This window comes from Limanda limanda, chromosome 16 (assembly GCF_963576545.1).
Source record: "Limanda limanda chromosome 16, fLimLim1.1, whole genome shotgun sequence".
In the NCBI taxonomy this organism is placed as follows: Eukaryota; Metazoa; Chordata; class Actinopteri; order Pleuronectiformes; family Pleuronectidae; genus Limanda; species Limanda limanda.
This window is the reverse complement of record NC_083651.1, coordinates 25,253,775-25,397,953: the sequence shown is the minus strand read 5'-3', so window position 1 is coordinate 25,397,953 and position 144,179 is coordinate 25,253,775. Positions and strand designations below refer to the sequence as shown.

Genomic DNA, 144,179 nt, shown 5'->3' with positions numbered 1-144,179 from the left:
AATGTGACATCTCCTGCAAACCAACCACATTGTGGCTGCAGAGGAAATGTGGTGTGCATCAATTAAATAATCAATGTATGTTGTGGCATTATGGTTTCCTTCATAGGTGGCCAAATTCATAAACGGGCAAACTTCAAAATTACAGAAAAGTATATGGAGCAGAGGTGCCAACATACTGACAATATTTCTTCTACATGCAGTTCCCTTGATCTCTTCCCTTTGCAGTTGACATTTATGCAGAGGTGTGAGACCATGTGACTCTTTTAACAAGTTGTTTCTTTGAAAGCCTTTACAACCCCCTGATTCTCCCTGAGTGCTACTCACCAACAAAGTGTGTGTTCACAGCTCCCATTGACTTTCTCTCCCATTCGCATAGACCGACACACAGTCACCCACCGTACTGCAGTGACACCAAGGCTGGTTGAACACAAAAGCCTGCGGGCCATGACCTATGTGGGTTGAATGCTAACAGAGGCTAAGGAATGTGCGCTACTGGGGCCAGCTCAACGGACACACAATTATTTTTTAGAGAAGCACTTAAAAACACAGTGAGATTTGCTGACTTGTAGCTGCTTTTGGAAAAAGACACATAGCTATAGAGATGTTGGTGGGTATGTAGCACTCTGCTCACTGAAAAGCACTTTAAAAAGACTGTTAACTGTTTGATTTACAATGAATGCTCAACCATTATTTTTTTCTTTCAGTTCTTTTTCACTTTTTCTTTCTCAAAGAGGCTTCTTACCTGAACTTCCCTCAGCATGATATTGTTGATTAACTTTTTGCAAAGTTGTCCAAATGGAAAGCATTTCAATGTTGTACATTTATTCAAACGACTATGAACAAAAACCCAAGCAATTAGTCTGTTGTTAAGCTCTCTAGGTGATTCAACGATCACGCAAATCAAAAAAGCATTTATGTACTAATTCAAACAACTTGCCATATATAATTGAGCCTTTCTCTGAATATCTGATTATTGCTCCAACTAAAAGCATCACTTGTGTCAATTCACATCGACACAAGTGAAGCGTGTGTCTTGGATTTCTTTTTCAGTTTTGTCTTCCCATTCTCTCCACAGTCCACCCTTAAGCTTTCCTGTCAATGAAGTCCTCTCAATAAAGTTCATGGATGAAAGGGCAATGGCACAACCGTGAATTCCAGCAGTTTAAGTGGATATTAAAGTAAAATAAACCTTAAACATCAAATTTACATTCACAACCAGCAACCAAAACAACAGAATACTTAAAATATATAATCAATGAGTTGTTTGAACTGCTTTCATGAAACTGACAGCGATTAGCTCCAGTTTGTTTTTCTATTGATAAGTAAATTCACTGGTGCTTTCATTCCTTCTGCTATCAGGCTATTAAACTCAGACAAAAGTAATTTTACATGACATCTTTTATGGCAGTGCTTTTTACATGATAAGACATGTAACAATTGCCTTTTTATTGCTATTTATTTTACCTCCTTAATCTTTATGGTAATGTCCTTGACTGACCTCTGTTTGTCTGTTGACCTGTGCTTTTTGACATGTATCATATTGGCTGTTGCTTGTGTGATCATGAACGGAAGCTGCAAATTAATTGCCGTCCTTTGGATCAATGAATTTGTCTGAATCTGAAACTGGTGAGAGTTAATGAAACCAAAAGAAGGAAGATCAGGATATATGATTTACAACTTTATAGTGTAGGAAAAGTATTTGTTGTGGTCTAAATGTGGAAGACAAAGATCTAGCTGATTTAACTGTCGCTCCCTACTTGAAATTAATCAAAATCTGCTCAATTATATACGAAAATGACCATCTTTCCTTTCCAATTGCTCGAGTATTCCAGCTCTCCACTTGTTTTCCCTTGTCCTCTGCATCAGCATTAACACCCCCTGTAGTAGTTTGGTTGGAATAGTGTTGTTTGGCTCTGCCAAAGACACTTTACGCATTTCGTATTTACAGAGGCAAGGCTGTGAAGAAACACAGAATTTATTTTTTTTCAGCACAAATGCTTAAGGCCTTCTAGGGGACCATGAGGAGAGTTTCTCTGAATTTCACAAAAAGTGTATTGTAGTCAATCGCCTACTCTACCTTCAAATAACACTTGGCAGTTGCCACCCTAAACTATTTTGGCCACCAGAAAACCACGAAGCTGCCCACTAGATTCCCAGATGGTCTGCCAGCATTTAGCTGTGATCCTTGACCTCAAAGATAGTTTGGGCACGCTGTGGGAACACTGCGAGGTGGTGATTTTAGGGTCTACCCCTTCATCTGCCATAACAAGAAGGGGGAGGGAACTGAGAAACATGGTTGGGAGATAAAGACAAGCATGCATAGTGTTGTTTTTAACCAAAGAAGGAAGGGGGATTTTATAGGCTGTTTTTTTTACAAGGCCAGCAAGGTTACCACTGAGTTTTATATCCTTCCTCTCAAGCTGTCTTCCTCCTGCCAGTCAACTTTGTAATGACCGTGAATTTTTTTCAGACTAATACCTTAACCTCAGTCTTTCCTATTCCTCTCCTCATCCTTTCCTATTTAAAAAAAACATATGGGGCTTAGCCCGGTGCAGAAATCGTCATATTCTTACCAAATATTTCAGAGTGACAAGAATAAAAGTGATGAGACACTGTGGTCCCTTTTGAACTGTGGCAATCAATCAAACAGCATTTTCCCTAATAAGACTTAAAGTAATTTGATGATAAGCATATGCTTATCATAAGCATATGCTTATCATATAAGCATAAGCATATGCTTATATATGCTTATAAGCATATGCTTATCATCAAATAACTTTAAGTCTTAGTCTCTTCTCAGGAGAAAAAACAATTAATACATATAAAAAGGCATTACACACTTAAATTGTGTCAACATCTTTACTGAAACCTTAATGCTGCCTGCTGTTAACTTTGATAACTGGCTTTTTATTTTGTTTTATTAAGTTCACATTTTTAAGTCCAGTGACAGAAAAAATCTCTTAGATCAGCTGGTGAAGTGTTTGAGTCCACAAAACACTTTGGGAGTCTCAGGGGTAAACTTTGTTAGAGCAGAATCAAATAAAATTGTAGCCAATGGTAAGCCATTCTTCGGACGTAACAAAACAATAGAAATGTGGTGTCATCCAATTGTCTGCCTAAATGTCCGCCAGAGTGGCTAAACTAGCAGCATTAGCACGTCCGACTGTTAAGCATAAAACACGGTGTAAATGACATTGTTTCGAGTCCAAAATATATGTCGGGGCTCAGATCCCTACCCTGCTGCTGTAAAAATAACCATATCTACGGTAGGAAAATCAGACATTGCAGTGAGTAATCAAGAGCAATATTAACCTGATAAGTTGATATGAATATCGGCCTGTATCTGGCATCCGGTGGTGGTGCTGTGTGTGTGCAATGGTGCATTGGTAACCTCTGCATCATTTGATATGGTAAAGCGTGTTAACATCATTGATTAAAGTACCCACCCAGAAATTGACACTAAAGGTCAAGATACCTCAGTTTCTGCTGCTTCAATCTTGACAACTCTTCAGTTTTTCATTTCTCGAGAACCAAAAAACTGAAAAGAGACCATTTCATTTTTTTACACCTCCACCTTTCCTGTCCTCAACTTGTCTTTAACCAGAATTTCCCATCCAACCCAGCCACAACGCCCCCCGCTGTGATTCCCCCACCGTCTGCCAAGCAACAGGTGACAGCCTGAACGACGTCGGTGACACAAGACGGACGGCGACAGAAGTGACGCGGCTGCTGTGTCTGTTTACACCGGGAATGTTTGTGTTCACGCCAGAAGTGTGTGAGCTCATGTGCTTTAAGTTGATCTCCTGAGGGGTTTCCCACACCAGATCCACCTGAAAAAACAAACAGAGCAATAGCCTGGGCCTGTTAAAACACCACGCAAATCACCACAAAAACAGCTTCTACTGCTTCTGCTCCCTTAAATCAATACATCAAACACACACTAGGACACACAGATGGTGGAGTAACTCAGTCTTTTAAAAGCTATTGGTGACATGTTTATCTTTTCCTCTATTTTTCTCCCTCTCTCAGTAGAATGCTGATGAGCACAGTTTGAGTTTACAGTAAACTACAGTAAAAATATGACTGGACTTGACAGGGTGTTCTATCAGGCTTACGAGTCAGTGTGATGTCTGCTGTGACATCAACATTACCCTGTACAATGATGGTCATAGAACAATTTCACCTCAAGACCAAGAATTGACTTTGGAAGAAATTAATACAAATCTTGTAGCCTTGTAGAGGCAGGGTTAGGGTTAGGGTTAGGGTTTAGATGTAAGTTCATCGATGATCTCAGGTTATTTTGCTTGTACTTGTTGTCACTGTTCATATATTTCCATTGACTGAATTAACGCTTCTTCTTTGACTACATGCAACAATATTATTGATAAAACTAAATGTTACAAAATAATACGGAGCCCCCCCAAGGGGCTTTTTTTTTTTTTTTTCACCCATCATTTTTCCCCCCCCTTGTCCCCTGGGGGGCTCCGTAAAATAAAATGGGAACAGATTTAGTAAAAAATCATGAAGCATTTGAGTCACACAGGGTGTTATATTCTTCTGAAGAAAATTTTATATTTCCAGATTGCTTTCTTGCATTTGAGGTTTCACTGGTGCTCAGTTATTAACGTCCTAATGGCAACCATGAGGAGAGTCAGCGCCACCAGCTTTTTAACCTGAGTGAGTAGATTGGTTTATGGTAATTTCCTTTTTCTTTTGCCGATTTTCTGGAAGTTAGACTTAGGTTCACACCAAATTTGGAGTTAACATGAATAGTGAACCCACAGAGAAAAATAGCTGGAACCTGAAACTGAAGCAAATAGAATTCATTCATCAGTCTATTGATTACTTACATCTACACCTTGTGACATATTAAAATATTCAGTTAAAAAAGAAAAATTGAATACACAAAATAAATGCACACACCTTAACCAGTGATTTTACACATGCCACAGGACTAAACAAGTGTCTCAGTTCACCTTCTGCCAGGGGTTAAAAAACTGTTTTTAAGTTCCTATGTTAGCTGAGTTGATGAATATTTTTTAATTTGACCTGCCTAATTAAAACCTTTAGCTGTTTTTAAAATGTAACATTACAGCTGAGCCAACATCCATTGAGAGGTATTTTATGGAGACCAGCTGACATATCCTATTAGCTCCTTAGCAGTCTTTAATGTAGAACAAACACACACACACACACAAAAACACACACAACCTGAACACCACAGTTTGTGAGAACAAGGTGGCACCTGTCACTAGGGACTCTCATCATTGTCTGCCTTTTATCTGTCATCAGAATTAGTGTGTGTGTGTGTGTGTGTTGGTTTTGTGTTTTCCCAAGGTATTACTGAGTGCATTGCAATTTGTGCCAGTATTTGTCAAAACACACCCATAAGGAGTGATTGCCATGAGGAGAAACCTTCAGGAACTTGGTCTGGTAAATATCATGACAGTGGGGGAGATCAAGTCTGCACTGTAAAATTGTATGTTGTATATATTCATGTTATTATGTGCATTTTCACTTTAAACATCCCTCATTTATTATTACTGCAAATCTGTATTTTTCTAGCTGATACATTCATCTGTTGCAGATAAAGATATGAAGATGTAAATATATAAACCTACTGCATATCTCTACTTTCCTATGAACTGGAGCTCTACCTCAGATCTTTTGGCCCTTTCATCCATCTCTCAGGAGAAACAGAAATTTCCATCCTAGTCGCAACGTCAAGCAAACCACTTAAGTTTTGATCATCTTGCTGAAAATGTTGCTAAAAAGACTAAAATGCAGATTTGCACCACAGTGGAATGAAAAAAAAGATAACTGAAAGGGCTTAGTATTTAAATACCTGTCATGGTTGTTTAATATTTAAAATAAAATGTATGAACTCAAAGCAAATTTGAACATTATTTTTTGTATTGACTTTTCATGTGCCAATCAATCAAATTCAATTAAATATTATTTGTACAGCCCATAGTCACAAATCACAATTTGTCTCAAAGGGCTTTAACAAGGCGTGACATCCTCTGCTCTTAACGCTCAACAAGAGTAAAGGCTCCATTATGCTACTCCGTAATCCGTTACGGACGGACGAACGGACAGATCGGACGGACACTTTTTCAGTTATAGTTGTCCGTGAAAACAATTCACCCCCAGAACAGTAGGTGGAATAAACACTTTGTACCATAATGGAAGGAAAATTAATTGATGGATTATTGTCAGTTATGGTCGAGTATCTGAGGAGAAATATTGTATATCAAGCAGTCTTGTTGTAATCATAGTCTGTGGTCAGCAGCCACCACGATCAGGATCCACCATCAAGATCCGATGCCACTATAGTCCACAGTAATTTTCCACTGCCGCCATTAGGATCCATCATCAGCTGCCATCTCGATCGTGGTCCACCACCATTATCAGATGGCAACACGATACAGGATCCGCCAATACAATCTCTGATTCATGATCCACCATCATAATCCATAATGTGGCCACAGCTGCGGCCCTGGATCTGCGGACAATAAGACAAAGGGACTCCTGAGAAGAAGAGATCTGAAAGTATGACCACTTGTATAACCCGTCACTGACTAAATACAAGGACATGCAGATGACCTGCAATTCCTGGAAGGAGATCTCGGCTGATGTCGGTTTGCAGGTCGACGAGTGTACGAAGCTGTGCAGAATGATCAGGGACAAATTTGTCCTTCAGAAAAATTAATAAACAGTCGACAAAGACTGCCACACACAAAGAAGGTGTCTCTCAGGTTGTCTTCGACAAACCTAGTGGTCTGGCGGTGGGGGTGAATTGCTTTGCTGACTTGCTAGCGACTGTCAACAGTCCACTCCAGGGCAGGGGGGCGTGGCGGCGTGAGTGTGGCCCAGTCCTTGGTATTTTTTTCTGTATGTGGCCCTCGGGACAAAAGGTTTGGACACCCCTGTTCTAGACCTATAGCAGAATAACTAAGAGCAGGTCTAAGACACGCCTAGAACGGCTTTAACTATAAGCCTTATTTAGATGTCTGCCTCCCGAACTGAAAGTGAGAGATTATTCCACAGTAGAGGGGCTTGATGGTTGAAAGCTCTGGCTCCTACTCTACTTTTAGAGACTTTAGGGACGACAAGTAAGCCTGAATTCTGGGAGCGGAGTGCTCTAGTGGTTGACAAGGTACTATCAGCTCTTTAAGGTATAATGGTGCCATATTATTAAGGGGCTTGAAGGTGAGGAGGAGAATTTTAAATTCTATTCTAGAGTCAACCGGAAGCCAGTGAAGCGATGCTAATACAGGATAAATGTGCTCTCTTTTCTTGGTCCTTTTCAGGACACGTGCCGGCCATTTTGGACAAGCTGCAGAGTCTTTAACGACTTACTGCTGGAGCCTGATAATAAGGCATAGAATAATCAAGTCTGGATGTAACAAAGACGTGGGCTAGTTTTTTTGCATCAGATTTTTGAGATGTCATGCAAGTGAAAGAGAAAAAAGTTTTGAATGAGAATTAAAGGAAAAATCGGATCATAGATCAGTCCGAAGTTCCTGACTGTTTCATTGGAAGCCAGAGCAATGTCGTCTACCCCAGCTATATCATTAGATAATGTATCTCAAAAGGTGTTTAGGGCCAAGTATTAGAACCTCTGTTTTATCTGAGTTTAATTAGAGAAAATTGCAGGTCATCCAGGTTTTTATGTCCTTAAGTCAAATACTTGAGGTTTAGTTAATTGATTACACTGTTCTGGTACAATTGGGTGTCATCTGCATAGCAGTGGAAATTTGCGATGTATGCAGTGTCACACTTGCTCTGTTAAATGACAGTTATATAGCAGTAACTTGTGATATTGTCTTTCATTGTGACAGATGTTCCAAACCAAAATAAATCAAAGCAGAACACTGAAAACAAAGTGAAGAGTGGCATTACAATTCAGATAAACACAGAAAAAACTAATTCAAAGCACTGTCATTAGTTTTCATGTGGAGGAGGAAGATACATCATCAATGCCAAAATAAAGGCAACTGTCCCTTCACAAAATGACTATAAATGATGGTGGACATGATGTTGACCTCACACATGAATACTCTGTCAGTAAACTGGATTAAGTTACATTTGTAATTTGTGAATGCAGTTTAAAGTCATTAAATTTTGTGGATTGATGCACTGTACAGACATACAATGATATTCTTGGAAAAATGTTCGGTAATTGTTTAGACTGATGGGTAATAATTTACATTGAAAAAGCTCTCTTCTAGTCTTTACTACCATTCAAAATGGGATAAGTAAAGGGATAGTTCACCGAAAAATGAATATCCACTCATTATCTACTCAACACTATGCCTATGGAGGGGGTGGGTGAAGTGTTTGAGTGTAAATGTAAAGTGTAAATAACAAAACCAGTCATTATGACTTGTGAACGAATATAATTCACGTCTTTCTATACTAAAAACACAGAGTGTTCATTTCTCCGGGAGACAGTGAACTTCCCTCGCTACAGCTCCAGCGCTCCTCTACTGAGTACTGAGCCAATGCAGGTCACGTGATAAATGATCCAAAGACTCGTACCCGAAGACCCAGTAGGGAAATGAACGAATAATTTCTGCTTCCTTGACTGAGCCTATGGAACAGTCCCGTTGCGCAGTCCCCCCCCCCCCTTGAAATGAACGAGTGACTCGAAAAAAGATTAGTTCATTTTACTGAACGAGATTCAAAGAACCGGGTCGGTAAAAAGATCCGAACTTCCCATCACTAATGTCAGGGCTTGTGGACACTTGGATAACGCCACACGAGCAGTATGGAGGCATGTTTTTTTTTTTTCTGTTGTATTATTACTTCTGAAGAAGGAGTCACCTTGGCTGCAACACTGTTTACCCCTGAGACTCCTTAAGTGTTTTGTGGACCTAAACACTTCACCCAACCCCCCCAGCGGCATAGTGTTGAGTAGATAATGAGTCAATTTTTATTTTTTGGTGAGCGATCCCTTTAAGGTCAGATCTTAATATTTGCTCTAAAACATGCCTTATCAATAATAAAGGCTATTGTCAGCCACCACAGGGTAGCAGCTTTTACAAATATTTCAATGCTTCGGCAAAAAATAACACAGGAAAGTGCATTTTAGGATTATCATGGCCTACATTTTGTTATACATGTAACACTTACATCTTCTGTCACATAACTTTTATATCCCACATTGAGCACACAGAGCATGTAGCCTTTGGGAACCACTTTGCAGTGCTGCACTTGTCCTGTTGGTTCTAACAACTCTTTTCTTGTTCCCTGTGATACAGAGCAGCTGTCTTGTTCATTTACTGTAATTGAGTGCCTGCCGAACCCTCACCTGGAGTATCCAAGAATGAAAATAATGTTGCCTGACTAGAATGAATGGCTGGTTCCACTCAGCTAGGAAGGAATATTTTTCAATATATGTGTATTTAAGTTATCAGCGTCTTATTTTCAACAACGACCTTTATTAGATATTAAATACTGAATGTCATGCTGTGTTTACCTCTCCCCCCAGGGTATAACAAGTTGGTGTTTAATAAAAGGAACGGCTAAATCTGTTCTTTATTAATCTTTTAATTTAGACAAACCAGCATATACAGAGCTGTGAAAAAGTATTTGCCCCCTTCCTGATTTTTACTTTTTGCATATTCGTCACACTTAAATGATTCAGATCATCAAACTAATTTTTATATTAGACAAAGACAACCCGAGTAAATACAAAATGTCGTTTTTAAATGATGATTTCATTTATTAAAGGGAAAAAAGCTATCCAAACCTACTTGGCCCTATTTGAAAAAGAAATTGCCCCCTAAACTTATAACTGGTTGTGCCACCCTTGCTGGCAACAACTGCAATCAAGCATTTGCGATAACTGGTAATGAGTCTTTCACATTGCTGTGGAGGAATTTTGGCCCACTCTTCTCTGCAGAATAGTTTTCATTCAGCCACATTGGATGGTTTTCGAGCATAAACGGCTTGTTTAAGGTCCTGCCACAGTATCTCAATCAGATTTAAGTCCGGACTCTGACTAGGCCACTCCAAAACCTTAATTTGTTTTTTTTGAGCCATTCAGAGGTGGACTTGCTGGGGTATTTCGGATCATTGTCCTGCTGCATTACCCAAGTGCGCTTGAGCTTGAGGTCACAAACTGATGGCAGGACATTCTCCTTCAGGATTTTCTTGTAGAGAGCAGAATGGTTCATGGTTCCATCAATTATGGAAAGTAGTCCAGGTCCTGAAGCTGCAAAGCAGCCCCAGACCACACTACCACCACCATGTTTGACTGTTGGTATGATTGTTGTTATGAAATGCTGTGTTAGTTTGACGCCAGATGTAACGGGAGGCACACCTTCCAAAAAGTTGAACTTTTGTTTCGTCAGTCCACAGAATTTTTGCCCAAAAGTCTAGGGGATCATCAAGATGTTTTTTGGCAAATGTGAGATGATCCTTTTTGTTATTTTTGGTCAGCAGTGGCTTTCGCATTGGAACTCCCCCATGGATGCCATTTTTTCCCAGTCTCTTTCTTATTATTTAATCATGAACACTGACCGTAACTGAGGCAAGTGAGTCCTGCAGTTCCTTAGATGTTGTTCTGGGGTATTTTATGACCTCCTGGATGAGTTGTCAATGCGCTCTTGGAGTGATTTTGGTAGGCCGGCCGACTCCTGGGAAGGTTCACCACTGTTGCAAGTCTTCTCCATTTGTGGATTATGGCTCGCAACCTGGTTCGCTGAAGTCCCAAAGCCTTAGAAATGGCTTTGTAACCCTTTCAAGGCTGTTACTTTGTTTCTCATCTGGTTTAAAATTTCTTTAAATCGCGTCATGATGTGTTGCTTTTTGAGATCTTTTAGCCTACTTCACTTTGTCGGACAGGTTATTTTAAGTGATTTCTTGATTCAACAGGTCTGGCAGTAATCAGGCCTGAATGTGGCTAGTGAAATTGAACTCAGCTTTACAAAAAAAATCATTAATCACATCGGGCCAGGTAGGTTTGGATAGCTTTTTTCCCTTAATAAATGAATTAATCATCTAAAAAAACGTATTTTGTAATAACTTGGGTTATCTTTGTCTAATATATCATTTTTTTGATGATCTGAAACATTAAAGAGTGACAAATATGCAAAAAAATTTGAAACCAGGAGGGCTGCAAATTTTATCAGCTTTGTTATCAAATATGTTTTGCGGCTCCAGACAAATTTTATTTGGGGGAAGAGGGGGCAAAATGGCTCTTTTGATAGTAAAGGTTGCCGACCCCTGCTATAGACCTATAGGAGGGACATCTAATGGACAACCTAAGTACTGCAAGCTAGACTAGTACGCAGTTGTAGACACAACACAGGGGGTCCCTGGACCTGAGAAGGGAAGATAAGGAGTTTAATGTGGCTATTAAATGTGACTAAAACTAGACTAAAATGTATTTTGTTTTCGTCGACTAAAACTAGACTAAAATGTAATTTGTTTTCGTCGACTAAAACTAGACTAAAACTAAGAAGGATAAAAATGACTAAAACTAGACTAAAACTAATATGCATTTTCGTCAAAAGACTAAGACTAAGACTAAATCAAAAATAGCTGCCAAAATTAACACAGCAACATACAAATGTTCCAAGCATCCAGGCGAGGGGTGGCACAGCAGGCAGATGCAGAACCTTATGTATAAATACATGCTGTAGAGATCATGTGTTTTAGTTTACAGCACATCAACATCCGTGTCGATCACCAAAAATGATCTTGACATCTTAGTCCTTTGTCTTCTGTGTGTGGCGCCACTGCTGCATCCTGAGATATGTGTTCTTTGTGTTGTTTTTTTTACACGCCAACCTTCGGAGGATCTCCTGCTATGTTCTCACATGATCTCACATTATTTGGGGTTCTTAGCAGGGGGGTGGAAAAACTCCAGAGAATGTCAGGAGCCTGTGACTCTGACATTTGTGTTATCATATTCAGCCATCTGAGAGCAGCAATGGAGACTCTACCAGTCTTCATATCTAATGGAGTTACAATAGGGCTTGTATCAGCACCTTTCAGAAGAAGACAAATGAAATGAAAAAGTTAATGAAAAGATCATAGTGAAAAGATTTTGGATTATGAAGTCAATGTTAAAGAAACTGACAATACCACTTGTTCCATTGGGAAAGGCCAGGGTTTGTCAAGCTGACAGATAAGAAGCGTTTTTGGATGTGTGAACATTATCATTAAGTATAGTCGTGTTTAGCTCTAACTGTTCTGAGATCATTGTTTCATACATTATACACATGTGCAGTGTGGAATCTGTGGACTCAAAAGTTACCAAAAAATTCCTTCAATAGTAATTAATTTCAGATATGTTCCTCTGCACCACATGTGTTTACTGTCACTTCAGAAGAATGATGGAAATACTCAGGAAGTCAGGAAGGAGCAGTGTTGGGAGTAACGGCGTTTAAGTATAACGGCGTTACTAACGGAGTTCTTTTTCAGTAACGGAGTAATCTAATTAATTACTTTTGTCATCGTTACAACGCCGTTATCGTTATTGATAATGTAAAGTGGCGCGTTACTACAATTTGGTTGAATGAAGCGGTCAGTCGGCGATCTCAACCGGCAGCGACTCCGCAGTCCCCGACCGGCCAGGGCTTACTCAGTCCCTCTCAGAGGTCCGCTCCTTAGTTTCGAGGGTTTCCACTGCCTCTCTTTCACTTCCTCCGCTATAGTGGTCACGCTGTTTGCCGGCTTCCTCCGCACTTCCGCTTTCTCCTGTCCCTTGCGACTCCTTCTCCACCAATAAATAGGCTTGACGTCGCTCGCTACGTCATCATCCGGCGACGGCTGTCAAACAACACTCTGGTGGGGGGGGGGGGGGTCTCTCGATCCGTTACAATATTACACCCCAGCTGCGTGGAGAGAGCTGTCTCACTGCACGCTCTGACTACAGCTCAAGACAGCGACAATGGCGACGAGCCAGGGAAATTCAAAAGTAGCGTTCAATAACTGGAAGTACCGGCACTACTTCTCACACTACTTAATGGCCAGATTTTCCTTTGTTTCTTTTTACCCAAGTTTACATTTGCACTTGAATTTTATTTTCAATATTTATTTTTATATGTTTCAATTCTATGCATCATATGGCAGGCTGCAATCTATTGAGTTCAAATAAATACCAAATGTTCTAAAATACTGTATATAGTGTTTTTATTCTTCAATCAGTTAATATAAACATCTTTGACGTTAAAGATGTTACAGAACGTAACAGCGTTATAAAACATGAAAAATAACGCCAGTTACTTTGCTGAGTAACTAATTACTCTAACAATGTGGTAACTGAGTTACTAACTCAATTACTTTTTGGGAGAAGTAATTTGTAACTGTAACTAATTACTTTTTAGAAGTAACTTGACCAACACTGGGAAGGAGTGCATAAAGCTGTAGCAGTAAGAGCAGTCGGATGGTAAAACAGGTTAAACGAGTCACCGCTTGTATAATGTCTTCTATTCCCTGACTTTTCTCTGACCTGCATAAGCCTCAGTGCAGTTTGAGATCCTTTGGATGGGGTCTGCTTATCGTTCCTGGATTGAGGCTTTGGCTTTGGAGTCAGGGCCCTTGACTCTGAAATTACCTGCTGGAAGAGATTGGGCAGGCCAGCTCTGAGCTTTTTAAAGGTTAGAGAAACAAGAGTCGAGATTAAGATTGGACAAAGATCTATGAAATGAGAAGTTGGCTGTTGGCAGGAGATGGAATGCATACTCCCATCTGCGATATCAAAGTCATGATTTGTATGCCCATTGCAGCCTGACCTCCCTCACCTCATGTTGCATCAGCACAACAATGTCAGTACTTCTGCCTTGGCAGAGATTGTTTTAAGCATTGAACAAAATACAAATGCAGCCATTGCACGGTTGAAGATAGTCTCTTTCACTAGGAGAGTTGCCATTAGAAGATGGTAAATATGGCCAAACAGAGATTAACCTGGTCAGCAACAATATTCAGGCAGACTGTGATATTCCAACCATAATTAACTGATAGGTTTTGCCGTTGTAGCCCATCTACCTTAATATTGACTGTGTTTATATTATACTATGGACTGTTGTGTCTGAAATCTTCAGGAGATCTGTAGATTTGGAAACACTTCAAAACATCCCAACTGGCACCAACAATCACGTCACTGTCAAAGTCACTGAGATCACATTTTCCACCACTCTGAGGTTTGGTGTGAACATTAACTGAAGCATCTGACTTGGAGCTGAATGTTTGCATTGCTGCCATGACATTTGCCGATTGGATAATTGCAAAAGTAATAAGATGTACAGGTGTTCCTAATAAAGTTCTTCAAAAAATCCATACTAATTGTTTTATGTACAGATAATGGTGGCATCTTGATGCATGTTGTCACAGAATGATGTGAATCAACTTGTCAGGACACACCTCTGTCCTATTCCCCAGTGCTGGCAATTGTTTCTACCCCAGAAATGTGACCTCTGGATGGGTGCATCCGTGCTCCCACACCCCAACAATTATATCCTGTGTGAGTTACAGTCACATGTCATTTTGCAGCGATCAGAGTGTATTTTATTGGATAAAGAGTATTTTCTTGGATAAAAAGCAAAGTTAGTCCAGAATAAAACATTATCCGTCTTAATTATTTCATGTCTAACAACACAATTATTAACATTTATAACTGACACTAGTTTACCGTCAAACACATTTAAATATATGAGCTGGTTTTAAGCCCACCCAGCCAAGCTTTCTTTACACTAAACACCGGATCCATACTGACCTAACATCCTAACCTTCCTGTGTAACAGTAAAGAAAACTTGTGCCTGGGGAGTTAATCACATGTTACATTATTAGCATTATTTATTCTCCAGGTGCCCATTATACTTTCTTTGTGTAAACCCTAAGCCACAACTCTACACAAGTCAGAATCTGGCAATTATTAGCAAGTTTCCCTGAAGCAGTGCAGAAGCACATAAACACATAAGATCACAGATGCACTTGTAATTTCCTGTTCTGTGCACACCACAGTTGACTGTACAACGGACCTGCACACACAAACCTCCCACACATATGCACATTGTGCAAAACAATTAGTTCAACACAAAACACACAAGAATACCCTAAACTCTGTCTCATTCAAAAATATAGAGACAAAGCAGTTAGACCAGTTACTTTGTCCAGAATTGTTTCTTGCAGAAATAAATGCAAATTCAATAATGATTTGCAGACACTGCATTTTTATTTTTTTCACCAAAAACCAATAACAGTCTAATTCAGTAAAAGGCAAATATAAATCCAACCTTGAAACATTTAAGACCTCTTGAGCAACCGTTTTCAAATAAAGCATCAAATTCCAAAATATACATGTATATATATAAATATACTCTCACTGAACTTGTGAGTGGATATGCATGACGGTGGGTTCTTCATAAGTTGTTGCAGTAACATTGTAGACACAGTACTGTTAGATTTGCTGTGTGTGTGTTATTACAACAGGGTGCTGAGAGACACTAAAGCAAACATGGTTTACAATAAGACAATCATTAAGGAAGGTGGGTGAAACAAAATATAGTAAGAGCAGAGTCAAGTTGGCCTCCGTTACCCTCACCATGGGAGTAATATGTTCATTGGTGTATTGTTTCTGCTACAGTATGAAAGCTCCAGGCCACACAATGCTCACAATACACTTGCATTCCCAAGTGTGTTCACACAGTCATTAAGGCACCTGCAGTAGGCTTACTAATGCACGTTCCTAATGCTACTACTGTCGAAACATTTACAGTGTTTGTCATTGTTTTGTCATCTGACTGTTTAATTTTGTCTTTTTTTGAAGAGTGTTTTCAGTTTAATTATAACCTCCTTGTGCTTCATGTTCATCCCTGTGTTTATGTTTGTGTATGAGTTGTTCCTGTGTCTTATGTTTTCCCACTCCCTGTGTTCTGTTTCCTGTTTTATTTTGTAATGTATGCTCCTTGTGTGTTTTCTTTCTTCACTTCCTGTCTTAGTGATTGTCTGCACCAGTCCTCATGTCTTCCACCTGTGTCCCCTGCCTTCGCTGTGTATATAAGTCTCTGTGCTTCCCCTTGTCCTGGTTGGTTCTTGGTCGTTAAATGCCTTGTTTCCTGTGCCTGTCATCCTCTGCTTCATATCCGTCTCTAGCAAGTTCCTGGTGTTTTCCCCTGTGTGCTCTTGTTTTTTTCAGTTTGGACTTTTTGAGACCTCTCGGTTAGTTGTTTTCTCTGTTGGACATTTTCCAATTAAAAGGACACTTTTTGTTTAAAACTCTGCCTCTGCATCTTGGGTCCACCTGTTTAACATAACCCTGACAGTGTTAGTGCTTCTGATAAGGAAACAGAGGAATATCTCTACTCACACAATATTTTATGAACTTCAGAATACAAATGTTTTTTCTATTCTGGTTGGTGCCGAATGTGTGAGGGGAAGGGAAGACTGTCAGCTAAATAAGGTTTTCCATTGTAACCTTTGGATCTGGATCAGTGTTTATTGACGTGGGAGAGGAGAGTTGTTGGGACATTTCAATGGGGTTAGCTCCTATTTATTCTAAGCTGTTTTGGACTTGACAAATTAGAGAAGTCCAAGTTTTTCCGAGTGGGCAGGCATACATTTTGCTGCAGGTATTTCTCTTGTGTAATGATTTCCATGTCCTGAAATTTTTTCCCCAAATTACCACCTCAGTGCATCTTAAAAAAGGTGCCAGGATCCATAAACCCTGTTAATAGTCAAACCCCACAAGAAAATGAAGTATACAAAAAGAATGTTTTAATGAGCATGCTCTCTTCTGAACACATACAGTGTGTTTGGTAACCGAGAGCAAAAGTTATGATTCACATTACAGACATAAGTAAGCATTTTCAGGATGTGAAGCCAGGGTAAGCCAGTTGGCTGACCGCACTGCATGACATCAGCAGCTGCACCTACTTTTAAGAGTTATTACTTGAGCTCATTCCTTGTTTGCCCTGTTACAATAATCAGAGCAATAAAGCTCACTTACTACATTAATTACATAGGCTAATCATTAGTGGTAGTCTTACAACTTAAACATGCTTAAAATGTAATGCATTTTGTTCTAACTAATAATTCAACAACAAATGTAATTCCTTTCCATGAAACAACATCACAGAAAAACAACCAAATAAAATGACATCCTCAGATTTGAATGTAGCTGCAGCTTACACATGGCATCCTTTGACATATTTCAGAAGAATTACTGCAAAAGTGTTTAGTGTAGTATTTACCTGAGGTAAAATAAGTGCATTTTGGTCTTCCTGAGACTGGGTCTGCATAGACTCGCAGGACTGCGAGCATTCTTAACAGCACATGTGACGGACAATTAAACTGAAGGCTTGTTTCATGTACTGTATACAATATATGTGGGGTTAAATTAGTCATATCCTTTGAAAACAGTTGCACACAGTGTTGGTTTTACATTTGCATGTTGTTCAGCCAAATCCAACACAGGGGTTCATCTTTCTGACAATACAAAAATAAGTGTTTGGCAAACAATTAAACACAGTTCTCTTTAATGTGCTCACTTTAAGCAGTTAAAGTGCAGTTAACCACTTTAACTGCTTAAAGTGAGCACGTTTGTCCCAGGCCAAATTGATCACTCAATCACGGGCGGTAGAGTGGTCGTCCTCCAACCTGAAGGTCGGCAGTTCGATCCCCAGTCTGACCCATGTGCATGCCGAAGTGTCCTTGGGCAAGATGCTGAACCCTGAATGGCCCCCCATAGAATAGAGTAACAAAGTGCTGCAGTAGATGCATGAATGTGTGTTTGAATGGGTGAATGTAAAACTGTGCTGTAAAGCACTTTGAGTCGTCATCAAGACTAGAAAAGCGCTTTATAAATACAAAACCATTTACCATCACTCCAACCGAAGTAGCTTCTGCATGATAGTCCCTGAACTTGAGGGAAAGGCAACGGTGGATTTAAGGATAAGGACAATATCACATTTTCTCTCTCTCTGTCTCTCTCTCTCTCGGTCTCTCACAATGTATGGAGAGCCCGAGGAGAAAGTAAAATTGATTATATATTTTTTGAAAGTACACTTTAAGCAGATTAAGAGCAACATCACTTGTATAGGAACCATTCTGTCTCAAGCTTTTTAATCCATATAAATGGTTGATCACTATATAAATTGTCCACTACAGAAGATTAAATAAAATAAAATAATTTAAAAGAAATAAACATAAATAAGTAATTAATTGGTTTAATGGTTTTGACTGAGGACAGTAAGAAGACCTGACCTGAGGGGTCTGAATGTATTCCAGACCTATAAACAAACCATTACAGTCAAACAACAAGGTAGCCAAATCAAGTGCTAGCTGGTTAAATTTGTAATTGTGTTAATGTGGCTGCCAGTTAAGGTCTGTGTCCAGGATTTCTGCTTTGGTTTGTGTTTTTTAACTTCTCTGATTGAAGCGAAGCACTAGTCTCCAAATTCAGATTAATCCTTGTTTGATTTGAAAGATGTTAGCACATCCAGTCATTGCTTTGTTCATATAACTTTCACAGAGTACTGCCCACTCTAAACATTTTTGGGTTATTTTCCATTATTTAGGATTAAACATAACTACTTTTAAAGTAGTTTATTTTGCTCGCTCAGATCTGTAACTACCAATAGACACAAATAAGTCACTGTCCTTTATGTAGGATCCAAACTCTTTGGCCCTGTGATGAAGCAGCTGCAGAGAATACTACAGCATTTGGTCTGTTGGCATACTGGAACCAAGTGCTTTCTTCCGTGCAGGTAATGACATTTTGACGAGCAAACCGGCGTTGTCCTGTCGTTTACTCTTGATGAGCTCAGGTCACATTTACACCTGGGGCTGCTTGTACAGGTTTCTGTGTGATCTTCATGTGTCGAGTGATGAGATAATAAGCACCTTTAGTGTGCAGACTTTATAGATGTGATAAGCCTGCCTGAGAAGCATGGAAACAGTAAGTGACTATTCAAAGACTTGTATTTTCACATTTATTATTAAATTAAACCAGGATTGGTCATGTCTGTAAAGTAAAACTTTTCAATGTTTGAAATTAACAGATTTAGATGCATTAAATACTAAGTGCTCCAAATCATATTAAGTAATTAGTTTAATTGGAATAATTGATGCATTGGTGTATATTAAAAGCTAATTATCAGTGAAAATGTTATTATGTAGACTTAAGGAATAAATAAGTAAACGTTTTTGTAAAGACACCATCATAGTACACTGATTTTCTGTGTTTAAGGAATTTCACAATCAGTTCTTTTTTAGGTCAATGTTAAAGATAGGTATGTATATGAGCAGCTGAGCTTGGTGGAAATAACTCTCAGGAGGACTTGGAGATGCAGGTGTAAGAGGGAATTTTTGTTATCCCAAATATAAGGCCGACAAGGCAGAATTATCAAAGTAAATATAAAATAAAACAAGAGCGGAAAAAACAAACACTTGAAAATAAGAAAATAAATAGGCACAATGGCCCAAACAAATAATTACAATAACAATATATTGTTAAGAAAACACTTCTTGGGAGAGCTCTCAGACTTACGTCCTTCTAGCAGCAGCTCTCCTAGACTTACGTCTTCCCATGTCCAGCCTCCAGACTCAATGTACAGACAGGCTTAAATGGGACCTAACCCCGCCTCTTACAATTGGAACAATCCAACATAGTATTATACACAGGGGTGTCCCAGGTAAGGCAATCCCCATAGCTTTAACAGCTTATACAATAAACTCCATATGGCTGGAAAAATACCCGGCAACATATTTACAAAACAATTGCTTCAAAAAGGCTTAGCCAACTACTAATAGGACAGCTTAAACAAAATTAGAACACCGCGAGTTCACTTCCGGTAACCCCCGGAAGTTGAGCGTCTATTTACATACGGCATCACGGACTGCTCGCCTTACACAAACAAACACAGACGCGACACTGAACAACGGTAAGACAAACGCTGTGTAATATGGAATTAATGTGAGTTTTTAAACTAAATAAACTGACCATTTATAACACAAGACATTGTACGGCGTGGTGATTTTAACAGAAAACCTACGGGTATAAAGGTATTTAAACTGTAGTGGTGTAACAAACATAACATAAACACAGTATACGGACCCGGACAACAGACATGCAACACACACAGATAACATTTGTAAAGATTACACGTGGAAATGGGGCCGCGTATTGCTGCCGTGACGGTCGCCCCATGCGCACCGGCACACACGTGTAAACGGGGCAGTGTATTACTAGCGTGACGGACGCCGTGCGCACCGTCACAGTCAAAAAGAAATATATATCAATTGTTCATGGTTGATTTGTTTGCCCTCTAACAACAATGTCAGATACATCATGTCTGAACAACTTGTTCACTCAAGGTTATAACTATCTTCTACATCAGAAAAGTGGAGTTGTTTGATTCATAGTCTCCAGAGTTGGCCTGAACTCATGGCCACTGAATGAACTGATCACGTACGGCCACTGGCACACATGGCTTCTTGATAGTTAGATAGCGTAATGACACTCTGGACTGTATTAAATATTTCAGTCAAGCCAAATAAAACAAATGATGACAAAAGCATTTTCTCAGTTACCCCTGCAAATGGATTTATTTGCCAGAATTTGTTTCAATAATCTGTGATACTGTATATATAGATTATAAACTCTCACCAATGGCTTTATTAGGAGCAAAGTCCACACTTTTTACTCAAGACCTAGTACAATATTGCAGTTAAATATGACTACAAGTATAAGCAGTGCTTTCCCTTATTACTTCTAAAAGCCTATGCTTTGAAATGAACGCAAACATAAATGTAAAATGTCGTCCTCTTAAGGCCATTTCAACTAGGTGTATCTCTGCACAGCAAACTGAGTCACTGTCACTAGTTCTAATGCTATTTTACTTAAACCACTCTTCAAATGAAATGACAAAAAAACGATAAACTAAAAAAGGGGTTGAATCAATAACTAAAAAAGGGGTTGAATCAATAACCTATTTTTGATCAAGAAAAAATAGCACTTGAGGAAATGTGTGGGCTAGGATATACTGAATGAAGCTTTCTTTTAAATTTTACATTGTCCAGGTCACCAGCGTTGTTGGCAGACTATTCACTTTCTTCAATGTGGAAACTCCTTGTGACGAACATATGTGGCACACAGTTTCCTCTATTGTGTGTGAAATGCACTGTTAGATATACAACAAGCAATCGTCTACTCTGTGTTATTGTCTATTTAAGTTGAAATCTGTCTTAATGTTTTAAAGGCAGTGATCAATGAAGCAAAGTAAGACAAACACGGAAAATTACCCATAAAAAATTAAATAACAAGAATGTTTTGAAAATGTAAGGTGTATAAAGTATAACTATTCCTGTTAACGTATGTATGGAGTAAATGTAAAAAGTCAGAAAATTAAATAATGAAATACAGTACAGACACCAGAAAAATCTACACAAGTATAGTAACAAAGTAGTTGTTCTTAGTTACTTCCATCTGCTTTTAAATCAGTGCCATTTCAGTGAGTGTTAAAATCTGTAACTCCTGTCCTGGTGGAGTTCATCCCCATTCTATCATCAAGTTGCATCAAAAGCCAAATTCCATTCACAACAGGAATTAAATACAAATTTTATATTTACTACACATTAATTGAACTTCACCCTTTACGCTACTGCTGTTCTGTGCAAAACCACTGAATGAAGCAAATGTCTGTCTTGACATAACCGATTTTGGGTTTTGGACCAGCAAAGTCTTGGTGTTACTCTCAAACCACTTATCCCTACTGAGAGCTGGTTCTTTTTTAAATTCAGTTGTGTTTCCTGCTAATTTAAGTCCTTTTTTGCTCCACTTTAGCTCTGTTCCTCGCTCCTTAAAGACTCCTGAGGGAAATATGTTTTGATAATAAATGTTCCACTGTGTTTAGTCAGGAATAGTGTGTCTGCTGTTTGCTGAGCAGGTAGCACACAGTGACTCCTTAGCACTTTTCCCTGAAACAGCTGCTGCCTGAGTCAGCTAAACAATGATATATATATATAAATATAAAAGTCCATAAAACTAAGAGCCCTGCAGATTCATGCAGTTATTCCCTTTAACATTTATTTATTGTTTTCATATTATTTTCAATAATCATTCATTATATATACATATATTTATTACTTTATTTATGAGAATACAAACAATATCATCATATCAATATTGCTGGGTAACCTGAGGTCAGTAGTCCGCAGTCCGGTCAGTCTGCAAGTACAGGAAGAACATTTTTATTCATCCTTTTTATTGTAGGTCCAATTGTGTTAATGATAATCTGACCCAGACTATCAAAACTCCCAACAGTCCTGTCGCTTTACACTTCTCCAATTAAATTATAAACAGATCACATAGATCACAGATGGGGCCAGGCAACAAGACACATTGACCCCTCACACCTGTCTGAAAAACTCAGTGTACTCATAAATGCATGTACGACTGTGGGGTTAAACTAATAGTACTAATAGTATGAGTTTGCCCATCCACATACATTTGGCACTTATCAAGTAACAGTACAAACATCACTGGTTATGCATTGCCACTTCAGAGAATCAAAATAGGCGATACTGTGATTTATCAAATAAACAAGTCAAAATAAACACAAATGATAATTTAGTTATTTTTAAGGTAAACTTTTCACCACAGAATACATTTGACATAAATTGGAATACATATATACATTTTTGAGTGCATAATGGTGCTTGTGAATGTGTGCCATTATGAGTTATGTGTTTAGTTGAACACTAGTAGCATGTCCTCCAGGTGCTGAACAGTGGTTTTCTGCAGCTCCACTAAATCATTCATTAGTCCATCAGCAGGCTAATTCAGTCTCATCATTCTTTAAGCTTGTTATGTTGTATCGTGGAATGTAGGGTGCAAGTCTGCTGAACGATTCCCTCATCCAAGAGATTACACATATGGAAGTGTGTGTGTGTGTAAACAAGACTTTGGTGCAAACCGAATGACTACAAAATTGTTTCTGCATGCAAAGGCAGTAATCTCCTCTTGCCAACACTAACCCCTGGAGTGTTTATACAAATTATATTTCCAAGTTTGACATACAAATGACTTGTTATTTCAGACTGATTTTAGAAGAAAACATTACTTGGCTCTTTATATACGTTTACCTGATTTGTCCTGTCATGTTGAGGATTCCACAATATGACAATACAACAAAGGTTCTCATGCTTTGGCATTTCTAAGTTTGAGTATTCTGTTCAAATGAGTTCATGTTTTTTGCTTTAACTTGATTCACTTCATAACATGAAACAGCATTGTGACATATAAAACCATGAAGATATAGTTCAGGAGCTTCAATCTATGTTCACATCAAACATCAGAATAGGGAAAAATGTGATCTCAGTGACTTTGACCAAACCATTTTTGTAAGTGCCAGACATGCTTTTAAAAATCAAATTGATTGCTAAATCGTTATTTAAGATACATTGGCTACAAGAGCATAATCCTTTGTCTATTTGGAGCATTAATACCAATACCAACCAATCATGGTTTGAATATCAAAGTCTATCTGGGTGTTACTGGTCACCAGATTCATCTCTTTATAATACTCTATGTCACAAAGTAAAAGCCTTAAACCTTTGTGATTAGAACAGGAGATTGGCAGTATGAATGAGCAACCGACCAATCTACAGAAATGCAGTATCTCAGAGGAAGGTTTCCGACATCATGTAGAACCAAAAGGAGTAAATATCCAGGGTAAGTGTGGTGTTCCTAATAAGGTTCAACAATTAACAATGTATATATGGATAAAATGAAGCCATGAATTCCAACATACTGTATGTAGACACAATACAAGGTCTAGTAAGCTATAGGTGAGGACAAAGGTTTAACCATTTCTTTTTGAGTGTTCCCAAGAGAATCGTGACTTCAATAATTGAGAAACGGCAAGATTAAGACCAAGCAAGACTCTTGCGTGGATGAACTCTATACTGAATACCTCAGCATGAAGAATGGACAAGGTGTACCTATAGGTGAGCATCCCAATAGCTCTTCATCAATCTGGTCGATTATTGTAGATGACAGCCTACTTGAATCTGAGAGCACGACGAAAAAGATACTAAAGAGCCGCGAGACCAAATTTTTGTGCATAACATTTCTGTTCAGAGTTACTGATCATAAGTGAGCAAAATTAGTGGACTTGAGTGACCCAGCAAAGGCTGGAATTCAAAGCCATGAGAACATCTGTGTAAAGACCTGAACATGGTAGTTCACAGATTTTCTGACGGAGCTTCAGGGGATCTGTCAGAGTGGGATAAAGTGCCCAGATACAGGTGTGCAAAGCTTTCAACGACAGTAATCACTGTCAAAGAGGCTTTTAAAATACAAAATTTAGGGTCTGAGAACTTTGGTAAACAACACATTTCTTACACAAAGTTTTTGTTTTTACAAAATTGCTTTGATTGGCAAAAAAAGCAAATGTATTATTTTCTCTCTCCATCTCTCTCGCTTGCGCTGACATGCAGAGGAACAAATGCAGAGAGACAAACACACTCACACACGTTTTTTACTTTCTTAGTGAGCACCTTCATAGGAATAATAGATTCCCTAGCCCCTGACCCAAACCTTAACCATCAAAAGTAAATGCCTAACCTAAACCTAATTCTAACCCTAACCCTAAAAGAAAGTCTTAACCCTGAAACAGCCCATTTAAAGTGCGTCAGAAAGTGAGGACCAGCCAAAATGTCCTCACTCTGTAGCTTGTATCCACAAAATGGACCTCACAAAGACGTACACACGTACACAGTCTGACCCGTAACAGGCCATAGTATAACCCAATTTATACTCCGGGGTATAAATTGGCCTAGGCCAAGTGAGAAAGCTACCTGATTTAAATATTAAAACTCTAAAACATAGACTTTTATTACTTCAACCAGAAAAAATATCAGACTTCCACAAAGATCAAAGATTACTTCATCCTGAAACTTCAACTTCTAAGAATAGCAAGTCCTCGCTACAATATAAATGTTCAAAGTTAAACACTGATAACAACATCAAAATGATCATGCTTGTCTCCCGTTATTGCAGTGCGTTGTGTTTTATTTTCTGCAAGTTATAATAAAAGAGTGTCCAGATATCTATTCTTTTTCTTCCAGTACCAGAGTCCAGAGTCCTTGAACTTGAGCCATCATCTAACGTTTGTTAGGACGTCTCTTGCTTGCATGTCTGGGCATCTCAGGGAGTGGAGGAGGGATACAGAACCGGGCAACATTCAACCAATGATGGTACGAATGTACTGCACTAGTGTAGTATGTGCATGCAAGTTTCGAAAAAATAATTAATTAAATTTGTTATTGTCTGTTCGACCCACACTCGACCCATACCCATCAATGCTCTAGCATGTTCTGAAAAAACCTCTAGCTCTTTAGATATTTGGCAAATCTAAAGAGGTATTTTTATGATAAATACATTTTTGAATGTCAAAATATTGGTGGGCCCTGCCTGGAGAGGTATAGTCTGGCCTAGGCTATTTTACACCCACTGGTATAGTTTGGCCTAGGACAGTTATCCACTGGGGTATACCCTGGCCTGGAGGGGTATAGTATGGCCTAGGCTATTTTAAACCTCGGGTACAGTTTGGTCTAGGACAGTTTATCCCCGGGGTATACTCTGGCCTGGGCCAAATTTTTCCCAAAATCATATGAGCATGACCAATACTGTCTTCACACATTCTCATACCATCTAACCAATGGTGATAGATATGTATTGGCTTTGTTTTGTCAAAGCCAGTCAGAAATTCCTGTCCAGTAATCACATAAACACAGTAACTACAATAACAGAAGAGCATAATTAAAAACCCATCACGTAATTTTAGAATCATGTTTGGGTTTAATACCTTGTCAGGTGATATGCTGACACTGACATTTGTGTGGCCATCATTCAGGCTTTCTGTTAAGACACGCTCATAGATGAAGCTGTACATGAAGGCTTGCTTCATACCTCACAATAAAGTTAATTGTAGTTGGCAGATGACTGAGGATGGGAAAGGCTGGCCAAACTCCAGTAAAAGCTTGTAGGTGTGATTAACACCGCATCTATCACCGGCAACCAAAGTGGAGAACGCAGCAGTTTGTTTTGTAGTATTTCCAAGTATAACCAAATGGTTTTTACTCCAGTTTTCTTTTGTTAGATGAATAACATACAGTAGCAGGTTTCTTTAACTCCTAAACATGAGTGATTATCAGATTTTTTAAGACATCATGGCACTGCGTCCACCCATCCATTATCTGTACAGCTTATCTGTGGAGGGTCGGAGGGGGACCTGGAGCCTATCCCAGCCAACAATGAGTCACCGATTTGCCTGACCCCAATCTGCATGTCCAGACAGAAAGAGTGCAGCCAAACCGTGTTTTGAACCGGGACATTTCTTGCTGTGAGTCAAAAGTGCTAATCACCACATCCCCATGCCACCCTAGTTTATTCATTGTAGAAATCTAGTAAAAAAAACTATTGTTTTTAGCAATTACGTGATAAATATTCTGTGTGACCCATTAGCCCTCAGTGATTTTAGCATTTTGCCCTGAGGTATTGTTTTCTGTGTTTTGTCACGTTATCTTAACATGTCAGTATTTTAACTATCTCAATGTTTGCTCTATATCATAAATGCTATGCCAGGTAACATTACCTTCCTTAGTAGCTTAGCTACGAACCCATATGGTCCTCTCTTCTGTCACTGAAATGTTTCCAAACAATATGAGATGCTCTAGATTTTGCTATTGTGTTGTCTTAGTAAAGCAGATCTATTAATTGAGGACAAAGGTTCTGAGTGAGCACTAAAAGAAGGAGTGTATTTGGTTTCCTGTTGAATTAAAATATCAACAGTCCTTCTCTTGAATAGCTTAATCCACCTTTAAAATGATTAAATTAAAGCCAGCTGTACATAGTTTTATATATTCAACAATGCAACAATACATTTTTTATTGTCCTGTCAACTGAACAATGGTGGCATTCTTTTTAAATTACCTCAGATACTATGTGTCTTTTACAGGGGGAAAATGAACTGAAAATCCTCAGTTCAGTCCTGACTGATGGCCTGTGATACTCTCAACTCTACTCTTGATGATCTAATTAAGGAAAAACAGTCTCTTACAATAAAAAGCATTCCTTTATCATTTCTGTACAATTTGTAACTTGCCAGCCAATATTTGTTCTAATTGTTTGTTCTCTGAGCAACTTAACACTGCTAGAGCAGCCTCTCTCTCCTCTGCCCTTATCATTCTAGACCAGGGGTGGGCAAACTTTTTGACTCACGGGCCACAATGGGTTCTAAAATTTGACAGAGGGGCAGGGCCAGGAACAGATGGATGGAGTGTTTTTGTGAACTAATATAAATAACATGGAAAAATCATTACACGAAAGGATTTGGCCTTTACCAAGTGGCAAAGCACTTATTTGCAAGGCCATTTAACAAGAACCTGCCTTCAGAGAAAGGCTTGCTAGCCTTTGCTATTTCGAATGCCCCCCAAAAAACATGCCTTGGTAGATGACTCTTTAATCGCAGTTTGTCTGTGAAAATTTTTATTGCTGAGTCCGTGAATCAATCGCCAACCTCTGAGCTGCAGCCACCTGTTCTTGCGTTGACTGCTTGCTAGCGTAGTTAGCATGCTTCGTAGCAAAGTGACGGCTGATGTTGTACTCCATTAAAACTGCGGCAGTTTCTCGGCCTATCAGGCATACAGCCTTCGATTGGACTTCAGTGAAAAAGTATTTTGTTGTCATCTCCGTGTTAAACACTCGGCATTCATTGTCCACTTTTCGTTTCCTTGATCCTCTCATTTTACAGAAGGGCTCACAGGGCAAAGGGAAAAAGTGAAAGGAGATCATGTGCCCTTTCCAGCCCTATACACCACACTCCCGGGCAAATTTAATTTAGCTGACGCTTTTATTCAAAGCGACTTACAATAAGTGCATTCAACCCTGAGGGTTCAAACCCAGAACAACAAGAATCAAGAAAGTACGATTTCTTCAAAAATAAAGCCAAACTACAAAGTGCTATAAGTACGTGCCATTTAAGTGCTACTAAATTGTTTATTTATTTATTTATTTTTTATTATTTGGACAAGTTCGGGGGGCCGGATTAAAAAGCCCAACGGGCCGTACTTTGCCCATGTCTGTTCTAGACCTTTCTGCTGCACGTGACACAGTGAACCGACAGATCCTTATTTCCTCCGTTCAGGATCTGGGTGTCTCAGGCTCTGCTCTCTCCCTGCTCTCATCCTACCTCAACGACCATACTTACTGGGTAACTTGGAGAGGATCTGTGTCCGAACCTTGTCCTCTCACAGTTGGGGTCCCTCAAGGTTCCTTCCTGGGTCCCCTCCTCTTCTCTCTGTACACCAACTCTCTCGACTCTGTCATTCACTCACATGGTTTATCCTACCATAGTTACGCTAATAATACCCAACTAATCCTCTTTTCCCCAATCTGAAACACTGGTAGCAGCACAAATCTCTGCCTGTCGGACTGACATCTCTCAATGGATGTCTGCACACTACCTGAAAATCGACCTTGAAAAGATCAAACTACTTTTCCTTCCAAGGAAAGGCTTTCCCATCCATGACATGACTATTACCTTTGACAAATCCGTGTTAGCCCACACACCTACTGCTAGGAACCTGGGTGTGGCACTCGACAGTCAACTCTCCCTTACTGCCAACATTACTGCAACAACCCACTCGTGTAGATACATGCTGCACAACTAGAGGACTGGATCTATCTAGATGAATTTGATTAAATATATTTTCAAATCTCCCTCGCTAGGGGTTAAGGGCAGAGGATGTCACACCTTGTTAAAGCCCGATGAGACAAATTGTGATTTGTGAATATGGGCTATAAAAATAAAATTTGATTGATTGATTGACAACATCAGGAGAAAACGTCTCCTCACTCAGAAGGCAGCGCAGGCTCTGGTCGTCTCACACCTGGACTACTGCAACTCCCTCCTGGCTGGTCTACCTGCTAGTGGCATCCGACCTCTGCAGCTCATCCAGAATGCAGCAGCTTGACTGGTCTTTAACCTACCTAAGTTCACTCACACTTCTCAGCTCCTCCGCTCCCTTCAATGGTTACCAGTGGCTTCCCCTATCCACTACAAGACACTATTACTTGCATACCGTGCCGCTAACGGATAGGGTCCAGTCTACATCCAGGACAAGGTCAAACCTTACACCCAAGCCCATCCACTCCGCTCTGCATCTGCCAATCGGCTTGTTGCTCCCTCACTGCGAGCTAAACACTCAACAAAATCAAGACTGTTTGCTGTCCTGGCTCCTGAATGGTGGAACAAGCTCCTCTTTGACATCAGGAAAGCAGATGGTCTGCACATCTTCCATGGCAGACTAAAGAGACATCTCTTCCGACTATACCTTGGAAAAAATAATGTTTTTGATAGTAGCACTTTAGTAGCCCTTACTCTATATGGCACTTACCTATAGCACTTTGTAGTTTGGCTTTCTTGAAGAAAATTGTACCTGCTTGATTCTTGTTGTTCTGAGTTTGTACCTTCATGGTTGATGCACTTATTGTAAGTCACTTTGGATAAAAGCATCAGCTAAATTAAATTTAATGTCATGTAATGTTCATGTTTTGTTATAATAAACAGTTATTTGTACAGATGTACAAATTGGTAAATCCCCCAAAATGTTTTAGGAGATAGGTTTAAAACATTGCTTCTAACAAATGTGTAGCTCAGGCTAGATGTAAAATTTGAGGATAATAAAAGTATAGTACATTTTACATTTTTTTAATGCAAAAGCAATTTTATTTATCATTCAGCGGTCAAAGTTGAATTATGACATCTTCTGTAAACAGTGGGGAAATAACTATACTTCTTACCTTCTTTTTTAATCGGCCAAATAAATTTGTATAACCTTGGGGTTGTTTGAATCGTGTCTGACTTGTGTTCTTCTTGGGTCTCAATTTAGTACAGTGTTGCCATTATCAAAAGCATTGATAACACAAAGTACAAAAATAAGTCCTCCTGGAGAATTATCATGTAATTTGTACCAGCTGCATCTAAACAGGTCACTTTCACCTTCAGTGATGAAACCATATTGTCCTTTGAGTCAAGTGTGACGATGACCCAGGGCACTACAACAACCTGGGTCCACAAGATGTGACCCGGGGCCATACTTTAGATTATGAGGTCAAAGGTCAGAATTTCAGCTGTCGCAGAGAGGCTGTTTATGCTTTCCTGCCTTCAAAGTGAAACTCAAAAAAGCATGAAAAGTTAAAATCACAACTTGGAGACTCTGGAATTTCAAGTGATTAAATGTATGTTTTGAGGGGGAGAGGAGTTTTTCTTTTCTTTTTTTGGTTGGCACTGAAAATTGTCATGGAAACTTAGAGGGAATTTAGGCTGATCTTATGGTGTGTCATGCCCGTAACTAATGACATGCCGCAAGCGTTATTCCCTAATATAGGCACAGCCAGGAATAACATTGCTGGCTTTTCTCAAATGAAATCACAGAGAAAAAGAAAGCTCCTGGGGCTATACTGTATGTGCATGTTCTCAAGCACAATACTTGCAGATTTTAATGCAGTACACCCCTCATAACACCCAAAGAGCACAATCCAGCACATGTGCACTTTTATCTCTTACATTATTCCTTCCAAACCCCAGCGTGGAAACCTAATTAATCTGATAATGTTAATTTCCTGTTTTTGTATGGAGGATGAGGATAAATGCTGCTTTTCTTCCACTGCCAAACCTGTTCAGTGGAGTGCTCTATCTCTTCCCCACATTGTCTTACATGCTTTTTTCTGCAGGAGAACATTGTGACGCACACAAAGCACAGTTAAAACCGTATCCAGATTGACTGATAAAGACATGGACAGAGCAGAACGCTCTGTAATCATTTCCTTTAATAAAAAATTATTAAAGGAAAATATAAAAAAATATCAGAAATGCATGATTAATTGCCCCAACCCCCAGACGGCTAGTGAAGTAAGAAGCAATTAGATTGTTTACTCAAGCAGAAGTATCTCTACAATAATGTGAAAATTACTATATTATACATACAATCGATTTAAAATCCTGCACATAAAGTATTGCAGCTAAATGTACTTAGGTATTAAAGAAAAAATCCCCTTCTCCCAATGGAGATTTGGATTTACCCAAGTCCAGAATTTGGTTCAATGTGATGAGAATTACTTTCCACCTCTACAAACCCCTCCACCTACATAGTTGATAAACGTTCTTCGTGGTGGAAGAAATATTTAGGGCCCTCATAACCTTTGTGCAGGAAAAATACATTAAAAACAGTATTGGTAGAACATGTCAATTTAAAGGAAAAAAATGGTTTGATACCTCAGTGTGGCTGAGGTGGAGCTAGTCTGAGCTACCTGAGGTTCAACAGATACATTTTAAGGGTCATGAGAAGACTAATGTGATTACAGATTAAGTTTTGACACAAAGATAAGTTTGAAGTGTTTCTGAGGACTGTGGCAGTGACACTGGAGTTTGTAGGAATTTCGGAGCTGAAAAGGTTGGAAACCACAGTTTATTCTTTAACGGTGTGTTGTATTTCATGGTATCCACGGTGTAAAATCGTTAGTCCTAATCCGAATTTGAAAGTGCAGCTTTCAAATAAATGTACACAGTACAATGTCTTTGAGAGGAAGTAAAAAATATCTTGAAAAGGAAATATACAGGTTAAGCACAGAACCTCAAAACCCTGCTAAAGAATAGTACTTGAGTAAATATACTAAGTAACTTTCCATCATTGCTCCTTACATAATTTCTTCTCCTTTGAAGTTTATCCACTTTCCTCCATTTTCTCTGTGGTGGAAAATTTAACGTTCTGGCTTGGTTCCTGGCTTCAGGTGATGTTTGGTCTTCCCTTCAATCCTCTCTTCTTTCTTTTCCTCTCCTGTCATCTCAGCTCCCACCCCCTGCCAGTCTGGCTGTGAAAAGACAGGAAGTTGGTAGGGAGGTGGGGAGGGATGGACACAGACTTAAAAGAGGCCAAGCTTCATTGTTTACATGAACTGGACTCGAGCTCTACGTGTGCACCCATCTTCAGTTAACCTCTGAAAGCATAGCAGCCCCAGATCATCTCGCTGAACAGCAGAAGCATGCTAGAGAGGAACAGGAGCGAGAAATACGTGCTGCCTGGAGGCAGGCAGTAAATCAAACTGTTAACGATAAAATAGGCGTGGAAGGCGTTCCTGCTTTATTAGTCTGGATTGTGGCAAAGAGCTGACAGAATGCCAACAATTGAATTCAAAGTTTTATAAATGAGTGTTCCTGCCATGCAAGACCAGGATCACCCCCTGTACATCACAGGGCCATGAAATATCCTCCTAATTTCTTTGGCACCTGAATGAGAAGCCTTTTAAAGGGGCAAATTGCAACCATACTGAAGTGGTCTTGGCAATATGTAGTCAGATTTTTGTAAGTTATTTTGTGTTTTTCTTGCTAGATGTGGGCCATTATGTGTAACCTATCCTACCCTCATGAATACACAGCTGAGGATGTTTAAATTCAGCTTAGGGACATGCACACAAACGTGCACGTTAATATGGGCTCGACCTCAGTGAAACATGACTGTTCATGTCTGTGAATGTTAGATTTCTCTTTGTTTGAAAGAAGGGTGCATCTTTTTTTTCAGTGATTGACAGATGTTCTGGGTGGAGTGACATAATTTTCTAACCCAAAATTCTATCCAGAAGTTTTCTTTTAATGCTTCTTTGCTTGTTTGTTTGTTTAAGATGGTGATATCTTATTTGCAGATTTCAGTCTTCATTTGGCTGATTCATCTGTCATGCAGAGACCTGCATTCATCCACCCCCCGCCTCCACCATTCCACTGAACAGTTCACCTAAAACGATCTCTCTGATGTGACAGCAAACTGACAGCTAATCAAAACAGAATTGTCTCGTTTGTAAAAATCACATTTTCATTGCACTGACCTGTATTTCATTTCTCCTCAGGCAATTTGTAATGTACAGTTTAATCAGTGAGACAAGAGAAACAGGCGGTATAACTGTAAATTCATAACATTCCAGTAGCTGCATGTATTACACATCAAGTTTCTACTGTAGTGTTTTATAAGTATGTTCATTTTAGAACCACCATCTTATGGAGTTACAGTTGGTCGAAGTAGTTGGGCTTGACCAGGGGTGGAATGGAATTAAAGCAATAAAGTCATTTTGATCTTTTGTTAGGGGTGCAACAGATTACAAAACAAGTTTTTGCTTGGCCCACTGTCTATAAGTATGATGGTTTCTTGCTCCAGCCTTTTCCAGCCGTCAGTATAATAAATTAGGAAGCCATAATGCTCCCATACATTTGAATTAATGGATAAGGATGTTTCCTCAGATCCTCCTCTTCTCCATTTCACATATGCTTCACTATCAACTGCTTTTAACCTGCATTTACAATCAAAATATATAAAAATGTGCAATTAATCCGTAGTTCAAATGTGTTTTCTATCTTTACCAATTTTCCAAATATCTGAAATATTTACAGAGGAAAAACAGAAGTCACACAAAGTTATCAGGGAAATAAAAAAATGAAACCAGCCAAATAAGCAGGTGCTCTAGAGAAGAAGCTACTGAATTGATGCACAACCCAGCGACAACATGCGTACATGTCACACGATGAACAGGTGTATGATTACACTGAAGTATTTTACTTCTACTTGAATACAATTTCCAAACACTACTTCCTCCTGTGGATTGTGCAACACACCTTTTGCCCTCACTGTAATGTAGACACACCTTTCCGTGCTGTGGTTTAACCTGTAAGGGATGGTGGCTTTTATTAGCAAACATTAGCAAGCTCTAAGAAGATACTATGTAATAAATGGTATAATGAGGACATTCATTCCTGTGAAGTGCAGATGCTCAGTGGTTTCTTATGCCAAAAGAGTTTTTGAGTTTTTTCTTTGGCACTAGAGTCCTCTCCAGTGAGACTGGTTAAGGGTATTTCATACTTTCTCCATGCAAGCAGACTTATTCCTTATTCAGATTTGTTGCCTTCTGTGGGGTTGGGCTTGGTGCGGGCACTCATCTGTGGCAGAGGAAACGTGCGGAGCTGCCTCAGTAAGAGCAGTAACAGGAGAGTAGATTGTCTAATCCTCCTTCTCCTTCAAATGCAGTAGTGGCTGGACTGAGAGGAAGCTGCTGACTGACACACACACACACAGAGACGAGTGGTGCGGACAAAAAGACGCATAGTGGTGCGGAGTGTTGAAGTGTGTTAACCTTAATAAATATTTTAAAAGGTGCTCTGTGTTCTGTGTGTTCTGTGCTGCCTCAACCCACAGTAGTAGCCGCCTGTGTTACACCTTCCTACACACACAAATGTTGAACGTTAGAACATTTAAATAATTCAGCTCTTACACTTCCTGAAGGATCAACTTCAGATCATTCTAAGTTGCTTTGGGTTAGATATGTTCATTGTTTTGTTCCTCTTATAATGATTTATGCTAGAACAACAGGTCTGTTGAGGCCAGTGTACATCACATGATCCTTTGACGGTAAATATGGTCACTACAAACTAGCTTTAGAGCCCAACACTGTTCCTGAGGGCTTAGTGTAACTAGAAGTACTATGTAAACATTACTATACTGTACGTCTTACTGTTTCACTACAGCAGCTGGCTAGTAAATTTGACTATGGGACTGGCTACAACACAATTAAACAAAAAACTCAAGAATTTGATTAAAAAATGCACCAGGAATTTGCAACAGACTGTGACTAGGTCGTCTTTATTTAACAACTGAACATGCTTACACGTGTGTTATGCAGATGTCACTCGTAGCCAGCAGTGATTAACCCTGACTTTAATAGATGTGATTGCTAACACACCTGCTTGGGCTGGGCGAGTAATTGAATTTCAATTACAATTATGTTTTCCAATGATTATGAAAACAAAGTAATTGGCATGAAACGATTATTGTCCCACGTCTCGTTTTGCAATGAGGCTCTAGACAGGGAGTGTTTCTGCTGCGTGTCTGCAGCGCCACTGCAATGGGAGGTTTCTGGTATAACGACAGTACTTCCTCGAATAAAAGGCTGGTTTATGTACTTAGCTTATTGACAGGACACATTATAGGTCAATTATCTTGTACCATGCATGTCCTCCCTCCAGTGCTGAAGACCTAGGCTCAATTTATACTTTACATAAACACCAACAAGTGTCAAGAGTTACAAGTTCTTAGGACACTGACAGTACATGAAGTATGAAGTTGTGTTGTTTTGATTCGCTCTTTATGAAAATGCACACACACAAAATGAAACATATTACGACACGCAAAGTCAGGACTTCAGGGTTAAAGAAACTGAAATGATCCGGATTCATGATCCCACATCATTGATTAATAACTAAATAAATGTGGTTGTTTGTTTGAGCAGACACACTCACACATACAGTCCTGCAGACGGAAGAAACATTCTTCCTGCAGATTATGACTCAACGCAGTGTTTAAACTTCATTGTTGCAGAAGATGCAACGCCCTGTTTATCTATGAACACAAACATATGAATTCAGACGGCTTTTTTGAAGATTAGATTTGTGTGAGTGATTAGAAAACGGCAGAGGAGCCGAATAACACAGCTTAACCACGCTGCTCACTCAGGGAATGTAGATGCTCAAATATTTGAACATGTCGTCGAAATTATATATTTATATTTTAAGTTCAATAAGGGTGTGATGTTTCCAAAGTCAATGAGTAATTGTGTTAAATAATCGTGATTACAATATTGTACCTAAATAATCATAATTTGGATTTTTGACCTGCCATGCACCAAGTTGCATGACCTGAGTTGGATCATGCCACTTCAAAAAATAATAAACAATGAAGACCTATCCAAGTCATGAAATGCTGTCATCAATCTGTTTCATTTCCTCTTTCCATATTGTAAATTATAAATTTATATTGTAAATGTAAGAATTCCTGACTCACACATGTCTACAGAATACTGTAGCTTGCATGAAGAAAGTTAGCATAATGTTTACGTTAAGCTAGCTACACAAGAAAGTTCTTTATCAAAAAGATCTCACAATTAAAATCAAAGGTATAATTGAAATTCATGAACTGTTAGGGCTTATCTTAGCAGTCATGACCAGCTAGACTACCCTCTCAAGTGACAAAGTTTATGTTAATGATCAAACCTGATAAACATGATCCTCCTCATGAACAAGTGGTATTCTTCAGGTTAAACAAGGAAAAAAGAGCTTAGTGGATAGAACACTTGTAATAACAAGCCCCACAGAAAGCAGAGAATGAAGGTGAGAACACAGAGAATGGGGCATAATGTTTATCATAAAAAAACATGTACTTAGAAATAAGTGTCACTGTGTATCCAGGTGCTTTTAGACTTCGATTTGTCGAACAGACGATTGTTTGCATGGGAATGTGCAGCAGATTACTTTTATGTTTTTACTAGTTCAATTTAGACAAAGACAGGAAGGCTGCGATCTCACAGTGAAGTCGTGAGAAAGAAAAAGAAAACAAATAAGCCCCAGAGGTTACTGCCGGAGTTCCTATGGCTTCAATCATGCACGCCATAATTGGTTCAAACTGAGGAGCAATCATTTCACACTTGCAGTCAAATGTGTCTTTGAACATCAAGGCATGTGCTGACATGACTGCATTCTTTTCACTCTGATTGCTCTGAGTGTATTTTGCATATGGTGTGGAAAGTCCCCTGGATCAAAATAACACAGTAACAGTGTCTTTAAGACAGTGTCATGTTACCATGGCACTCCAGTGCAGAGTACTATTTCAGCCCTCACATTAAAGTGGTAAAGTAAAAGCCATTGTTTTTTATTTTAATTGGACAGGTTTCTAATCATACGTTGGCTAAAGTGGAGGAGATGCTTCAAGCTTAGTGTTGTGAATTTCCTAAGATCTTAATAAATATACACTATGTGTAAACAACCCCCTTCTATTTGTAACAGTTGGTGCAGCTGCTATTATTGAAGCTGCAAGTTTACTCAGGCAATGTTCAGTTAAAAGTCTACACCAACTGAAAAGGTCCTTCATCTGTGGACCTGGGCTTGCCACACACATTGTGCACTTCTACAGTACTAAGTGAGAAGCCACTAATACTGATGAAGAAGAAATTACTGGGGAGAATATAATACAGAATAATATGGAGTTCAAAAATGTCAAAAGTTATCTGCAAAAAGATTTGGAGACGTTGAATGTAGAAGAGTTCGGCCAAACAATTGTTATTAGACTGTGTTCAAGGTATTTAACATTTTCTCAATATGCCTTCTCTTAAGCTTTTTTGCTTTATTATTTGATCCTTCAATACTTACGCCAAATAATAGCCTAAAGCAATCAAATCAACTTGTTGAAACATTTAATTCTTATTATAATAGAATTCTTAAACTGTTATCAGAAACATAATTATGTAAAGGTATACTTCAATGAAACACCTTTTTTGTTAAGTGGTTCAAATTATATTATATTAATTTTACTCAGGCTTTTAAATCTAATCTTCTAGAGCTTCCTTCTCATTTTACAGCAGTTTTTTGCCTTTTTGCCTCCTTTACCTCTTAAGTCACGGATCTTCCTCTCTCAAGAAGATGATAGGTCTGATAGATCAGGTGTTAGCAACATGTGGATTGAATGGTCAATGTGGAGTTTTGGTTCTGGTGTTGTCGAATGGATTTCTCGTGATTATCTTGGACAAGCAGGTCTGTTGTCAAGCCTTCTCCTTTGTCTCTTTTTTGGCTTTTTTGACATAAACCACATAAAAGACAGGGTCTTGTTCTGGCCCTGCCTTTCAACAGGTGAATCTATTTGTTATTCCCTGCCACTATTCCATAGAAAAGTCAAAACAGTCAGGCAGTGTGGATGCCTTTCCGCAAATAACTCACACGTAAAAATGTAAACACATAACATGCTTTTTCTCTGTTTTGCTTAAATTACTGCAGCCATTCATGGTCATATGCATGGCGTGCTGGTTATCTTGCTAGTTGGCTGTGGCCGTCAGCCTCCACTACCTGAGAGCAGCAAGTAGTGGAATTGCTCAATGTTGTCTGCACAGCTGTGTTAGCCTTACATTACCGTTTCATCCCATCCATGAAGCTTGTGTACTTCTAAGGCTGTTAAAAGCTGGTGAACAATAGCATTCTGTGTCCCATTCTCTGTTATCTGTCCTTTACTCCTTTATTGAAAAGGCTTACCTCATTTTCTATTAACTACATGAAAACAATGATTTTAGCCAAGGATGGGCTCCCCTCGCGATTCTGGAGCATTCTTTAATCTCGGTTATGAAGATGTAACAATGCCGCTTTTGCGCTGCAAAGAAGAAGAGAAAAAAAGCAGCATTTATACAAATATCTCAAATCTTAAGTAAGCGTATTATGGGCCTTTGTTATTGAAAGGCAATAACAGATTGTTTGAATGGATCACTGGAGGCTGTGTGTGAGTGCCTGTCTGAATATGCAAGTGTGCATTAGAGCTCATGTTAGTGAGTTTGCTGTTGCAATGGAACAACCTTATTATCCCGAGCAGGGGACATAAGCATTGTTATTTATTCTTGTAACAGGAACCTTTACTTTCAGCAGTTTTGTTCCCCCTACATGGCTTTTTTATACTCGTGGTCAAAACCAGGATCTGGACCAGCAGACCATCCGCAGGCTGTAAAGTCCAGGATTCACAATTGTCTGTGAACAACAGCAAGTTCCTCCTGAATCCAAAAGAGACGAAGAGGATGGGGACTGGACTGTCAGCCAGAGATTTTGTGTTAATTTCTGCTGTGGGGTCTTCAAATTAAAATTGTAGTATTCATTTAAGTTAAAACCCATGAGCGATCTATAAGTACTGCTTCAACTTGTCAAAATCAAATTATCACAAAACTCAACTTATTAACACATTAAAACATGCTGCGTTTGACCACTACTTAACATTTCTTTCAGCTTCTGAGCTCTGCAAATGTCTTCTTTTCCAGTCACTGTGGGCCATATAATCCAAACAGTATTCTAATGTGAGTGCCAGTGTCTTTTCACAGATATTTCCATTGAGAAAAGAGTGTATGTGGCCATGTAGAGAAATAACTGCACTCAACACATTTTTTTAGATCACTGCTTTTCTGAGCGATTATAGCTGAAAATCTCTGAACTTTTCAGAAAGATGCTGCTATTGTCTCTGTAGCTCCCTTCATGGCAACCCACCAAAATGGCCTGGACTACCCTTCTATCCAAGACAATGGGGCAGATTGGGAGAATTTGTGGGAACAGTGGGACACTGAAAGTTGCTGGTCAGCGTTGTGCTTTTATCATCATACACAGTATAAGCCTGTCGTTGGCTGTGTAATGCAACAGCACAACTCCCTCCTCAAAGCTTTCAAAGTGTGACAAGCTCCAAACAATGTAAGAGAGCGAGCATCGCTGGTTGGGGCTGGAAAAAAAACATATTAAACTAATAGAAATAAAACAGCAAAGGTGTCAGTCTACCACTAGAGAGGTGATCATAGGTTGCCAAGATTGTTTTGTCAAAGAAAGAAAGAAATTGGTAATAATGTTTTGACGATGATGGAAAAAGCTGTAGTTTGTAATGTTTGTAGTAATTTTCCATTTGATGCCAAACCTTGCATGTGAATATTTTACTCTTAACTTGTGCAGATGAAATGAATAGGTTACACAGAGCAGTTATGAAACTGGTAGACAGAATCTAATGAGCTGAACAAACAGCAATCATACTCAAATAATTAAACATTGTAATTAAATTATTATTTAAGAAAACATTTTAGTGGTTCATTGCTTTCTCATAAAGTTGGCTATATTCAAGAGACATATTTAAAAGGACTGTCTCTAATATGGCATACGGTCCAACGAAGCTCGATTCTAAAGTTTCCTTAATGCAAATTAATTCAGTCTTACATTTTTCACACACCATGCCTCCATTTTGAAATATACAGATTTTCAGGGTTATTTTCTCACACTTGCAGAGCTTGCAGAAGATGTTAAACAATCATTTTCACAGGCTGTATAGAACTTCCTATGACCAGTAACTGTATCCTCATGTTTAAGATAGGTGTCCCTTTAATCTAATTCATTTGTTTATATTCAGACCGTCTGGAAAATATCTGCTGTGTTTATGGAAAATGTTACAAGTTTTGATATTTGTGTTGTGACTCATCTATTTAAAGCTGAGTAATGAAATAAGCCTTTAGTCACACTGCCCGACTTTTATTTGCAAACATCAAGCAGATATTTGATATCCAAAGAGATGTAATTATTTTAATGAAAATAAAATATTCTGACTCAGCATAAATGTAATTATGTCTGTATAGGCGGAAGATGGTAAATGTTGTTGTTAAATCTTTAAATTCTTCAACCTTTCCAAAGTACACCGCAGGTCCCAACCCTGTCAGTTTGACGAGAGTAAGCAGCATGAGTCATGCCTGTGAGAGCAGATTCAGTATCACAGCTGTGTGTTCCCAGGCTTCCAGAAGCCCCGCTGTCCCTCAGACACCATAAACACACACTTTTACAAGGTGATTTGTGTATGACTGTGGTTTTGCAGTCGGTAAAGAGTCCAACCCCTTATGGGTGAATAATGAAGGTGGGCCCGTGCACAGTGACATGTTTGCCCCTCGCCCCCAATGCAGTGACACACACACACTCATCCATGTTCCCCACCTGCTTGCAGTTGGCATTCCTCCACACTCTGGCTGAGGTTGAACAAATATATAGAGGCGTACTGCGGCTGTAGCAGTGTTATCAAAATGAGGCGGGCCGAGCCAATGTCAGTAGCTGCGGGGGGGTAATAAAAATAAAATGCCTCCTATTGAGGCCATGTTAACGTCTTGGGAGGTTAAAGTTAAGATGTGTGTGAGTATACAAGATGTATGTGTTTGTGTGAATTAGGGGGAGCGAGTCAGACAGCAGGGCTCGGTTTGTCTGGATTGCACTCTGTGGTTTTCTGGTGTTTAGTCTCAGAGGAAGCAGTGGGGGAAAGTTCTCCTTCCCCTCCTACTGATTTGCCTTTTTAAACAAACTGAAGTTTGTCAAAACCCTTCAGATCTGTGAGGACATTTGCCCTATGTGTAATAATAAGGTGATAAACACTTTATAGAGGGGTGCTTCATTATGTGGTCAAAGATTAAAATGGCCCTATTTTAAATGTTCAGAATATGGAATCAAGCATTGAAGCTGATTGCCAAATATTTCATCGTTTACCAATGTCAGTCAAGAAAGTTGCACCTTTGACAGGTTTTTACAAAACCTCCTGATTAATCATTCCTCTCTCTTCCTCACAAATGCCTAAGTCTATGTTTGTTTGTTTGTTTCTTGCATCATTTACCTCTCCTCCTCTTTATTTTAACAGATAACGCCACAGTCTGCAATTCTCTCCTCATTTCACCTCAACCCTCCTCCTCTCTACTGCCCCTCCACCGCCTCTGATGTTTTATTTCACCCATCTATCAGAAGATATATAACAAGTACCCGCTCTGAAATCTCGATGAGCACCAGCTGTCATTCTGATCTGAACAGTTACTGAGTCACACGTTTATCCTCATTTGAAACCAATCATCATCCACCCCTTACGCCACAGAGGACGTTTGGGTAATTAATTAGTCCTGCTGCAGCCTGATGTCTACACATGGGATGGGGGGGTTTATTAATTTTTGAAACATTGCATTAGCTCCCCAAATCTCAGCAGGTCCCTGGTTAACTGGTGTTATAGAAAACTGTCATTATCTGTGTCTCAGTACTGCAAAACTGTTCATGGTAAAATATACAAAAGTCATGTGTATCATTGAGATTTCCAATAATAATATATTTTGCCTATTAGGTACTGTGTTGTGAAGTTGACAATCAACATTCTGTTTCAAATTCTGCTATCTGCTGGTAACATGACTCAGTTATAGAGATACCGTCACAGACATTTACAACTATTAGACACAACATTGGACAGTGCCCCTCAGTCCCTCCTGATCATAAGCGTCACCTCTGGGGTAGCTACAACACTACCGGCTGTGTGCAGTATACTGTCACAGTTGTGTATTGTGTAGTAAGACACAAGCCTATGCTTCAAACTTTGCAATTCTTAAATCCCTCTGATCAGTCTTGTCAAAACCTTTGCAGCTGTTTGATCAAGGCAGCTGGATGATGACAGGATACAATGAAGGAGGGTAAGGCAGGGCGAAAAGTTACACTATGTTTTTTTGCCACAGTTTTTAAATTACAATTCAAGCATGAGCTGTTCAGATGTGTGTTCAGGGTTGATATTAATTTGTACGTCCACATTATCTGAATTATCTCAAAAACAACATGAAGCTCTTCGTACTGAACATATTTGTTGGAAGGTGTATTCAGTTAACCTGCAGCTGGATTATGAAATATGTGGATTGTCAACACTTAGGCGCTCCTGTCTGTAATTGTCATTCCAAAGGTGAATAATCAACCCCAAAATTATTGATCATGACCTTATAAAATGCATATGTTTCTCAAAAGCTGCTTCACACATGCCCTGCAACCCTTGATTTATCTTGACATAAATGAGCTGTATGAGAAGACACAAATGTCCATGTCAGTTGGACCAGACATTAAAGGGACTTTACCCTGCCAGCTCCCTGCTAGAGTCTGTGTCTGTGGAATGTCTGATTGACTATGGCTGGACATTGGCTGAAAAATTCAGAGCGAAAGAGTGACCATGCCGATGACATTTCTATCTGGCCTGCTGCCTCTCTCCCCAGATCTATCTCATGCCTAAACCGAATTCAGTGTTTCCAGTCGGTGAGAATGCGACGACTTCCTGTTGTGTGCTGCATGTGGGAAAGGGCAACTCAAAATACAGTAGTTAGTGAGAGAAAATAACTCAACTCTATTTAACCCCATGTTCAGGATTTCAGCCCAAGGGATGATTAAAGTTACTATTCAAATTTCACTCATGTGCTCGGCCCTTATCACATGTGAGCAGCTGACCACATGTCTCAAACTTTGGCTTGTGTGGGTGAGTCAGGAATTTTCACGGGACTCTTTTGGGGATCAGGCATTTGACATTTTCACAGATTTCACCAGTGAAAAATGTATGTGTCAAGATGACACAAAAAAAAGAAGGTGTATTTTAGGGGACAGGGTGTGTGCAGTTTGAAAAAAACACCACCTGTGGAAAAAATGTATTTGATATGCACTTTGAAGTTTTATGTCAAGGCCCATTAGCTAATATAGATGGGTAGAGATTTATCCTCTACACATTAACCAGCCACCGTTCTTTACATAGTGAAACGGTTTTACACAAAGTCAGAGGTTAAATAAAAGAAACATTGAAACAAGCTGTAATAGCTTCCTCATTCCTTCCCCCTTTACTTCCTTGGTGTACAAAGGCCTCAAGGGAGAAAGAAACAAGTATAGAAGGAAGGGCAGTACAAGGTCACTGGTCAAATAACAGCACTAGTGAAAGGTGCTCTTTCTAAGCCCATGGCCAATCCTTCCACCAAGTTTCATAGAAACCTGTTTAGTAGTTTTTGCGTCATCCTGCTGACAAACAAAGAAAAATAACAACTGAGGAAGCCAATGCACACAATGCAAATTGTACATCTTGGCCAGTTTGCTTAAGTGATCATGAAACCGACTCTCTGTGAAAGTTACTTTGATGCAATGACATTTATTTGTACTGGTTACTAGTTAGCAGAAGGTGTTTCTTTTCAACAAAGCTCTCTCGGGGTCACTTGAGTCTGGCTGGTAGGGAATCTGTCAGCAAAGTTGAGGGGAATGTCGTCTGGGCTGGCACCCTGCACAGCCCAGTCCCCACATTGTTCACAGTATTTTATAGAAGAAATGGGGTTAAATTAAAAAATTTGTATGTATGCTGGGAGTTTTACATCAATGGACATCTTACAGTTGCATAAGTATAATGATAAAAAAAGAAATGGAAACAAAGACAGAGACAAACAAAATGGGAAGGTAGAGTGGATCCTGCTGTACGTGTTATATTTCCATGTAACACAGACATGTACGAATCAGATTCAGTTGTTCTAACCATAATGATTGCATTTGTGTTCATCATGTGCCTGTTTTTGCCTTCATCTCCCTTAATCGCTGAGCTGATATCAGAAGCATTCCACAGCTACTGTACATCACCACAGCTACAAGAGATCTCCCTGTGTTGATATTTGTAATTACATGGCTGCCTCCTTTCGCAGTCAAGCTATAGTAAAAAATATAGCAATAGTACAAATGTGCCATAATTCGATTTGAATGAAGTCAAAAAATTAACATAGACCATAGGAACGTTGTTTGTCTTTGTACAAGTGAATATATTACTGCTTGGGTTTTTTTGTGTGTGTGCGTCATAAGAGGTGCATGTTGGGGCTTGCAGAAAAACAAAAGATTAATATGCACTGCTTTGTGGGTAATTTAGATGTCAAGCTCTATTCCTCTGCTCTTTGCCAACTGAGTTGTGTCCCCCCTCCCCTTTAATCTGGCCCGGGCAGACAAGTAACACCGCCCTGTTGTATGTCAAAGTGTCTGCCTGGTGATTTATTGAGACTGATCAGGGACTAACAAGAACCAGAGCCACCTACAAAGGAGTCCTCGACTGTGCACAGTGCTGGCATACTCTGGATAATAATGCAGCCAAAACATCATCTTAAAAAATTAATCATGTGTTATTTTATAATGTGATTCCACTGAAAATAGCATGAGGTCACACTGGTTTGCAGTTCGGATTAAGCATACAAAGGCAAAAACACAGAATGGAAATGAATGAAAATAGTTTTTTTTTAAACAACACAATGCTGAACAAGGACATGTGTTTTAGCCACAATATGATTTGAAATAGTATCGGTCCAAATGGATCGATAACAAATCATAGTAATTACTCAGTTTTGTCCTCACACAGTCACAGGCACATAAAGTGAAACCAGTAATAAAAGATAAAGACGGGACTTTCCAACAATGTCTAGTCTTTGTTGATGTTGGAATATTGTTTTGTGTGTCAGTGGCTGCCGTCAGTTGTTAGTCTTCATAGTTAAAAGGTTGTTATTAAAAGGCAGCACAGTGAGTAAGACTGATAGTCAACACTGCCCTCCACATGCAGACATAACCATTAAGCACCTGCTGGTATGCACTGTCGAAATGAGGTGCCAGATAGACAATACCTCAGTGTGAGAAACTATGTATTGTCACTTAGACATGTTGTTTCTGTGATGAATGTGATAAGAAAACAGACTGCTATTGAAATGGTATTCTAGGCATATTTACAAGGCTTCAGTCATAATAGAAATCCAACGTTTCTAAAAGGTAAAGATGATGGAAGATCTCATTATGATGAGTACATGCTTTTGTTGTAAACTTATAAATGCAACAAACAAAAACCTCACTTCTATCTCACTAAGCTCAGCCACCTGCCTGAAGAATCATGTTCTGGTCTTGAATGAATAATATAAATGTCATGTCAGAAATGTACTTTATTTTGGAAAAACTCAACATTGCAAAGTAACTGGACCATTAATGAGGTAGAGGACAGTTTGTAGATAATTAGTTAAATTCTGTATCCAGGGAATATTAATGCTGATTATTACACACAGCCAAGTTAACCCTTCATTTACCAGAGGGTCAGGCCTGATAGTTTTTGGAAAGTTACAACTTACATACAAAACAGTGTCTCAACACAACAGTGACATATTATTACCTTATACATTTGTTTTATGTTTGCATAATTTGACCTCTTTCACGTATCTTTGACGTTTCATACCTGTCCATGTTTGGGTTTCTTAGTAGGCCTCAGTGTATTTGCTCTTACCTCATGATAAAGCAGACACTGGATATATGCCAGATGTGAGTATGGCATAAATGCTGTCTGCATCTCCACTGCAAAAGCTCAGATGACTGCAGCCTAAACAGGAAAAGCTCAACTCCTGACAAACAGACCCAGCATAGAATATATTTTCAATTTAAATGATCACACAGCATATGGACATTTTATTTTCAATTTTTATTTTGTATCCAGTATGGGTAAAATTACTTCATATGGTCAGGGTAAGGAAAAGGTTCAAATAGGACCCTTTCACAACTTTAACCATGTGTTAGAAAGCCTTTCTGCCAGAACTTCTCCCCTGGGAACACTGAAGTGCTTTATGAGAGTCTAAAATAGTATTGTTGACTTCAGACACCTGTGTGATTGTCTCCATCTTTCTTTACAGGATAGAAATCTATAGCAGATGTGTTGTAGTGAAAGTACTTCTCTGTTTTCTTTGGCTATGTAGTAAGGCACAAAAGCCTGAGAGCCTTAACCCCAACCCCACTGCATGTGAGTACAGATATACACACAAATGTACACATGGAACATCTAAATATACATATTTGTGAACACTCATTCAACACTAGACATATAATTAAAAATACAGTCTTTCTTGGAGTAAGGTCGCCTGTTGCATCATCCCGGCATCAAGTAGGATGTCTACCTCACATCCTTTATAGGTCAAAATAACTGTGAGCAATGGGTAAAGACATATCAAATACATTGACTTGACTGAAATAAACTTTCTGGCACTCTAGAGAGACTCTATTTGTGCTCATACAGTTCAACACACATTCTGATGTTTCACTGAGGTCATGAAATCATTAGGTGTGCACCACTGAGGGGGACCACTTTCTTTTTCTAGGTCTTTTTTATGCCTGGGTCACACTAGGTGCGTGTGCAGTGTGTGAGGGCTGTGTTGCTTATCTGTTGTGTCTCACGCCGATTGTTGTGTCTGAAGCGGTGCTGGTACGTCAGGTTTCTGGTGTGACTACTGTATTTCCTAAACATCATGCTCTGTGTCAGATTAAAGTTTTAAAAAATTCTGCTCTTAAATATTACATTTTCCAGAGATTGGGTCATTTAGTTTCGTAATTATTATTTTTCTCTCACAGGTAAATGGATTGTAACTGTTGAATAGACTGCATGAATATAACACTTAACATTCAGGGTTAATGACCACTCAGAACGCTTTACACTGCGAGTCACATTTATCCATTCACACACACATTCATATCAACACTAAAATACCTGTTGATGCCTTAAATGTTGCAACCAAAGTGGTTGAAGTCTTATTTGTTCCCTCCTCCCATCACTTATATGCCCTACTGCATGTACAGTATCATCTTCCGTTTTGTTAAACATATTTAGTTACTAATTGGCTGAAAGTTTCACACTGATCAAATTGATCATATACCTAAGATTCACACATGTAGTTAGATAAATAATAGATTTCAGTCAGATTTATCTTGATACCTATTAGTTCCTTTTTCAAGGCAAGTGTATGATTATTCTCCATACTCACATGGGACTACTTAGCAAATTAAATTTAATATATAATCCTAAAAAAAGTATCTTAGGCCCATTTTTAATATTGGAATTGTTTTGTTAGAATTATTATATACAACAACCGGTCACGGTATTAGAACAGAGTACTGTGGCTTTAATGTTTTGGCTAATCTCAGTATTTTTTTACTTAGTCTCGCCATGAAGTCATAGAAGAGAACTGAAACTACAAACACAATGAGCTCACTCTCACACAGACAGTTACCAACAGTAATGACCTGCACGAACATGTATGTGTGTGTGAGAACGTGTGTCCAGCTATGTCAAAGTAATACCTAACTTCATATTTTTTTATGATAAACTGCAAATAATAATTGATATAACTGAAGATTATTAGTTATTATACTAATTATACTACTCCATCTGCCCCTTGACTTTCTGAAACCCTCACGACATCATCCGGCCAACCTACCAATCCAGCAACACCACCATCAACACTATTGTCGACCCCATTGTCCAGGCATTTCTGATTTGGTATTGGTTTACTTAGGACAGACCCTGTGGATAGTAACCACTGTAACCTGTCATAGCTTGCACATTGAAAATAAAGAAAGAAGTTTGTTGAAGCTCTTCCTTCAACCAATTTACACTTCATGAGTCTGGCTCTTCAGCTGGACACATTACATTTTCTCTCAGCCACTGCACATTCAAATGCATGTTGACATTTTAGTTGAACCACTGCATTGCTAAACGCAAGTCACAGCAATTTGCAAACTAATGCATGACAAATTGTTGCTACAACCCTGTTTGTCAGACACTGTGTCAGCTTATACAGTATAGGCCTCTGATATTTTGATTTGCGAACACAAACACACACACACACCCACACACACACACACACACACACACACACACACACAAAAACTTAAACTTAAATGATTACCAGTTTCCTTAGGGGTAGCCTGTTATCTGCAGTGTTAAGGCACAGCTCTGGCCCTCAGCTGCATGCTAGCCGGAAACGCTCGTCACCTCTGACCCTGTGAGTCTCTATCTGTCCCGGCTCAGAACTGGTGTGAAAATATTTCACCTGAGAGAGAAAACAAGATTATAAAGAGCGGGCCTCAGGGCCAAATGATGGGTTAAGTTATTCTTCTGGCCTAGAAGAACAACACCAACGCATTAGTATGATCTGCTGCCAGGATCAGGAGGGAAAGACTACACGTCTACAGTGGTTTGTGTTAGAGTGTGTGTGTGTGTGTGTGTGTGTGTGTGTGTGTGTGTGTGTGTGTGTGTGTGTGTGTGTGTGTGTGTGTGTGTGTGTGTGTGTGTGTGTGCGTGTTTGTGTGTGCATGTAGCATGGTATTAGCCAAAATTAGAGGAGAGAGGTAGGGAGAGGAGACAGAAGAAGGGAGAGACAGAGTATCATGAATCGATGACACAGACTGCCCCTGACAGCACAGAGACAACAAAATGATATCAGTTCTGCTGGGGAGGGAGGCAGAGGAAGGAGGCAAAGAGGTTATTTCATCTGTCACATGGACAGAAATGTCAAGCCATCGGGAAGAGGAAAAAAGATGTTGAGACAGGTGGAAGTTTGAGATAAGTGCAATGCTGTTACATGAAGAAAAAAGAGGAGATTTGAGAAACGAACAGGCAGCAGCTGCTGAGTTTATTGTTTTGGCATTAATGCATCTGTAATCAAACATCTGTAATTAAAATATCTGACACGACGTATGATATTAAAACAAATAGCTTTAATAGCTCCCCTCTTCACTTCAGTGTTTGTGTGACAATTCCCAGCAGTTCAGGGTGGAAAAAGTGAGCTGTGGTATGAGGAGCTGGTCGTTTGTCATAGTCAGACAGCAACTGACATTGCTTCAGTGAAGATAAACAAACTGATTCCTCCTCATGATCATTATAAAGCGATTTAGGGAGACCTAGTTACGCTATGTTATGACATATGCAGCTCCATTCCTGCCTCCTGGATTGCAGAATTGCTGGGAACCTGGACATTATGGCAGGTCAGTGCTTCTGTCAGTGGAAAAAACAGGCCATTGTTATTTCAATCACTTTGGCATGAAGAACACACTATGTCTGACGTCTGCCATAGTTCAAGGGTTTAACACACAATAGTGTTGTTATATTTTTGTTAGGCAAAGTATGGGGAATATGAGCCAGTTATAAAAAAAATATTTAACTATGTGAAAAGAGGTTTAACCTCACCAATAAAACTGTCTCCAAAACATCGAATGACATTTAATTACAGAGGATTGCATTTAATATAATTTTAGGTCCATTTATTAAGCAAAGACCTAAACTAACCTAAAGCTATACACATAAAGTAATTTGAACTTGTTAGCTGAGCTACATATTCACGTGTCTATTTATCTACCCTCTATGATGCGGAGTTGACAAAGGAAAAGGTCTTTAAGACATATTATTCAATAGTGAAACTAGAGATCTGGCCAATCTTAACAAAAGGTCTAATAGGTAGAAATAGGATAATAAGGAGAAGTCCTGTATTGTGATATAATGGCTCGGATGTTGTCGAATGCTTGCAATGAGTCACTCCTTTCAAATGACGAACTGCCAAAATACAAGGAGGACAGAAACACCTAGAACTATTTAACATCCACAGCATTTATGCATATTACCATGGTTACCAAACGATCTTTGGTAATACTATGAATCACATACATGGATGCAATAGATCATCTGATAAACAGATGGATTTAATAGCAGTTTTACGTTTTGCCCAATTCATGTTAAAATTCCATATATACTATTACACAGTAGTGCTCTCGCTCTGATTTACCATAAAAGGAGCCACACCAGAGCGTTGTCGGAAGTCTGAAGAGATCCATCCATTCATTTGGTCTCGGCCCTGTTGTTTCATCTGCATCACAGCTCCAATGACAGAGTTCCCAGCAGCTTAATGTAACCAAATGTACAAGATTTTAATTGAACCTGACCAACTCCTGCTATAATTATTACTACAAGATCCTGTTTCTACCAGTCTGTCATTATGATGGATGAAACACAAGGTCCACTTACAGAATGTAAACGTACAGTATGTGACAGTGCTGTATGACCTGCTATCATTTTTAAATTTTTCGCTATTTGGGTCATAACGTGGATTTCCATCAAACTGTTATTGTGAATATCCCCCCCCCCCAAAAAAAAAATACAGATTGGAAAAGAAAATCTTTTTCATGAAGCATGTGATGACCTAAATGTTCACCGAAGCTTCTGCTCCGCTGGAAAGACAGCAGCAGACAAAAAAACATCAGATCTGTGCGGAGCGGTAATGAGACTGGTGTTCCTTAAATAAACACATGAAACGAACAGAAATGTCATATTTTGATCGTGTTTCATCTTTTAACTGCTTCTTGTCGCACCCTCCTCTTCTGCAATGGCTGTAATGGCCCCAGACTGGAAAATTTCCATCACCAGCTGTTTATCTTAACCAACCAACATGTGCAGCAGTAATGGATGGAAACATTGATTCATTTCTATCTATCTTTTACTGAACATTCTTAAAAATAGTGCTGCATTTTGATGGAACCCCAGTTAATGTGGTTCTGTGACTTTGTCATAGAGTTGTTCAAATGATCTTAAGCTTTTTATGCAGAGGAAAGACAGCTTCAACTCAGAATATTCAAACTTTTTCAATCTTCAGATACAATTATCAGACCTACTTTAAAGCACAGCGGACTAAACTTCATTGTACTAACATAACTCTTACGATGCTACAACAGCTTGTGATTTGTATTGATTCTTTGTGTACCCCCATGGCTATGATTCCTTTTTTTTTTTTTAAAGAGGCCAAAAAAAAATGAAGTGAAAGACCGTTTGTCTCGTTTGTCGAATGCCTGTCTATTTTCCCTGCTCTCTCTATCTAACTCTCACACTTTCTCTCCCACCCCAGCCCTCTATCACTTTCTATCGCACCGTTCTCTCTGCATTTAGACCTTTGAAGACATCAGAGCACTCACACAGGACCTGCATCGCGATTGATTTCCACCTGAAGTACAGATGGCTTGTCGGCGGGGTGTCGATAATCACAACAGGGTTTTTGATGACGATAATAACGATTGCTGCCTGTGTCCGACAGAGTCTACATCTGCCTGCAAGCCAAACTCCCAGACATTTCGGCTGACCTGAGAAGACACAGATGCTTAGCAGATTTCTGCTCTTTCTCTCAACTTGTTGAGGACAAGTCTATTCGTGTTGAATCCAGAACAACTTACAGGATGGTATTTTTAAAAAAAACAAAAAAAAACATGTAAACAATTACAAAGGGAAAAATTACAAAATATATACAAAATAATAATAATAAAAAAGAGAAAACCTACACACACAATAATTATAATTAATAAAAGAGACAAAAAAGAAAAGGAAAGTCCAAGGGAAACGGAAAAGGTTTATGAATCTAAGGAGAGTGTCTTCAATTTGTCAAAGTATTGTATGATCGGACCCCAAGTGGATTTGAGTGTCTCAGGATGACCCTGCAGGGAGAATTTTATTTTCTCCAATTTTAAAAAGAACACCAAATCCCTCAACCACATTGAACAATTTGGGGGATGATGTGACTTCCAATCCATTAAGATTCTCTATTGTGCCAAAAGGTTTGGGAAAGCAATTATGTTTTTGTGTTTACTTATTAAAGTTTTGTCTCCGTCGCCCTGAACACCAAAGATGCACATCAAGGCTTTGGGTATGATATTAAGACTGAGGGAGTATGATATTACTTTTAATACTTTGTCCCAGTAACTTGTGAGTTGGGGACAGATCCAAAACATTTGAGTAAGATCTGCTGGTGAATTATGACATCTTTTGCAAACTTATGCATATTGTTTTGCAAATAGTAAAATGACAAACAAATACACTAATAAATGATGTTCCAGAAACAAATAGCCTTCTGCAGTTCATACAATTACAAAAAATGTATCCCACAAGAAAAAGATGTGTACTTGTTAAAAGATATACCATTCTGCACCAGAAACATATGATTTCTTGGAGAGGATTAATTTTATTATCAGTTAATCTGTTTATATTAGCATTTAGTAAAATTATCTGTATTAGGTTTTAGTTGAGGTTTTCTTTTTACAACCATAACCCAGTGAATTATTATACCATCATAGATATGGTTTAGAAAAACATGTTTATTTTCTAAAGGCTGGAAGCTGTAATGTTGTTCTTTCGCCATGAAAAATGTCTAAATTAATTTTCACATAGTTGCTAAATAATATTTGTTTATCAAGTTTTAAAGATGAAACATTTTGTCAGGACCTGCTCTTCTTCTGCTGAAATTCTCTGGTATTGGATTGATTGTTGTGTCCTCTTTTTGTCTCCGGTCCTGTGTGTGTCTGGTCTCTATTTTGATGTGATTAGTTTGCCTGTTCTCAGTCTTGGCTTCACTAATAACCTGTCTTCCTGGGCCTCAGGCTCACCATCAAGCTGCCGGCTATACTCAGCAATGTCCAGCCCTGTCTTTGTTGAAATCCTGAATTCAGATCTGCTTGCAAACCTGCACCTGTGCTGCTCAGTTGTTTCATGGAATCGTGTCAGACACAGAACCTCTGTCCTGCCAGCTCCTGTTCATTCATTTTTTTGCAAATAATATCTCAAAATGCGCTCATTCAAATAGTCATAATGAAACTTGCTGTTTACTCCATGTGGTAAGAGGTGGGTAATGTCTGGTGCTTTGGTGACATTTAATGAACCCTTTCCTAAAATAGCCAGTCTCCCAGCTCAACACAAAATGCAGAGTCTCTGGAATGGCCAGACATTGCGGATTACAGCAGACATTACAGACAGAAAGTTGGGAAAGTTGACAGCGATAGAGTGTTGTTGGATAACGTGGATCAAGGGAAGAGGTTGACTGATGTATTTCCTTGGCTGCCACACTGGTGAACTTTAATTTAGTTATACATGAGTTGTAGTTTCTATAAGCCAATACATTAACTGCCTTTTACAGCGTTTATCTTGGAGTGTGGATCGTAAACCTGTTCACTTTTCCAAAAAGACTGATTAAAGACACACTCGGTCTTAGATTTTGCAGAGTTAAAGAAGGTGGTGGAACAGCTGCTAGACCGGAGGTGACATCAGGTCTTTGGCTCTGAGTGACTGGAGCTGCCACGTATATTATATTTTCCGCCACCTCCTTCCTTCTAGATTCTAAAGCAGCTCTCTGGTGTAATCAAGATGTTCAATTCAGATCCTGAATGTTGTTAAATAGTAAGCACTCAGTAACACTCTTCCCTCCATTCAGCAAATGTTAGCGGTCCATTGTTCTCTGTTGTGACTGAGTCACACTTTGGCAGTGACTTCAACATTACCAAGTGACAAGGTTGCCCATTTTTCTGTTCTCCAAGCAGCACCTGAGCTGCACAACAGTAGGCCGACATCGAAACCCGACCTTATTGTTTACAGCCCCCATGTGACAGCAGGGAAAAGAGAACAATGGCGTGTATTGTGGTGCAGTACAATGCTGCTTTAATATGCTTTGACAAGGCGCAAGCTGTACAAGTGATGGCATAGCTTGTGGGTTGTCACTGAGATTAATAATGACAGCACCATGTAATTGTAATATTCCCACACTTTGTTTGTCTTCTATGATGACATGTTTCTTATAACAGGGCTGGTGGAACTGAAGGTGTACATACCTGGATGTGCAGGGTTTACAAAACATCCTGAACAAATCAGACATTCTTGAAAGTCTTCTTAGAACAGACAAATCAGGAGCTTAGAGATCAGACTAGCCTGAATTAAATCCTATTAGTCTGACACAGCCTGACATTTCACAGCCATGTGTCATTCTCTGTGTCATGGTTTTAAGAATGAGTGATGTACTGACAAACAGACCACCCACAGCACACTGAACATTAGTATCTGCAGCTCACATGCATGGTAATAGCTGAACATAGCACATAGCCTATGTTACTAGATGTACTAAATTATGTTCTATGATCTGCCGATGCAGCCAAGACGTGACTCAAAAGACCATAACCTCAGAGCATCTGTGAGTGTTTCAACAACTGTGTCTGTATCACATACTTTAACAGGCACAAAATGTGGTGTAACAGCAGCATTAAGGGCCTGTCACTGGCACCATGCTGATGTCAGAGGAAGCACATTTCCTGTTGACAGCGTAGGATTGTGTAGTGAATCAGCAGGTCGGTTCTCAATGTTTTTGACTGAGGACAAACATATTTACTTTTTTTTATGCTCTGTACCCTTGTATTTTCATCACGTTATTGGTTAAATATAATCTTTAATAATTCAATCTTTAGGTTTCAACAGACACTGTTCTATATACATATCTTTAAATGCTGAGCTACAGTAAATGGATAGTAATACAAATACACAATTTTAGCTTTGGAAAATACATACTTGATCTAACTCAGACTGTTGAAACCTCATATTAGCTTTGGCCAAACTTTAGAGGGAATGGGCGGGAGAGACTCTGTAATAGCTCTTACAATTCACATATGGGCATATTAGTCTTGTTTAAAATACATTGGTAAAATGGAAATTTATCCTTTGAATACATCGTGTTTTGGTGTAATATCACCACATGGTGACAGATACTTACATCTCTTGATGTAGACACACATAATAGTGTTAGAAGGTTATACAGTACAAGGACTCCTGCGAACCTCGGAAAAATTGTTTTCCCAGGAACCTTGAGAGTTGTATATGGAAACATTTGTGTGAGTGAGTGTGTGTGTGTGTCCCTCGGACTCTTTGCTCTATTTAAAATCTGATGAAAAGAGTGCATCGGATAAAATAGTGTATAACCACTTTTTATGGTCCCACTGTGGTGTTAAGTGAAGGACTGTTGGTCTTGAGGCATTGATGAGTGACAACTTCCCATCATACTGGCAAAACGTTTGTCTGAGAGCAGGAAGTTTATATCTGAAAAAACGATGTAGAAAGTTTGTAATATTTGGTTGAAATAACAACTAAATGATTGAGAAAATTGCATGTCTCTAATAAAACCATGTAGCTCAACACACACATGCATACAGCATAAGTGTTTAACTAGATTCACATCTGGTGACTTGTAATTATAGCTCACCCAACTCACTGTCATGTTTATTGAATGAGGTCTAGACTTTTGCTCCGTCACATGGAGCATCACTCTGCAGGATTTGGTCATTAGAAGATGGGAAACTGTGGCTATAAAGTGATGAACATGGTCTGCAGCAATTCTCAGATTGGACCCTTATCCAATCAATTATTATTTGAATGTCACAAAGTGTGTCACAAAAAGTCACACACAATTACACAACCAACACCAACCTGAACTGTTGATACAAGGCAAGTTGGCTCTGTTGATTCCTGTTGATGCCAAACTCTGAGCTGCAGACTCATCACAAACCCAGATTGAACACACAAGGCTACATTTTCGACTGTATGCTGTTGGTCAGTCTGTGTCGAGTGTCTTGGCTGATCTTTGTGGATCCCGATGTGGTCTTTTGCTGTTGTAGTCCATCCACAGATTTTCCTCACATAGTGTGGTTTAAGCAGAGACACTGCACTTGTGGAGATGACAGAAGTTAAACTGATCACCAAGCTCTTATTCTGTGTGCCTGTGTTTCTGGCGAGCCCTTTCCATTCTTTTGCATGCCTGGCTTCTTTCTCCAGCAGTAAATAAGTACCCAAACAACACTCCCCCACCCCTCTCTCTCTCACACACAAACCCTGCTACACAACTATAGCTGCCAGGATGCCATTTTTTTCGTCTGTGATTTATGCCGTCACTCCACCCTATTATTACCTCTGACTGTAATAGGCACCTCTGTTTCCAATCAAGTTTGTACCTTCTGGTGGAGAAAGTAAACAGTTTTGCAACAGACACATTTTATTCCTCACACATACACAATAATGTCTGTCAGTGTCATCCTGGCTAGCCTAGCCTTCTCAGATTCTTCACACAGCACTTTTACTGCCCATAAAGGATCTCACTGTTGCCAGAATGCTGTCAGTGTTCAAACGGGCCCTACGCTGTTTATTGTGTGCTTCAGGACAGATGGTAGGTGGTCCGTCTCTATTCACACTCCTGATCTTCACCTAAGAACAATGGGAAAGGAGGGTGAACAATGAATAAAAATCAATCGTGTACTGTTCTGTAATCTTGTTTCTATCAAAGGTCCCTGTATTGTGTCATGTGTTTCAGTCCTTGTCTATTCAAAATTGTCTCTCCTTTTCTCTTTTTCCTGCCACTGTCAATCCCTCTCCAGCACGTCAAGGTGTCGCATGTAACCTACAAAGATTTTTCAATTTTTCAGCTGGATTCAGGGAGCAATTGTGAGATGATGACGTTTGACAACATGCTCATGAGTTGTGAGAGACAGAGAAGGCTGAGGTAATCGCCTGGGAGAGGAAGGAACTAGGAGCCAAGTCACTACTAGCCCTTTTCTATCATTGTTGTTCCCCTGTCATCTTTGTGACTATGTGGCTCTGAGACTCACCGGCGCTGCCACATATGTAAACACAAAACATTCATGTCTTTTCTTTCAACTAGTCCAAACATCATTGACTGCAGGCCACTGTCATGTTGGGGTGAAACTGATACACCAAGAAGGTCTTTTTACATATATTTGAAAAAAGAATATCTAAATCTATAGACAATTAATATATAAACCCATTTTTGCAAATTAAAGTCAAAGAATTATTTTTCTACATATAGGATGATAGCGTTTAACAGTCTCATAGCATTTGGGCCATGTTAGCCAGTGAAAAATAAACATTGGGTTGCACTAAAGAATTGTGATTACATTAGCAGGCTTGTATGTATTGCAATAAAGGTTACATGTAACTGTGGTTCTTTGAGTTTCCATTTATAAGAACCAATCAAGGGAGAGCAAGTACACTTTATAATAGTTATCCACCCCTTCTAAATGTGAAGGTGTGTGTTCAAATTAAAATACAAGGTAAAGTTGAACAGGTCTTGGACTAGTTATGTATTTTCCCCCCCTTATAATAACAATACATAGCAATTCTGTGAAAGCTCCAGCAGTTCAAGCAACACTTAGAATTTTTTATTTTTTTTATTTTATTTAGAAGGATCCCCATTAGCTCTACCCTAAGACAGAGCTACTTTTAGTGGGGTCCATATTTAAAACATACATACAGATATCAAACATTTAAAACATATGTTACATTACAAATATCAAAAGTTAAAATACATACAAATAATGATCATACAATTTTACATTACAGATATCAAAAATTAACTTAGTGGTTATGCAATTTTACCTTTGTCATGAAATAAAACACTGATATATCCAATTCAATAGAAGCGAAAACTGCAAACCATGTAAGAGAATACTACACATTTATGTACAGTACATCACCATCTAGTGTCACAAGTATGCTGTACCCAAGTGTTTCATTATTTGCTTTTTGAACATACATTTCCGTGTCACGTTTATAATTTCTGTTGGTAGTAGGTTCCATGACTTCATGGCTCTGTATCCCACAGTGCGTTTAAGAAAATTGGTATTAGCTCTAGGGAGTGAAAACCTACCTTCTATTGCTTGTCTAGTGGCATAGTTATGTGAGGCTACATTTTTATTTAGTTGCCTATACTGATCTGCTGGTGTTTTAGACTGCAAGAGGCGCCATGTTGATAAAAGAAGTGCAGCAGCCATCCTGTCTTCAACTTTTAGCCAGTGGAGACTGGCATGCATACTCTGTATGCAGCCAGAACCACCTGGAGCTGAACGCTTTAAAAACTGTAGAGATGGTAGCAGACTTCAGGAGAAGCCCAGCCCAAACCGTCCCCCTCAGCCTGTGCGACTCCCCAGTTAAAACAGTGGAGTCCTTCAGATTCCTGGGGACCATCATTGCACAGGACCTGAGGTGGGCGGAGAACATCACCTCCATCATCAAAAAGGCCCAGCAGAGGATGTTCTTCCTGCGGCAACTGAGGAAATTCAACATGCCGCGGAAAGTGATGGTTGAGTTTTACACAGTCATCATTGAGTCCATCCTCACCTCATCAATTACCGTCTGGTTCGCTGCCTCCACTGCCAAGGACAAGGGCAGACTGCAGCGGATCATAAGGTCAGCTGAGAAGGTCATCGGCTGTGACCTGCCGGCTCTCCTACACCTGTTCCACTCCAGGACCAGTAAGAGAGCAGGCAAGATCATTGCTGATCCTTCACATCCCGGTCACCACCTGTTCCAGAGACTTCCCTCCGGAAAAAGGTTCCGGGCTATCAGGACCAAAACGTCTCGCCATCTGAACAGTTTTTTCCCCGTGGCAGTGGGGCTCACAAACAAGCCCCCTGCACCACACTGACTCTGCATCACACTGACTCTACCCCACCAGCCCCCCCCCCTGCACATAATTTATAATTTATAACTTATATATTAATGGCACTATCACCAATCTCTGCACCTTCGCACAGCACGTGCCCATAACTCTTTTACTCTGTTACTGTATATATGTATATACTTTATTCTACTTTATTTTATTCTATTTCTTATATATTGTTGTTTTTCTTATATTGTTGTTTTTATGTTCAGTGCACCAACGACACCAAGTCAATTTCCTATATGTGCAAACATACCTGGCAAATAAAAGAATTCGAAAAGCTAAGTTGAGAACCATCTTGTTTTCAAGCACCCACTTTCCAATGGAACTTAGCTCCCTGTTTAGGATGACTGTCAGTTCTTCTGCTGTTATTGCTGATGCATATACAGTAGTGTCGTCTGCGTACATACTTAGATTTGCACTTCTTAATATTTGAGGTAAATCATTAGTGAAGATAGAGTACATTAATGGGCCTAGACAGCTTCCCTGTGGAAGCACACCAGCACACTGTCCGAGTGACTTCCATTAAAGAAGACTCTCTGTGATGTATTTAATAGATAACTTCCCATCCAGGTAGCTGCAGATGGTTTAAAGCCATAGCACACCAATTTTTCCAGAAGAAGCTTATGTTCAAGGAGATCAAATGCTGCTGTGAAATCCAGAAGGACTGCTCCACATAGCATTTTGTTGTCTAGATCTCTGTACCAATCATCTGACATTTGCGTCAGTGCTGTGCATGTGGAATGTCCCTTTCTGTAAGCATGCTGGTACTTTGTTAACAGATTATTTACTGAGAAGTATTCCTGTATTTGATCAAATACAGCCTTCTCAAGAATCTTACTCAGAGCTGGTAACAGGCTTATTGGACGACAATTCGGGCCACTAAATTATGTTTTCTTATCTTTAGGCAGGGGAATAATTTTAGCTTCTTTCCAGGCTTGAGGAAAGATTGATAGTTTCAGACTGGTGTTTAGTATATGACAGATTGGCTGTGCAACATAATCTACAGCCATTTCAATCAGTTCACCATCTATCCCATCCATCCCTGGTTGTTTGTCACCACATGCCACTTTCACCAGCTGAGCCACTGTTTCCACTGTTAGTTCACTAAACTCAAACTGGCAAAGTTTGTCCTTCATATAGTCTTGGATGTTGACAATGGTTGAACTGTTGTCCCCCCTTTGTGATGATTCTTTTCATAATGTATTTACCATGCTTCTGAAAAAATTATTCAAGTGATCTGCAATTTCTTTGGGTTTTGTGATAAAGGTACATCCACTTTCAATGAGTGTATGTTGTGGAGAGGTGTTTCTTCCCATTATACCATTGAGCATACTCCAAAGGTTTTTGGGGTCATTCTTTGTCCTGATTAATTGCATAAGCATAAGCATAATATTGTTTATTTTTCCTTTGATTGAGTTTTGTAACTTGATTTCTCAGTTTACAGTAGTTTTCTCTGTCCTTAGTACAACCACTGTTCTGTGCCTTTTTGTTGTCCTGATTACGCTGAGACATATAGCCCTTTAGTTCCACATCGACCCATGGCACCCTACAAGTCCTCACTGTCACTTTTCTAACAGGTGCATGTTTATCAATGACTGGTACAAACTTTGCAAGAAAAATATCTAGTGCTTCATCTGGTTCTTTTGCATTGTAGACCTTATACCAACATATATTACTGACCTCTTCCAGGAAGGCTTCCTCAGAAAAGCCTCTGTAGGACCTTTTATAGATTACTCTAGGTCCAGCTTTGGGAACCTTCATTTTCCTTGCTACCACTACAAAATTGTGGTCACTACATCCTATTGGGACTGATACAGCCTTGGTATATACGTCATCTGCACTCAAATAAATGTGATCAATACAAGATGCTGTGTTGATGCCCTTGTTGTTTGTGCTTAGTCGTGTTGGTTGTGTTACCACTTGTTTCAAACAGCATGCATCAGTTATGGTGGCCAGTTGGTTCTTTAAGGAACAGTTGGGCGATAGCCAGTCAATATTTATATCTCCAGTGAAAACAATTTCCATATTCAATTCACACACCTTATCCAGCATCTCACCCATGGCTTCAAAGTAGTGTTGATCTGAACTTGGTGGCCTGTAGCAGCAGCCCACCAAGATAGGTTTAATATGGGGCAAGTTCACTTGAAGCCATAGCACCTCAATTTCATCATACATAATATCCTCCCTAACTTTCACTGGAAGATGGTTTTGAACATAAAAAGCAACACCTCCCCCATATCTGTTTCTGTCCTTTCTATATAGATTATACCCTTGTATGTCCACAGCCTCATCCTCAAAAGTGTCACCCAGATGGGTTTATGATATTGCAAGTATGTTAATTGAGGACTCAGTCTACGAAGGTGTGGTCCCTGCAGGATTTCCTGTTTGCATCAACTTGTACTACCCTTATCGTTGCATCGTTAGCTACTTTTAGCGGCGACACTTACTGCAGCTCAGCCACCTTGGATACCTTCTCAGCTTTGTCACTGGCATGCAATGAATAATGGGAAACATTGGCCCAAGACTGATCCACCAGCTGGATTAGACCCCTGAATTTAGACTAAGCTTTAGACTTCTCCAACAAACAAGAAGAATAATGATTCTATGGAGACTGTAGGCAGCAACATGTTCCCTGTTTTATATTTATTAACATTTTGTAAAATCAAGTTGGTCTAATGAACCATTAACAGCTCATGTTTTGCTGTGTACAATTGGATGTACTGACAACTACCAATTCATTATTTAGCAGAGGATTCCCATGGAAGTTCAGAAGCGTTTCCATTCATGTCTCAGTACATGCATTCAGTCAGTTACACTATGTGCTTCAGGTCAATTTTATTAAAAAAAATACGTTATATTACTGAACGTGCAAACACACAGGGGACTTATGTCGCTGCTCTGAATTTTACTGGAATTTTTTAAAAGGGAACTGTAAGCAGTGGCCACTAACTTAACCTTAATCAACTCAGAAAAACGAATTAGCCTAAGAAGTCTCAAGTAATCAAGATCTAACAAATTAGAATGAAAAAAAATGTTGATTACAGTGTGAGATAATCTTTATTTTAAATTTGATGAAATAAAAAGACAGTGGCAAACATAAAGATGTGAATCTGCATGCTGAAATCAATTTTGAAAAAATGTTTGTAACACATTAATATTAAAATTATTTTGTTCTTGGGCACCAAAAACAACTATTTTGATTTCAACCACTATCAGTAAAAGTATATTATGCACAATTTAATTAGATTCTAAAAATCTAAAATCATTATGTAAAGAAGATAAGTACCTACTTTTGGTTTCTGCTTTCATGTTATAAAGTTCAGTTTTTGTTTGCAGTGTTTCAGGGATGTGATGATTAATGGTGTGATTTTGAAAGATGTAGTTGTTCATTTATCATATTTAGACTTTGACAGATTGGGAAGTAGGTATTTGAATACGTTCATATAGATGAGCAACAGATTGAATACAGATTGTGAAGACATATAGAAAAATTGTTAACATCATGATATTTATTATCATCTTCATAAAAATGTATCCATTCATAATTTCTTGAGTAATTACATAGCCTATAAACCCTTTATTCAGCTTAATTTATAGGAAATTGGTAAAGCAAAAGAAAGTCAAGTTACATTGTGTGCAAAAATCTAGCAAGTGACAGAAGTGAATAGGTTGATACAAAAAAAATAAAAAATAAAATAAATAAATAAAATTGTGGCAGACTTTTTTTTTTTTCAAAGATCAAATCAATAACAGGCAGGAAACAAAGACATTGTCTTATCTTGTAATCCATCCGAACTTTTAAGTGTTTTCTGTTCTCTCCTCTTCTCTCTGCACCTCAGATTCTCCCTGTCACTGAGTGACCAGTGCAGACAGTACGTGTCAGCAAACCGCTCAGAGCCAGGATACTGTGTTCCTTTGTTACAGATGGGGGAGTAGATAAGGAAAAAACATTGCACACACACACACACACACACACACACACACACACACACACACACACACACACACACACACACACACACACACACTTGTCTTACTTTAGTTGTGAGGCCACTGATAAATGTAGTGGGCCACACTCCCGCCCCTCACTCTAAACCTCATTCTTACCGTTAGAATCTAACCTGAACCTCTAACAGCCAACTGAAGTTACGAGGACAAGCTAAAATGCTCCCACAACAATGCTTTCCCAACAAAAGCACACTAAAGAAACACACACACACACACATACAGACACACACTTCATGGGAAAGGTTGTGAGTACTCGTGTCAAAGTATCAGTGTTTGTCCCATTGACAGTAGTATTAACATTTCACAGTATGTATTAAGGTCTTTTTGACTAGAAGTATTTCTCAGGGATATCATGTAATTAATGAATTTCCCCAAATTTAATTCTCAAGGGAAAATAAAATCAGCTGAAAACCCTTGTTACCCAGAATAAAAAAGTACGAAGTCAGGATTTTACATATGATTAACTCCTGATTTAGCAGAGGGAAGCTTTCAAAACAAACACCAACAAAAAAATAACTGAATGACTAATTATGATAAAAAGCCATTTTATTAGTATTATAATACTAATATAAAGGGTTGTCTTGCTTTCTCAGACATGTGATAAGTGAATTGTTTGTCCTGGTTCAAAGTCTCCCATCATAATATCTACACTTTAACTGCTTTTCATTAAAATCTAAAATGCACAAATTATGCAAAAGTTAATACCACGTTTGTTGGCCTTAACACAAAGAATTTTCATCTGATGACCAAAGTGGTGGTGGCGATGACCATTAAAAGCTAAGTAATTATTTAAGGGGGGTGAAGTAGGCCAAATGTCTGGAAACTTGTATGTTTATTTTTTGAAGTCTCGGATTGTGCCAGGCTCAAACCACCCCTGCCATAAATATTTACATAAAAGAGAGGGAATGGGGCATATTCCTCCCAACCCTACTCTGTCCACCCCATTATGCCCTTTCCCCCCCCTCCACACATCCATCCCTACCGTTCGCCCTGGCAGCTTGGGTGCAAAAGGTCACATGGGCTTTTGTACAGGATTGAGGGTAATTAGGAGCTATGTATGTGTGTGTTTGTGGGCGGGTGTTGACTATTATGCTTTGACCTACAGACAGGATTATAGTCTTTGAAAAAAAAAAGTAGCATTGAAACATAACAGCAAATCTAGTAAAATCCAGATGAAAAAAACCCTATTATCCTCAAAGTGACTGAGCAGCCAGTGATGTCGAGGTGGATACAGTAAACCATCTATTTAGCAAATTTCTACAGGGGCAGTCGAACACTACCATTTTCCCAAACAACCTAGCAGTGAGACTAAACATAACATCAGGTGAAACTTTACTTCCAGGAGTTAATCAGGCAACACCCAGTCATTTAGGCCGGAATGAACATCCAGTGTGCAAACACAGCAGATCAGATTTAGGCTCTTTAATTACTGAGTCCATGTAGTGGAGTCTTGCCTGGTGAATCAGTCAGTGACCAAATGTGACATCACAGGTCCAGAATACATAAAAATGAACATTATGGTCATGCAGTAAATTGAGACTTCCAGTATGTTTGATAAAATGCCTCCACATTGAAACAGACATGCACTAAAGAAGAGGAGCAAAGTTGTTTTTTTATATTTTGTGAAATTTCCTCATTAAAGCTTACAAATGGCTCCCAAGTTAAACACAAACAAACATGACATCACCCTTTGTAAAACCAAAGAGACCTAATTATTTTTCTTGAAGCTGCACTGATCATTATTTGTATATCAAAAGTGGATCATATAAAAGTACACACTCAAATTGGTCACCTGGGTTTTGATCATTAAGGTAATATCACCTCTGCAATGTCCGCAAGTTCAGTGAGGTACTGTGCAAAAGTTTTATAAAACCTTGGATTTACTCTTTCAGAGTCAAGAAGAACTATCTTCAGAGACGAGAAGAACAAAGAGTCCTGCAACAGATGGCGTGGCCCCCACAGAGCCACTGATCTCAGCATATGGAGTCAGTCTGGGAGCCCACGTGGTGTCTCAGTGACTGCTGGGGGAACACTCGACTCTCTTCCATGCACACTTCAGCTATGCCTCAGCCTAACACTGGACCCAGTGCAAATAGACAGCATAACATGGTCATATAACAGAGAAGTATACATAGATCCAGTTTATCGCTGAGGCTTTAGAAGAAGATATACCACACATAAAACGTATTATTCAAAGAACACACCATGAGTATGATGGAATATTAACATTTGGTAAGGAAGTTGTGTTTTATTTGCTGTTTGTCTGTTGAATCACTCAAAAACTGAAAAATCAATTCAGATTAATGAGCAGATCCAGGACCTTTTCACATGGCAGTGCATTTGCCTTGGCAGTGGTATGCACTCTTTTAGTTCATTATTTTCTTTTGTCTCCAGTTTCTGGTTACAGTATGTTTGGAGCCTTGTTCTTAACCTTACAATTGTGTTGTGACGTTCGCGAACAATCTGAATCTTTCCCCCCGCTCTTTGATATGAATAAATGGAGTGTGCCCAAATTTCATCCACTGCCTGGACTAAATTCATTAAATCCACACTTCTTCTCTTTAAGGGAACAGTGAGAACATTCCCCTCTTCAAGAAGGCTAAGGGGGAGGGGACCTTCTCACACTTCATGCACTACATTGATAGTGCATGAGTAAGCCCTTGCCCAATAATAATGTCCCATTGTTTCTCTCAGGATTGTTTATTAGAGGCTATATGTGAAGCCATTTAACATAATCAGCAAGTGGTTGTGATCACTTTTAATCCCATTTGTGAGGTGATTTTGAGAAATTAAACTTTCCTCCAAGCTTTGTGCCAGTGTTGCGTGGTTGTCTGCTATAAGGAAACGTTTCAATAACTGCTTAAATGGCAGAGTTTGAATGGAAAGATATGTAGTTATCTGGCTTACGTTAGTCTCCTTAATTCAGATTAAAGTGCACGCTTCTTCCCCGTGTCTGCTGTGTGTGTGTGTGTGTGTGACGTGTGTGTGAGAGCCTGTGCGGCTCAGCCCTGCCCGTGGTCAAACAGACACACACGCATGAATTGTATTCAAAGCAATGCAACCTTGCTTAAATAACACATTTCATACAGAGGGTAAATTCATAAAATAATAAATTCACTGACAAAGTAGAGGGATATGGCGTCACCTTGTGAATTGTTTACACTGCAGATTATTGACATTAAGGATTGTATGATTATGATCCAAATCTATTATATTATCAATATCCTAGTGGTTATTTTGCAGATAAAATGAGTAACCCTTGTCCCTTTAATAACAAAAAAAAAGATGAACAATATTTTGAATGGCTCTCAGTAAGGGAGGGAGCCATAAGGTCTGGCTCCCTTCAAAGAGGCATAATTCCCAACACTACCTCACAAGTCGGTTCCTCATCCAGAACCATGTCAGAGTTGTTCCCAGACACTGCATCGGTGTGTCATCAAGATTCAAGATATGCTGTCCCGTCATTGATTACTTCACTGAAGCAGTTCATTCCTTAAGCCTGTTACTGAGCACTTGAAGATGCATAGGATGATACAGGCAATCACAAAAGAAGCACTCTGCAAGCAATATCACTTCATCTGCTGATTGCTTTCATTACAGGGTAGTAATTAGCAACTTAAGAGGAAAAGGTAGGTTCAGAGATGTGATCCCCAGGTGATTCTAAAGAGTTAGTTTAATTTCACTGAGGTTAGAATAAATTACGAGTTCTCCCAGGGGATGTAGTTCCTCTCTGACACACATGTGAAAGCACAGTTTGAATATGAATATGTCAAGAACAATATGAGGATTATTAACGTAGAGGGTGTGTTAATAATCCTGCTGCAGTGCTACTGTGCTGATCCAACAGGAATTACACCATGTAATCACCATAACATGGCCAAAAAAAGGAATATAATGAGGCTTAAACTGTCCATAGGTTCTTTATTATTATATCATTTTTTGTAAGTGAGAATGTACACAACAGGATAAGGTTTTTTAGGAGGTATTATTTTGGAGAAGCCGCTTCTGTTCTGCTCCACTGCCTCTAGATATCAGTGAATGTTTATAAAATAAAACCTAAAACATTAGCCTTAAACTAGCTCTTGCACTTGTGCTCATATGCCCTTATATTTTTTTTCAATAATTTTCTTTATTTTGTTTCTATGGATTTTTCATATTAAATTAAATTAATTTTCCTATTTTACTTCCTTTTCTTTTGAATGTCATTCTTATGTGTCTGTAAATCTGTTCTCTTCTTATTTTAAATTTCATTTTAACATGTGCTTATTATCTATATTTTATATGTAAACCACTATTATTATTATCATTATTATTTTTATTAATAATATTTATTTTTATCCTGGGAAGCGAACTGTGGCTGCTGAGGTGACCAACCTCACTCATCCATCAAAATGAAAACAACTGTTTGTAGAGGTAGGTAGTTCGACCTTTCAGCACTGATATTGGTCCACAAAGATTACAGAGGGCACACAGCACACACTGCACACACACCCTCGTAAATCTCAAAATGCCTTTCATGTATGAGTTTGACCTACTTTGCCTTACTTTCCCTCACATGGATTACAAATGTCCCAAATATATATATAAACATATAAATAATAATAAGCTAATAAGTGTCTATTGCAGGTTAGATTAATTGGGGTCACTGATGTCATCCGCTTGTGTCACTGGATGTAAAACGGGCCCAACAAATTAATAGGATCTGAAGTTTTGTGCCACAACAGTGACAACTTTATTAATCACTATATTACTTATTCATAACTAATTATCATTGACAAAGGAGACAGGATCGGTCAGAATCTAATGGATCTAATTGACCTTCTGTACTTTTCTACAGTGCAGAAAGGTGAGCTGTTGCACACAGAGTCACATTTTAGGCTACAGTCAAATCACTTGCTACCTCATGTGGAGTCTTGACCTCCATCCAAGCAGCTGGGGCATTTTTATTTTATTGTGGGATAAAGTCAAATCACCCGTAGGACAGAAACATGCTTGAAGGGAATCTCGCTGTATTTTCATTAGTGTTGTTATTTCACGCCCACGGATGCATTTCCATATATATGATGCAACCTGTCTGATCATTTCTGTAAATTACAAAACATTGCAATAAGTAGAAACAATGCAAACAAATTCTATTTTATAATCATAAAACATAAAAACCCACATGTAAGAGTCCATGCCATCTTGTACAAAGTGCAGCCATGTTTCTGCGAGTAAATATGTTATATTTAGTTTCCGTCTCATATGCTGGTGTTACTGTGAGCCTTGGACTGTATATGATTGAATATCTGACATTGGTGAAATACATGGATGGAAAAACATGTCTAGACTAATTCTCTTTTTCAGTTGAGGTTCTATTTTTCAGCCAACATTGACAGGTAGTCCTTTAAGTACTCAGAAATGTTCAATTCCATTAGAACTGGACTAAGCCAATAAGTTAATGAAAATAATGGGATATGATTGAGAGCTCCAGAGCATCTACTAAATTGACAATTTAAATTGAAATCTCAACTCACCTACCATTTCTAAAGCACCATATGTCAGCAAGGCACACACGGTCGCACGCACACAAATGTAGCGAACCCACACCTCCCAATCTGTGCGAGCGATTGGGAGAATAAAACATTTGCCTCCTGCGGCGGTGCAAATCCACAGGAGGGGTTTGCATGGAGTTAAACTTTGGTGAACTTTGACCTGCAAAATTTGCTTACATTTGTACATGTGTAAACATGCCTGAAGACTAGCAGGATACCTAGAGAGCTCATATCTCTGCCAAGGTTAACTATGTCGTCATGTTGGAGAAAGTGACAAAAAAAAAAATCTTAATTTGCCCGTTGGATCTGGATCCGATCCAAAATTTACTGGGTTCTTCCTTCGGTCATGTTCCACCACTCCACATTTGGTTGAGTAGTTTCTGCACAGCCACAAACTAACAAACAGACAGACAGTGATTAAAACATAACCTTGTTTAATAAATGTAAAAACACACACATTCAGAGTTGTTAGTTTCCATTTGGCACTGCAGCAGCTGGGCTAATTAAAACCTAAAGACTACATGGTTAAACTACAGACACATCCTGTTCTGTAGAGGGAACACAGGGGACAGCATGGTTGCATCTAGGATGTAATGGAACACAGCTCACTGAGATAAAGTAGAGAGAAAACAAGAGAAACATGACCACAATTTCCAAAGGTCAAATCATCACATTCTCAGATAGTAAAAATGTCACATAGCATATCGACCACTTGTCAGTTGATCTGGCCTTTATTTTCCCAAGGTTCAGGTCATGACAGATAAACACAGTGACCATGACATAATATACAATACTGCTACTGTTTATCAAGCCCAGTAGAACAAATATTCACTGCAAATGTAAATGTAAACATAAACAGCAATGCAATGAACCAAAGTCCAGTTTGTGTACTCTGAACGGAGAGGAATGTGAGCTAAAGAGAATGTTAAAGGAATCAAGTTTCTCTTTCAACAAACACTTGGTACAAATGTAGCACTCACTGCTGGTATATGGACAGACGTTGTACACTGCACTGTTAAATACACAGCCTCAGTACACACGGTAGAACATGCAACCTATCCCAAGGCATTCTGGGTAGACTGGTGTAGCATCTGACTGTATAAGCAAAGTAGATGTAATGCTCACACAGTGTGCATGAAGCCAGCTGTGGGATGGACGGTGTGACAGATTAGTGTTGTCATCATTGTGTCCCAGTCCCCTTCAGGAGAGGAGGGCTGGGAACACCAGAAGGAGAGGCAAAGAAAGGGGAGAGAGAGACAGCTAACTAACAGAGTGTATACTATGTTTCATTCACAAGACAGTTTGCAGTGTTATTGAATTCACGTCATGGTTCATTTCTCAGTGGTTTACATGAGGTAACGCAGGATGGGGAACATCCTGGGAAGCTCATTCACCTCCTGAGTGAGTAACTCTCTGGAGAAGAAATGTTGTGAGTCACCGTGTGAGAGAAGCTATGTTGAGAACTTTGCTTTCCTCTTCCTAAATCCACTCAGCTATCTCTCTGCCAGAGGTTTAGTATTTGTCTAGGCATGGTGGGAATCATCCAGCACTGATGAGACAACATGGGCCACAATCACATTGCAATATTTGTTCTGATGTCCAAAGACATGTTCAAGACTCTTGATTATAGGAGTCCCATCTAAACAAATCCAAGCTTTCGATCCTGGGTTTCTTACGTATGATGGTGTTGCTTACACTTAGAGTGCTGCTATCCTAGTTTTCATCAGACTAAAGCTTTTGTCACGGTTTGGATGGAGAGATGGACCCAAATGCATAAATTATAAAGTAAAAGGTAATTTAATTAAATAAGTATTTAACAAAACATTAACACTAAACAGTAACAAACAAAACACGAGGCTTACGCGGGGATACAGGAGATCAGGAGATCATGAAAGCAGCATGAAAGGCAGGAGGGATGACGAACAAACACCGCAGGAACACAGCAGGAAAAACAGACAATCCGACCGAGGACAAAGGGAAGACAGAGGCTTAAATACACAGGGAAGGGAGGGGCAATTGAACACAGGTGTAACACATGAGGGCAGAGGAAGACAATCACCGACAGGAAGTGAAGACAGAAACAACACACAAGGAACAGACTACAAAATAAAACAGGAAACAGAAACAGAGTGCAAACATGAAAACTCAAACAAACAACAGAGATCTACGAAACAGAAAATACTTTTACAATTAACTTAAACATGCACTAAAGTGCCAGATCCTGACAGCTTTTCCCTTTTTACTGGTCTCCACCAGTGCCTCTGTACTGCAACCAATGTGTTTAAATGGTAAATGGTCTGTATTTATATAGCGCTTTTCTCATCTTGATGACCACTCACAGCACTTTACAGTACAGGTTTTGGCCATTCGCCCATTCATAAAGTGTTTTAATGGGCAATACCTTTTTTCTTTTAAACGTCCCACACTTATGGCAATTTAGGGTTTAGTATTTTGCCAAGGGACACTTCAGCATGCGAAGATTGGGATCGAACTGCCCCCCCCCCCCCCCCCCCTAGTACTTGTCCATCTGTTAGTTAGTTTGCACCTGATCGGTAACTGCTTATTGTCAATTACATTTTTTTTCCGCTGGGCTGCCCAACTTGATCCTTTGCCAGCCTCATCTAAACAATATCAAATTATCAATCTCCATATAAAATAACACAGTTGAGTTGCCACAAAGCATAACATCTGTTTAAACGTCGAGTGAGCATTTTACAACCTGTAATAGGCCTCTGGAAATATCCTAAAACATTTTTCATAACTGAAGAAATATAAATGTGGATTTAATTCAAATCAGATTTCTCACCCATAAAATTCCTCGATCTCTGCCCTAATTGTATCTTTTTGTTGATATATACATTTTCATAGTTTGAAGCTTTATTTGTTTTTATTCTTTGTATCTAAATATTGAATGCACAATTGAGGAGCAATCTTTAAACAAGTAGTCTACTCAGTTAACCAGTGTAGGGCAGTGTAGTCCAGCCCTGCAGGACTGGCCATCTAGCATACCTAAGCCTTTTCCCGGTGGGCCGACCTGCTTTTTGCGTCGACGCAGTTGCCTTTTATTTTTTTTGCCGGATTGGTATATATTTTTTCTTAAACAGAATGAAAAACATTATATAAATAGAGAAAAATGCAAAGGAAGTGAGGATAAATTTAAAGAACAAAGACAACAGCCTCTTTAGACAAATGCTGCCAATGTCTTAATTTCTTACTGACATGTTTGCAGTCATGACCATCTTCAGCACCCGTGGCTGGTGATGCCCAGACAGTCTGGGCCATAAGCCAGGGACGATCTGTTGTCCCAGTCCAGCCTTGGTTCCCCATCTCTTTCCTTGAAAAATGTAAGGGGGCAAATATTTCCTTTCCTTCCAGAGTGTCCCAACTTTTAGAAATAAGTACTTTACCTTACACTTTACCAAACACAATATATCTTTTTTATTGAATTATGAAGCACGTTCGTTTCCTTTATCTTAAAAGGCTCTAGAGAAACAATCTTGGCTTTAACAAAGGTTTAATGGAATGAACAGTGGGATTTTCATAAGGAATTTAACACGTTTTATCTCTGTGAGTGAAGTGAAGCTGCAGGTAGTCGCACTAAAGCACTCTGTGACAACTCAGGACCAATAATGACAAGAAGGAGAAAGAAGAAAGATCTGCTGTACATGGGCAGTGAAAGGGATCAGAATCCTCACAGGTTTACCTTGATGGAATTATTTCTGGCAAAGGGAAAAAGTGTGAAAAGTATTGAGGACAAAGAACCTTGGGTGCAGGTGTTGAATGAAGGAGCCATTTTGACTCCACTTCCAATGGATGAATACTTAAGCACAGTTAGAGAGCAATGGTTCACGGCACCATCCTGCTCCTGTGTCCATCTTTCCTTTTCTTTTCATCTTGACTACTTGATAGAATAATGGTGGTGCTGAATTTAGTCTCAGGTGTGAACTAAATGCACTGCAGAGGTGCAGAAGGCTTCTTGTAAGAGTACTGTGACTTATTCATCAGTTCTTGACACTTTTCCCCATAGGTGAAGGCCTAATGCAAGCACCACACATTTATGATAAATGGCACTCCACATCAGGTGCTTTTTCTCACTGTTAGAGGCAGAGTGGAGCCTTTTTAACGGATGTCAGCAGCACTGGACTCTTCGAGCCAAGATAGACAGATGAAATCATTGACTCCAAGGGGGGCTTACTTTAATGGGAATTTCATTTCTGTGCTGTGCTATTTTTCACCTTTTTTTCTTCTCAAAGTGGTCGGTCTAAAGTCTGCAGTCACTTTATCATACTGCGTTTATTTTTTGATATTTGAATAGAACTTGCCTGACAAAATGAAAAAAACTCGACACTTCAAAAATTCAGTAAGGGTTTCCAGATAATTTTTCTTCTACTTCTACTCCTATTTCTTTCCTTGTTCTATTTCTACAGGGAGGGGAAAGGATAGGTGTGGTCCCACTACACAGTCTCTATTTATAGAGCCTATTTTGGAACTAAGGTTTTGTTTAGTTAGGTCAGGTTATGGGCTAAAGCTCTTGTTTACACACAGAGGCTGACCTCACACATGTAGCTGTACTTTTCCTGATTATTAATACTTGTTCTAATTTGTTCTATTGAAAGATACAACGTTTTTAACAAGTGTTTACAGATAACAACTTCTTTTAAAAAAACGTTTGTTTTATTCTTAGTTTTTTTTAATTACATATCTTTAATTGTTTGAAAGGTATACTACACTTATTTATATACTTCATTACACTAATTTGCCTTGAGATCTGTTTTAAAAAGAGATAGTATCAAGATAATGTACCATGTAATATTGGTTAAAAAGAAAGAAAAGGAAAAGGGCTTTACACAATGGAGGCACATTTATATGTGTATCATGTTTATCATTTTACGTCATTCTCTGATATGACAGCATGCACTTGCTGAAATACAAACATCACAGCCAATGCAAATATGTACATGCATGACAACCTGCTTCTGAGCCCAACCTTCCAATGATCTTTACTTGCCTCTCAGCTGCTTGATAAGCACTGCTGCATCTGCAGGGGCATGGGATCCCTAATGGAATGGAATATATTTATGTATAAACATTTGGCCATGTTAGTCCAGGCTGATCAAAACGCAGCTTGCCTTTGCTCCAGATATGGCATGTGTGGAACCTGTACACCAACCAGATTTTTTGAATGGAGTTCAAATTCCTACATTAATATGCTAAAGCCCAGATTAATGGCAAGGAGTGTGTGTGTGTGTGTGTATGTGTGTGTGTGTGTGGTCTGTAGTCTGTAAACTGTACATTTATGTCAGAATGTCTGCCAGGTCTGTTGATACAAAATAATAAAGCATCTAAGAGATTGATATAATTTTGTTTTGTTTGTAAAATCTTTGTGGCATCAAACTTATTACACCTAATATATTTGTTAATTATGCAAACGTGTTTTATATTATACATGTGTTATTTTTGCGAGACAGAGACGGTCACTGTGTTTGAGCCCAGTGTCATTCACACAGAAAAATGCAGACGGGCTGCTTGTGTCATTGGCTGCAACACGGCAGCTGTCTGCCTATGGTTTAGGGAAAAGAGGAGAAAGGCCTGAGAGTCCTTGGCCTCACCTCTGCACACATGTGAAGCCCACACACACAGCAAGCAGGGGTTTGCTTCAGCTTCAGCTGCAGGGACAGGGAGCACTCAACCACTCAACACACACTCTCACACACACATGCTCAGGGGTAAATGTGAGGGTGCAAACTGCACTTTTCCTCCCCTCAGGTTAAACCTAATGACCTCAGGGAGAAGCAAGAAGAATGTCTAACATGCACTAACCTCTTCCTGGGCATATGTTCCACCACAGGCTTAGAACAGGACATAAGGAGACAAACAAATACGACTGATAAAACTGACAATTAAAGAAAAGAAAAAAAGACAGGGTAGACAGGTTGGGAAAGAACAGAGAGAAGAAGATGGATGGAAAGGGGATCGACTCAAAGGATAAAAGAGACAGACAGAGACAGGGTGGAGGGTGAGGCAGCAGAGAGGAATGGATGAAAAGATGAAAGATTAAGTGGCATGGAGGAATGTTAAGTGTAGCTTAAGCGTGTGTACAGAAGTGGGGATTTATGAGCAGTGCATGCTCAGGGCAAAATAGTTTCAGAATTATTAAACGACTGCAATTAAAGTAATATAAGGGGACAGAGGCAGTGTGGGTGGGAGGATCCCTCCTTACACACCCCCATCAACTCTGATTTATGATCCTCCTCTTTTCTTCCTCTCTTCTGTCGTCAGTTTGTCATGCCCCATCTCCTGGCAGCAGTTTATATCCTCATTCAGCTTTTTCTCTCTTGAGTTGTGTGATAGACAATTATGTTATTTTCTGTATTAGAATGAGGTCTTCAGAGAGAAATGTTCATGCTTTTAAATTACATTTCTATTCGATATTTATGGAGCCGTAAAATCTCATGGGGAAAGAGACACATTTGTGCACAATTCACTCACAACTCATTTAGACTTAAATTTTAATTTCAAAATTAACAGAGCTGCCTATTAAATGATACTGGCAGCTTCCATCTACCATTTAGTGCTGCATTAAGCTTTAATATTACATATAGATAGAGTTTTGACAGAGGAACAAACTGGTCCAAACTGCCACCACAGTTAATGCCACTGCTGTTTGAGCCACTGGAGGTTAGACTCCGCTGTATGAACACTGCAGCTCTGAATACTGCAGCTCTGAATACTGAGCGCTATTATTACAAATATATAATTATATTAAATGATACGCAATGATTCTATTGAATACAAATTAATAAATGGAGTAAAGGTTTACAGCCATGTTTCTAGTCTTAAAAAACACTTAAAGTGTTTTATAAGAAATTTACCCAGTCACACTGAGCCTCTAGCGTATATATATAACACTTCTCTGTAATCATTTTTGAAAATACCCTTTGTGTTTAATTTGTGTTAATGGTTTGTTTACTCAACAGCACGATATGGTTACGTATTATGTATTAGGTAATTGAGTAATGGGCAAGTATAAGTTTACAATTTTCAAAAAAACTCAAAAAATATGCAATTATATTTAAACATCAGGAAGTGTCAGTGAGACTGACTGGAGTACATGCAACAGGTCAGGGGGGAACAGTACATGCAACAGTTCAGGGGGGAACAGTGTAGTCCTAACTGCCCTCCCTGCAGAGCCACAGTAATTATTTTCCAGCCAGTCTCTGTATTGTAAAAGTGTCATAATGGCAATATATCCATGAAGACTCCTGTGAGAGTCAAAAGAGTTGTGTTTTCAGACAATGCGTTTTGTACCCTGTCACCAGTTCTCACTACATCGGACACAGTCCATCCAAATCCAGATGGCCCACTGAATTTCCCCCCATGTAACTGCAGGTTGGAACTGGAAGCTCGGATTTGTGCATTTCCACCTGAGTCTCCAAAACCTCTGACCTGTGTTTTTTGTATCTATGCATATGTGTATGTAATTATTTTGCCTTTACCAGAGTTATACCAAGAAACAACACTGCTGTGTTTATGGTCCAGTTTAAGGGCCGTCATTTGGAGGTTATAGGCAAAGGTTATAAGCACAGGCCTCCGATCAGCTGGTCTGTGCTCACTTGATTGTAATCACTGTGGACTTCTCATAAAACTGGGTACATTTGGAAAGCATTGAAATACGCCCGGCTGCAGATATCAGCTTATAGCACATAGCACAAATGATTAGTTTAAGGTGAAATAAATGTAACATAAGGCGTAACGTACATATGGACCTAATGCAGGAAAACTATTTTTAATAGTTGGCAGACTTTAGCCTCTTATTCATATGATGTTGAAATATTTACGCCTACAAAAATACTGGTAATCTCAGTTTTTTCAAGAGTCTGTTCATTACAGTGTATTTGCATAATACATGAATTGCTATAACCCTAGATTCAGGCTTTTCTACGAATGTGAGCTTGCCTCCCACGCACACGCACACGCACACACACACACACACACACACACACACACACACACACACACACACACACACACACACACACACACACATACGCTCTGTAATAACTAGGTTGTGGTGTACCCTATTCATCCCAGACTTCCTGTTAGCCTGTTACTAGCCAGTCAAGGCATCTGCCAATTGCCTGTCTAATCCAACAGACACTGGTAAGGGACAGTGTTGGAACAATGTTGGCTGGCAGATCAATGTAATTCTGGGGTAATGCCACCAAAGCTAAATGTATTGTCAGTGTCTAGGTCCAAGCTGGGATAAAATGAGGCAGACAGGAGAGGCCTGATAAAGTAGCTAAGCATTGGACCAGTGCGTGACACATAATGATATGGTGTTTAGAGATTCAATTTCTCTATATTGGCATGAATAACAGCCATGAAAAAGTGGTATGGGCTAATCTATTGCTGATCATTTCCGATTTATATCTGCTGGGATATTACTGCTACGGCTGATTAGTGCGGAATGGAATGACTTTTATAATCCCCACAATTGAAGTCCAACTGAAATCATATTGCGTATGCCCCCCCACAAACAGCATTAAGTAAAGGCTCTGTAAATGACATGTCTTGTGTTCTGTTTTTTGGGGGGGAAGTGCATCCAAAATAGAGATATGTGGGTGTTTGGATGTAATTGCAGTCCCTGTTCTTTTTTTTCTGGGGACCTTTGCTGCACTGCACCACTGCTCCCCTGCATTTCCTTTCATAATGAAGGTGTTTTAAGAGAGAAATGTATGACTTTTGGTTTATGCCTGTGGATTAACTGAAATGCTAATTGTTCTCGATTGATCAATTATTTGCATAATACCAATCAAATCCCTGAATAACAGACAGAGAACAAACACAAAATAAACAGACTTAGATCTCCAACCCAGCATAGTCTATTCTTCCAATCTACAAATAAAGCCATGTATTTGATCCACAGGAGCAGAATACCATGCTAATATTCATATTCTGAAACAAAGTCTCACTGCCAACATTAGTTTGGAGGCTGCTGAGCGAAAATGTTTTAGCCTCTTGGCTGTGATAATGTGAATTGGAGGCAGAAAAAAAATCCATTTTGCACGTTTAAATCAAGTGTTTGTATTTCTTTGTGTAGCCTATGTGTTTTTATATCAACATCCATGTCTCTTCTTTTTCATATTGTTATTATTTCCCCTCATGGACACATACATAGGCCAACATGTATCCAGTTACATATGACGAAATCCTTCTCATCACATACAACATTAGCTAGCAGAATGCACTGAATTAGTGTGTTTGTATGTGGCTATCAGTCATACTGTATGTTTTTCTCATGTGTGCTCTGCCATCTGATTTAACAGTGTAGGCAAAGGTGGGAGTCAACAGTGCACCTCAACATATTCTGAATAAAACTGACTACTAATGGCTAAAGATGCCTGTATCCCACTTCACTTCGACTTTGAAAAGAGTCAGTTCAGATGGTTGATACAGAGCAATTGGTCTGAATTTGTCTGCTAATAAAATTCTTCTTGGCATGTAAGACTCTGTACAATTGGCAGCAATGGTCACATTTAAAAGACACTTTGACACCAATAGTTACTCCAAAAAAGCTTTGCTAAAAAGAATTGCTGCAAGACTGAATTGGGTTGTGAGTCAAAAATAACAGATACTCGGCACACAAACCCATTTAGTAAACTGATTCTTAATAGCTTAAGTATTGTAGTCTTTGGAATTTACTTGTTATAACTAATGTGCTCTGCTTTATTTTTTCCCCAATGCACAGCCAACTGCCCCTGGTGAAAAATACAGTGGAGTAACTGACTGATTATTACATTTGAGTTATCCGTCAGGTTCATAAACTGTTTTATTTACAAATGTGGGAATATTTCCTTGTTATCCTGAAGCTTAACCCTGTGCGTCTTTGTTTGCTACAGGTTTACATGTGAAACGGAAACATGCTGTAAGATCACAGTAAGCATCCATATAAAGCTCTTCAAACAGCCTCAATCCCATCCCGGCATGCTGTATGGTCATTAAGGGATTTCTTTGAATGCCTCTGCCACAGTCTTTCCATAAATGCATCATCTGGTGAGTGTGTGAACTCTGACATTGCTTTTGTGCGAAGGCTTTCCACAGGATATGACATCATAAGATCCCTTTGTCGAGTCCAACTGGGGAATTTATAAGATCACATAAAAACCTCCCTTTTAAAAAAAAAAAATCCTCCCCTCCTTCTGTCACAAGGCAATATATAATCCTCACCTAAACATTTGAACTCCTGCTTCAGAGCAAAGGAACGGCGCCAGAGGGGCCTGTTCTGTTTTATGAGAGTGTCAAAACTTTTATTGATTGAAAGTATGATTGAAGGCACTAGAAAGCAAAAGAAAGAAAGTGATGCAGTCATTAGGTGTGTGTGCGTGTGTGTGTGTGTGTTTGCGCTATATGTAATTAATGTAAGCCATTTCTAATTGATAATACACTCGGTCTAGTCCAAAAACATGTATATCAATGAAACAGAAGAAATTCTCCTTATGTTTTGCTAAGCTGGTATGTTGGGACGAGTGAAGTAGGAGCAGTACACCAGGACTGGATATGGAGGGAGGCAGTTGATTGATTCCACAGAAAGTTCAGGGGAACACAGACACTTGTCATATTCATGAAAAGTGTTTGTGTCTAAAACTTCCTTTGTAGTTGAGGTGGGTGCAGCTCCTGCAGCCATTTGATGAGGTAACGTTAGTCGATAACATTACTTCAACAATGTGTTGTCAACCAGGTTTCTGAGTTTTAAATCCAAAACAGCCAATTGAACGATGCCTCAATCTAGAAGAAAGGTGGTTTAGAGTAACCAGGACCAAGACTTTGTGTTTTGTTCTCTGGGTGAAAAAAACAACTTCACTGTGTATAGGCTCACGTAAATCCTACGTCTGTTGGCAAAAAAGGATTTTCCAGTTTAAAAGGTTAAGGTAAAAACGACTAGGAATTCAAACCATACTTCATGTCTAGTGTTAAAAAATAAAATATTGTGCAGAAAAAGACTGTTAAATGGAAAACATCACTTTTCCATGGTTGTGCAGATGTACATGTGAAGCATGCCCCATTGTAAAACATTGTTGGCTTTAGAAATGTAGATGAAATCTGTAACCATTTTAAGTGCATCACAGGCTGAGGGGCACTGAATGTCCGATAACAGACAATTTCTCTCTATTTATTTTGTAATACCAAGATGAAAGGCCATATTGGTAAAAACCTGCTGGGGACACACTCTATAAAAGATACGCTGGCCAGATTGTAGCAAGATACAAATATATAGAAAAAGGATCAAGATGTGTATATTTTGATCTATGATGAATAAGTGAATTATACAGACAATAGAAAAGGCGCTAGACAGAGAGCTGCCACCCAAGATTATTTTGTTCTTACTTACCTAGCGATACATAACAATAATTAGAACCAAATAAATCATCTGAATGGCATTTAATTGTATCACACATATTTTTCACACTTCTTCAGCCATTTCGTTGTGAAATATTGCTCTTGTCAACCATCCCTACTCAAGCTAAAATTTAAAAGAAAGCCTTTTTCTTTTCATAGAGTCCCTCTCTGTTTGTCCTTGGAGGTAACAAGTTCAGGCATGTAATATAGGTAGTGCAAGATAAATAACTTTGTGGTGCTGTGGCTCCGTCTGCAGTTATTTCTGGGATTCCTGTTAACAGCAACTGCAAACAAGTACAACAATTTCTGGCAGACTTGTCCTACCAGACCTGTTTCATGATGGTAATCATAATAATCATCCAGTTAAGGCTGTGGAAAGGAACACAAAGTTTAGGAAAAGAGAATGATTTGCTTTGTGATAATCGAGCATATCATATAACTTTTACTTTTCACTAACAACAAAGCAAAGGATCATAATAATCTGCTTTTGCAGATGAACTGTGGGTCAGCTTTTTACCAGAAGACTGAGTCTGAAATGGAAAGGGGCATTTCAAAAAATGTTAATTACTGGAAGGCTCCATGCAAAGGCTCAGGACTCACAGTGACTCTGGAATGTGTTTGTCTTAGCTCATAGCTGCTTCGTCATGGCTATCATATCTCTGTATGAATACAGAACAGAGGTTTATCTCTGGATATAAGGTGGATATAAGGTGCCATGAAACAGATGTCACACAGTAAGCTTGATACAGATCTCATACTCTCCTGACATCAGGGCCTTCAGTCATTTAACGGTCTTTTACAACACTATGATTTATTTCAGTATTTTGTAAGGTTGTGTACAGTTATCATTTGAGGCTAGTGGAAAACAAAATGAAAGTTTCTGCTCTTTGAACTAACTTCTTGTCAAGTTGCCCTTCACCACAATTGCCACAGAATGCTGTGAATTGATGAAAATTAAATAAATAAATAATTTTATTTCATATTAGTAATTTATGCTCCTGGCCAAAGATTACAATCATATGTTGTTCTTTAAGAACTGATCAAGAATCCGTACGAAAGGCTTGGTCTCAGAGGTTTAGGAGATAATAGCTCAGGCTATATTAAGTTCAATCTTAATTTGTAAGGTGTGCCGAGTACACATTCTCTTTTCTATCAAGGCACTGCTTCACATTTACAGAAACATCCATACCGAGCTTCCCATGTTATTTGACAATTTTTCCCCAAAACTATCTTCAATCGATGAATGGCCAACCAATGGCCAAAAACACATTAGCCTCATCATTTGCAAATGCAGTCTGACTTCTACTGACCCGGCTGTGTCGTTCTCATAGAAAAAATGCTGCCTATAGATGCACTTTATGAATGTGTGTGTGAATGGCAACAACTGTACTGTAAAATTCTTTGACTGATCATCAAGACCAGAAAAGTGCCATATAAATACAAACCATTTCCCCTTTTCTCATTGACCAGTGGATTGTACATTGTGCTAAGACGATAGTGCAGTCCCGTTCTACACACCGTTTGCTTTGTGTTTATGTTCTCGAGCTACTCCAATATAATTCCTTGTCAGTAGTGAGTCCTCCTCAAACATTTCTACAGTATAATGTCACTTTTTATGGTTTAATTGTGTTTATCTACCTACCTGGTTTAAATGCAGTTAAGGTTTCATACTCAAAGGTTTTTCATAACTTAAGACTGAATTCACTAACTGCTGTTAGTGTGTGGCTCATATACAAGTTTGAATAATTTCACACATTGCGTGTTGGCTTCATCAGACGTATGTTAAACAATCAACAAAATCTTCACAACTTTAAAAGTAAAAGCTCTGTAATTGACCTCCATACAAACCATTGCTGCCTCAAAACAGCCATTGTGATTTTAATTTGAAGACAGATCCCCAAACAATAAGTAATTTTGTGGAAGTTGATGCCATGACTGAGACCAGCACACAACACGAGTCAGTCCGTCTGTGGCTGTCAGTACGATATGGAGAAATAAAAACACAAAATAATCTGGCTGCAATTCTGAGCTGCATGGTGACCTAGTTACAGACCGCTGCTGTAGTTTATCTGAGAACGTAAAAGTAGACATGTTTAACCCTGTCCAAAGACTGAAGGTACACTGCCTTGTCCCCACTGTCTGCTTCAGAGCAAAAGTTGCCAAAATTAGCACAGCGCTATCTTGGGAAATTTATAATATACATGCCAAGTGTGAAGCCGATAAAATTGGGCTTTGCAAGACACAGACAGACTGATGTTTTGGGAATTAGTAGGTATAAGGCTTTATGATATAGTAAATCATTTCTTCATTATAATGTCTTAAACATCTATTTTGGGCCAGAAGGGAAGAAAATGACAAGCTTGGCACACTCCTCCCTTGTCTGCCCTCTTCTACCGCCTTTTTGTTGCCTGCTGAGTAGCTGCATAACAACAGTAGAGGTCAGTTCTTTGCTAAAGGGCACTTTGATGGAAGTTAATTGAGGTAGACAACCCCATCCTTGTCTTAAACCTGGTCCCAAACATTTACCTGAAATGACTGGCTGCATGCATCCTTGGCCAACTTCCCAGCACTCTTTTTATACTTTACAGTAGAGACACGTATACGCGTTCCTATGGCAATGTGAATAATGTACTCGGTGGGAAAAGAACAAATAAGGGAACCAACAAAGATGGAAAATCAGGAAACAACAAAAATGACCTCCCAATGGTTCAGAGGTTCCACAAAACACACGGTATGTCTTCACAGCATGTATGCAGGATGCTCTGTATACATTTTGGCATTCTGTTGAAACAGGAACATTATCCACTCCCTGAGCTATTCAGAAGAGGCTTTGACCTGGAGAGAATTCATTTGAAATAGTTTAGTGGGTGTTCATGTAGGGCTGTAGTTATTGTATTTGCTTGTGTTATTTTTTTTCTTTCCCTCTCACAAGCAAAGTACAAGGTCTCGCCAAAATGTTTGTTTGAACAGAAGGATTCCTCTGGCATGGCAGCTGGCCTGACTGACAGGTCCACACGTCCTCATTACCATTCAACAGAGAGAATAGAACAGAAACAGAAAACATCAAAAAGTAATTAATCAGACCACACAAACACAACGGTTTGACAAGGATAGACCCTGTTGAAACTCATTTGAAACAGGCTTAATTGGTCCGCACAATTGGTAAAGTGAGTCAGCGTTGGTATCATGCAGACACAACGCTCTTTATTACTGTGCCAGCGTGGATGCAAAGCTCACTGTCCCGATAATCAGCTGACCATTCTGTGTGGTTTCACATAATACAGGACCTACTCTCAATGAACTGCAATCAGTGCTTTTGTGTTTATTTTTGCGAAGGCAGGAGAAAATATAATACTTCTTCCTGTTTAGTGTCTCTGTCCTGTCTGATTGGGAGACCTCACTCTAAAGGAATGGTGTATACATTTGATATCCTCTGTTTAATTGTGCAGATCGTTTGAGATGTAAAGGTCGAAAAGACGCAGATGCTTCGACCCCTTAATGTCAGAGAGTAGGACTATTTCTCAAACACTCAGAAAGAATTCACTGATTCCACAGTTTCTACAGAGCACAAAAAGCCACCACATACTGAGCTGAGTAAACAACAGTGGTTGCTCCATGGTCACAGGAGCAAGATGATCCGCTCGCCATCCACCATTTTGTTTGTCCTCTAAGCTTGTGATAATCCCAAGGAGCAAAGTGACAAACAGGCAAACAACATATCTCAGCAGCTCAGCTTTCACTGATAGGTCAGGGACAAGAGATTGAGAATGAAGGGTATCTGATTTCCCTGTTTAGCCCACCCACATAATCACTCTGAATAACCAGAAGTCACAGTCCCAGGGCCTCTCGTGGAGGGTGTCCTCAGCCTACAATAAGCCCTGTTAATATTTTACTGTGTGTTTTGAATTATCCTGTAGACAGTTCGGGCGAGGCAGCCTCATCATCTTCATCATCTCTCCACCCCCAGTCCACTCAAACAAACATTTGATTGTTGTGAGCTGCAGGGGAAATCTCATATTCTTCCCATTTGATATGTTTACATGGCTAAGGGAGGAAAGGGAATTGTGTCCCTCCATTTGTACTATGCTGGAAGGCTTCCCAAACCCAACAGAAATGTTGATGTCCCTTTTCACAGAAGGAAAAGATAAACACAGTGGTTGGAGAGATGGAGTGAAGATAATAGGAGGAAACATGTTTGGGCTGACTGCTGCAGCCATAAACACTTTGATAATGGTTCAAATGGTTTGTTTGATAGACAGAGGACATGTTAGGAATAGACTACATTGTGCATGTCATTCAATAAGCTGATGGAGCTGAGTGATGCTTCAGGGCACACGTGTGAGGAATGCTGCTCGTCGCCCGAATGCTTTCACAGCCTCCATTTCACAAGCGTTTTGTATTTTATACCTAATAATCTTTACAAGTATAACTCTATCACCCCACTAACCTATGTTCTGTTTTTGCACATAGAGTAGTGTCAGTGCTTCGTGGAAGTGTTTATCCAGGTAATTTTTCTCACCAATACCAACTCCTTTTTTATTTAGCCTCCTCTCACCTTCTTTTTTTTTGTCAACCTTTTGAAGTGGATTGACTCAATTTTGAAGATCACAAACTTGGTTAACTGAACCAGTGATCCAGGTCTGGGAGGAGACCCCCCAGGACACCACCTGCCAACTCATCAGGAGCATGCCCAGACAGTGTAGTGAGTGCATACAGGGATGCTTGGGCCATACACACTACTGAGTCACATTATGATTTGTTGTGAGGAAATTCATGCAAGTTGGATCAGCCTTTGATTTCATGATTTTCGGTGTGTTTTGAATCCAGCCCACAATGGGTTGTTGGTATTGGTTTCCATTTACTATTGTTATGTCATTTGGTTCTCAACAAATTATACAATGTACATCAGTAAAGATTTTGAAATTGAATAATTTGTTCATTAAGATATGATGTGTGATTTAAGTATTAATAGATACAAATTTAGATTTACATTCTGTATAACAGAAAAGAATGCTAATGACTGGAGTTAGCATTGCTGGTTGATGGGGCCATCTACCTTTGTTCTACACTGAAAGGCAACTATTGGGTGGATTATTTTTGAAATTGATGAATGTATTCAGAGGATGATTTCAACCACAGGCAGGTAAACATTTTCACTGATCCAGCAAAACATCTTAACATCTGTGGGATCAATTAGCAACACATTTGATACAGATATTAGTGGTTTATCACACCTCTGGAGATTGACAGTTGTGGTTTTTCAGTGATGTCTTGACAACTATTGGAGGGACTGTCATGAAACCTGGCACACATCTCCTTTCTGTCATCTTATTCATCCCTACAGGAGTTATATCCTCTGAAGTTTCTAGTGAAAGGTTCCCTCCTGGATGGAGGAGCCTGCATTGGAACTAGCACACAGTGCCTTAACAGCTGGAGATACAGTATACTGAGCATCAACCACCGCAGAATACTAACATCTATTGATCTGTTGGATTTCCATCTCAGTGACAGCTTCCTCCAAGCCCCCAAACTTATTGCAATCAGTCATGTTCATTCAAATTAGAGGTCACCACTCAGCAGTATATATATCTAGCTAACCTCGTTTGGCTCTGTCTGGCAGGTAACAGACTGTGTTCATTTGTGGGAGACAAAGGCAGTAAAACTTGGTTTCTTTCTACCTCCAAGAGGAGAAGGGGAGTTAATTAAAACGTGAGACACCTCACTGAATATCTTAAATAACGGTTTCCAAGCAGACTCTTCAAAACCCGAGAGTACAAGCGGGGATGGTGTAAGATTTGAGTAGGTGAGACAGAGAAAGAAAAGAGCTGGAGGGGGGAAAACACAGCACTAATCCAGATGCGACTAGGCAGGCTGAAGCTGCAAATTGCTTTTAGCACTCAATTTCTCACCTTAATTAAAAAATTAAAAGAGGGGAGAGCTCCAGCTACAGAATGCATCACTTCAGCATCTGCTTTCCATGACAAAAGTGGGACAATTGTGATCTGTTGTTCATGTTGTTTTCTGCCTGAGATCTCTGCCTGATAAAGCCCTGAGTGGTGTTGAGTCAGGTGAAACACTGATGCTTAACCTGTGCTGTTCAACATTAGTGGGTTGAATGGCAATAACTTGTGCTTTTGCCTGCTGTGAAAATCCCCAAATTGTTCTCTATTCAAGTTAGTGTTTTACCTCATCAACTTCTGCAATTATATAGTGAATAGAAATAACAACATTTTGCAAATTTTATGTAGCATTTGGTGTTGCGCGTGTTGTCAAAGGCATTACATGAATGAGTGTCTTCATATTTTAGGCTGTTGGTGGCTTTGTGATTTGTTATGTTGTCAAATGTACAAATTTAGACAGCAGAGTTCCCACAATATGAGTGTGACTGTTGGGATATTGTGTTCAGACCGAAGAACCTCATTAACTTCAGTACCACAGTTTTGTTGAGGTATCAGACATACATGTTCAAAGAAAAAAAAAAGAAAAATATGCTTGTTCAACAAAAAATGTCACCCTGGCTCAGCTTTGACCAATTTAATATGTGTAATTGAATAAGTGATCATTCATAATGCATTTAACTTACTGAGATGAAAACCACATTTCCATTGTAAACCTGATGAGTGTTGGAGCTTCTTGTCCAAAACTGTCAAACATACTTACAAACTTTGTATCATTTTGGTGTTTTTGCTATAGCTGATTCTGATATAGCTTCAAATATGCATTACTTCTCTGTTCAGATCTTGACATGCTCCCTTCGAGTGACTGATGTTAATAACACTGTTTACACCAGAATTAAAGCCCCTTTAAAAATCCTCCGTCTACATTGCTATCCTGCATCACTGTATCTGAACTGTACAGTAATGCAGTCTGCAGTAGGACAAGCTGAAACATACTCAGATAGATTTAAAAATCACTATTAAAAATATATATATTTATTAGGGCTGTCAAAGTTAAAGCGTTAATCTATGAGATTATTGTGACCTAGATTAATGCGATAAAATATTTTAACGAAGTTAACGCAGCTTTGTTTACATCCGGTGTGCGGAAGAAAATTCAGCTCCTCGAGCAAGCTGCCAGCGTTGCGCTTCAAACACAGCCCGTCAAATGATAAGTCCCGTCTGAATGAAAGCACAGCAAACTGCACAAGGACAGCAAGAAGAGTTGCTAGTTCAAGATGTTGCCACCCGGTGGAATTCTGCCTTGGAGGTTATCAAACGGATCCAGCGAAACAAGGGTCCGCTCGCTGCCACCCTGGCTCAGCGCTGGCTGAACTATATTTCTTTTATTTTGCCGTGTTTGTCTTATTTTGAAGGCCCACAGCAGGAACTTCTGGGGATTAGTGTAGCAGCGCACCCTTTATTATCTCAGAAGCAGATTCCCCCGGTCTGAGTAAGTTGTGTCGCTCTGTCTGTTAGTGTTTTAGTTAGTTTCTAATGGTTATTTTAGTGCATGAAACTGGTTTAGTAATATGCAACTTTTCTTTTGTAGATAACTGTGACTGTGTCCCGTTATGTTACAGAAAATAAAGTTAAACTGTTTCACTAAGCCTGAGTCAAGTGAAGTGAATGAAGAACGCAGCAGTGCAAACAGAGACCGTCACACAGGCAACTCCACTCCTTCCGTCCTCTCATGTGCATTTTTTTAATCTTCCTCGAACTGTGTGTGTGTTTGTGCGCCTGTTCATGTGTGCAGTCCTACTCTGCGCTGCTGAAGCGCCGCGCAGCGCCAATAATATCACATACTTTTTCTGTTATCAGCCTGCAGTAAAAAACGCATTTAATCATTTTTTTCAAGCATATACTTACTTGTTGCTCCAACATTAACTGCAACAGCGTCCCAACGTTTGTATTTTTGCCTAATATGTGCTGAGGATCATACAGCTCACTTTACTTCTCCACTTCAATTATTAATTTAATGTTGTGGCAAGACAAGGAAAGGCAGAGACGCAGGTACTGTTTACTGTCGTTTATTCAGTAGTCAGGAAGAACTGGCACATGTTCCCCTATGTGGTCAACATAGGCTGTGAAAGGGCGGCCTTCCAGCAGGAAACGGGAATGATGCGTAGCCAGGTACAACGCTAACAGTTCCCGGTCAAACACACTGTATTTTCGCTCACTGTCTCGCAAACCGCGGCTAAAAAATGCAAGGGGCTGCCACGCACCCGCAACACGCTGTTCAACAACTGCACCAACAGCCACATCCGAAGCATCGGTCGTGAGGGCGATGGGCGCCCGAGACGCGGGTTGCGCCAGAAATGCGCGTTAGCCAGGGCAGCCTTAGCCCCCTCAAAAGCCTGGATCCTCACAGGGGTCCAGTCAACCTGGTCCTTGGCTTTCTTAAGCTTCAAAGCACCATACAATGGTTGCAGGAGTTGGGCCGCACTAGGCAAGAAACGATTGTAAAAGTTTACCATGCCCAAAAACTCCTGTAGCGACCTGACCGAGACCGGACGGGGAAAATCCGCAACTGCATGCACCTTCGAGGGCAAAGGAACCGCACCCTGCGACGAAATGCGATGGCCCAAAAAGTCTATGACAGACAGCCCAAACTGGCACTTGGCTGTGTTGACAATGAGACCATGCCCATCAAGGTGCTGGAAAACCTGCCTAAGGTGCGACAAATGCTCATCAGCCGACGGGCTGGCCACCAAGATGTCGTCCAAATAGACGAAAACAAACGCGAGGTCACGTAGCACCGAGTCCATCAAGCGCTGAAACGTCTGCGCTGCGCCTTTAAGGCCGAACGGCATTCGCAGGAACTCGAAAAGCCCAAACGGTGTAATGACAGCAGTCTTGGGCACGTCCTCTGCCCGCACAGGCACCTGATGATAACCTCGCACCAAATCGTATTTAGAAAAAATTGTCATGCCCGCCAGACGAATCGAAAAATCCTGAATATGCGGAATGGGGTAACGGTCATGGGCCGTAATGTTATTTAAACGGCGGAAGTCGCCGCACGGCCGCCAAGAACCGTCCGCCTTGGGCACCATGTGGAGCAGCGAAGCCCACGGGCTGTTGGACCGCCTAACGATCCCCAAACGCTCCATGGTAGCAAACTCCTCCTTCGCGGTGGCTAACTTCACGGTGTCGAGGCGACGCGAACGTGCAAAAACGGGCGTACCCGCAGTGGGAATGAAATGTTCCACGCCGTGTTTAGTAACCGCGGCAGAAACTGCGGGCGTTGTCAGCGAAGGAAATTCCGCCAGTAAGCGCTGGAAGACATCCTTTGACGCCGTGAAATTAGCGTGTGTTAACGGCCCGGGTCCCCGTGACTGACACGGAAAAGACACAGCAACAATGAGCCTGCGATTAGCTACATCCACTAACAACCCATTAGTGCACAGAAAATCTGCTCCGATAATAGGAACCGTAATGGATGCTACAACAAAGTCACACAGAAATTTGCGTCCATTGAAACACACAGTCACAGACTTGGTACCAAACGTCTCTATAGCCGAGCCGTTAGCCGCTGTCAGACACGGACCACTGCCACGGGCCGAGAGGTCCGTAGCTGGAGGAGGGAGAAGGCTCTTCTGCAAGCCGGAGTCCACCAGGAACTGATTACCTGATATGGAGACATGAACGAACAACAGCTCCTCTTGATCGCCAGCGCCCACGGCTGCTACCGAGCGCCGGCTCTTCCGTTTCCCGGTGCCTCGAACGCGCACGGAGGAACGCAGCGGCGCGCCTTGCTGCCGAAGCGCTGATGGAAGAAACACAGCTGGCCGCGCTGTCTGCGGGTGGAAACTGCAGCCGTCAATGCCGGAACCTCGTTCTCCAACGTCGACTGCGAGGACTCCACGGCCACACTCTGCACGGAGACGTTCCTCAAAGTCAGCAGGATCCGGTCCGCCTGCTCAGCCAATCCACGGAAGTCGCCGGCCGCCAATCAAGAAGAGTTGGCGAGGGCTGCGCGCACCTGCAGCGGGAGCTGGCGCAGAAAGATGTGCGGGAACAGGAAACCCTCATCCTCGGAGCCCACCAACGACAGCATCTCGTCCATCAGGTCCACTGCCGAACCATCGCCCAAACCGGGAAGCGACAGTAGCTTGTCTGCTCTCTCCGCGGCTGACAAGCTGTAGCGCCGGAAGAGAAGCTGCTTGAGGGCGGCGTACTTTCCGCGCAGCGGCGGGGCTTGCAGGAGCTGCATCACGCGCCGGGTGGATTGCTGGTCCAAAGCCGCGACCACCAAAAAATACCTGGAGTCGTCTGCCATTACTCCTCGCAGATGGAAGAGAGCCTCGACGTGCTGAAACCACGGCGCGGGGTCGTTCTGCCAAAACTCTGGCAGTTTAACATGCTCCGCAGAGCTGGTCGATCGCGGAAGCTACGGCGCGATGGTCGTTGTGGAGACACGGTCCACGGGCGCTGGGGAAGAAAATACGTCTTCCCCCGATGAGGAAGGGACACTATCCTCCTCTACCTCGAACATGTCCAAAAAACGGGGTCACCATTGTGGCAAGACAAGGAAAGGCAGAGACGCAGGTACTGTTTACTGTCGTTTATTCAGTAGTCAGGAAGAACTGGCACATGTTCCCCATACGGGAAGTATATATAGCTACAGCCTTTAACATTACCCATCAACCCACTGGGTGAGAGGACACACCCATGAGTGCACGCCACAATGTCATCCATCTTCAAGAACTTCTCCGCTGTTCGCTCCGTTCAATGTCGGGTGTGGAGGGTAAATTACGTATTCTCCACTAAAGCCTATGTGGAGAATACGTATTCGTAATGGTGTCTCAAATACACCTTTTTTTTTTACCTTTTACTAATCTGGATGTTTCACTGAAGAAAGAAGCAGTGTTATTGTTTCCAAGGACACTGTTGTTTTTAAATATTTTTTTTTACACAATTTATCATACATGATATTTAACGACCTGGCTGCCACTTTATAGGTAGGTGTTATAGGCCTGAGTCTCTTCGAAAACACAGCATTGTGTAAAATACAGGCTGTCTGAAGTGATTACTCGTTAATTCATTAGATTTAGTCTTTAGAAGAAAAACAAACTTTTAATCGCGATTAATGAATCATCTTCTAATATGCAAAGTGAAAATTAAATCACTTACTAGTACAAGTAGGAAACACAGTGGAAGAGTATTTTAAGTCCTTTACAAAAACAAAGTTACTCCCTGCTGTGCAACTGTGACAATAGATTAAAAAAAACAACTGTTAAATACTGATTGGAAAGACAGGGACGATTGTCATTAAATAATGCTTCAACAGAAAACACGTTTTTAAATTCCACCCATGTTGCTGCCTGTGAGAGCACAAAAAAACATCCTTCTCATCCTATTTATAGCATTTTTAACTCACCACTGTTCTGTCTCAGCTTTCTCTCACACTCCAGTTCCCAAATACTGTGCAAGCACTGAGCAATATGCAGATGTTTCAGTCATGTCTGAGGGCATAAAAAACATGAAGTGAAAATCAAATATCCATAATACCAACGACAACGTGTAAATGAAGCCATGATTTTAAATATCTCGTGTCTAAAAAGAGTTTAATGTTTCTGGATGATTGTTTAAGTTCTTTTTTTAACTATTAGCTTTTTCCAACAAACGTTTCGACCTTTCTTGTTGCTAAGGGCCAGTTAATGATCTGTTGGAACTAGTGTGTGCTGTCCGACCACGTTTAAAATCATGTGTTTATGCCTGATCCCAACGGCAACAGGGAGGGTAGTGAAAACAGATGAAGGAGACAGACTCATGAAAAAGATATTCACAGTGTCGCACGCAGGGGTTCACACAAAGTGCCACAAAAAGTAGCATAACAAATGACAAAAGAGAGATAGCCTGGCTACTTTCCTCCTATTTTCTCCTCCTTGAACCGGCAGTCTTTTCATTTTAATCACTTCATCGTGATATTTATTGACACCTCACTGCAGAATGATTGCCTGCATCTGAATATTCACATAAAAGCACTGGATGGAAAACATGGATAGAGATTTGTTTAAAATGTGCTCTCAATTTTGGATGGATGGATGGATTTAAAAAGGTGTGTGTGTGTGTGTGTGTGTGGCTTACGTCAGCCACAACAATAAAACCATTTTTTAATGATGTGACTTTAATTACACACTGCTTCGGCAAGCATTGTAAGTCAAACATGAATCAGGAAGTAAAATTAGATGATAATCTTCACACACTGTTTTTTGTTTGAAATTTTGACCTTTTGTGCTTTGCAGAGGTCTTTTTGACTTCAAAAGTTTTCTTGCTCTGTATATTAGTAAAACCAGAACTACAAAAAAGAAAAAAGTTAATTTGTAATAAATACTACTTTTCCCTTGTGACTTTACTTTCAGCATGATATATTTGTATAGTCTGATTGCAGCTTTACTCTACGTCAAAGATTCTGTGACATCAGCTCCCTGTACACTAACAGAACCTCACCCTGGAGCTGTTAGCTGTAAACCCTTAGTTAAATCTCCTCTTCTCATTAAACCATTGAGGAAATCACTCATGTTTAAAAGCCTCTGTGAGGAAATGTTGAGATCACCATTAATGATACAATCATTACTACAATCTCATAATTCCAGGACTGATTAGGAGGTAATTTTACTACAGTCATAATCATCTTTTAATCAGAATCAAGGCAGCGTGTGCATGATGGAAGAAGAAGAATGTTCCTGTCAGCAGCTGAGAAATGACATGAATGAATGTCAAAGAAAAACATTCAATTACCCTAAGTCGGTTTACACAAGTGATTGCCGAGATGTTGTAGAGGTGAGGGGTACTAGAGGGGGACATGGGGAGTTTGAAGCGGTTGGCTGGAGGTCTGTATGATTTGATGCAATTCATTTTGATGGGCCAAGTTGACGTTTCCTCTTCGTGGCAACAGCTAAAGAGAAACAAATTATTTCTTACAGGCTGAGGCCAGTGTGGAAATCTGATGAGGGAAAATTACACATCACATCTGTCCTCGTTTTGGGGCAAAATGTGCCTAAAATCAAAATTCTCCCATGTAAATGTTGCCTCAAGCTCTGTAAGTGTACTAAAAAAAGAACTGAATATGTGCCTTTGTTAGGGAGTTTGTACATGCGTATGTTTGCGTATGTACTGTACAGTCTCCAGCCGGCCATCACTCAGTTGTCGCTGATCAAAAGGGGCACATTTCAAAGCCCCGCTGGATTATGGGAAGAGAGGAAACATTCCACTCACGCTCAGGGCTAATCAGGCTGTTTGTTCTTGCCCCATTTCAGAGTCCGAGTAAATTGGATGATTAAATTCAGCCAGACTGACAGACTGACGTGTGTCCTACATGGAGCTGTGACTGAACTTCGTAGCTTGGCAGTGGAGAAAGCAAAGGTTGGAGTCAGGAAATCACCTGAGAGCTGGCTCTGCAAAAAGTTGACTGACAGTACAGTTTTATGGTAAAGTCTCTGTCTCCAGGCTCACGTTGTACCCTTGATAATGAAAGTGTGTGCACACATACAAAAGCTTTTGAGCGAGACATGTGAAGCTTTATCTTGTTTCATCTCTGGAACATAGTTCAGGCGAACGCATTGTAAAGACATTTTCAGACACGAACCCTGGAGAATATCTGGATAATGTGATTTGGACTTTCTCCAGTTTCCCTTTCACATATGATCAAAGCAACAGGAGCTCCTCTGCTCGTACAGGTTCACAACCACAGGAATCTTCAGAGCGTTCAGGTGAGGGCTGGTGCAGCAGGCAGAGGCAGGATGTAACCTTTTTATTCTGCTGCGAAGATCACATGTTACAGCACATCAACACCAGCGTCAGTTCTTATCTCCAGCTTTGCCAGTGTGTGGAACTGCTTTTTTGTCCTGAGATATTTATATTATTTTTGTTTGATGTCAGGAGCATGTCACTCAGACATTTGCAGTCTCACATACATACCAAGAAAGTCAGGAGATATTCTGGAGTTTACCTCATGTGTGAAATCAGTCTAAAGGGCATTTTTTCACACACACACACCACATGAAAGGAAGGTTACACTGATGCTTGGCACCAGTGGAGATGTTTGACACACTGTGGGGAAAGATCTTGCCTTTGACCTCTTGGAGGTCCGTTCTGATAGGAAGCTCAACATCAGTCTAGCACAACCATATGGAAACCAGTTGCCATGGCAATACTACATACATAGGCCCTGCCACAGTATTGCCATTTAAGTAAATTTAAAGAACCACATAAAGATTACCCTAGGTTTCAACAAAACTGATCGATCTTCTCTACTCAAGCTCAACATCCCTGGTTTGCATATTTTCACCATCTTCTTCCTCGAGTGAGAACAAAGTTGTAGTTTGAAGAACCACATCTTAGCAGCATGCTTTCAGGTGCATGCAGTTACTAAAGGCTCTTATATACTTCTACGTATCCGTTTCTCGGAGAGGGCTCCACATAGGTCGAAGAGTCTTTTTGATTTTTACTAATCCGACCACTGTATGTCGAAAAAAATTCACCGCCAAACCCATAGGTGGCGCAACGGAAGACGAGCTCAGAGAAGCCTACCCCAATTTTGGGAAGAAGAAGTCCACGTGTGTCTGCTTATCTCTATCGGCTTGTCTTCACACACTGAACCATGGCAACTAACAGAACTAAATAAAGTGCAACCCAGCGGGTCAAAATGCTGATGTTATCGTTTCTTAGCGCAGCGGTTCCCCGGTCTTGTTTCCGAACTGTGTTGCTGATTCCACAGCTTGTAGCTTGAAGCTAGCCGGAGCTAGCTAGCTCCCCTCCCAGCTAGCTTCAACCTCAGCTTCCACACACAGTCAGCAGGGACTCCCGACACTAACTACTACCCAGTGTTTGCTTCTAACCTGGCGGTATTATAGAAACAGTGTCATGATAGAAGTGGAATTAAAGTCGTGACGGCGGGTTTTTGCACTGTTACCACCGCAGTTAGCATGGTGGCTAGCCCGCTAGCCTAGCCCGCTAGCGCCGTTTTGAAAACTCGTTATAACCGTCTGTGACCGTGCACACATGCTGTCAGTGCTCTAACGAGCCACCGTCAGCCGGACAACTCCGCTGGCTTAACAGACACGTCACATTAATCGTAGAATCGTAGTTGTGTATGTGTTTATTGTGAATCAGGAAGTTATAGGTCCGGAAATGACGTCGAACAGAAATTACGTCGTACGGAAATGACGTCATACGGAAATGATGTCGTTTGCGGACCAATCACAGCCAAGAGCTGTCCGTGGGCTCTCCGACATAAACACGGACAGTTAGAAAAATCAGAGGTGTACGAAAAGCTCTCCGAGGCGCTTGGAGAGGGCGTTCCACGACGGATAGGGCGGTCTTATCTATCCGTTTGACAAAATACGCACAAGCATAAATTGGCCTTAACTCTCTCTCTCTGTGCAAGCTTTAGGAAACGCCATATCAGCAGGAGTCTCGAAACCCCTGCGTTTAGTGTTTTGCTGCAACATAGATTCATGATGACTGAAAACAACTTTATAGTGTCTCCCAATGGCAAATCTGTTAAACAAAGCATTTCAAATGTCATGGATGATGATCTTAAAAGACCAGCTTCAAGAGAAAAATGATTTTGACAGCTTCCCAGAACCTGGCAGGAACTAGTGTGAGGGAGTGACTGATGAGCTACACAAATGGGACTTTCATATATTACAATTTCATATTTCTATTATACAAGAAGAAAGGCTTCAATGTCGGTGACTCTCTTTTCCTTGGATGAATAGATTCTCGGATTTTTCCCGATAGAATTTGTGTAGAAGTGTTTTTTGTCCTCATAAAGAGTCTCAAATCGAGAGGGTTGTCCTATATTTGGCAGGAGTATCAGTTTGGATCTGTTGAGGCAAGAAGCTTTGGAAAGGAGCTGCAGCATTTCATCAACTTGTGTAACATTTGTTTTTTTTAAGTTACTGGTGCTAAATTTATACATTTAAAACAGTCTTGGTGCTTAAATGGTGCCATTGAAAAAATAAAATAAAAAACAAAGGATAAAATGGAGGACCTTTTTTGTATAAGTAAAGCCATATATAGAGTTTTTCCAGTTTGCCTTTCACACATTCACAACACAGCGGGAGGTCCTAAGTAAGAAGTCCCCAACCCTTTGTGTCAAGGCAATATTGAAGTTCAGGTGCAGTTTTCACCTGCAAGTCTTAGTTAGTCTCAGTAATGGTTATGCTACAAGCTGTCACAGGCATAGATGACGTGATGTGCTGCATGTCACCTGAAGGATTAACATAATTTGCTTTGTTCAATTAATTTAAATATGATACAAGTTTAATAGAGTGAGATCCAAAATACACAATCAAATTCTTAGTCAAGTGAATTTCATGGGATGTGGAGTCAAAATAAATTAAAGACACACTTGTGACCATTGTATATATGTATCTTTATTAATTATTGCATTTCAGTTAACTCTGCCTTTACTTCTTAATAAACAGCTTATTTTTTCAATGTGCATTCAATCCTCTGCCTCATTTGACAACTTCCCTAGTCAAAACTTCCAGAAAGCAGGACTGAAAAATAATTATTGTAGTGAAAATGGTGATTTGGAGACAAAGATAGCCTGACAGTCAGACAAGGCATGCAAGACACAATATAGACATGAGTGGACTCCTCTAGAATTGGAATATAGAATATAAAATAGATGCAGAGGGAGATATGCTGTTAGTGCATTTATGGGCAGCACTTTTTCTATGTTGGGGTAAGATATCTTGCCTCAGGACACTTTAGGATGCAGGTTGGGGAAGACTTGGTTTCGAACCACCAAGCTTCTGGTAAGAGGACAACCGCTCTACCCCCTCAGCCACAGCAGGTTCAAAAGATGGAACAAGACCAAGCTTGATATGTCTCACTCAAAAGCTGTTGTATGTGTGCACACACTTTCAATATCAAGGGAACAAAGTGAGCCTGGAGACAGATACTTGCCCATAAAACTGTAATGTTAGTCAAATTTTTGCAGAGCCAGCTCTCAGATGATCCCATGCCTCCAACCTTTGCTTTCTCCACTGCGAAGCTACGTATACCTCAGTTCCAGCTCAACGTCAGTCTGGCTGAATTTAATCATCCAATTCACACTGTCTGTGTTTACAGCGTGCAGCACACCCACTCACTGAATCCTGAATCCTCTCGGCAGTCATCACATGCACGATTCACACAGACTTAATTTGTCATAGCACACACAGTGTATTGGGGAGGTGCCAGGGTGATGTCCATTAATGTCTGGTTCATCTGATTTGTACATTTGTGTTCACACATACAGGATAATATAATACAGTTCAAAGAGAGTCTCTGGAGAAGCTTATGAAAAAATACATATATTGAAAAATGTAGATTACCTGTGATAAAATAAAATAAGTTATGCAAATAATGGGCAGGCAGAGCAGAGAGTAAAAAGGGAATACACTTTGTAGAAGATTGAGCAGAGGGTCAAAAAGGAGAGGAATGTCAAGCTAAAGTAGCTGCAAGTGGGTTAAATAAGGTTATTGACAGAAAGAAGGATGTAGACCACACACACAGAAAAACAATTTTGTGGAGCAGAGTACTTTCAAGAGCATGGTCTCCACTGAGCCTCATCAGGATGGTCTTGGCAGAGTGGGAGAACACTCCTCTGCTTGAAAGTGCTGGGCCCAACCTGAGGGAGAAGCTACTTATCATTCTTAGTTGATTTGTTTAGATTTGTTTTGGTGGCAAAAAAGGATTCCTTGTGGATGTCTAATATCTCAAACAACATTTTTCTTTTATTTGCTCCTGTTTTAGCTCTACTTTTTCTACTCACTACTCTTTATGTATCATCTGGGAGCTAATAGATTCTGTCTGCCATTGAGCCAAAGGCCCTGCCATGGTGTTGTCATTCTGCCCAGCCTGCAGCAGGGCTGCAGGGGTTGGATGGGCACACAGGGTCCTGGGGGGGATAAAGAGGTCTGGCTGGAGGGCAAAGAGCAAAAAGAGATGAAATGCAAGTTCGGCTTGGGAGATGAACAGCCGCCGGAGTGGCAACCTGCATCAGAGGTGACCCTGCCTCCATCCTTTGCCACCACCAACTACAACTCGTCTGTTTGAGAAACTAAAACAATTCTCTGTGGTATCTGAGAATTCCAGTGTTTCTCATTCAGCTGGCAAGAAGATAAGTGACATGCAAGTGGGCAAAATGTATTTCTGATCACCAGTGGAATGGAATTTGTTGGGGCTGGTTAATCTGTGTTTATCATGTAGCTCAGAATCACTCACACTAGAAGAAAAATTCAGACTAAAAACACAACAACCTCAATTAGAATAATTTACTCATATATATATATATATAAAGAACAATGTCAGTTTGCTGGTCTGCAGACTGAAATTGTCAACAGCTATATTGGTTTATTGTTCCCTACATACACACATAAGGGAGGCAAAACCTCTTTAGCAGTAGATCACAACTGTTGTAATATATCACATTATCGTTCACATTAATAATGGCTAAATGATAAAATACCATCTCAGAGTTGGGTCTGTTTGTCTTTCATACAGTTCATAGAGCACAGTTTATGCAGCGCAGCACAGCATCGGGACAGAAGACACACCCACATGAAGTCCATAGAAACTGCAGAGTGTATCACTCTGATATTTGCGTTCTGACGTGCACCTCCTCCAGAGAAAATATGGAGGATCTGTGGAGTCCAGTGCATGTTTGAACTGATGTTTGTTTTGTAGGGTTCATACTGAAACACAGCAGTGTTCATAAATAGAGTACTGACCAGATCATCTGAGCTACAGGCAGGTTTGCCTAATAGGATAATGAACATTTTCCAGTCATTATGTTTGTGACTCACATAGCTTTAGGCACATTCCTCATAAGCTCTCAGTCGGTTTGGTTCATTGTCTACCCCCTGCCCCCCACCCCCTGCTTGCACGTCACTGATGACGTCACTTGGAAAACACGTCTCATGGAGACTCCAACAAAGGTTTGTGTGGTGCTCAGAAGATGAATGGTGTTGAGTTTGGTGATCCTTTAACTTTTCATATAGCCCAACCATGAGATTTACATATAATTGAGAGTGAATGAATGTTGAATGGGATGCCATACATTGAATTTGTGCAGTGTCTTATTTCTGCAACATATTCATGTAGTTGTTCTGCTACCAGTAGTTTTAAATGGTTGAATAAATAAAGTATACCTTCCATAACTACTCACTAAATGCTAGACAAACTAGTGCATCTCTGCAGAAGCAGAAGGAGCTGGGACAGCTCAACATCAACAAGGGGAAAATTCATTTCCAGTGAAGCACTCCATCTTATTGAGCATAGCATTAGTTCAAGCAGGTCAGGAAGTCAAGCTCCGCCACAATCTAGTACATCATCTGTTAGCAGCAGGTCTTGGTACAAGCCCATGTCAGCTAATGGCTCAGCTAATCCCCTCCTATGCATTCAATTGACAATACTCATTTTTTGCTGTTTAACCCCGCCCACTCGTCTGATTCCAACGGAAGCCACTTCAAAACCCACATTATTTTGTGGTGTCTGCTCTGGTCTGTGTTTGGGTTCTTAAAGCTGGTTAAGCAACTTAAAACTAAGAAGATTTGCCCACTGGATTGGTTGCGATCAGATCAGAGACCTCAACCCAACAGAGATGCTGTGAAATTAGCTCAAGAGAAAAATGTGATGGCCTGATCAGCAGCTGTGGTTCAACCCCATAATAAATGCTAATGTGTGTATTTAATTGACAAAGATTAGAATTGTTTGAGAGTCATCAGCTTTGACGCCTTGTGTTAAATATCGTTGACCTAGATGAGGTTATTCCAAAGGGTTATCTTGACACTGTAGATAGTCATGGATCCAAATAGACTGATTCATACTCGCACACACAGAAAGGCTTGCATGCATGCACAGAGTCCAGCAACCATTCAGCCTGTGCATTCAGGCAGCATTTGCATGACTGTCATAGATTCTCCTGACATGGGCCTGAAATTGGATCTAATTTAGCGCTCCCCAGAGACACTGAGTAGCACACAGTAAATTATTTAAAAACAGAGTTTGGACTGCATAATTCTACCAAATAAATGAGGAATATGAGAAGAGAATGGTTTGTGAAGAAGAGTATCTTTTGACTCAAGTTGTAGCTCGTTTATCATGATCACATAATAAAGAGCGTGTGTGTGTGTTCAGCTAACTAGATATGCAGGAGATGTAACAGCTCCTTAGAGAAAAAGGGAAGTATTATATTTTTTTATTATTTTGAACATTATTTTGGACACTTCTCGGCATAGAGTGACTTATTATATTAAAACAATATTCTTATATTATTAAACTCATTTAATGGCTCCTTTTACACTGTCTGGATATATATGTTATTTCATAAAGTCTGTTTTAATTTTAAACCCTTCCCCTGCACACATTTCACATTACATGACATTATAATCTTGTAATTCTATTTCCTATAATACCCTTGTTAACACAGTTTGAAGAGAGTAAGTGAGCTCGGAGCATCAGTCTCGCTTTTACATGAGTGTAGTGCATAGCAACTCTGGGCAGTTAGATGGATCTGACAGGAACACACAGCAGCAACCCTGAATATGGTGGCAGATACTGTAGCATGCTTTAATTCCCATCTCATTTCTAATGCACAAATCAGATGGGCTCCAGTGCTTTTGCAGCGTCTCTCCATGCTTATTTCAGTTTGCCTTCAGTACTCTGTCGTCCTTCACTTTCTTTCTTTTATTTTTCTCAGCCTCAGCTTAAGACTCTGAAATCTCTCCCATGTACATTTCCTGACATGATAATAAAGGTTTGCTTCAGACTTAATGGCTGCAGCACTGGAGGAGATTTTCGGAGGTTGGATGAATGTACTGTCATTGAGTGCCTTAATAATTCAACAAGAGCATCTTCACAATATCAATCCGGGCACAGAAAAAAAAAAAAAGAAGATGAATGAAAATTGGACAAACCTAGATTTAATGAGCTCCCATTTAATGGCATCTGGATCTGATGAGATTGCTTGATAGAAAAGGTCACAGTGGGGTGTTATCTTTATTAAAAGTTAGTTCATAGGACACGTGTAATGGTGATCCTCTCAATTCACTGGATTACAATCTCTTTGATAGGTTAAATACTTAACATATGTGCAAGCCCCTTACATGTGTTCCCACCAGCTGTGCTGCTATCACATGCCTTGCTGGTTCACTGCTGTGACCTGTTCTGTTTCCCTATGGGGCACACAGAGCAGAGCCACCTCTGACACTGACACTAAACTCCACATAAAAATTATGATGAGATGACAAACATCTGTATATGGGACACCGGCTTTAACCACGACTGACTTGCTGCAGTCAAACTGGATGATATCTCTGTTTTTGGATTTTGTGTGAACATCTGGTAGACACCATGAAACTACATTTGAAGAATGCACGAGGGTTGAGTTATGTCTGGCAGCCGGCAGCAGGGTCGGAGTTGAGGACTGGTAACAGCTGCCTGCATCAAGGTAGGTAGTGTGGATGATAACACACTTTCTTTTTTGGGACATTTTCTGTGATTGACATTCAGTCGGACAATTAAATAAATCAACTGACTGAGACATCTTTTTAAAGATTCTGAAATTATTATAACATCTTTCTGTGTGGTTTCGGATCATTAAAGAAAACACGGACACACAATGGCATATTTAGAGTGGGTGGACGGGCTGTACATGTAGAAATTGAGATCAGTGAGTCGAGGCTTGTCAGGTCATATCTGCTAAAATGCAGCTCAAAGCCAGCAGACTGGTTAGAATTAATTTCATACCCTGTTTATCTGTTCATACTTCCCCTCCATCCTACCACAACAAATCACTTACTCAAAAAATAACTCAGGTTTATTTCTACTTATCTTTGAAGCTCAAGACATACTGTTATGATAACACTGTAGCCACCAAAGTAATTGCTGACATCTGGGAAAACGATGGTATCAAGAAGATGAAGTGAGATAGGACAGGAAACGTGATTGTTCACATGTTCATGAGACAGGTTGTAAACAAGCCAACTGTTTAGCCAGATTACAGTGTCTGAAGAGATTTACGTTGAAGTAAAACTGAAACAAAACACATCTGTGGAGTTGGGGGTATCCTCCATTGCACAAGACACTGTGTATGGTACAATACGTAGTGATGGATGTTTTCACTGTGGGTCAAAATATTGTAGTTTGCCTAAGTGAGTACTTTCAGCTAATCCAAATGTGTAGTTATCAGTACTGACAAATGACTGTCAATTCTTTAAACGTTGCAGAGTAGTCAATTCAGAACCATGTCTGATTCTGGTGCAGTGTTCTTTCACTTCCACTTATCAACAAATGTAAACTGAATAAAGTATGCTGGGTCAGTCGAGGTATTTAAATCCACACAAAAAACATATTTTGTTTAAAACAGGGACATCTACTATCTATACATTACTGTGAGTCAATCTTTAACTATTTGTTGTACATAGCTGCTTTCGTACATCAATAGATTCCTGCAGCCATCTGATAGTAGCAGGACATAAATCAGCTTGCTGAGATTTGACTGTGTTAACCTTAAGCCGACTACGTGCAAGTGACATCAAGCTGATACAAAGTAACCCTGTACGTTGCTACACGTATCAGACTGACTGGTTAAAGCTCAGAATTTTGCTGATGAAGTGGGGGGTATCAGATTAAAGTGCCTCATCAGTCCTGTGTTTTGCTTAGGTGTTAGAATGGTCGTCCTCTAATCAGAAGGTCAGCAGTTCGATTCCAGTCTTCCCCATCCCGAATGCCGAAGTGTCCTTGAGCAAGATACTGAACCCCAAATCGGCACTTCTCATAGAGAAAAGTGCTGCACATAGATTCACTCTATGAATGTGTGAGTGAATGGGTAATGTAAAACTGTACTGTAAAGCGCTTTAAGTGGTCATTAAGTCTAGAAAAGTGCTATATAATTACAAACCATTTACCAAATATACAGCAATACCTCCTTTTAAAATTTGTTTTTGGGAAATCAGCATTTCATTAAGGTGCAAATGGTTTAAAAATGGATGTAAATATATGTTGTAAGACTGCAAAATGTGAACTGAAATATGAAAAAATACAATGGGATTAAGGTTTAGTGATTTCCTTTCCTCTAGTGTGTTTTTTTGTCTGGTCTGCAGTGTTAAAAACAATCTGAGTTCACAGAAAATAGTGATTCCGAACACGTTGTCAGATTTATGGCCGATACAGCCGCATCACTATGCCTCTCATTTGCCTAAAATACTTGCCAAACTGGTCTTTCATACCCCCTTACAAAGCCTGTTAAAGCGGGAGTGAAGGCCAACATTTCCTACACATGCTTGAAGTGTCAACCAATCACAACAGAGACGGCCAGCTAGCCAATCAGAGCAGACTGGTCTTAAATTGTACGTGGGTTTTGAGACAAGAGCTAAAACTGAGTGTTTCAAACAGAAGCTGAAAAAGAGGAGAAATTAAAGATGTCTTTCTGAAGATTATAAAACATGTAAATATGTTCAAGTATAAAAGTAATTAAAATGAGCAACCTCACTTTGAACAGAATATGTATTCAGATTATGTTGCTGTACCTAATTTCCATTTGTTGAGCTATTGCATATGCATCACTGTGATTGGACAGCTGTTTCAGGATGATAAGAGCAGGTGAGCTGGGAGGAGCCCACACAGTCTGCCTCCTAAACCTAACATATCTCAATGTATGGCTTGGAACAATGACAAAAACAACCAAAATGAGGTCTATGTTGTAATTAATTTACTGAGTAAGCCTATAACTATGCTGTGGATATGTCTATACTGTTGCTGTAAGGTGTGGACAAAAGGTAACAAATCTCAACCTTGACAAAAAAAAAAAATGGTTTCCCAACCTTTAAAATTAAATATTTAGCAATGAAATTACTTGTATTGGTCACTGCAGGGGAAACTGTGAACACAGCATCTGTGGAATATTTTTCAGACCACATTACTTTTAAAAAGCAGCCAGTGAAAAGCATCACTGAATACAACTATCAAGGGGGAGGAAATAGTTGGACTTTGATGTCACCGATGTATCACAGCATTTACCTTACACAATTAAGAGCTCTTCCCATCAGTGTAGCACTCTCTAACTTAATCCATCTGTGTCACCATCCAGGTCCCCATGCAGGACCTAATCTAGGCTAAATGCTACTATAATCCAATTAATCTGTCATAGCACAAGGCTGCTGATGATATTTTTACTTTCTGCTGACACGTCCCATTTCCCTCCTGGCAAACTAAAGTGGAAGGATAACTTAATTTGGCTAACGGAGAGCAATAATAAAAGACACTTAACACAGCAAAGATAGAGGTTGAATGCAGGATGGAGAGAGCAAAGAGTGAAAGTGTATGGCTTTATAATGAGCTGCCTGTGTTGGCTCCAAACTTGTGTTTACTTACTGTCATCGTAATAATGAGCAAGCATGGTTCACACATCACATCCATTATACATCACTGAACACTTTTGACCTGATGCCATTGGCTGCCATAAAGAAGAATGTAACATCTGCAGTTACCAAGGTGGGTTCTCTCAAATGACACACAAAGGACAAACAGCTTCAGTTTACGGCTTCTTTACTGCAAAACAAGATCAGAGGCATTCCGTCCTTGTCTGCACTCCCCTGAGCTTTTCGTCAGCCTGCGATCTCAGCCACGATTGGCGCCTTACAGGTATGTCTCTGTCACTCTGCTACTCAGTCCAGCTGCTACTGCATTCAGAGGTCAATGGGCCTCACTCACAAATCTGTGCTTAAACCATGCTTAGGAACTTTTGAAGCAGAAATCAATTCATCAGTACGTTCTTACATAAATTTGATAGTAGAGTACGAACTTCCTCAGACTATGCATACGCACAAATGATGAAGGACTAGCTGTCCTGGAAAATGTAAACACACACCCTTTTAACTAAATGCATATTATGTTTAACTCTTAAAAAAAAGTCTCTAATAGACAAAAATAATTTATTTTACTATTGCATTGACCAAATAATCATGAAATTTACACCCTTTCATCCTCATCGTTTATTGTCATAATTAAAATCTTGAGATCATTTATTTAGTTTACAAAAGAGTATATAAGAATGTTCATATAGAAATGTAACAGTTCTGGCTTTAATCAAATTATTGATTAGCCTATAATTGACTGTATTCACCTGTAGTGGCTCCTCTTAGGGTCAATACATTAAACTGTATACCATAAGTTATTACATTAGCTAGTAACTCATGCGTGTACATTAGCAAAACACAAGTTAACTAAACTTGTTTTTTGTCTTTTGGCTAATTAGATATAAATTGCTGCCACCGGAAGCTTTGTCCTTTCTTTATCACCACTCAGCTCTGCAAGAAAAACAAGCACAACTGGGACAGGAGCTTAGAGGTGCAAAAGTAGCTGGTGCGTGAATCCAGCGGCGATTTTGCGCACACACTTATTTTCGCCGGAGCGTTACAACATTTCTGCGCACAGGTTAGTGAATGAGGCCCAATGTGATAAGACAAATCCAAGTAGCTGTACCGATCAACTGAGCCAGCTCTGCACCTCCTCTCTACCCTACAAAGCGTCCGAGCCACACCCACCTCCAAAAAGGATATTTTGGAAATGTGCTAACAACAAGTCTTGATAGTAGCAGTGTAGCTGATAATGTGAAGTATAAGGTGTTGACATACGGATTCTTCAGTTGGACAAATTAATGTCATTCAGTAGGTCTTTCTAAGAGATGGCAGCAGAAAGGAGACGGTTATGGCCATCTGATCATGTGACCATTGTTTGACCTCCACTTTGTTTTTCTTGTGAGCTTTCACTGTCTGAAATAATCCCTATGTTCTCCTGGAAGAGAATGTAAACTGTAATTGTTGACATTCAACATGATTTCTTTTCTTTGAGTTAATGAAACAACTTTCACCAGACAAGAATGTATTGTATGTTTGTACTTTCATTCAGCTGAACCTTAAAACTTGGTGTAGATAACCTCATTCGGAGTAAAATTTGAATGTTGGGGCTCCTGAAGATAAGTCACTAACTTCTTCAATTCTATTGGATTTGGCTGGTACACTGTTTACACCTGAAACTCCAAAAGTGTTGTATGGACTCAAAGACTTCACCTAGCCCTTGATCGGCATAGTGGTGAGTAGATAATGAGTGCATTTTTGTTTCTGGGTGAACTTAACCATTAAGTCAGTGCTACACAGAGCTGCCTAATGTCGAACACACATAATGGTTCCTGCCTGAGGCCTGTTTATGTTGGCATTCTGTTTCCTGTTCTAATCCACCTGCCCCTGAACTTTCCTTCCTGTTTCCAGATCCACTTGCTCACCTGTTTCCTGTTCCCAATCACTAGAACTTCCTCAACCTACCTACACACCTGTTCCTCATTTCCCCATTTTCTTATACCAGCCTGTTTTCCACAGTGACTCATCAGACTCATGTTCCATGTCCGTCTTCGGTCTTCATGCCACTACCTTGCCTTGTCAGTATTTTGTTACCTGCTGTCTGCAGGGATGTGCACAGAAATCTTGAGGGGCTGTAACAATGCGTATATTAAAACAGCATGATGTAAGGTTTTTACTTTATGTTACTTTAAATGTCGTTATATGTGCATATCTGTTCCCCTTGTAGTATAGTTCCACATTGTACCCTTAAGAATAGAGTTTAATTGTCTATATCTGTTTTTATATTTCATTGTTAGGGACATGGTCTTTTTATATGGTAAATGGTCTGTATTTATATAGTACTTGTCAAGGCCTGATGACCACTTACAGCACTATTCATTACAGTTTACACCCTTTCACACACATTCATGCAGTGCATCTCTCTACTGCATTCTCTCTATCACACATTACTCACCATCTAGGGTAATTTGGGGTTCAGTGTCTCGACCAAGGACACCTTAGCACGTGAATGTCTCCCTGTCTGTCTGTTTATCTGTCGTCTATCAAAGGCCTGGCCCTGTTCGAAAATAAATAAAATAATATTCATTAAGGTCACTCTGACCTTGAATACTCAAACCATTAAGACACCAAAGATACTGTAATAATGCAGCTAACTCTAATGATGGACAGAAACAAGGGTTTTACCAAAGACTACACAATTTATATACTATTTAAAATTTAACAGCAGACAAATATGATACCAATAGGAAATGTATCACACCAAGTTGTAAAGAATGAGTCATGACAGGGTTGAAGACAGGTATAATATACCTAAATCTGCATGATTAAGAGGAAGTAATTGAAATGTAGGGTCCTTAGTGGTATAACTTTTCAATAATGAGGAAGGTCAGATGTAGAAATAAGGATACACAAGATGTTATCTCCTGCTGGTAGTTTGAAACAGCCAACTGGTCTCCTCACCAGAGCAAATACTAGTTTAAGTCGCCCACCAAGTACATTCATAAAAGTGAACAAAATAAGATTGATACAACAAAAGATGGATAATTAGGTCCCTTGTAACCACAGATCTTGGCTAAGGCACCACTAAAGCCCCTCTACATTTGTTATGTGGCCTTCAGAGGGTTCAAAGTCTGTTTTGTGCATGAGCTTTGAAAAACAAGAATATATTTGTCTTCTAAATTAGAATCACTTTAATAGAAAAGTGTGTTATATGAATATAGCAGAAAGAACAACTAAGTTGCAATGATACTGTTGGATGCATTATAATATAATTAATCCCTGAAAAAACAGTACAGGATTAGGGTTAGAGTTAGGAATCAAGACTTTGGTGGGTTTTCATGCTAAAGTTTAGCAAGAATAAGCATGCTTGTTGAAAACACAGTTTAGAATCCAAACATTTGAGATCACTCTACAGCTGCTTTCAGAAATGAGCTGAACTCTGCAGCTTCTCTATGTTTTCTCCAGAGGAGGTGCATGTGTGGGTTTCTGACTTTCTCCACCTGGCGTCCTACTATAATGTCGATAGAAATAAGGAGGAGGTGATGGAGGCTTCACTTCCTGTCTGCCTGCTGCTCCACCTCCCGCCTGAATAATGCAGAGGATTTGATGCTGTTGTGAACGTGTCTGGGTAAACTCTGTAGCCAATTCCCCGGATTACCTGCATTTCATGTCTGAAAGTGGCTTATGTAACTGTTTCAATTCACAACTTGTTGTGCTAGAGTTCAAACTAGACTCATGCTTGCATGTGTGGAGTTATCTATGTCTAACAAGGTCCAACATTTAGTCTTTTTTAGCTTTAAAAAACTGTTTCTCTAACCACAGAGTGATCCACTATTTTCACAAGCTTCCAGCTAGATCTGTCTGTCAGCTGTTTTATCTCAGCTTTATTCTTGAAAATAATAGACTAGATTGTGAGACTGAAAAACTGCATCACTACTTGAAACCAGACACATGCACTACTGCTAATTATTTAAAAAAAAAACAACAAGTGGTTATAGCAACTTTAAAGAAGTGTAAAATGGGGTGTACAATCTCACTGCCTCCACCCCTCCAAAATACTAACAAAGATTAATCCCTGAAAGAAAAAAGTTTCAACATGTCCAGAGACGACCTCTGTACTGTTGTGTCAAATATCATATTCCAGCTGGTTTGAACCAAACCACAGCTATTCTATTTAATGTTTGGAACTACTGAAGAAGACTTGTTCATGATTTTCAGAACTTTCTCGTGAATCCAACGAACATCTGTGCTACCAGCTGTATGACTGAAGACTGATCATTTTTCAGCATCTCTCTTTTGTTCTTTCTCTAACTCTTATCATATTTCCTTCTTTATTTTCTTTGTTGTGTACCAGAGCTGTAGAAAGAGAGTTGCAACTTTCTTTGATCTTGCCACAACATGTAGCTCTCAAAAGTTCCAAACAAACCTCCTCTGTTTTAATGGTTTCAAGCTGGACAAACAGCAGCAGTGACTACATTGGGAAAAAGATAACCCATAATCTGCACTGATTACAAGGTTGAACACACTACTTAAAGCAAGTAAAACAAACTATATGACACTGAAATCAGCAAGTTTTGGGAATGAATGCCTTCAAACATTCCAAATGAACTATTCAACCTAGGAAGCTGTGGTTCCTAGCAACAGCATCATTACCAACAGGTATTTGTAATGGATGGAAAATAAGTGTACTCAAAGAATATGAGTCAGACATCACCACAATGTCAAATAACCTATTCAAAATGGAACCACAGTGATACAAGGTGACCTGTGACAGTTTGCATATCGGAAAGAAACAACCAAAACACGGAGTAAATTACAATGATATGAAATTACGTGACCACAATAACTACATTAATAAATTTTTTCGGAATGTATCGAGTTATGTGACCATAGCTAAGCCATACTTTAGGATCTTCATAGACAGAGCTGGCTGCCAGCAGATTAGTACTCATATTTCAAGTATGAATCGAAGTATGAATTAACAAAAACTCTTCAATAACAAGTAGAAATGTGAAATAATTCCTGCAAATAAAATCTCTATACTGAGAACAATTAGTGGAAATCAAGATGGACATAGAAAATAACTAATGATCTTTGGAATAATATATATATATATATATATCAGGGTTTCCCCCAGAAAATTTGCTAAGCCTGGTGGTAGGGCTGCTAGAAGGCACCCGCGGGGGGGGGATGGGGGGGGGTGTTGCACTTTGTTTAATAATTATTTTTATCACGTTGGAGTTGCTAGTTTAAACCTACAGTTTTGCACTTTAATATTTGAGCCTTTGTTTACATTTTGTTTTGTGCTGCATTATATGGTGACATACAGTTTGTTGTTATCAAAATAAAATTAACTGAATTGAAATGGTCAATTTGATTTTTTTGGAGGAAAATTAATCGTTTAGATTAATTGACTAATCGATAAAATAGTCGTCAGATTAATCGATAGAAAAATAGTCGTTAGTGGCAGCCCTACTTAATATTAAAAAAAATTCAAGTTTGCAGTGAACATAGCAGTCAGGCCTCTTATTTCAGAAACAATGAACCGTAACAGTTTGGTTACCAATAAAAGGTAAGCCTACTACTTCTTTGCTTTCAGCCAGCTACTCAAACAGACAAGCAACAAAATAACAAACAACAAAATACACAGGCAAGTGTCGGCCTACTTTGAAATAAATTAAACACAGAACTTTGTAGGGCTATTTGAGTCCTCCTTATATTTGTGGAAAATGTATGAAATAAGAAGTACCCTATTTTTAAATAAATAAAACCAAATAGCTGCAGCCTAATCGTGTAACGGACTAGGTTTATGTTTGGTTTTGACTTAAGTTCAGTAAAACACTGTGTTGAAGGAGCGTTCTGATGTCTGAGGGTCAGTGAAGGGGACGTATGTTCAGTAAAACACTGTGTTGAAGGAGCGTTCTGATGTCCGAGGGTCTGGGTGGGACATGTGACTGTTTGGACCAATAGGATGGTTGCTTGGGGATCGGGGCTCAATGAGGAAGTGAAGCGTTGTTGATGTGCGCGAGTGACGGATTTTTTTTTTTTTTAAAAAACAAGCGACGCTTAGCCTGGCGGGGGGGGGGGAGAAAAGCCTGGCGGCCCGCCAGGCCTATAGAGCACTGGGGGAAACCCTGTATGTATATATATATATATATATATAAATAATTGGACTGGGCTGATAATGTCATCTTCTTTGGTGTGGTCTGCTAGAGCAGCAGAATCTCAAGAGGTGAATAATGCAAAGCTTTCATCTCTGATGGACAATGAGGCCCACTTCCTGCCGGACACCATCGCAGCACTGGGTGGCTCACAATAACAAGATTGCAAAAGTCTAATTCTCCTCCTCCTCACTGGGAAGCACCAAGGGGACCAGGCTGGCACACTGGGCATCTGCACTGCTGGGGGATGGGCTGCTGGGGGGTGGGCCTGGCAAGACTGGTGAGCAAAAAGTCATCGATGTTGATGGCATCATATAATCCTCGTTAGAATATCCGGTCAGAATTCATCAATCTGAGGAGATGCAGAGTTCGGACAAAATTAAAGGAGGACAACAACTTGTCAGACAAGAAGGAACAACAAAAATCAGAACCAGCACACAACTACTAGATACTTTTGCACCAATACACACCTGCTTCTTCTGTCTCAATCTTCTGAGTTCATTGTTTTTCCACCAGCTGCCCATGGGGAGCAATCTTTTAGCTCTCTGCGGTGCTGAAATGCTGCTACGCTCTGACTTTGCTCCTTGTCAGCTGCTGTGCCGACCTTGGAAGCCTTCTGAAAAGCTGATTTGAAATTGCTGTGGCCATCGGTTTGGAGGTCCAGATGAGATGCTTTTACTTCATGCCTGACGTCCGGTGAAAAACTTCAAGAGTGCCTTAGTTAGTGCACAGACATTTACCATTCCCCCAAATACAGTAAAAAAAGAAACAAAGAACCTCTCCTCCAATTACGTTGTGATTGGTGCAGTGAAAGATTTGGGGGAATTTCAAGAGGGGATGCTGTTGTAAATTGCCCTGAATGTGTCAAGCAAGGCATTTCAGCCAAGTCATTTTGATAAGCTGGGCCATGAATGTCATCAGCAAGGTAACTAATGCAGGGCAGAGGATATTGTAGAGCTGGAACAATGACCTCCATTTCACCAAACCATCATTGATGTAACATCATGTCCTATCTCCATATATTACATATGGTGGATGAACATAAAATAGCCATCCAGGACAAGAACCAACTATTATGCCCTAGGTAGCTAGAAGCCTGTGCAAACTGGAACTGTGATGGCAACATCTACAATTTAATGATACAAGACATGCTGGCCCGGGGAAACATTTGTCTTGATCAGCAGGCTTACCAAAGCCGGTCTCAATGGAGTATGCAGTCAGCTGCATACTGGAGTCCCGATTTCACCAGGCACTCTGATCAATATTAGTCGGCCAGTTTCTTGCGACAGTGAAAACAGGAAGCTGTCGTAATGCCTTTAGCTGGCTTCCTGGAATCAGAGGAGACATTTCCTAGCCGTAGCCTGAGAGAAGAGGAGTTGACGGAGCACAAAGCTGCTCCTGATCTCGCAAAAAGACAAAAAGACTGTTGCTTTCACCTCCACCTTAAAGGGGACATTTTTATTAAAGTTATTTAATTGAGATATTATCTCAAGTTGTCATATCCTTTACATGGGAAGAATTTTTGGATAAAATCTGGAATACGTTCGATCACCTTGATCACATAATCGCAACGCATTCTTAATCTTTGGAGTCAGTTGGTCCCTTGAGACACTTCTCCTTTGCGTTTGAAAGACCTATTGAAGTAGGGGATCTGGCAACCTGTCTTTTTGCCCACCCCAGCCTCTCCAGATATAACAAATCCCAGGCACCTTGTGTTTTAGAACCCTATTTGAAACCTCTACTTTAGGCATTGGAGAGATTTAGGGGCATAGGAGAGCTTTTTAGAAATCATGGTTTTGCTGTTTAATCTGGCCTTCCCCTTTAGCCCCTGACTAACCCTTTAACTGCTAATGCTCTAAATGGCCATTTTTAGGCCAATATTTCCCACCGATGAACTCCCTTTAACCTCAATCTTTTTGGCAATTACCCTGAAACAATGCAGTTTTACATCACATCCTCACCTAATTCTCCACTGATGTAAGGCCTTATCCCACAACCCTATCATTGACTGGTCTGCAGGAATCACAGTGGGTTGGAGCTCATACAACTGTATGCTGCAAATTTTACCCACCACTGTCAATAAACTATGTGTGTTATGACTGAATAAGCCTAAACTAACCATGCCAACTTGTTGAGCTTGCCACCATACATTGTTATCAAGTGTGCTGATACAGTTAAAACTAGAGGTGGCAAAAGTATTCACTGTTAAAGTAGATTTGCTGATAGAAACTTGTACAACTAAGTAAAGTGCAGGCTCTGAAATGTACTTAAATACAAAAGGAAAAGGTAAGACTTCAATGATACACATTGCCCCTTATGATAACTTGGCAAAAATGAAAAAGTTCAAGGCACACAGAATTGTATGGTTTTCCTATTTGTTAATAACCTCCAAAGTGCTGGTACAGAGAAAATAAAAAATCTCTGGACACTAGGGCTGGGGCGACGCGTCGTATGAAAGGTGGCTGCGCCGTGTCAAAGCATGGACTCACCTAACCAGACCCAGAAGCCGCTCTGTACGGACCCAGACCTGTTATTAGATTGTGAGGGAGCGTTTCTATTTTAACCTGCTCAGCCTTTTCTGTCTTTGCGGTAGTGAATCCTGGCAGACAGCGGTAGAGTTTACTTCTCTCATTAAACCAGAGAAAGTGGGAACAAAGAGGAAAGTTAAAGCTGTTAAGTTGTTAATGTTTGTTGAGATTGTTTATATGTGTAATGTAGTTATACATTAAGAAAAAAAATGAACTCTCCATAACTTAATGACCAACGTGTCATATTGCCATATTTGTTGATTCCAACATAGGTCTATGGGAGTGTTCAAACTATTTTTTTACTTCTATGGTGTGAATTGACTGTCACATCCCACTGTCCGGCTCTCACTGAGAGTATTTCCAAGGATTTCTTTCAAAAACCAACTCCCTTAACTAAGGAGATGTATCCGTCAAAAAAGCACAATATGTCTTTGAAATAATGTTAATAAATATGAATACAAAATCTGTTTTTCAAAATGTGGATTACTACCCATATGAAAGGAAGATATAGCACTCAACATTATCATTTATAACAGAATTTCTGAAAACAAAGCGCTTGGAAATGCCAAAACAAATGCAGACAAATCTGAAAGTTCTTCAAACTCATAGTTTGTGATTTGGTACTATGTAGATGAAGCTTGAATTAGTTGGACGTCTGGACTTTTCCCCTTTGCTCATCATTATTTATTGTTAGGTTAACATGTTGCTTCGGGGGATTTGCTAAAAAGACTGATGGTGATGCCACTAGATGTTGCTACAAAATATAATGTTACTATTGCTTCTAATAAGATGCGTCCAGGAACAACCTCTGCGATCATTAGATAACAGTCTAAATTTTTGTTTATTTGAGTGTGTTATTTCACATTATAGGAATTGTTCAACAAAATATACCCCACAGTTAAAATTATATTTGAAAGAAAGGTCCAACAACAACAACACCATTTCTTGATTGATTATTTGAGGTACTGTGTTCAAATCCAAACTTCTTATGAGCAATGAATTCTGGGTATAAGACTAAGATATATTCATTGTATGTTAAACCAGAAAGTCTTCTCCATGTGTGTGAGTTGCCACAGGTCTAAGAGGTTTTAAATTGTTTGGACATGGTCTGAAGTGGATGTCTTGAATTTAAATCTCAGCTACGTCTGATTTTTGTGCGAAATGTGCAGCTGAGAGCAATTTTCTCACAATCCCACTGAGTGGGGTTTCTTCCTCACTAATCAATCCTAACAGTGAGAATACACACCCATACAGTCTCAATCACATGGGAAACACACTCCATTGTATGTGCACATGCAAGCCGTCACACCAGCCAAACTGAATCTGCTCCTGAACATCTCTCTCTTTTCAGCTATTCGCTCTGGCCCAAAAACCTCTGCATCAATGGTGGCCAGCAGAATCTCAGACGTAGGCACAGCTATTTGGGTGGAGGAAGCGCAATTAGTCCACAGGGAGCTCTGGAAGCAATTATTCCACCATTCAAACGCCCCAACACCAATCTAACATCAGCCCTCAAACATACACACAAAATCTTACCAACCTATTGTACTGACTCCCCACATGCTTGCCTGAGAGATTCATTCCTACCTTGTTTGCTGTGTATACACAACTAAAAGTTGTCTGACTCACATAAGTTTTGGTGAGATTGTAAATGTGAAGTAATTATATGCATTAGTGCAAACACATTCACTACTCTTGTATGACTGCAAGTGTGTACGTGTGCACACACACAAACAAATGACATGTCATTTTGCTTTCAAAGTCGTTTTTATCCAAAGTGACTTCCAATAAGTGCATTCAACATCTAAGAGGGGCGATTTAGGTTTCAGCATTTTGCTCAACGACACTTCGGAATGGGCTGAGATTCTAGCGGCCGACCGTCTGGTTGGAGGACGACTGCTCTTCACACGCACTGTGATTTCTGTGACAGTTGCAGGTGAAATTGAGTTGAAACACATCTGCAACACAAGCACCCAGGAGTCTGACTGTACATGATACCAGCAGCATCTGGATGAAATGAGCAGAGAAGACCCACGGGCACAGAGGAATTTTTTCTTCTCCTCCTTTAATTCTCCCGTGTTCTTTTATCGTTGCTCCCCACTCTTTTTTGCTCTTTCTCTGTTATCATCTCTGCCTGCGTATTTCTTTGTAAAACTGACATCAAGTAAGAGTTTCAAATAGCATATAAAAAATCCAACTAACAAGAGATGTAGCTTTTCAAGCTAAAAAAATATGTAAGTTGATTAATTTAATTATTTTGTGAAATGTTTTATTTTAAGGTCAACCAACAGAGAGCAAAAGAGACCCAGCTAGGCGGTAGGTTTGAACCCAGAACCTTCTTGCTGCGAGAGGACAGTACTTATTACTGTACAAGCGAGCCCCTCTGAGTCAATCCTGCTAACAAGTATTGTGTGTGTATCCAGTCCCCTGTATCTTATTCCTCTGTGCCTTATAGAGATCAAAACAGATATTATCATTGAGCCGTACCATTGCACTGGCATTTACTAACTCGAGCACCAAAGGTGTGTCAATCCAAATGATTGAACTTGGGGCTCATTCACAGACAAACTCTTTTCACCAGATTTGTTTACAACAAGAACAAAAATTAACAATATAATGACAGTTATTAACCTGAACGAATTGGAAGGAGGATATTAAGGCAAAATTAACTAAAATGTCAAACCGTAAACTTATTCCTCAAACTCTCAATCTAACTTTGTTCAACTTTCACATGCTGTGCTTGACACAGTTTGTAGTGATAATATTTTTTTCTGTATCTGTCCTGTAAAAGCAGGGCTGTACCTGGATTATGTAGGTATATCAAAAGACATGGATTCCCCTTTTCTGGCTCTATACAGGACAGGCTGGCTCAAGTTTTGGCTTAATTCAAATTAACTGATTCCTGCACATTAAAAGGTTTACATGGCTGCCCATGTTGCTCTTCTGCTCTTACCTCTAGAACAGCAGGTTAGAAGGTGGGGCTACACTGCTGGCTTGTCCACAGCTTGTCAGGCTGTTCCTGTTTCCAGCACTGTTTGAGTGAGGGAGCAATGGAGCCATACAAATCTCAATTGTACAATGTTAACTTATTGTGGCCAAAATGTTGAATATACGATTGAAGTTGCAGTAAACCAATGAACTTCATTATATAATATGTCTTTTGTTGAAGAAAACCATGTACATTCAGCTTTTTGGCCGGCTGTATTGTGTGTTCTTGTCAATTACATGTAGGTAATGACTGTGATGAATTCTCCACTGTCACATAAAATCAGTTAATACTCTTTCATTATTTATCTCTCTCCCTTCGCTGTTTTCAGTGGCCTTGTGTCTTTTTTCCACCAATAATGAACCCACTTATAATAAAGATAATTACATCTTTTGACTTTTCAGGAACACATTTCCATTTATCTGCACCAGTGTGTCCAGAGCTTGGCCCCCTTAAAAATAAACATCAGTTGTAATGAAACCAAATTCGGTTGTCTGAAAGCATTTAACCCTCGAATGTTGGCCAGGGAATTGGTCTGCTGTCAGAGATTCAGCCTGCATTCAGCTATATAATGGCAGATGGTGTGGTGGCCTAGTGACTGGTATGTCCTTGGTCTTCCTTTATGTGTGTGTGTGTGTGTGTGTGTGTATGTGTGTGTCAACAAGAATCAGAATCAAACAGGCACTGCTACATTGTATGTGTGATTCATTGCTGGAAAATCAGCATTTTTAAACCTTCAAATTATCCTGATGAGCTCCCCCCTTAATACTATTCCCATTGAAAAAGACGCTGCTGACGCTATACAGGATGTGAGTCCCCAACACTACGTACAGAGTGGAGTAATTCCACTGGATGGACAGGACATATGGAAGCAGTTTGGGCTGAGGAAGGTGTCGAGGCGGGTACACATTGCTGTTGTATTTTCGGGGGGCTCCTGTACCCTCCGACCCCCACCCGCCTCTCCTAAGTCTGAGCCAAGGGATGTCTGGTGGGGTTTTAAAAGTAGGGAACAGAGACGTTAGATCAGATTAACTCACTTCATGTGCCTAATGGGCTGTTACATAGGTCTGACACACACCATTACCCACCATTTACACCTCACAGGCACAGAGACAAAGACACAGACAGTTCCTCCATACTGCATGCATTCATATGTGTGTGTGTGTGTGTGTGTGTGTTTGTGTGTGAGGAAAAGGTGGTAACAGCGAGAAACTGATGTTAGGTATGAGGGGTTTGTGTGTGTGTGTGTGTGTATGAGTCCCCTTGAACTGGCTGGGTGGGCACACTGAGGTAAAAAGCAGACTTTATTGGATAATTAAGAGGAGCTGAGTCACTCTCATTATGCCACTAGTGCTCTTCCCCTTGTTGGCCTCAGATACTGACAGAGAAGAAACACTCCAACATAGACCCAACAAAAGGAAATAGCATCCTGCCATAGTTTGTGTTCAGTCTGCCCATTCACTTCCTGAATTAAGACTCTCTTCCCCTTTGGATCATAACATTGTTCCACACTGTATCACTGTTGAGCAGAGCTGTCCACACAGGCCGTGGGCTCCACCCCCCGCTGCTCCAAATTCAGTCTGGATGAAATGTCCTCATACTATGTGGCAGCGCCTTGGTTTTTAACGTGCAGCTGTGCTGTCAGAGAGGATCCCATGTGCACTAAATCTTTGCAGCGGGAAACATCCAGAAAAGTACCAGATAACTTTGAGTTATCTTTGAAGCTAAAAACAGCATTTCTGGCAGGCCTGACATTCACTTCACATGGAACAGGTTGACTGTATTTCAAGAAAGAGGGCTTAACATAAAAGGAGTGTGAAGAAGGAAAAAAAGTGAAAGAGAGCAGCAGAGGCAGTGTCTGTATCCCCTTGTAGGGGTGGCAGCTGGATTGTGTTAGCACGTCGGAGCACGTTATCGCCAGGGCGAAACACAAAGCAGGCCAACTTACCATTCTCCCTGCTAACCGCTGCCTTTATGTTAAAGACAGGCTTTGGAGTCTTAGCCATGCACCATGGGCCCTGAAGACCAAACACAGGGTGACAGGGCAGCTGTAGACAGAGCAGATACTGTAGTGTCCCGCTGACTCTCACTGCTCGGCTGTAGCAGGCACGCCTGGCCTTTGTCAGACCATACAGCCTCGGTATAAAGAGGGGAGCAAATTCTGCTGAAAAGAAAGAGTTAAAAGAACTCAAACAATTTCTCAAAGACTTGCATCAGGACAGAAACCAAGACTTCCTGAAAAGTTAAGGAAATAAATACACTAAGAACAGTACATGTAAATGAAAGCAGTCCTGTGTTGGCATTGCACTGTATCATTTGAAATTGAATCTAAATCTGTGGATTGTGATATAAAGGACAGATTGCAGATTGCAATCATAGGAAAATGTATTACAACAAAAGCACTCTGTTTGTGATGCTGATTTTCACTTAAAGTAATGCTCTGTCTTATCTTACAACTAAAAAGTATATTTTCAAGTCAAAGGATTTGAAACAGAGGGCTGTTATGGATGTTTTGGAAAAAAAATACTCACTTTGCCAAAACTTTCCTGAAGGGAGAAGACGGAACAAAACTGGAACAAATGGGAGAAAGTTAAACCTGGAACAACTTATTCATTTTCAGCTTGATAGAATTTCAAGGGCTTCATGCAGTTCTGCCGTTATACTATGATTTTCATAATTCATTCAGACCATAACTTTCTCTCACACGAAAGTTCAGATTTCGCCTTCGAGTCAAGAACTTTTTGATGAGCAGTTACAGTATGTGGCAGGAAACTACAATGGCCTGCGGTTATATTATAAGGAGACAAATGAAAAACAAATCACTGTATCAGGTTCACCTTAGCGTCCTGTGCTTTTCTCCTGTGACACTTAATAGCAAATATCATCCACAGTTAAGGGGTCAAATACCTCCCTGGCAAAAACTGCTCCCACCATTATTGAGCAGCACAATGACTTCTGATTAGAAGCTCTCTCTGATTGTTCCTGCAACCTGGCATTTTGAAACTGAATGCTTTCACAATCACTTGTGAATATTTTGATTATAAGTTGCACAGCCCAGTCTAATGTCCTGATCAGAGGTTACATAGTGAACTCTGTATGGATAAAATGCAGCACTGTGTATCCAGAAAGACAGAGGTTCTCATGTTTTTAAACTTGGACAAACTATGGGAAATTAAATAGTGTGATCTAGAGATCCATCATATATTTCTCTAAAATATATTAAGTCTCTGATGTCAATCAGTTTACCTTCAAGATCATATTGAAGGCTGACATGCATGCTCTTAATAACAAAAAGGAGGCTAATAAAACAGTACAGAAATCCAGATACAATATGGGTTGTGAATCCTCTGCTGGATGGTTTGGGCACAAAGTAAATTCTACAACAGTAAGTCCCTCAGTATATCATCAGGGCACACTACAATGTAAATTCTGAAAAGGCTCTACGTTGCCATTTTGTGTGTGAAACTCAACACCTCCTGAAGACGTTTCACATAAAAATTCTACAAGCCAAAAGGAAAATCAGGCCCATGAATCGGCTGGAAGGCTTTTATTGTTAAACCTCTCTGCAGGAAGTTTTGAGTTTTATTGACAATGGCTCAGCAACAGTTGAGGATCCAAAGTAGACACAGTGTGAAACAAGGCGCAGCAGACTTGTGACTATATGATATGAAATGATATATGTTGTACTAATGGAATATAAATTTGTTTTGATTGCCAACAGGTCAAATTTAGATTATATTAGTTAGAAATATGGGAGAAAAAGAATCATGATATTAACTAGGTTCATGATCAGCCATTGTTTAATGCTTGTTTATGCAGGTGAAAGTAACATGGAAAGGGAAATGGAGCATATCTATGAAAGTAAAATGTTCACTTAAGCATATTTTAAATTTATTTTGTACTAAGTATGCCTGAGTTCAGAAGCCTACCGTTTTAGGAGGGAACTACTGCTACTAGCTGATTTCCAATAATGTTAAACATGGAAAGTTTGTGTCACTTCAGTTTTATTTGTATTTTTGTATTATCTGCGCGGCATTTACAAAATTAGAGAAAGACCAAGCAATTCACACAATGACCAAGCTTTGGTGATTGTGGAGAGGGAGAACAATCCCTTTTAACAGAAATAAACCTCCAACAGAAGCAGACTCAGTGTGGGCGGCCATCTGTTTGGTCGGGGTGAGGAAAGAAAAATGGGGGAGAGAGGAGAGGTGGGTGGAAATAAGGGGGTGAAGATTGAGCGGGGGACGGGAAAGAGAGGAGGGTGTTGTTTTCCTTTAACTGGTTGTTCCAGGAAGAAGAGCCCCAACATTTAATAAAATAGTTCAGGTGTTATAATGACTTGTGATACTCTCAGTGTCCCTTACTTAAAAAAAGAGTGAAGAGAGTGTCATTTCAGACAGATGTGCAATTCAGCATACATAGACAGAGACACAAAAACCAAACCTCTTTAGCTGCTTTCAGACGTGCACTGGACTCCACAGATCGGATCCTGAGGAGGTGTGTGTGTTTCTACTGACCTTCTCGGCCGGACCTCCGAGTATGAAGACTCTAGGAATCCAGGAGAAGTCGATGTTTGAACACAGCAGGGGTTCCCCCAATGGTTTCACAGTGAGTGAGTTGGGGGGGTTGATGATGCTTTTAACATGTGACAGAAGCAACAAAGAAATAAATAACTCCAGGTGAAAAAGTGGTGTCACACATTTAGAAGACACTGACAAAGATGTCAAGAGAGTTTGTGGTGATGAAAGCTTATTACAGTCTTGGAGTGATATAATCAATATAGCGTGATCTATGCAGCGGAGTTAAAACGTCACTTCCAGCCTCTGCCTGCTGCACCCGACTGCTCCTCCTCTCGGAAGATTTGATGCTGTTGAGAATGTGTCTGAGCCGAGAACCTCCCGCTGTGTTGTGAATGTGTGAAAGGCAAACTCTGGGTAAACTCTCTAACCAATTCTCCAGACTCTACCCGGAGGTTATGTCTGAAAAACGCTTTTGTCAGACATCGGTTTAAAATGCCTGTTCCTGTTGTTTTATTAGCTCTTACACAAACCACAAAAGGTCACCTCTCAGATTTATGGGTTGACATTTATGCACACTGTTAAATATGTAAAATATAAGAACATAAAGTTTCTATCATAAATTCTCAAATGGAAGCTGAAAAAAGGCGTTTGTACCCAGTCTAACAATAAAGTTATGATCTAACAGACAGGATTTACAAATGAATGGCAGTGTTTTTATTGTTGTCAATAAATCCAGCGTCTCCTGAAAATATTTCAAGTTAAATTCTTGTTTAAAAGAAGTAAATGTCCGAAGTATGACGAGCCACCCACTGGCCTTCATGTGCTGTTTATTTCTTCCTGTGGGAACTTGAGTGGGCTTTGGTTTGTCACAATCCATATCTTCACACTTACTATTTTGTTATAAATTAAATGAATGAATTTGGTTTTGGCCCTGTGCGTGTGTGTGTGTGTGTGTGTGTGTGTGTGCGCATGTGTGTGTGTGTGTGTGCGTGTGTGGATGCATGTACCAGAAGGAAAAGCTGACATTCATCATTCTAATGATATAAAAGATGACGAAGTGATAGTAACTGGAATTAGTGAAGGGAAAATCTGGAAAGGGGAATGTGTGTGTCCGTATAGACATAAGTCTTAGTGCTGTGTGATTCCTCTAAAGCTTTCACTTTATTGAGATAGCAGTTAAATTTGGATGAAGTGTGGTACAAAACTCTGTGTGGTATGTTTAAATTGTACAGGACATACAATGTTAGCCTACGCCTCATTTTGTGACACTGATTTATCAATCCTCAAATATTTTGTTTTTTTCAAGACCCAATTCTTTGCCATGTTAACACAGGGTCAAAATGGGGTCTGAGGTGTATGAACTTTGCCTTGAATTTTTGTTGTAAGTGAGCTTTTGTGAGTATCACAGCCGAGTTAACAGTAAGCTTTGCAAATGTAGATTGAAAATATTATATATATATATAATAACAATAATTCTGTTCTGTCCCATGTTGTTTTAACTGATCTTTTAAAAGATCTGAAGTGGGACAATATCTGTTGTTTTGCTCTTTCTAGTAAATCTAATATTCTAATCTGATCTGTGGTTACTCACATTGTATCATTTCATTTTAGATTCAAAATCCAATCCAAAACATGCACACTCTCCATTCTGGTATCCATTACCCACGGCATCATCTTACGTTCCCACTCCCCTTTTAGTTTGAGGCAACCTGTAATGCCGGCCTAGCCCCCTATGTCAGTAAATCACCTGTCCAAGGTCAGACCTGAGCTCTGCTCTCATAATTACCACTGAGGGTAATTAGTTTCCACAGCCCAAGGTCTCTGGTGCCCCTCTGCACACCTTTTACTCTGTCACCTGGGCCCTGGCAGGAAAAATGAACGGCTGCCTATGCTGGGACGAGCGGGCCCTCATGATCTATTATAACGTCCCCTTTGGAGTGGTGCTGGAGAACAAGGAATATTACCATGGAACTTAATGATGTGTCTTTCTTTTTCAAAGACAGCATCACAATGTCAATTATGGGAGAAAATCATTAGCCTTCACACAGTTAATGAAAGTCAAAGACTAAGTCAGCCATTCTTAAGAGACAGATATAATACAGCCCACAAACTCTGGGCATCATTAATAAACCTCTCCCACCATTTTGGTACTTCCAACATCTTGGGGGTTCTTTCTCTCTCCTTCAGCAACTTAAGGGCAGAACAACACACACACACAGAGAGAGAGAGAGAGAGAGAGAGAGAGAGAGAGAGAGAGAGAGAGAGAGAGAGAGAGAGAGAGAGAGGTTACATTTGAACAAATCTAAACTGTGAGATTGTGAGTGTATTACTCGACACACTGAGATAGTTGCATAAATAGAATCATGCTGACTCCTGTTTAATCCCTTTCCTCCCCTGAGCATAAGCCCCAACCATGCGGCGAGTCCTCACTGCTGAAACAGGGCGTAATTTACCTGTCACTCCCACCATCTCCACAGAGACTCCTAATGTGTTGACATCAGGTCTTTTCACTCGTCCTCTCCTCTGCTTCATGCTCATATCTCACTTGTGCCTCTCGCTGTTTCCCAGCACGGACTCAGCCCATTTCATATCACCTATATGCCATCTGCCCTGTCCTCACCTCATCACGGCAGAAACAAGGCTGCAGATGAATAGCACGTATCAATGCACACGCACACACACACACACACACACAATTCTAATACACAGGTATCTTCTCCTTCCCAGCTCCCTCTTATGTCCATCACCATCTGTGCCTCTTGCCATCAGCTCTAATGTTGCCTCATAAGAAGTCTGTCATATCCACACAGGCAGAAGGTAATGTTTACTCTGCCACGTCCTTACTTCTTCCCTCTGCCTGCACTGGCCCCTCTCCTCTGTCTCCCACTGTTAATTCACTTAATGATGGTAGCACACCATCTAAAGAGCTAGTGATTAAGGAGAAAAGTCCCCTGGTATAAACAAACTTTGTTTATGCATTGGAGGAGCTTTGTGAGATATTGACTGACCTTCCTGCGCAACCTTATGGCAGTTTGAGGTGGCTAAGAGTAGGACATTGATTGTGAAAGTCACAGTCTGACTCTGGATCAATGGTGAGGCACATTGAACACAGTTTTCAAACAGTTGTGGCCAAATCCTGTGGACAATATAAGGTCAGGTCTGGTTCTGCCAATACATGCCAGTCAGCTCTTGCAGGGGCAAAGACACTCCTGTGGGACACACACAATACATACAACCAATGGAAATGCAGACTTACACCCAAAAACACAACCTCCCATGACTGTGAATCATTACTCTGTGTGACCAAACTGGTCTGAGTGATTCCCTCCAGCGGGCCTCTTGAGATGTCGATATCTTCCTAATTTACATCAAGCTATAACACATGTACACACAGTAGGACATTGATGTGGAGCAAGATTTTTTTGTCCCATGGAAATATCCAGGACGCTCAATGAAATGAGGCGAGAGCACTTTACTTTCACTTTAATAATCTTCAGTACAGATGATCTTAACCAGGGGAGAAACTCTTAATTGTGAGAGGAAAGGAAGGTTTGACAAACCTCAAACTCTGAGAGAGGGTGTGCCATGGCTTGTCAAGCCCTAATCCCCATTTGTTCAGTGGTGGTCAGTCACTGACCATGCCAGAATGGACATGCACAACTTATGTTTGTCGATAAAGTTTGTGAGACAAATGAAGTGAGGGAAATTGTTTTGTTTGTTCTCACCTGTCCTGCTGACACACAATGATTATATATCACAAGCGTTTTTAGCTATAGAAAAAGTCAATATTGCTCTAATTATAATTTTCGAAATTAATAGTGATTGTCGATCATCTTTGTGGAAAGAGCACAGCAAGTAGTGAGGCTCGATAGAAGGAATTTGACCATATGATTTTTCTTTAGAACTGGAGGCTAGAATAAAAGCTGGCTAAAATGAAGGTAAAGATGGATTGAGGTGTTGAATGTGACTTTTCAGGCAGTTCATTAATTTATCTGATGTTACAAACAAAATTCCAATTTTAGTGAGGTTAAATCAAATTGCAGTTACTATCTTGCTCTCATGTCACATTCGTAATTCAGTACTGTAAAGACACCATGCTAATATCTAATGGTGCTAATTTGCATGTCAAAGCTCATCACAAATTGAAAATCTATGAGATTGCTGATCTTGGTGTTTTTTTTTATTGGATTAGGGACTGGGATGCTGTTTATATCTACAAAGAGCACAATATGGTTATCTGATGGTTGTTTACAACAACTCAATTGACCTTCAAGCAGCACTTATCTTGAAGGATGGAGTGATGTCTGAAAATGAGGTATTTTCTTTCTTTGGCCAAATGAAAGATTGCCAATATGGAAGAAAAGACTAGATAACTTTATTTAGTCCTCAAATGTTGGTTCGAGGGGAAATGCAATGCCGAAAAATCCTCACATTGGGTTCATAGTTTAGAATATGAAAACCATATTAATACAGTTTTCCAATTATAAGTATATATATATTACTTTATTCAGGATCTAATGTTTCTTTTTGTGAAAAGAGAATTAACCTCCAGAGTGATCATGATCAAGCTGAAAATAAAGCTTTGGAGATACAAGTGGCTCATTTGTTTTTTTCTACATGCAAAATATTTCAGGGTCACATGAGGCTGGATGCCAAGCAAGCATATGTGATGGTGGACCAGTCACCTTGGGTGACTATCAACTCATTATTTCCCAGTAGAACTATTTGTTTACAGCAGCCCAAGCTTAATTAGTACAAACTTACTGTTTTTAGCTTGAATTTTCACAGATATCAAACCCCCTGCACAAAAGAAGCACTCACTCCGAGGCATAATTATTTAATGATGAGGGTTAAGACAAATGGTCTTAACCCTCATCATGTGATACATTTCACTGGCATCCATGGAAGAATATAAATGCATCTTTAAGCTACAATTTGCGAGTTCTAGAAATGACAGTATCGGTCTCAGACAGAGCAGTGTGCTCCTCCCTGTGCTCCATCTCCCTGCTTTATTTTGCTCTGTGCAGGTTGAGTCTTCTCTCTCACTTGTTTTCCCCTGAAAATGTCACAAATTCTAGCTTAGCGTTGCACATCCCAAAACTACAGGGCATGTCGGACACATTTCTCTCTCGCTCATCGTCTTGTCTGGACCAACACACACTGCGGCTGCTCTTGTAGCTCTGTTCTAAAAAGTGCTGCTCTAGCAACGCTGTGACTTGAAGCAGGAAGCATCCAGCCAAAACTCCAGAAGCTGCAAGAGCTCATGCACTGATCAGCATCTGTTCCCTCTGCTCCTTCTTCATTCCATCTTTCTGTGCCATCTGTTTTCATTTGCTGTATTTGTTTTCTTCTTTTTTTCTTTTTCTCTCAGTCCACTTTGCCCTGTTTTTACCATTCCCTCCATCTGTAGCCCATATCTTGTGTTAACACTCTCCTGTGAATGTATTATGTCCCAGGGGCCTCATTTTAACTCCAACATTACTGACTTCATGAGGCGATAATAAAGGACTATGTGCTTGTCCTGCATTTAGTTTTAGTTCATTTTAATTCATAATATTTTACTATTGTCTTATCACTTTATTGAGCATTTTGCAGCCTCTTGGTGAAGAATAGCCTTCCTCATAAAAGGTGAGCCAAGAAATAGTTACCCAAAGTGATAATCACATTAGAGTTAGGGTGCTGAGGATTTATTTATCATGATCTACATTAAGCTTGGGACTTTGGCTGTCCAGTACTATTTCAGTTTTGGTTTATGGATAAAAAAAAACTTCATATACAGGGAGACCGCAGTAATTGAAACATTATTTAAATTAAAGCTGTGGGCCACAAAAGCACTTCAGCTGATCGAAAACCCATGAAAGCAAAAATCCATGCAGGCTGTGGGTGCACTCTGAGGCTGGGTGACTTGATTGAGTTTATGTTTGGCTCATTCTTATGAAGCAGCATCAGTTTTTTTTCCCTCTCTCGACAATACTTATGGCATGTTCCCCTTTGAAGCCCTTATCTCCTCAGACATCAAAAGCTTTCACTAAACAAGCCTTGGTCTACATCCGCAATTCATCTGAAGGAGTTCTTTGTGCATATTGTTACAAACCTGGATGACGTCTGTGCTTTTGTCTCTGAAAAAACATTAAAGTTTAACTTTCAGATGTCAAAGTGCTTTGGGGATACATACATTTAGCATTACAGTAGCAGTAAAAATGAAGTAGAATAACAAAAAACCTACACACACAGCATTTATAAAACTATGTTAGAATGTTTCGTGTAAGGATTTTCACAGCAGCAACTTTGAGAGACCAATTTTGATTAGATAAGAGAGCAGGACAGGACCAGTGTAAATTCGTCTGTGTACTGGATGAAAGACACAACGTAAATTACACATGCTGTAACTTCAGTGTCAAGACACAGAACGAATCATGAGTAATTAATTCTAATTCAAAAAGGAACTCTGATGTATTGTATTGCTTTTGGGAATGTATGGGAAGTTGAATAAAAGATTTGGCTCCAGCAAAATAAATGGAAGACTGTCTTCATGAAGAGGTACTACTGATCTGATCGTGGCCTTGAAATACAGACAGTAGGTTTTTATATATACTGTAATATAGATCTTGTAGATGTAGTTTGCAGATGCTGAGTACCAGGAGTCCCATTTGAACCACAGAAAATGTAAACAAGGTAGTTTTGATCCCAAATCAAGCTTGCTCTACAACACCAAAAAAACACATAATTTGAATCGGTTTGGCCATGAGAAACCCATGGGAGTTAGCTTGGTGCCTGTCTTGACTGATTTACTGTACTTAAATGGAGAGTTCACAAAAAAATAAAAATACACTCATTATCTACTCACCACTATGCCAGGAGGGGTGGGGGAGGTGTTTGAGTCCACAAAACACTTTTTGGACTTTTCTCAGGGGTACAGCCAAATTCAATACAACTGAATCAGAATCAGAATCAAAATTATTTTTATTGCCACGTATATTTGCATATATAGGATATTGCCATGGTGTGGTTAGTGTACTGTATATAACAATATATACAGTAATACAATATATACAGTAAGAAACAAGAAGTCATGGAGATAAGTTATGTGCGAGGGGGGGTGGGGGGGGGGGGCAAAGTCAGTGTGATGCAGGGGGCTTGTTTGTGAGCCCCACTGCCATGGGGTAAAAACTGTTCAGGTGGCGTGAGGTTTTAGTCCTGACGGCCCGGAACCTTTTTCCAGATGGAAGTCTCTGAAAAAGGTGGTGACCGGGATGGGGAGGATCAGCAATGATCTCTTACTGGTCCTGGAGTGGAACAGGTCTAGGAGAGTCGGCAGGTCACAGCCGATGACCTTCTCAGCTGACCGTATGATCCGCTGCACTCTGTCCTTGTCCTTGGCAGTGGAGGCAGCAAACCAGACGGTAATTGATGCGGTGAGGATGGACTCAATGATGGCTGTGTAGAACTCCACCATCACTTTCCGGAGGAACATCCTCTGCTGGGCCTTCTTTATGGTGGAGGTGATGTTCTCCGCCAATCTCAGGTCCTGTGCAATGATCGTCCCCAGGAATCTGAAAGACTCCACTCTTTTAACTGGGGTGTCCTGTCAGTCAGGAAGTCAGTGATCCACCTGCAGGTGGTCTCAGGCACGCTCAGCTGTGTCAGCTTGTCACGAAGAAGAGCTGGGGCGATGGTGTTGAATGCGGAGCTGAAGTCCACAAACAGGATCCTGGCGTAGGTGCCGGGGGAGTCGAGGTGCTGGAGGATGAAGTGGAGTCCCATGTTGACTGTGTTGTCTACAGACCTGTTGGCTCTGTAGGCAAACTGCAGTGGGTCGAGGAGGTGGTTGGTTATGGTCTTGAGGTGGGTCAGCACGAGGCGCTCAAAGGTCTTCATTACTACAGAGGTCAGGGCGACTGGTCTGTAGTCGTTAAGGCCTGTGATCCTCTGCTTTTTGGGAGTGGGGATGATGGTGGATGTTTTGAGGCAAGCGGGTACCACGCATTCAGCCAGTGATGTATGAAGTAAAGGGGACCCCTTCCTCAGACATAAAGAAACAACAGAAAAAAACCCAACATGCCTTTATACTGCTTGTGTGGTGTCATCCTAGTGTAGAAGCCCCGACATTCAAATTTTACTTGAAACGGTATAATTTACATCGTGTTTTAGGCCTTAATGTCCTCTAATATCCTCCTGAGACGCGTGCATGTTCTCAGGGCACACCAGAAAACCGCACACACTCTCATCCAAGAGCACGATCGAGGTCAGGTAGCTACTTCTGGTAGTGGACTTTAAGGCCTAGAACATGGTTTAAATGACCCCGTTTCTAATCAAATTTTAATGTCGCGGCTTACAGACACTTGGATGACACCAATATGGAGATGTGTTACGTTTTTTTCTGTTGTTTTATTACGACTGGAGAAAGGTCACTTTGGCTACAACACCGTTTACCTCTAATGAGTGAATTTCCATTTTTAGGTGAACTATCCCTTTAACAGTGTATATGAGAGCAAAGGTAAGTGTCCGTGAATAATATATGTACTATGGCTTACAGCCTGACCTCCTTGGCTGATAAATTATTTCTGCCCATAGGACAGCATAGTGGTGCAGTGGTCAGTATTGTTTCCTTACACAAGAACATACACAAGTCGATCCACTGGGGCCTTACTGTGTGGAGTTTGTGGGGTCCGAATGGACTAATCTGTGGGTGATTTGCACTGGTAGTATTGCTGTATTATCTAGTATAGATATTAATCAAAAGAAAGGAGTAACTTATTTCAACATTTCAAGTAAATTGTCCAACTCTACTTTGTATATATATATATATATATATAAGTATATTGTGTCTATGTGGCCTTTTTGGTGTTAATAGGTAATGCATTGTTGTTTAAGATGCTGGATGCATTGTGAAATTGTTGTTGCTAGGCACCATAGAGAGAAGAAATTATCTCTGGTGATATCCTGCACCTCTTTAAGTATTTCTCCTCTAAACTGCTACAGTGTAGTTGTATATAAATGTAATTTGTAGGAGACAGGAATGCACACACTCAAAAGGGCCATCTGAATTTCTCCGAGGTGTAAACAGATCAATGTACCCCCCCCCCCGCCCCCCCCCCACACCCAAAAAAAACACAGACACTAACACACACACAAACACACCTGGCAGCAAAAAACTTCAAAGTGTGCTCATGAACACCATCATTCATCCAACTACCTGATTTATTGGCTGTGGAAAAATACCTGTTTTCAGCTCAGTCAGGGGTATAGTGGCAGGGATGCCAAGGTATTACGAGGTGGCCAAAGGGTTAATATTGGAGGCTGAATGAGGCAATGTGCAGCTTTTACATACTGCTGAGGAGTAGAGAGCGACTTGGCACCATTTCATGGGTCACTTCATCTGCAGAAAATAGATTGGAAGCAGAGCCCTGTGGAATATCTACGTGTGTGTGTGTGTTTGTGCAAGTATAAAAGCCAACTCAGCAGGGGACAATGTCTGCAAAAAGCAGCAAGAGACTCAATCATCGGTAACAGCCTAAGCACTTCAATATATCCGCCAACATCCATCAAAATCAGTCCACCCACGCCATGTGGTGTCATCAAAGTAAATCAAAGTGCTAGAAAAATATTCTTAGATGTCTTTCTTTGGATCTCTTGTGAATGTCACTGATAGAGATTAATTACATTTGTACTGTAGAGCATGGGGTGTTGCTGGAAAGATATATTACTGTCAGGAGGGATTCACAACACACTGCACATGCACATGTGTTAATTCATTCATGAGACACAATATTCATGACATCCTTAGTATTAGTTACTTGTCCATAATAACTTTTGTAAATACTTGTATATATGGGGATTTAGTCTGTACTCAGGTTAGCTTAGACAGTGCGATGCACCCACATGTTTTTACATTCTAAGGACCATTTCAATTGATCCTTTGTGGGCAATATAAAATTTTTTAGCACATATTTGTACTCGTTTTTGTGTCATTTGTACTCGTTTGTGATTTTAACTTTTGCTATTTGTTAATTAATGATAGCTTATTTATCTGTGAGATGTGTGATTCAACTTAACTTCAAGTTTACAACTTCACTCAATTTATGTAGTTCAACAGCTTGTTTACAGAAGAATTTATGCTTTGGACTTTTCACGAGTGAGTGCATCCATGCAAACTTTGTATACTGTGTTTTAGTTTTCCTGGTTATTTTTTTTATCATTTGTCTTATGGTAAATGGTTTTGTATTTACTGTACTTATAAAGCACTAACCTGTTCTTGAAAGTGACCACAACTAAAAATAATCAGACCTACAGCCAGAAGGATCCATTTTGAAGGACATATCACTCCACGAAAAGTTGAATTCTCGCCCCTCCAAACGCCTGCAAACACCACTAATTTGTGATGACGTTAACGACTGACGTTGCATCTTCAGGAATGGACGTATTAACGAGCTAAGTGTGACGTCTTCAGAGTAAAACTTCACAAATTACCTTTTTTACATTTGAAGCAGAGGTTATAACAGTTTTTAAATTGTACTTTACATTTAAATAGGATGAGTATGTCACTGAGGACCTGTTTATTCTTTCTGGAGTTAAGTTAATGTAATTACATGATTCTTGCTGTTCATTGTTGAATTGCACTGTTTGTAACTGATGTGCTTTATGCGAAGCACAGTGTTTTGCGTTCAGCAGAAAGTATTTTCTTAGATAACTGTACAGTCTTTCCACTCTCTCAACAGATTTTCTTGATAGAGCTTGAGAGACATACAATGTAAACAATGTATCATCAGATGTAGCCTTGCAATTGTATAACTGATTACACTCAATTTAGCATACATACTTATATAAGGCAAATATATTCAAGCTACAATGTGTGATTCTATGATTTTTTTAAAGGGAGTTAGTACCTGTTAGAAAAAGGTGTAACCTCTGCACCACTGAGTGAAACTATCCTGATTTGCATTTGTAATTAATATAATCAATTGTTAACCCCCTAACCTTCCTGAAATAATGTCAATAAGCATTCAACTACTATCAAAACAATGACACTTCCAACGCTTATTAACCACGACAAAATTGTTAATCTTACTGTACCTATCCAAGCTGTATGAATGACCGCGGTCTGCCTGGTCTGATCTGACTCGGTCTGAAGACAAAAAAATTTGCACTCAGTTCAGCCGTAACTGCCTTGATTCTGCTGGCTGCCTGTGAGTTCCAATGACACCGCCCACTCTGTATCTGGAACAGGGCCATAAAACAGGTGTGATTGTAACAGATCGGTCCCCCTATCAAGGAATAATTTGGATACAGCTATCAAATGAGGATTTTCATTCATCCCGAGTACGGATATTGACACATTTTACTTCGGATGGCACACAGTACATTATCTTTGGCGGATCCTCGTTTCATCAGAGTATTCGGCTAAACCCTATTAAAGCTGATAATGTGTTTAACTTTACAATAGCTGTACTTCATTTAATTTTTATTCTAATTGTAATTTAATTGAGTAACAGGAAAACGAATACAAAAGTTGTTTAGTCGTATGAGGTAAACCTACAAAAGACAGATGTTTCTAGGGTTTGTTTCAACATTTTCCTACCATAATGACCTTCCACAAACGTTTGTCAACATCTGTCACTTACACCTAAAAACATACGTTTTTCTAATCCCACTAATTTCTTCTTTTATTTTTCTTCTTTCCTAAGTTCATCTGTTTTGTGGAATCAGGGGCCTCCATCTGCATTCCGAATGTTAATTTGTTTGTGATTCATCCCTGGTCAGCCATTTTAGACAGGATAAGAGACACCAATGTTAGCAGCACAGAAGTATGAAATTAAAATCTGCTGCATACAGGCAACAGTATGGGAAAACATCAACAGTCACAGATGGGAAGATGATGGATAGTGATTTGAAGCTGGGCTGAAAACCACCGGGTGACAGTCCCATCCTTCACAACCATTCAATTCAATGAGCACTTTTTACCCTGAAAAATAAAATATTCTGTCATAGGTCAAACTTTGCATGAAGGTCAACATTTTAAAGGGAAATACAACATTCAAAACTTTATTTCCGGGTTTATGTTGTTTAATGGTGTTCTCCTGAACATATTCAGAAATCTAAACATTTAGAATAAATAAATACTATTTATGTCATAAACATTTGAAACAGCTTAAAGTGATCCATGAACACTATTAACTATTTCTGTAAAGTTGAATCTCTTAACACACACACACCTGACACCAAGGCTGAGAGTATCAGAGCAGCTATCACAAACAAGTCGGACTCCATGATGATGTATCAGTTAAATTTTAAATACCTACAGCCATTGAAAAAGTCTAACATTGACTTGCTAAATATCGGTATAAATTTTATTAATCATCCAGTCCAGTCCAGTGGTTAGGGTCAGAGGTCCAACCAAAAATGAGGGATTTTATTTACCATCACTAACCACTGACATGGGGTAAATCTGAATGTAAAAGAGCTAAATGGACCAATTTCAAATGCACGGAAATCTGCAGAAACTAAGAATTTATCTCCAGATGAGGTGCATGTATGAACTCTGCAGTGGAGATAATACGTCACTTCCTGTCTCAGTCTGCTGCATCCGGCTGCTCCTACTCTTGCCTTAATAATGCGTTGAGGATTTGTTGCTGTTATGAACTTATCTGTGAAGAGAACCTCCCGCTGCATTGTGCATGTGTGAAAGGTGGGTAAACTCCATAGCCAATTTTCCAGATTTTACCCGAAGGTCATGTCTACAGACGGCTCATGTGATGTTTTTTTTTCACTGTGATGTATTTAAGTTACTTTGCTGCAAAAACTCTCACTTTTTTTGTACAAATTGCACTAATAAGCAACAGCTGAATACAACTAGTTCACACATGTTTTTAACATCTGTCTGACCTTGATAATCAAAGGAATTACCAAGCAGAATGGTGGTCGATATAACTGAAAGGGTAGATTTCAAATCAGCCAGGGACAAGTGGTATCCTATTAACTGGGTGGGATAATGAGACCAAGATGTGATGTCAAACAAATGCAATAAATGGCTCCCCCAAATAAATCACTCAATCTAGCTAATCACATTCCCCATAATGACTCCCATTTTTGGCCTTGCATAATACCACAGTGTGAAAATGATTGCTCAAATCTATTTACATGTTTCTATAAAAGAGTGAAATCCTGGAAAATTGTTTCCTGTTTTGAAAAGCACTGAATTTTCTTTGAATCACATCATTTATTTATTGATGCTGTCTTCATTTCAGAATAGCATGTGAATAATAAGATCCTGCATCAGACAACTACACAGCTGCAGTAACAAATGTTGCTTAAATTGTTCCTTCCCCTTTGAATGCAGTTATACACAAGCGCTTATCACCATCATCTTTTAGCGGAGGTTATGACGCAGCATCACCTGGAAGCGTGTTGTTGAACATGGCTGCTGTCTTACCTCAAGTTTCTATGTCATCCTTTAGTCACTGCAAGTAAGGGCTATTCCTCTTTTCCCTTCTATGAGTGACATTGACAATAATAAAATAGGCTTTCAGGATCAATCACATACAGTGGCAAGATGTAAGAAAGTACATTTACTATGTTACAGTACCTAAGTAAATTTCTCATGTATCTGTACTTTACTCAAAGGTACTTTTTACTTTTACTCCTCTACATATAAAAACAAATGTATGTACTTTTTACTCCCCTGCATTTTTATGATTTACAGCATACACATTTATTTTGTGTTTTTATATATTTAACTATTATTGAAGTTGGGCGGCACAGTGGTTTGGTGTTTAGCACTGTGGCCTCACATCAGGAGGGGTACTGGTTCGGCCTGGGTTTTTCTCTGTGGAGTTTGCCTGTTCTTAATTGGAAACTCTAAATTGGCCCTTGGTGTGAATGTGAATGGTTGTTTGTCCCTAAATGACGCCCTGGCTACCAGTCCAGGGTGCATTCCACTTCTCGCCCAACATTGGCTCCAGCATCCCCCGAAACCTCTAAAGATGACTTCCATTAGCTATGCCACTTAACCTGTAAGAGACCAAATCAATATTAAAAGGGGGATTGGTCCACCGATCCAATCAGGGCAGGCAGATAACATTAGACCCTGCCCCCTTCAAAGAGAGGAAAGCACACATGCAGCAGCAGCACTGATGATTAGGGACTTTGATACTAGTAAGTACTTTTACTCAAGTAAAAATGTCAATGTTTTAAATGTTCTTATATTTTTACTTGAAAACACATTTGTCGAATAATTTGTTCTTTTACCTAAGCCAATTGTTTGATCACTTCCTCCACCACTGATCCCAGACAGCTGTTATCTCATTGGCTGTATAGTGAAGAGACACAAAAAAGGTCAATGGTAAAATGTATTCAAATTTGAAAGGCATGTATGGCTTATAGTAGCACTGCCACAAGGTGGATGCTGTGCAGACGAAAAAAACGATGTGTGCTGGCTCACACTGGTTGATATTTAATAGATTTACAAGCCTAAAACTATTTTGTGTCCTGTTATTTATTAAATCTGAGTGATAAATTAACTCATTAACTGATAAAACAGGAGACTAAAACTAATGATTTAACCCTGAAACCTCATAATGAGTTGGCCCAAACTAACCTCTCCCTAATTCGTCTTATAAGCATCATGTATTGCCACCGTGTTCACTTAAAGCTTTAATTTTATTTGAAGTCAGAATACAGAAACTGTGTCTGGTCCAATAATTTTACAAAAGGATTCACTAACTGAGTGTTTTCTGCTCTGACCTCATGTTTATGTCCATCTGTTTCTTTTTAAGTATTATCATAAAACCTCAGGATACAGCAGAGCAATGCTGCAGTGGCCTCAGTGTCCAATTTTAATGGATGAAACAATTATGGGTTAATTATCACGAACACTGAAGTACAGATTCTTTTGAACTAAATCAATATATCATTCAAGCTTTTTATAGCGAACATTCTGTGAAAGTCTGCTTTGGTATAAGAGGTCAGGCCCGACATCTGGCAGAGACAGTCTTGTACAGAACCACATATTGTATCTATTAATGTCCTTTACCCATGTGCATAAATCCTTTAACGCTTTAAAGGCTTTATGGCTTTGGTTCAGCAGCTGACACGCCTCAGCTCCGTCGCAGTTTCAATATCCACTGAAAGTGTGTCAGAAGTGAAGCGTCTATTTTTCAGCAGCCACATGTCTAATACAATTTATATCTGTTGCCTAATTCACATGCATTTATATGCAATTACGGGTTATCTTCATGTGGTAAGGAATTGTTTTTATCTGTTCTTGAATGTGAAGTTCTGATGTCTAATCGTCCTGATGTCATCTGCAGCTCAGCAGCTTTTTCTGGAAACAAAAAGATGTAAAATCAAGAATTTTAACTAGTAACATCATAGTATAGGTGACCACAGAGAACAGGATGAAACAGAACTGAGCTCGCAACCCTGAGTTCCTTTCTCCTTCTCACTAACTACACAGTCAGTTTTACTATATATCTGAGAAGACAAACTAATGAAATGAATCATTAAAATGAATTGATTTTTTTAAACTGAAAATCACTTTTTTGTTTTACTTAAACTAAACTTTCATTTTGCAATAAGACAAGTTTTGAATCATACCCATGCCGTCAATTTGATAGGGAAATAAGTTCAGTTTGGTTTTATTTTGCATCAGTATTTCCACGCACTATTCTATTTCATTCAAAACATTGACTAGCGTCATATCAAAACTTTGATTAGTAAATGTGATGTGTTGTTTTAAAATATGTCAAACCAAACAGTAGTGTAATAACAATGTATATCAATATTTTGTATTTGACAGATTTTATATTCTAAATATTTTTTAATTGTATGTGACGGGTGAAATTTAGGATTGTATTACATTTGATGAATCTGAATTGTGATTACAACACATCATACCTGTGAAGTACTTGATTTTGAACATTTTTATTTACTGTTCTTACCTGGGCACAAAAGTAAAAGGTTTGGTGTAATTTATTGTAACTTTAGCTGAGTGTGATGGACCTCTGATGTTTTACCACCACCAAAAATAATTTTGTTTATACCCCTGTCCGTTTCTTTGTTGCTAGGTTTGTTTGTTTGTAGGCAGAATTAAACAAATAAGGGCAGAACTTGGTGGAAGGATGTGGCATTGGCCAGAGATTAATCCATTTCAATTGGTGTTGATTAATTCAAATTTGTTTTGATGTTCAAGAGAATAATCAATGGGTCACTCATGGATATAAAAAAAAAATCAGGCACCTGATGTTTTTGAGCATATGAAATTTGGTGCAGATTGGTGGAGGTATGCACTCTATAGAATCCCATTCTAGTATTACTATACGAGTCTATGTCCACCAGGATAACTTCAATAAAGAGATAATAATACAATTAGTCAGTAGTATAAGTTTCAATTCAATTCAATGGTGTATTTCATTAAATTAAATGGCTGACTTGGTTTGGTTAGGCTACACTGAGCAGCAACTGACCCCAGACAGCACTGCACTATAGTCACAACAATCTAACATGTGATGAGTAGAGAGAGGCACTGTAGCGCTTCACCATCTGCCCCATGACTGTCTATCTGATAAATAGCCTATGCATATACAAGCGTGAACACCATGGAAACAAGACACACACCAGTGCACCCACACATTATAGACTAGCACCCATACGCAGACTTACTGTGAGTTCACATAATTGTAACGAGGCATTGCAAAAGATATGATCAAACTGCTGCTCCCACAGAACAAATCACTATTTAAAACTTTTCTGACAAGCTTGTGAACTGTTACCCCTGGACAGACAGACACACAGACACACAGACACACACACACAGACACACACACACACACACACACACACACACAGTCAGTGTTGTCTCTCTAGCTTTTGTCTCTCATACCTAGACTATTGCCAGATGGGGTAAGGATGAGGTGAATCACATTTGGCTCATTTACATTCCAGTCACATGGCTGAAGTCTACAGTTGGCACTCGGCATGTCTCAACCTCCCAGCCTCCCGTCTCTGTTGAAATGTCCCCCCAGCATCCTGACTTTTAAGTGCTGAATAAAGACAAGGAAGATCAGCGGCCTCTCATCCTGCACAACTTTGTGCAGCTCTCTGAGGATTTTATTGGACTCTTTCATATTACTATGCATAATGTAGTTTGATTTTATGTTAATCCCCCCCCTCCCCAAGCAGATCCTTCTCATTAGCTTGGTTTTAGCATTTTTATAATTTCCTGGCCAAATGATTGGAGGTTGGTCATCCGTGGTTCCCATAAATTGAAAGAATAGATGGAAGAAATCTGAAGCTTTTCAAATGTTTATTTGCTGTGTCTTTATTTTTCTCCTCTTGCTCCAACTGTGTCTCCTAAATTATAAGTGAGTTTCTAAAACAACCCACTGAAAAAAACACACAACATTGTAGATAGAAAGATGCTATCAAATTATTATTAAATTTGGATTATAATATTAAATCATATTTAATTAATGTAATGTGGATATGTTGTTAATGAACATATTTGGAAAGTCACAAATACATTGATAGTGAATGTTAACAGGCAAACATTTATTTCTTATTAAAATAGCTGACATTGTGGTATACCATCTACTTACAAGCTTGTCATGGCTTTTGTTGACAAATTTAGGGAAGGATTGTGGTCCGATATAACATATTTTTAATATTTACATAAAAACCCAACCAAACTTATTATGTTAAAGAAGCACAGATAAGCCTCAACTTTGATGAGACAGTTGTGTGCCTTGTATGGCTCCCATCCACCCTTATAATTGACATTAGTAAATCTAGCGCTTCATTAATTAAAAAAACGATGTTACCTCTGAACATGATCCATCCAGCAATTATGTTTCTAAGAAGGTGTACTTTTATTTTAAAATTAGGTGTTTATAAGTATAATAACTAGGAGAAAAGGGTTCTTGCTCTTTTGTGTGCCTCGGTTTCTCTGCCCAGTAACTACAATTGTTTTCTACTTCCAGTGACTTTCCCTGGAGGTAAGAGCTCTACAAGATATAAAACAATTATGTTTGTGTAAAAATGGAAGTGATTTAAATGCACTTAAATGTTGTTTTAAGTTGTATTTAGTTGGATAGTCAGTCAGTCGAGCAGTCCTCCACTTTGGTTCAATGTGTTGACTTTTCATGAATCAAAGGATGGAAGTTGAAGGCTACATAACCAATGTTGGTTTTTGTATGGTCAAATGCGAGAATGTGGAAATATCATACTATCGTATAGACGATGACATTTTGGCTATCATGACATTCCTAGTCTGCAAAGTAGTTCATGTGGAGTGTAGCCATGGTATCAAGGTCCCGCTGAAAAACATGCAAAGCCAATCGTATGTCGGTTTCTTTCTATAGCATCAACAAACTAATTAAAAACAAACTTATCAGAAACATGAACACTTAAACAAACACAAAGTGTGATCAGAAACTCAAACCTATCAACTTTGGCTCCAACTGTTTCTAGTCAGGAGTCACAGCATTTCTCATAAATGCAGCAGCACTCCCCAAGACCTGTAAACACACTTGCATGTGTGAAATTGGTAAAGATCCACTTTAAACTAGCCTAGTTTTCTAGTTTTCTGCATTTTAATTGCATAAACAGCAAATATTAGTTTGTGGAACTGGAATACAGCCTTAGTCTTCTTCCAAAATGTGTTCAGTATTTGGGGACAGGATATTCCACCTTCTTCACTCCCACAGAAACCATTCCAAGGTCAGGTACACACATGCTCTGTCTCACACACACATACACACACACACACACACACACACACACACACATGCTAGAGTACTTCAGATATAGAGGTCATGATCATTCTCAGGTTCTCAGGTTTTCAGATAATCCTTTCGCTGAGGTTAGGGTTACACACAAACATCAACTCACACACACACTTCTACACTCTGGGGCAGTCTCTCAGGTCACAGCCATTCACATAAACCTTTTTCTGGGGTCAGGGTTAGGCACACACGTAGGCACATGCGGACACACAAAGACCTGCCCTCGAGAGACTGCTGCTCTACCAATAAGGCCTCAGGTCTGCAGCAACAGCAAAGTCCTCCATAGAGACCAGAGCCAATTTATTTCCGTCAGGCTCCTGGTGACAGAAACGAAAGCTTTAACAGAGGTCAAGCTGACCAACTCGCCTGCTGGGAAATACCAGCCAGCCCATATACTGCATTTATATACAGAGTACTGAAGCATTTATCCTCAGTACAGGTAGTTTTACTGTATATCGTAATAGACAGAATCAGGCCAGTATACAGCAATTCACCCATACAGCTTTTTAAACGTTCAGCTCCCCCTGACAGTTAAGCTTGAGAAAAAACAAGCACGCTGCATTTGATGAGTTGTGGGAGTATCTGAAAGTTATTTTGTTGACCAACCCAGTCTCGAAGAAGTATCAAAGTTTCAGCATTTTTAATCAAATAAGATTTTGGCAGAGAAACAAAAACCTAACTGAAAAATAGGAAAGATGTACTCGGTCATGTACATTCGGTCTAACTATAAAACATTTGAACATTTTGACCTCATCTCTTATAGTTTTTTTGGTGAAGTTTCTTTATATGAATAGGGGTGTGAAGCTGAAGGCTGGTCATCCTCTCACCAGTAGGTAGGTGATTCGATCCCAGTCGTCCCCCTCTGCATGTCAAGTGCCCTTTGCCAAAAAACTCAAAACCGAATTTTTCCTGACCGCCCTCATAGATAAAGTGCTGCCCATAGATGTATGCCCTGTATGAATGTTTGTTTGAATGGGTGAATGGCAATAAACTGTAAAGCACTGTAAGTGGTCCTTCAAACTAGAAAAGATTTAAAAAAAAGAATCCTGAAGTACTGCAAAAACCTTAACTATTCTGTTATTAATTTCATGTTTTACTCTAAGTTAGTTATTTGCTCTGTTGCTGCATTTAATAGCTGTGTGCAGCAGTATTTGTCATGTGCTGTCTTGCACACTCGCTCTATGGTCCATAAAGTTTTTGTTTTCTGCACTGACTGTCAGATGTTATAGTTTTCAGCTTCAGTTGTGCACATGGCCCGAAGTGGCATGCAATTCAGATTCCTCTCTCACAAGAGAACTTCCCTTTCTCTCTTCAGTCTTTGTACCTGGCACTTGGCACCTGCAACTTCCATAGATGGAATTATTGATTATTAACTGCGTGGAATGCTGCAAATAAATGAGAAAGTTGAGCTGTTTTATAGTAAAGGAAAAGTTCCTGAATCTTTGTTAGAGTTGAGTTGAGTGAGTTTGTTAGAAAATGAGCTTGTTCACTCTGGGATGGATTTTCCACGATGGAGAGCAAGTTATTCAGTGACCTCACCAGTGTTCATTTCGTTGACGATAACGATAACGAAAAATATTCGTTAACGCCCCTTTTCCCATGACTAAAGGCCGGCGCATGCTTCTGCGTTTTCACGGGCCCGGAGACGCAAGAGCCCTTCCCCGCAAGCGTCACCCGCCCGCAAGGGCTGTGATTGGTCTGCTAACTACATCATTTCCGGAGTCGCATTTCCGGTTCATGCCCGGAAACCACGGAAGATTTAGAAGAACGAATATGGACCAAATAGAAGAGCACTTGGCAGAAGAGATCCGACACTATGTCCACTAGTATAACCCGTCACTAACCGGCGGATTTTTCCGCCAGAAAAAGGCTCTGAGGAGCCGCCGTGGCGATGTAAATAAATCGCTCTTCTTCGTGCAACACAGGAAGAAGAGCCGACTTCGACAAAAAACATTACTGCGCCTAGTGTTCTGGCGGGGAATTGCATGGCAACACGCGCAACGGTTGGAAAACCATGAATGACAACGAGTCCTGCGTTACAGCTGCGTGCCTGTGGGCCCCTGACAACGCAGAAGCATGCTCCGGCCTTAAGACGAGACGAAGACGTAACGAAATGGATCTTTGAAAATAAAAACTATGACGAAATCTATTTTAATTTTCGTTAACGAGACGAAACGAAAATGTTGGCGGTTGACTAAGTCACAACAATTTTTAAAAACATAATCGTATCAGGCCGTCATGAAGTACCCGGAGCGGCGAGTGTGTGTGTCTGTGTGTGTGTGTGCGTGTGTGTGTGTGTGCTCCCAGACAGCGCACCGGTCCCGAGGCTCCGCCCGCCGCGCACTCGCTCAGAGAGACACAGTGAGATCAGAGCTCGTTCACGTGAAGCAGGCCGGTCACTGACTCACCGGCTGCTTCTTAACTATGGAAACAGTGAAAACACAGAGTTTCTCTGGTCTCAGCTGCGCTGAGATCAGCGCCGCAGCTTCTGGATCAGAGCAGAGGCTGCAGCTGGTTTCTACAGAGCTGCAGTTTCACTGTCCGCCTCCAGTCTGATCTGCTTTCACTTTTTGTTTTCACATTTCGCCAACTAAAATATATAGGCTGCAGCTATATGTTTTTATTTATTTCAAAATAGGGTACTTCTTATTTCATACATTTCCCACAAATATGGGGATGACTCTAATAACCCTACATAGTTCTGCGTTTAATTTATTTCAAAGTAGGCCTACGTTGTAACAGGTAAAAATAAATAAAATGTCAACAGTTTTCTTTATTGTTGTTCTATAATTTCATAAATGCAATAATCTACAGATAAGTATAGTATAACTTTAGATAAAATTTTATCAGCTTTGTTATCAAATATGTTTTGCGGCTCCAGACAAATTTTATTTGGGGGAAGAGGGGGCAAAATGGCTCTTTTCATAGTAAAGGTTGCCGACCCCTGCTATAGACCTATAGGAGGGACATCTAATGGACAACCTAAGTACTGAAAGCTAGACTAGTATGCAGTTGTAGACACAACACAGGGGGTCCCTGGGCCTGAGAAGGGAAGAAAAGGAGTTTAATGTGGCTATTAAATGTGACTAAAACTAGACTAAAATGTAATTCGTTTTCGTCGACTAAAACTAGACTAAAATGTAATTTGTTTTCGTCGACTAAAAGTAGACTAAAACTAAGAAGGATAAAAATTACTAAATGTGACTAAAACTAATATGCATTTTCGTCAAAAGACTAAGACTAAGACTAAATCAAAAATAGCTGCCAAAATTAACACTGGACCTCACTGACCAAATGTCATCATGTTCTGACGAGTGATGGTTCCAGCCTTGTGAATGAGTTTGTTCATCTTGTGGTATATCTGGCATAGGTGCTGCTCCACTAGCAGACCACAGCACAGTTGATGGCACTTGCAAGTCTGCTCCTCCCCTTCTCGTAGTTAGTGTCAGTTTGGGCCCTTGAGGTCCAGTCAAATGGGCACCAAAATAATTGTAGTTCTCCACAACTCCAATCTCCTCAGCCATTATGAGAATGGGCTTGGTTGCAATTCTCATCCTAATAAAGTCATCTCTAACACAATGCTGCAGAGAGCGTCTTCATGTGTCATGGCTCTGAGTCATACTGGTAACCTGAGGTGTACATAGTGAACAGAAATGGTGAAAGGACATTTCCCCCGGTGGTGCTCCTATGTTACTAACCACCACAGCAGACATGGAGCTCTTATCCAACAGATAATCTAAGATTCATGTGAAAGTGGCCCCTCTGACGCCCATTCTCAGCAGCTTCTCAAAAGAAGTACTTAATGATATCTAAAGCACTGGAAAAAATGAAGAGAATGCCACAACTACCGTTCAGGTGATAATAAGCACACTGCACCAGGAGGTTAACATAGGTAAGCAAACCAACTATGTAACTGGTAGAGAAGATTTAATCTGTTGTCCAAGACAAGCCAGCCACTGGTCTGAAGTCATTGGGGCCAAAGGGGGGGGGACATTTTGGGAGCTAGTATTCAGGATGACTTCCATAGCAACAGTATCCTTTTATATCTTTCTCTGTTTAGTGAATTTAATGAGGCATTACATGACCATTACTCCTTGTTTTCCTTAATGAAAAAATAAATCTGGTGAAAAGACACAATTCTGTCCTTCATTTACAGTGAAGACTAAAACCGGTCACAAAAAAGTTTCACCTTTTAAATGCGGAAAGTATTTCCCTTCAACAGCTGAGTGCTAACATTGTTAACAAATACGAGTACAAAGAACATTTGTTGGAGACTATTTTAATCCATGAAACAATGGTCATTTGGTGATGTCATTAGAATTTCCAGAGGGACAGTGTGCAATTGAGTAAAAATAAACTATGGTGCCAATGTTCATTATAATCAAGGAACATGTCCCCAGTGCTTCAGTGTGGTTCATTGATGAGGTTTAATAGTTTGTGAACAACAATGGAGCTATTTGGAAGAATATGTCATATAAGGTTTGGCATACACACATAAACCATCAATTATTTGTAGACTTTAGTCTGTACAAGAGTTGTCCTTCAAAAATAAGCAAATTAAATCTTGCCAAACTATCATTTACCTTTTTCCCATAGTTCAATCCGAAACAGTATGTTGTAACAGATGCTGTTTGCTTGCACATAGAGCATCCCAAATGAACAAACCTCCCCTAAAGTCGAATTTTACACTACCATGCTGAGAAAGCTGTTATGACCCCACTCGTGAGAGGGAAGAGTAACAACATAAACCAGTTGTTTTTGGTAAAAAGGCCAAAAGTTAGTTATCAAAAATAATTTTCAATTACTTCTTTGACATAAGGAAGTGAGGCAAATCTGGAAACTAAGGGCAAGTGGGAGTTGTTTAAATCAAAAAAGGAATATAACCAAAAGAAGACTCTCAAATGCAAGCTATATTTTGTACCTACATGAAAAAAATGCACTCTTTACTTTTCTATTAAACCCCAAATACTGTCAGGAACAGCACTCCTAACTCTATGTTAGTTTTTGTGTGTACGTGTGTCTGTATGTGTAAATCAATAATTACTATCTGGACCATTTCTACAATAACAAGTGCCTCAATTCTAACGCTATTGCCTACAGGCACAGCCTGAACAATCAGTTGCCAGAACTGATGAGCTTCACAGGCTTTTGAAGGTGCCGTCAATGTGGTGGTTGCTGAGACTGCTCCAATCACAAGCCAAGACTGGCCAGACAAGAGGTAGGAACTGAAGGCTTGGCACACCTCTACGGTGCGATCCAATCGGAGTTGAGGGACCAGACATCTTTATTTGCATGTCCAAAAACACAGCAAGCAAGTACCCAGGTCTCATGAGCAAAGTGTACATACAAACATGAAGTTGGAGGTACACACACACACAAACAAGGCAACTAATAATACATATTTAAGAGACATGCAAGCATGCTAATACACAT

General features: G+C 39.8%; 1 pseudogene; it reads left to right on the top strand.

Moving 5' to 3' along the window:
* Positions 1 to 28,098: 28,098 nt before the first annotated feature.
* On the top strand, positions 28,099 to 97,473 carry LOC133021301 (uncharacterized; annotated as a pseudogene).
* Positions 97,474 to 144,179: the final 46,706 nt, after the last annotated feature.